At 45.6% G+C, this 141578-nt stretch overlaps 1 protein-coding gene across 1 annotated transcript; it reads right to left on the reverse strand.

Moving 5' to 3' along the window:
- Window positions 1-17987: 17987 nt before the first annotated feature.
- MORN4 (MORN repeat containing 4) lies at window positions 17988-73546 on the reverse strand. Its single transcript, XM_069239625.1, has 5 exons — window positions 73071-73546; window positions 49993-50081; window positions 26121-26235; window positions 21604-21713; window positions 17988-21086 (listed from the first exon to the last, which is right to left on the reverse strand). Exons 2-5 carry the CDS (start codon window positions 50057-50059, stop codon window positions 20938-20940), a joined length of 441 nt encoding a protein of 146 aa, XP_069095726.1. The 5' UTR covers window positions 50060-50081; window positions 73071-73546; the 3' UTR covers window positions 17988-20937.
- Window positions 73547-141578: the final 68032 nt, after the last annotated feature.

Genomic DNA, 141578 nt, shown 5'->3' on the forward strand with positions numbered 1-141578 from the left:
AAGAGTGTGTATGTTTCTATGAACACTAGAGACAAAGCGTTACCAGGTTTGCCGGCAACCTATCTTACTGCAGCCTTGAGAAAAGCACAGAGTGAAAGAAATGTCTTGTTTAAGAACGCAGTGCTGGCCCAGGCAAAGAACATATAAATACAGAAAATAAAACAAGACTGCAAATGTGGCTATTGTTAAAATAATAAACAAAGCTGAATAAAATGTATCTAGGTTAAAGTTCACAACAGCAGGCCTAGTTCGCTAAAATAACATGTATGAAGCTATAACTAAAATGGCAACTCACCACCCTCCCCTTGCCGGTTCAAAACCTAATTATGTATAAAAGCTACTAAAATTCAACCTAAGGCATATATATAAGAATGTCAATAATGATAAGTTAAAAAGACTCTTGAGCATGTGTAAAATGGACAATTTAAACTGGTAACTGTGGCGTAAAAAAGGCCGAATTTCAAGTGTAAGAGTCATATTCGAAGTTGCCAATCGAATCCGGGATAATTGAAGACAGGAAATCTTCCACTTCGGCAGGTGGTAAAGTAGGAAGTTCATCGCCAAGGAAAACCAAGGAGCATTCATGTTCCAAAGCCTGAGCTCCAGCCAAGGCAGAAGCATTCTGTGGTGTGCCCAACAATAAGTTTAGAGCTGCATCCTCCATGAAGGGCAACTCATAAGCAGCTTCCCGTAGCAAACGCACTCTCAACGCACGTCTGGTAATCAGCCCTCAGCGAGAACAGCAACAGATCAGCATCCAATAGAAGTAAGCGCTGCGTAGAAAGAAACTTTCAGTGCATGTTCGAAAGAGCACCAAAGGCACCGAAACACGGGCTGCACACAACGCAAACCCGGTCTGAATGACAGGGACCAGTCACACTCCAATTGCTCCTGGAGTAATGCTCCAAAGTACTGCATCATGCGTTCATGACACAGCTGAGCTGGTGGGCGCGCTTTCAGTCCTCCTTGTTGCAGCAGGACAGCCATTGCGGCGAAAAAGTAGCAAGAGCAAGATGTCACCTATTATAGACAAAGTTATCAGAAATCCCCTGAAAATACTGGAAAATATTGAGTGGATGGCTGAAGGTATTAAGCCGGAGGAAAAAATATGTTCCCACAGGATGTAACAATCTTAGAGACCGAAACAACAAACTATTCTGGCTCGCATCCCACAACAGTTTTCACTATTGAGGGGGACATAGCTGCCATTTGAGAGCACCTGGAATGCAGGTCTAATCGAGGGGACTGGGACTCCCTTCAGATAACAAGCCAAGTTCGCTGCCAAAGCGTTACATGCCCAGTGCAAGGACAGCTGTTTAGAAACCATCGAATGGCTGACCGAAGTCTCGCAATCACTACTGCTAAGAAAGACCTCTTTCATGCCACTGAGACATCTGTACGAGGGTAGCTCCCATACCTCCTGGATGTAACTATGTCTTAGCCTTTCATATCTGCCTGCTTGAATGTGTTTTAAGCAGGACGTGAATTGATGTGTTGAAATGGGCAGATTAATGACCCCGTGTATTAACCACTCAGCAGATGGTATTTCAGCCACAGTAAAAGGCAACTTTTCTAATTTTTCAGTATTTAACATGACATAAGTAGCTTCTTTCTTTGCCATTAGTTTTTGTTGTTGCGTTAAGTTAAATGTGGTAAATATGTCCCTTGCGCTAATGTGTTGCCAGGGAACGAAACCTGCCTTCAGTGTTTGTAGTGTCCAACCCAACTGCATAATGGACCTTAGTTGACTCTGTCCATGATGTAAAGAGGACATATCATATTATGTCTATTGCAGAAGAAAAGATGTTGTTTAAGGTGTATATCCGGACTGACAGGGTATTAATCCCATTATCTACAACACCTAATGCCTTCTGTAAGTTTTCCTGATCTATTTGCCTTAACCAGGCAGCAGCTTCTTGTTGAGAAAGCTCACAAATTTCATTATAGACTGCATATAAGAAGCGCTTTCTGCAATGTTTTCTGTGGTCTAGCAGGAAATCAGGTAAGTCAGTGTTATTAGACAGGAGACTGAGGTGATCTCCAACAGCATCTAGTGAGGCACTCTTAAACCATTGCTGGCATAATTTCCCTAAACTGAATGTTGTTACTATAACCGCATGTTCAGATGACACATAGCGAGGGTCTGGCCTACTTGTTCTAAAACCCCTGTGGAGATTATAAAATATTTATGACACCCGTTGGTATCTATTGGCCACAATAACCACCCGCTGGGACGTAAAAGTGAAGTATTAAACATGTCATTCTGAACCCATTCATCGAGCTGATCTTCAGTTGCATTTATATACTTTTGCCATTTTCATTTAAAAATATCATTTGAACAGGTATCAGACATGCTCTAAATAAAGCTTCCTTTCCACTTATTTGCCAATTTTTTGCTCCCCACACACTTTTTAACTCAATCGGCTTCAACCAATATTCATATCCTTCTTTAGCCAACCGGGAAACAAAGGAACCTGAATAAATGAATTTGGGATCTGGCAATAATGCATGTACATTTATTATCAATGGCAATTTGAAGTAATATTAGTCAGCAGTTTTAACACTGTGCCCAGAAAAATGTGCACATTTTTCAGAATATGTTTTAGATCTCCCTTGTGGTGGAGTTGGACAATGTTCCCATTGTGTGTAATTAAAAGTAGCCTTTGGGGTTCTTGCTCTATGAATGAAATGGTGTCCGTAATAATTATAGCAAAACATGTCACCATAATTCTCTTTAGATTGATAAACATCCTCACTTTCAAATATAGAAAAAAACAGCAATTCAGTCATCATAAAATCAACTGTTTTCACATCCATCCCAGTCATCAGAAACAATTCCAGGTATTACTACATAGTTCATAGAAAGTTTAAATACATATGCTATTTGAATTACCTCTGTTGGGCCGTATATATAAAATGTGACTTTATGCCGAACAATCCCATCAGAAATTGGTATCGCGAAATGTTCACGAAAGACAAGTCTCTGTAGAGCTTGTGAGAAGAAAAATTGGGTTTTAGGACCTCATCCACCAGTTCAACTGTTGATCTTTCAGGAAGATAATGAGCATGTATTAATAGAAAAAAATGTTATGACAAAGCCAATCCAAAGGAGGAAAGCTAATACCGTTAAGGAAAGCCTGATAGTTCCATGGGAAAATAAACTGCCTTAAAACAAATAATTTTATCAGCTTACGTGTTTTTGGTTGTTCAGATGTAGACGAGGCAAATGAATCTGAAAAAGTGTTGTTGATGTCGGCAAAGTATGTAGAAGCACTTCATGCAAAAACAGGAGCCATATTCGTAGGAGGAGGACTGGTAGGGGTCTCCCGCGGTGGTTCACAGTAAATGACACCATCTATCTGTGTTGAAGTTGTGATGAAATCGATCAGCAATTTCTATATTGTTTGTTGTAATGGATGTTAGTGGAATTAATGCAAGATCATTTTCCACCCTCCCGAAGCCCGAGAGGGGTCAGTCTTGCTGCTCAAAACTTGTAGAGGGACGTCTTGACCAGTAGTGAGAGGGATTCAGGAACTACTGGTTGCTCCTCTTGGTCTGCTGTGCAGGATCGGCCACATGGTGTAACTTGACATTGTCGATAAATACAAAACAGTTTTCTTTAGCACCAGCCAACGGTGGTAGAATGACAGTTCTGGTACCGTGTATTCCCAAGACTGGGACCGATGTACGATAAGAAGGACCAAATTCCTTTTTCACAGCAATTTTTTATTTTTTGTAAAATTGTTTTATTGATATTTCAGTACAATAAAATGAACAGGCCCATGTATATAAGAATTCAGACTACCCACCATGTTCTGTGCCTTCTCCCGGTCCCTCCCAGCCCAAGGCAAGTTTAACAAATATCAGAGAGAAACACATGCTTAAGACATCGCTTTAACCCTGAAATGGTGAACATAGCCATTAGCTTCTGTTACTTGAAACAAATAAACAACCAAACCTTACAACACAACAAGTGTCCTATCCCTTTTATGTCGCTGAAGCAAATCAAGAGGCCATTGGGCTGGGAGCCCACACCCTGAGCCAAAGAGAACAATCCTAATTACACTCAACTACTCTCTGTACTTGGCTCCTATATGTGGAAAAGATGCAGTGCCTGGAGACGGGGACTACATGCTGTAAGGGGCAGGCCCTGTGAGAGGAACCTGACCAGGAGATCTCAGATAAAGTCAAAACCACTGCGCGAGCCATCCATATTGTCAGCCAGACGTTACATGGCGAGGCCCGCCATATCTTTGTGAACCAAAGGGCTATTGGGGGTGGGTCTACTTTCTTCCAGAAGGACGCTAAAGTAGTCTTCGCAGCCCCCAACACCAACCACAGAATGGTGCGATCCCCCTGCGATTGGTGTTTCAGCTCCGGAGCACGAAGGCCCAATAGGATGTGTTCTGGAGATGTCGGTACGGGGTAACCCAATATCTCTTAAGTGGGAGAGGATTTCATTCCAATAAGGGCAGATAGCAGGGCAGTCCCACCAAATGTGCCCAAAATCCCCCAGCATGCCACAGCCTCGCAAACTCCGGTCGGATGTCTGGGGTATATTTTCTTAAGCTTCTCCGGGTAGAGGTACCATTTGTAGAGTAGTTTATAGTGTACTTCCCTGGCTCCCATCGAGCGATTATGCTTGGAAATGTCATGAAATGGGTGTCGCCAACGGTCCTCACCGACCGAGGTGCCCAGCACCTGTTCCAAAAAAGTGATGTGTCGAGGGGGCGGCGCCCGTTGCGAGGAGGCCAATATGTTGTACAGCGTAGCTATACTGCCCCTCGTAACTCCTTCCTGCTGCACGAAGCATTCCTGGTGGCCGCCTCCCACATGTGAGGCTGTGTGACCCAGTGCACTAACTGCGTGTAATGGAAGTGGTCAGATGATGGGAGATGAAAATCCCTGCAACAGTTAGCAAACGTACGAAGCTGGTCTTCATGATATAGATCTGCAATCCGCAAGCAACCCCCTCCCTCCATCTATCTATCGAAGGACCCCGATGATTCCCCCGGGGGAAAAGCCTTGTTGAAATGGATAGGAGTATGTGGTGAAGGAAAGGATGCAATCTTGAGGGTAGTTCCGCAAAAAATTCTGCTGGGATGCCGACGGGTAGGCTCTGAAAGAGGTAGAGGAAGCGAGTCAGCACCGTCATCTTGATGCTATTGATTCGCCCCAGCCAGGAAAGCCAGAGCGATGACCACCTCTTAAAGTCCTCTAGCAATGATTTGAGTAGGGGTGGGTAGTTGGCTTGGAACAGTTCGGACACCTTAGGGACAAGCCTAACTCCCAGATATGTGATTTTTTTTTTTTTTGCCCAAATAAATGGAGACAAGGATGCTATCTGGGCCACTGCAGCGGCCGGCACAGTCAGGTTGGGGATATATGATTTCCCCGTGTTTACTTTAAAGCCTGCCAACTGCCTGCCAACTGCTCGAAGAGCGACAACTCTTGCCGAATAGCTGAAAGAGACGTGTGGAGTTCAGTGACGAACAGTAAAATGTCGGCGGCAAACATGATGGTCGGAGCCAAACTTGATGCAAGGAAAGCTGGGGCATGCTCTTACTCGTGCCGCCAGGGGTTCAACACTGGCCGCAAAGAGTAGCAGGGAAAGAGGACATCTCTGCCACGTACCCCGTGACAAATAAAATAAAAAAAAATCAGAGGTCACACCGTTCACCAGAATGCTTAATCGGGTGCATGAATAATTGCTCATCACCACTCTTATAAATTGTTCCCCCGAATCCAAAACGCAGCATTGTCGCTACCAGGTACGACCACTCCACCCTATTGAATGCTTTTTCAGCATTGAGCGCCAACAAAAGCGCAGGCACCCGTTTCTTAGATACCTTTTCCATCAGATGGATGACATGTCACAAACTGTCATGCATTTGGCGGCCCTTGATAAAGTCCAGATGGGTCAACTCTGGCATAACATCCTCCAATCCGTTCGCCAAGATTTTAGAGTATAATTTGGCATCAAGGTTAAGTAGAGCAATAGGCCTATAAGAGGCACACAGCTGAGGGTCCTTCCCCACCTTACAAACTAGTGTGACCAGTGCATCTCCCATAGTGGGGGACACCTCTTACATAATTAAACAGTGCAGTGAGATGTTCTGACAACTCCACACTAAAGGACTTGTAAAAGTGGGCTGTCGGGCCAAGAGCTTTATGCAGAGGGAGGGAGTCAATAGCCGCTTGGACCTCTTCTACTGTAAACGGTGCCTCCAGCACTTCATTTGTCTCCCTGGAGACCCGTGGAAGCTGGGAATGTTGTAAATAGCTTTCGTGAGTATGGGCAGGCGGTTGATCTGATTGATAGAAACAGGCATAGAACCTTCTGAATGCCAGTGCCTTCTCCTCCTCGGAGAAATGTTCCCTGAGTTCGTCATTAACCTGCCCTATATAGTCCTTAGCTTGTTTGACTCGTAGTTGTCTCGGCAGTGGGGTGCCTATCTTATTGCCCTTTTCATAATGGGCTCTCTAAAGCCTCAACAGTGCCATTTCCGCCCTATTCATATAGATGGATTGCAGTTTACCTTTAATGGTGGCCATCCTCCTCTGGGCCTGCCAGGTCGGGGAGAGTGTATGGGCCCTTTCAGCTACTTTAAGCTTGTTTTCCCAGAGGCTACGGTCTTCAGATTTTAAATCGATTTAGTGCAGACGCCAGGGAAATGCATGTGCCTCTGATGACCGCCTTGAAGGCATCACACAGAACTGGCGGTGTCCCCCACCTTATTATATTGGAAATACTCTCTGATAGCTCTCCACAGATTGTTACGGGAGCCGAGTCACGTATCAGGACATTAGGAAAGTACCAGCGCCCGGCGGTGGAGTGCACAAGGGACCACTCCAGGCCAGCCTCCACAGGGTCATGGTCTGATATAATAATCGGGTGGATGGCCACCGATCGAAGAGTCTACCGCAGCGGCTTACTCAGAAATATATAACCTATCCTTCAGTAGGATCGATGAGAATGTGAGAAGAAGGTATAATCCCTCTCTGTGGTTTTGAGGGTGTGCCAGGAGTCACAGATCCCAAAGCGACGGCAGGCGGACTTCACTGATCTGGCAAAATCACTTGTCTGTGATCTCTGTGGGTGTGTCGTGTCTAGAGCCGGATTCCACACCAGATTGAAATCACTCAATAAAATTATCTCACCGTTTGCAAAACCCTCCAGCTCTCCCAGGAAATTCTGAAGAAATTGTGTCTGTCCACTGTTAGGTGCGTAAAGAGTGGCTAACGTGCAATGTCTTCCCCCCAGGCTACCCTGGACCAATGTTCCCTGTAAGGTGCGCGCACACCCTTCCTTCCCCCACCACGCAGGCCTGTTTGCCAAGCGCGCACATTTCTGCCTGCATCACGTGAGAGAGTGAAACCGTATGGCAGCGCTACGTTTAAAAAAACTAAACAGCGTGAAAACGCAGTCACTCTCTTCGCGGCAGATCAGGAAAACAAAACAGCAGTGCAGGACCCGAGGAGAAATCCCTGCACGAGCATAGTGGGTCAGGGTGACTGGCACAGTTAGCTGGCAAATTGATGTTCCCTGGCATGTTGGCGCAGTGAGGATGTCCAAGGCCCTGCTGGGGCTGCCTGTTCCTCGGAGCGCAGGCTGAGAGTCAGCGAGTGCCGGCGGTGGCTAAGGCTGCTTGGAGCTGTGTGGAAGCCGGCACTAATGAGCCATTGTGTGGCATTGTTGCAGCAGATGTTTTCACGCTCCTTGGCCCGGGAACCAGAAGGACTTGATTCTGCAAGTCACCCGAACTTAGAGACAGTCTTGACCCAGAGAGCAAAGTGTGCATTCTTGCAAGATATTGCTCCCTCTACGCCGATTACAGTTTAAGGCCATCACAGATAAACTCCACACAGATAAACACACCAAATACATATGACCTACGCCTTTGGCCTCTCCTTTACAGTGAGCGTGTTTTCTACACTGCTCAATCTGCAAATAAAACCATGCTGGTGCCCAAACCCTCCACTTAACCACGGGACTACTGCAATTAAATGTTGTTTACCTAATACAAAACTGTAAACCAAAAAAAACAGAAAGGAGAGAATAACACAGGAGCAAATAATTAACAAAGCGTTCACATGCTTGCAAAAGAAGGACAAGAGCAGCAAACTCACCCTGCAGCCCTGCCTCCAACATGATAACGTCTCTCCTCCTCTGAACATCACATCGGCACTGCTCATCAGAGCTCTTTAGAGAAGCCCTGCAAAGCGCTGCTAGTCTGGCTCCAAGCCGGTGACTTCAGCAGCTCCATGTTAATACAGCAATAGCTCACAGGGGAAAGGTGCACAAATGGAGGACACAGTGGATGCCCAGACATCCTGATGAAAGGCAGCTGCACCATGACCAGAGAAAGTGCATTGTGAGTACTGCCATTTACTCTGGGTCAAATATGCGCTTTGCAGGTAGTTAGCTGAAGTGCTGAATTCACATTTTTGTAAATGAACTGCAAAGCATGGCCCTTTGTGAGGAGCCTGCTATAATCACACACAGGGCCGGCTTTTGGCGGTGCAACAGTACCGGGACTTGACCTCTGGGGAGCACTGTGTTTAGCAAAAACTTCCAAAACTTGCGATATAAAAGCGCCTGCTGAAAAGTTCCTTGTGCGTTTATCCTTGAAGAAACAATTAAAATGTCAACATGCCTATTGTGATTAATGTTCTTGCTAGAGAGAGATGGGAGTTTTGCCTAGTGGCAGCTTTGACTCAACATAAAGTAGCATAGAGGGTTAATATGCCTGCTGCAAAAAACAGAACTATGGGGCATATTTTAAAGAAAGTGGCGCTGCACACAGTGCAGCGCCACTTTGCTTGCCCCCCCCTCTAACGCCACCATGAGTGCGTCATATTCAAAATACGGTGCACCATGGCGGTAGTTAGTGGACTAGTGTCAGGATTTTATATGCTAGTCCAGTGCTTTGCAGGATTAGCATAAAAAATGTTGACACTAATCCTGCAAAGCACACAGAGGCCCATTGTAACCAATGGAAGCCTCCTTTTAATGCCTGATCTTGGTAGTTATGCGCTGCGCTCGCATGAAGGGTCAATTTCTTGGCGCACGTATCATTGCCTGCAGCACACAGAGACCTTACACTCCCGCACACAGTGGAAACAAATTAGAGGGAACATTGCCCTGGACCATTAAGTATCTGCCTTACTTATCCTCCATGGATCCTGCTTCCCGGAAGTGAACAGACCTGTGAAACATCAGGGCCAACCCACAGTGTTTCGTTGGCGCTGAAGCCGAAAATATCTGAGGGAACTGTTTGTGGCGTAGGCGGTGCCCTTCCCCCCTACAGATGCATTTCCTGCAAGGCCACGATATCATAATGATGATGATCATCGAAGTACTTTCTCAGCTGCGACCGCATATTGGGTGAGTTCAACCCCTTTACATTCCATGATAGCACCTCCAACATTACACCACAGTAACCCAAATGTTCTCAACTAAGCGCACCGTATCATCCCCGACTCCCTGCACCCCTCTCCACACCTCCTCCCCCACCCGGTGCCCCAAGTGGTCCCCGGTCCCCCACAAAGCCCTCTTGCGACAAAAAGGGACAATGAACAATAACCAAACAGAAAAAAACATCTCATATGAGAAAAAAACTCAAACAAGAAAATGCAGCACGGCAATCCTCCTTACTTTCTTCATTGCGTGGAAGGGGTATGTAACCGCCTCCTCTCCCCCCCAGACCAATCACCATAACCAAGTGAGCATTAACAGAGGAACACCCCCGCAGCCTTAAAAAGCAACAGGAGCGGAGTCACGCCAGATCAGGCTACCAGTGGGCGAGTCAACACCAGGCTCCTCAAAGACAGACTGTCCTCCACGAGGGAGAGGCCTTCCCCGCAGCCCGGCCTCCAAGAAGGCCCTTGCCTGGGGCTGCACCAGAGGCCCCCCAGGACCTAGCTGGAACCACTGTAGATGCCATACAGTTGGATAATGTCACTTCCTGGGAGTCTTCCTCTCCCTCCTCTTTTGTTTCCATTGTTCTGCCGAAGATGAAGAGGCATCCACCCCACGCACGGCCCCAGCAGTGGCGAAGCCACCATCCGCGCTCTCTGTCTGTAGGCCCAATGCTGCAGCCACCTCGTCGATGGCCGTAAAGTGGCAAGCCTTGTTATGGAGTTCGAAAGCCAGACCAAAGGGAAATGTCCAACGGTACCTTATGTTTTTCGCTCTTAAGGCTACTGTCACGGGGCGGAAACTGCTGCCATCGGGCCAGCGTCACCGGCGCGATGTCCTGATAAAGGGTGCAGTGTGCCCCCTGAAAGGAGACAGTGTCCTGTCCTGTCATCGCACCCGTAATAGAATGCGTTCCTCGACCTTGAGCTCAACTTTACCAAAATGTCTCTAAGCCTTCTCCCTTCGCTTGCAGCCCCATTGCCCACTCAGTTCAACCTTTCCACTCGAACCTGCGGCTGATCCTCTCCCAAGAGGGTGGAGAAAAGGCCAACCACAAAGGCCTCCAGGTCTGCTCTCTCGGCTCGCTCCTCCAGACCCGACAATCTGATGTTATCCCAGCGAGCACGATTTTCTAGTTCTTCGCAGTTGAGCGTGGCGAGGTGAAGTTGCGTTTTAATACTTGTGATCTCATTCTCCACCAGGGCAACCTTCTGTTGCATTTCCTGCATCAGAGTTTCCAAATCCAGGGTGCAGGCCCCAACCAAGTCCACATCAGCCTGAAGTGAGGACAATTTCCCATTAAAGTCCGCCTGGAACACGTCCAATGTCGCCTTAAAGTCGGCTGTAAGTTCCTCTCGGAGTTTGGCCTTGAAGATGCGAAGGGAGGACCTCCTTCGTGTCATCTCTCCACCCAGAGGCAAGCCGGCGCGCCCCGCTCCGACTGGTGCAAAATAGTTGAAGACCCTGTCGGCCTGCACCCTCCGCCGAGGCATATGCTCTCCCCGGGGACTGATCGTTCAGAGATGCACACTGCCTCCATCTCGCAATGGTCCACAGGCTTGCTCCCCCCGCAGGGGCGTCTCAGCTCCCCAAGGGGGCCCCCACCAGGGCCTCTGCACACATAGCGAGGAGGGGGGAGAGACACCCCCCCACCCCAAGCCCCGCTGGCGCCCTCGCAGGTCAGCCTCCCATTGCTATCACGAGGGCCCAGCTCCCATCCTCTCAGGGCCTCTCCACCAGCCGCCCATGGGATCACCCTCCTGTCCCAGTGCGCTGCGCCAGGGCTCCACCGAAGCATGCCACCTGTGAGGGTGTTCTCCACACTAACATCCCGGGAGCAACTGGTCTCTCCAGGTGGCGGCACCCTCCAGGGCGCCCCGCGTTGTTTCACTGCTGCACAGGCACGTTAACACAGGGGAGCCCGCGGGAACACCTCCAAAACTCAAGGGGCCAGCACCCCCTCCCCGAGGGCGCCACCCGGGGCACCCACTCCGTCACTGGGCTGTGGCCTCCAGCTTCATTCGGGCTCCTGTTCCTCCAGCGGAGCAAGCCGCAGCACTGCGTCCGTCTACCTGGGGCCGGCTCCCCCTCTCGCCAAGCGGTGGTGGTGGCCCCAAACTCCTTCACGGGGCTCCAGCCCCTGCCCTCACCTGCTCCTCCTCCAGCCACCTCTGGGCCCACACCACAAGGTGGGCTGACCGCCCGGCCGGGGTTCCCCGCTCCACATCTCGAGCCACCCAGGGGGCCCGTCCCCAGCAGGTCATTCCCCTCCCCGGAAGTCACAACAGCTCTACGGTGCCAAGGGGGTCATAGTGCTCCCCCTCGAAGCTCCTTCACAATGGTCCAAGGGGTTTTTTGACAGAGCCGCCGAAGCTCACGTCTGAGGGGTCATGTTGGTTGGCCCCGCCCCTCCACAGCAACTTTTTCGCATGCTATAGTTCCAACCTTTGGAATCCAGCCAGTAGATATCATTGGTACATCCTTAATTCCTGCGTAGGCAGCACTGGCACAAGCGTTGTCATCACGGAACTGTTTTAATACAGTGACACGTTCATTTATGGTAAAAGGTGTTTCTGCCGCCTCCACGTCAGCACCATCAAGATCTGGAACATACATTTGAGTTCCAAACAGGCACTCGTATGAAGTAAAACCCCCAGGTACCTTGTAGGCAGATTATTAAGTGCTCTCTGGACTCCATACAGGTGATTAAGCCAACTACGACCCGTACCTAATACTCTGTCTGAAAAGGATTGCTTTAAATCACGGTTTCGTCGGTCCACAATACTTTTTTCCTTGGGATGAAATAGAGACGAGTAATGGAGTTGGGCCCCTAATGAAGCCATGGTGTTCCTGAATGCCTTTGAGGCAAAGGCAGGGCCCTGGTTTGAGTGAAAAGTCGAAACTGCTAATGTGTCAATAAAGACCTGCAAATCTTTAATAACAATCTGAGCATTAGCCGAGCGTTGTGCCCACACCCATAGAAATCTGGAGCAAGAGTCGACAGTGACTAAGATGTATTTGTATTTACTGTCCGGTGTTAGGGGACCACAATTGTCCAAGTACACACATTGTAATGGTTTGTTGGAAATTAGGAGTGGTGTCTGCGGTGGGCGTTTGACGGTGGGGCCCCTAATTTGTTGGCAGATGTCACAAAGTAAATACTGCTTGGTCTATTCGAATAGACCTGGCCACCAATAACGTGCTTGCAATAAAGCTATTGTAGCCGCTTTAGGTCTTAATTGGGAATTATCTGAACCCCCACGCCTGGTATTTTTACTTCTGCACCAAGAAAGCCTCCCATGCGGTAGGAATATTTAGCAGGAAATTCTTTTGGAAAGGGAGTGCCTTCAGCCGTGGCTTTCACGGCAGCCCATATGTCATCGTCCGGTTTCGTTCTACAACGAGTTACTGCAGCAACAGCAGCCGTAGCTACTGCTGATTTGGCTGCTTCATCAGCCAGAGTATTTCCAGCAACGTGTATTCCAAAGCACTGGTGTCCAAGTGTATGTACAACATGGACATTTGATAGCGTTTCCTTCTTATTCGCTACTTTCACCCAAGGAAGCCTGTGCTTGATGGTGTTGACTTTGGAATCTCTGAACCCATCCTGGCACCAGTAATGCAGGTATTCATTGAAGGACTGGACACAACAGCACGAATCACAAACAATCAGTGTTAGCTGTGCAGGATCCGCATGTTCCAGTGCCATCACCAGAGACTTTAGCTCTGCTAGTTGTGCTCTGCAATCCTCTAGGGTTTGCGTGAATGTATGCTGGGGACAAAATGTATTATCCTCCATGTATCCACTTACGACTGCGCAAGCAGCTCAGTATTGATGCTTTGTGCCTATTACTGGTTGTGCTGAGCCATCATGTACATGACTCTTTGATACTGATCAAAAGGCAATTTATTTGCAGGAACTGGGTATTCTAGTTCATACTGCAAAAATTCTTGAGTTTGTAATTATGGGTCAACAATTGAGTCGACATTAGTGGCTGTCAAAGACGCTGCCTGTTGAATCCAATGTGGATATAAAGCTTTAGCGTTTGGAACGCTGACTTTGGTAACAGCCTCAAGGGCTGGAATTGGAGATACAACAATAATGCGTTCCCCTGGATCAGTTGACTTTCTTTAATGACATCCATCTGAACAGTAGTGAGAACTTTCTCAATGGGAGCAAAGCGCTGTTTTGCTGCTGAATACAAGTGTGATTTGCATGCTATCGGGACTGTCTCACCCTCATTTAAAGTTACATAGGTGAAACCAATGGCACCAGCAATTACTCTGATGACCAGATGTTTTTCATTATCCCTTGTGTGTGTGTTGTGCTTCAAACATGTCTGTTTGCAAAGCTCTGAGAATGCATGTGTTCAACTGTCCAAAATTTACTGGAAAAGTCAGGACGTATTAAGTCACAGAATGGTTTTATACGTGATGCATAATCTAGAATGTAAATTCTGCAAAAATTTAGGAAACCACTAGTGATTGGAGTTTTTTTTAATGGTTTTTGGAGGTTGGAACTGCGCACATTTTTCTAAGAATTGTGGCGCTAGGCTCTTTCCTTCACTTGATAATTGATATCCCAGAAACAGAACACCAAGGAAGGCTATTTTTTTTTTTTTTTAAATTGAATTTATAGCCGAATTCGGCAAATCCCACAACAATGTGGGCTACCAGTCTTAGAAGTTGATGTAATTCATCATCCGTGAGATAAATAACATCTACATAGGGCAATGCTTCAGGGTCAATGTTGTGCCATATTGAAGTCACACAAGTTGCGAACAGTCCTGAACTGTTCTTGTACCACTGGGGTAAACAACAGAATTTGTTCTGGGAGCCTAGTGCGCTGAAACTTGTTAAGTCTCTACTCTCAGACACTATATTTTGGCAGAAGAAACCATTGGAAATTTCCAGTGTTGTTTTAAATGTTTTGCACACTATGTTGTTCATGAGTGCTGTGCTGAGTGCTGTGCTATGTGAGTTTGGTATAGTGTATGTGCGTGTATAATATTCTGTACAAATGGTCCGGTTTAGCTACTGGGAATAAGGGATTATTCATTGGTGAGACACAGGGTTCGATTATGCCCTGGTACTCCAGTTGTGTGAGTATTTCCCTCATGGGTGCTTTTGCATCATGTTTTATTTGATACTGAGATTGAGGATGGGATTGATTTTTAAAAGGAATTACATGATAGGGGGAATCTTTATCCCATCCTACCTGGTTGCGATATAACACGGGTGCCTGCGCCAATGCCCAATCAATGGCGTAGGATTCTGCAAGCTCATCGGGAATTAGAAGCCAGAAAGAAGGCGTGATAACATCTTCTCCATATGGGCAAGTATGGACAAATTCAGGTGGTCAATCCCTTTCGGCCAACAGAATATCATATATATTTATGACGCAGTCCCAAAAGATTGCGTTGATTATGCTTTTAATGTCTCCTAAGTGTAACATTACTTTATACACCCTATCAGGCGTGGAGACACGCATGTCCACAGTTTCAACTTGTAAGAAGTCATCAGTTGCTTTCACCTCCATATGCTATTGAAGATTTCGGTGAACTATTGTGACCTTTGCTGCGCTGTCTAATGGCGCTAATGCCCACTTCTTTTTCTTCAATAGAGCCCTCTTCTTGAGTGGCATGTTGAACTGCAAGTGCTGCCCCTTTTTTCTTTTTAAATTGGGGTTTTTGTGTAGTAAGGGGAGGTCGCATAATGACTGCAATTGGTACCTGTTATGGGTTTGCCACAATGAATGGTAAGTTTTGTTCAGAGATAAGCACACCAAATGGGGATTATCCTTTTAGAGTTCAAGCTTGAACACCATACAGCGTTAGTTGGGTACTCCCTACTTAGCTGAGGAGAAAAATCTTCAATACCACAGACGTCTCTGTATGTAATACTGAGGTGTCTTTGTATGTAGCGGGACAGAGATACTCAGGAGGAACCGAAAATTAGAGCCTGACCAAACGTTAGCAGCGCCATGTGGCTTAGGCTCTCATTATTCTAATGAAACTACTGGATTTGGATGGCAGAATCACTTTCACTGCAGGAGACCGAGTCTGAACCCACTACAGGTGACATCTGATGACCTAATCCGAGTTTAGCAGTGCCTCATCTCCACCCAAGAGCAGGGATTGGGCAACCGGGTGCATGACACAATTGACTCCTCAGGGAAATTGTGGTCACTCAGATCTCATCCGTTTCTCTCAATAACATTAGTCTCATATACAAGGACAATCAGAGGCAGAATAGAATTCAATAAGGTTTTATTGAAATAACTGCATCTTAGATAATAACGTATGTACTGCAATAACTAGGAGGATGAAACATGACAGGATTAAAATTGTGACAAGGAGAGTGAAGCATAAAAATAATGCTGCCATATTGTCACTAGAACCATTAAAATAGCTCCTACCCAGGCTATGTTAGAGCACAGCATGTTAAGCTCTAGTTCTGCCCTTCAGGTTCCCCTGGGAAAACATCATCCCTCATACCTGAGTAAGAGCCCTATAATCAACAAAAGTAGCTGCAGCGAAGCACTCAGCAATCGGCATACAGTCGTGGTCATCTGACTCAAATCTCCCTCGAACGTACATGGGTCAATAAAACAGCTGATGTTCCAAGAAAGGATCCCTACACGTAAGGGTGTTTATGTTTCTATGAATACTAGAGACAAAGGGCCAGATGTAGCAAGATATTCTTTTGCGAGTCTGAAATTGCGAGTCGGTGCGACTCGCAATTTCAGACTCGCAAAAGCATATGCAGAATGGTGTCTCAGAGGCTTTTTGCGACCCCATAGCGAGTCCCTGCACTCACAGGGATGGTGGCCTGCTGAAGTCAGCAGACCTCCATGTCTGTGACTGCTTTTTCAATAAAGCAGTTTTTTTCCCCTCCATTTTGCAGCCAGTTTTCCTTAAAGGAAAACGAGTTGTAAAATGAAAAAAATACCGAAACCATTTGGTTTCGTTTTTTCAGAGTAGGCAGCTCTGAAAAAATATTTTTGTCGACATTCACAAAGGGGAAGGGGTCCCATGAGGACCCCTTCCCTTTTGCGAATGAGTTACCACCAGTGTGACACTGGTGGTAACTGCGAGTTGCTTTGCAACCTCATTCGCGGTCACAAAGCAAGTCTGAATTGCGATGCGAGTCGCAAATAGGAAGGGAACACCCCTTCCTATTTGTGAGTCGCATTCCCAAATTGCGAGTCGGTACCGGGAATGAGCATCCCGGGAGGCCGTTTGCATGGCGCAAATTGCGTTTTTCGCAGTTTGCGACATGCAAACGGCTTGCTACGTCTGGCCCAAAGCGTTACCACATTTACCGGCAACCTATCATACTGCAGCCTTGAGAAAAGCAAAGAGTGAAAGAAATGTCTTGTTTAAGAACGCAGTGCTGGCCTAGGCAAAGAACAGTTAGATAGAGAAAATAAAACAAGACCGCAAATGTGGCTATTGTTAAAATAATAAACAAAGCTGAATAAAATATATCTAGGTTAAAATGCACAGCGGCAGGCCTAGTTTGCTAAGATAACGTGTATGAAGCTATAACTAAAATGGATAGACAACAATGTTTGGCAACAGACGGTATTCACCTACTTTATACATCTCAGAAGTCCATCTGTAATCTGTCATACCTTTGGGTATCTCATGGTTAGGACTGGCGGTACCTCTGAATAGTACAGGTGGCATCTTGAACCAAGCTCCAACACTTTAAGGTCTCAATAACTAAGTCATGAATTATCCAGATATCAGTCAAGTCCTCACTCTGAGACAAGAGGCCTATGTGAAAGAGTCCCACATGCCTTTCATCTCCAGTGATGTCAGGCATGTGGGACACTTTCACGTGGGCCTCCATTAAAGTAGACTGAGGAGGCACCTCTAACATCTAGGGTAAACTAACAGACCACTTGTAAGGCAGCATAGTTACATCACCGGGGATGCAGGTGCAATGAGGGAAAGTTCACTCACGCTTTCAACTAGCCAAAGTGCAGCCACATAATTGCAGGAACCCAATTTTTGTTGCTTCTTCCCAATTAAACTAGGAAACCCCTGAGAATTCCAAAATACAAAGATATCTGGTCACTGAAAAAGCAACTTATTTACATGGTGTGCTGAAAGGATATCACCGACTGGAGTATTCAGAATCAAAGATTGAGAGACTAGAAACTTCAACCAGAGACTGCACAGGCTCCTGAAGAAAACTGAACACTGCTACATTCATAACGATGATGACCTAAATTATGGGTTGTAAGTCAGCCAGTAGACTAACAGCCCCAGGCAACTAAGACAAGGACGAACCAATCCAGAGAAGAATGTGTGCACAGAAAATGCACTTGAGGCTACAGAAAACATATGTACCACAAAGAGCAGGTGCTGAGGATGGAATCCTGTTGAGTGGGCAAAGGTACAAGTTGTGGTTCTGGCAAAGCTGTGTGTATCATAGGTACACAATTTGCCCTTTTATGCTGGGAAAATGTGTCTGGCCGTTGGATATGCCACCACAGGCGTTTAAAGAAAGGGGAATGGACGTAGCAGGGCATGGGTAATCAACTAGAATCAAGATATGTTGCTTCACAGATTTTTTTTTAATTATTTTCTAAGATTAGTACAATCAAGAGATAATACAAGAAGGCAAGGCACAAGTTTAAGTATCACACAGATCTTTGTTGTGGATAAAACAATCATTACCTGCCAGCACAGTCATTGTTCATTTTACAAATAGGACTACAAAGAAATAAGATGACCTCTGTAACAGACAGACAGTTAATTTTAGTGCTCGTGAAATGCAGTGAGGCACAAATTCTCCAGATTAGAGACAGGCACTGAACAATTTTAAGTTACAGACAACTAAACACACCCTTCTATTTCTATTCACAACAGCAAGCGATAGGACAACATTGTCAGGCAGAGATTAATGTTGTTTAACTGATATTTTGTTCATACCCTTAATTAAGGCCTCCTAACGAAAAGGTGTGCAAACCTGGTCACTAAATGTAAGTGCATGTAACATGCCACAGGTGAGTAGACACACCAAAGTTGTTTTACAAATCAATTACACTAAGAAACAGGATAAACAAAGTGCAAGACAATATGAAAAGAGTGGTGGGACATCAAACAATTTAGTTAAATGCCACAGCGACACACCAGCAAACAAAGAATGAGTGAATTTGAAAAATGTCCCTTTCTTTTTATATTACTGCTTCCTCCAAAGGTTTTATAGGCAACTAACTGCCTCCACGTCTCTGGAATGTGAGGATATATTAAACTTAGCTCTGAAAGGGATAATAAAAACAAATCAATTTCTTTTCACAAGTGTTAAAGATATAGCTCGACCATAACCACTTCACATCTATTGTATAACTGTTCATGAATGCTCTGCAAATGTACTTAACAATATGTTTAGACAACAGTCATTATTACTCCTCTTGCCAACATGTCAAAGTTTATTTAAGGATATGGTCATTCAGGTATCCCTTCCAAATTTTCTATTTACAAACCCCTTGATTTTCATGTCTTTGCATAAGTTGACTTTAATTGTATTATTGCTATATTTAGAAGTGGACGTGAACCTTTCATCAAGTTCCAATCCTTCCCCGCCTACCCCCAGTTTAGATCCATACATACGTTGGACGCCCCTGGTGTGGTTAACTAACTTAAAAATAAAAACAAAACAGCTCACTTCTGTGAGGAAATATGAACGTTCGGATATATTATTAAATTGCATACATTTTTGTTTTAACCACATATTCAGAGTTAGATTCTTACAAGTGGACTCCTCGTTCCCTCCAAAATGTCAGCTCCATGTTCTCCCATTTCGTAGACACCCAGTCTTTTCCATTCTGCACTGGGGTGTAATAAGACTGTTCCTTAATCAACTTTCAGACACTTACTTTCTAAAAGACCTGCCATTTAGCAGGTTTCCCTTTTAGCTCCTTTTTTTTCTCATGTTCTCACTTTTTGTTTCATCTCTACCTGGCCTACATTTTGAATTTCCTTTGTATTATCAGCTTACCTTTCCAGTTTTCTTTTCATAGTCCTTTCAAGGAATGGTCTAGCCATTGTAAGAAGCAGTCTGGCTATTTGAAGAAGGCTTCCTCTGCAGTCTAACACATTATTACAGACTGAGAATAAACATTGCTCGTGTACTAGGCAAGTTCATATTTAAAAGAAAAAGTACCTGGTAAAAGGCACACAAATTCAATTTTCTACATTTTTACTGCCTTTTGGTGTGTCCATCAGTTTGGTTATTCAGTTTATCAAATGAAATAAACTCATCCCAGACTAGTAGTCTGGGGTGACCATGATCCACGATTTGGTTTAGTTCCTAGTCAACACATTGAAATGTCTGTCTTCAGAAAGTGTATAAGCTGCACAAGACTTATGTCTGTTGTAATGCGTGATAAGGTATTGATATTCCCTATCTAGGAGCATAGTTTAAAGAAGAAAGGAATCACAAATATTGACATACATACAACTGGGATGTAGTGAACACACAAAAAGGTTCCAAAACATCCACACTAGAAAGAAATGGGTCTTAAATACAAAAACATTGCAAATATATTCAAGTATGTAGTCTTGCAGCGCTGGTTATATTGGCAGAAGGCAGACAAACACGTAGGACAGCGTAACACATACAAACAACACAAAGATAGCTAGTCAAGCAAGACATGTATTCAAGTATATTTGTTGGAAAGTGGATGAGTAATCACTACTGCCAACCATCCATACCATCTGCAAGAGTACACGAGCAGCATAATGTTCTGTTGAGCTGGCTGCTCTCAGCGGCACTTAAGGGCCCTCAGAAGTCTTCTGAAGAATAGCAGCACACACATTTTATTGAAGTTGTTCAATTAGTGGGTAAACAGTCCTCCCAAAAGCGCTTGGTACCGTGCCTGCCACGCCCACATACAAATGAATCCAGACAAGTGATTTAAAGAGCCCAGTAGAGTGAAGTGTGTGACTGGCGCAAACATAATTCTGGAAACCTTATCCACACTAAAGTGCAAAGGGTCCTAGACTGGCTTAAGTCGCAAAAGGGCAACATTTCACTTAAACGATATTTAAGAAACCAAGTTTTCCTATATATTCATTTAGATGAGTCAATCTATTAATTATCAACATAATAATTTAACTATATATGTACATCTGGGGGTGGATATTGAATTCTCAATTGATAGACTAAACATACTTTACAAAGCAGCAGAAGATGCCAAATTCACTTGCAAATGTAGATGCCAAAACGACACATTCAGCACACAGAGGAAGGGATCAGTTCTGTAACAAAAAGAGCTGCGACGTGGGCTGGGGTGGAACTCTGGTGCTTGATGGTCGCAGTGCACAACAACCAATAGGAATTTTACCTGTTAAATCAATGTAGAAAAAGGTTGAAATATGCTGTAATACTGCTTAAACCAGCAAGCAGTGGTAAAAATGAACCGGTAAAGGTTGTGAAATTAACAGTGTGCGTCCTAAAAATATTCAAATTAACATTGTTTCTCTTTTTAATGCCCATGGCTATGTGGTGAGGCTGCAGGCAGCTTTGGAGGCACTTTGCGCCCTCTGGATCGTAGCTTGACACTTCTCCAGCTTCATTAGTTTATTATTTTCAAATAGTCCCTCGTTGCGTGGGACCCCATGGGAGCCATCGGAAAAAGTCAACAGCCCTAGGAAGATATGAGAGAAAGCAAATGGTGATGCAATTAGGAGCTGTTCATATATGTCCATTCAACTGATTAGTCTAGGATTTACCCTCTTATAACTTATCATTCCAAAAAAAGGTTTACCTCCTATCTTCAGGTTTTAGTGCGTTAGTTTTCATTAGCTTATTTGTCCTCGTGATTTCTTGCATTTGCATACCCTTGCTATGTGTCAAAATGTACATTTCGCCAGCAAAGCTTCTCAAAGTAGACAAGCTTTGTGCTTTACAAACGTTTGCAAAATTTCCCACCATGTTATGAGCAGATGTGATGTGCCAAGTGTCTGGGCCTTAAAGTAGAACTCTGAACAATCAACCAAATCGCACATCTCCTACTGTATAGCTTTATCAATCGCTTGTAAACTAACTGGATTGAATTTAAAAGAGTTAAGTAAGGGATACATAACTTGTTGCAAGACAAACTGTGCATTGTTGACTGTATTGTTGCGCCCTACCCACCAATATAACAAAATAAGACAGTGTACCATATCCTTCCACCCGACCGCTCTTGAACTCTCCTTCGTACTTCATGTTGTCAAAACGGGTGAAGACTCCTGTACCCTGGAACTTTCCCTGTACAAACTCTCCTTCGTACCTGGGAAGCGACACAAGTAAACAACAGGATATCTTTGAATGAGAACTCCACACAAGACAAAATAAGACAAGCATTTGCAATGCAATGGGTTTCGCATTTGTTCCACTAAGAGCTATTGGCGTTGTAAATTCCTAACTGACTTTTCTTCCCACATAAATTTAAAATGAAAACTAAAACTATAGCTGGCATAAGCGAGCCGATTCAAAGTGGCATGGCTGCCATAAGCATAAGTGCAAAGGAGAGACACAAAAGGAAAAAGAAGTTCGCTCACAGTCAAACATATGGGCAATTGTGCAATTATCCATCTAATAGGGTCAGTCTGCAAGGCGGTAACAAAACCTCCCCAAGAAGGGACAAACATAAAGCATTTACCAATGATAACAAAGTATTGTTGAAAGGCAAGCCCAACAACGAGTGAGTGTGATGGGCATGTGGTGGGAGTGTTGAAAAGCCCACAATACTTACAACAGGTCAAATCGCTTTTGCTCGACCTAAAAAAATGATGTGACTTAATAAAATGCTCAGAGATAGTAGACACAACAGGACAAAAGTACTGGCTTGGCTGGGAAATTGTGCCACCCTGCACCTCTTTTTAGCTTTCCCTGTGAATTTCACGAGGGATCGACAATCTGTAAAAATACTGGAAGCACACCATGATTTTGTTGATGGTGGCCAGCACATTACAAGACTCAACTGCACAGGGAGTGCCCCCACTAGAAGTCGTGGTTGGCTACTCCATATGAAGTTAGGAAAGGATTTGTTGTTGTCTAGACCTTTTTCTCTACACTTCTGGTGGGTATGCAGTCCTACAGCCATTCCATATAAAAATCTGTGCAGCCTCCAATAAATGAAAGTACCTACAGAGAGAGTAAGTGTGTCTGTGTGAATGGGGTAGAGACTGTACAGCAAAAAAAGTGAACCTTGCAGAGGACAGCATGCTTGCACTAAAAGTGGTTCCGCTTTAAGTTTTCGTTGTCCACCAGTGGATTTACTCCCACATAACATTAAACATTTGATAAAGTGTAATATTGCATCACAATAAATTGCTTTAAGAGTTAAAATTCACTTTTTGCACTCATAAACCAAGCTGTTTCCATGTACAAGTACTTAGACATGAACATGGCTTTGTGAATTGGGCCTATTGTTAATGAACACTGGATTTATTGTGTGCAATTGATATACTCTACCTCCCTCCCACATTCTGGAGTAATCCCTGACCCAATCCTCTCAGTAGCTTAAGAAAGTCAAGTGTACAAAGGGATTGATTAATCTTACTCTCCATTTGGATAACCAAATTAATCAAGAACCATAGACAGCAGTGGTGAGGAACAGCACGCAATATGGATGTAAAGTGTGGGAAGGAGTAAGAAAAATCTACTGGGATTCTTTTTTGAATCAGAAACTAAGAGAGGCTGAAATGTATAACTACATTGAATCAGACTGCTAATAAAGTAAAAATGGGAAAAACTACATATTAAATTCCAAACTTAATATCCAATGACGTGCCATAAAAAGTTGAGGCAGAGCTTCATCCATACATCAAAGAGCATCTCATGGCGCTTCACGATATTACTGCACCATGTGCTTTTGAACCGAAAAAGATCGACCCATGCTCATTTCAGTAATTACCTGACCTTGTACAATCGAATATATTGTCAAATACTCCAAAGCTACGCATTTCTGAATATCAGAGCAATTAGGAATCCGCAAATACCAAAATCACACTGGAGCAATATCTCCAGATATCGCATACACAAAAATTCATTTACCAAGATCAACCACATGTCCAGGGAGTTATCTTGGGCAGTGCAGTAATTAACAATGAGCAGAGATGGATTACCGTCTAACATTCGGTGAAATGCAGTTTTAATGAACGTACTGAATAGTCGAGGATTATAGCTAGTGCAATTATGACATCTCATTCTAAACCCTACTACAGAACTATTTTTTACAGCACTGGCCCTGAGTCAATGTGAAACACAGCAGCAGTTTTCCATCACCAAGAATACAGAATAGTTTAATTTGAAAAAATATTAATCTGCCAGGCAATACAACAGACTCATATTCAATAAATTCAGGCCTACAACAGGGGTGTGACGTCACTAACAGTAAATGTTGATGCTCTGCCAGCAATATTTATGCACGACACTTATTTTTTTTAAAGCTAGCTCTCTGGTAATTGTTAGCTAGCTTAAGTAAACTAAAAGTAGACTACAAATGGGAAGCCATGCAGTCGGACCCTACTGTAAAGGTCTTTTGGCATGCATGTGATTGAAGGTATTTGGTTTGTTACATACTCTCAGATGTATTCTCTCTTTTCTTGTGTGTTTATGGCACACCTGGCTATTTGTGTATATTAAGGGCACATTGACTTCATGCACATAAACACGTGTTACTGAATTTACAAAGCTAACAGTCGGCATTGCTTTCGACTACATCAGAAACAAACAGCTGTTTACCAGTCTCTCGCAAATTAACATATTTCCTGATAAGGATTAGCACACTTTAAGTAAATGATAAGGAGGATGTCGAACAAATGTATAAACCACATCTTCATCTTACTCAAGGCAGGACGATGGGGGAAAATTGTGTTTTTTGTCTTTGACCAGAAACACAATGTGCCTTCAAATTGGAACGCGGAAACATTTTCTACAGTCAACGACAGAGAGAGAGAAGGCAAATGAACAAAGGGAGAAGCACAAAAGGTGTCGGAGAATAACACATACATAGGTGCCACAAGAAATTCCAGCGAAGACTACAACCCGCTACTCATTGATTAAACTAGCAGCAACTCCATATATATATATATTTTTTTTTAGATAAACACATTTTTATTGTTTTATAAAGCATAGAAAAGAACTTTAAGTAAAGCAGGTAGGCACAGCAGTGGACAATTACAGGGTAATACATTTGGTGACAGACCACCACAGTAAACAATTTGAGCTTAAGTACAGATCAACCATAGCATTCAGTATCGATTTCATTAACACTTTCATGTTGTTATCTTTTCCCGTTTCATAATCATACGACCATCCCCCCCCCCCCCAAATTTTCTAAAATTTCTGGGGGCAGCCACTAGATTCGTACACCACTTTCTCTTGATTGGCGCACCAGCAACTCCATATTTACAAGGATTTGGCAGCTGATTAAAAGAATCCTCCAATTGCTGATTGTACTAAATCATCCTGTACAGTGATATAACACCACTAGTTGGTAAACCAAAAGCAGTGTTTAAACATGGACCCCAAAACAAACAGTTACATAAAGATTAAACCAAACATTTTGAAAATGAAGGGACAGCACTACAGGTGCCCGAAAGCAGAGACTATGGGCTTCATTACGAGTCTGGCTGTCTTTAGACTGCCAAACTCACTGTGCCGGTCAGACCACCAAACTTCTGGCAGTTCGACCACCACATTAAAACCCGGGTGGTTGGACCGCCAGAGGGCAACCACCATTGCCTGGAAGATGGTTCGCAGTGGGGTGGCGGCGGTCGGAATCGTGGTCAGCCAAGGCTGTGCTGGTCACGAGTCCAGTTTCTGCTGGCCTTTTCAATGCAGAGACCCCGCAGGACAAGGGTCCCCCTGCCCGGTACGCTCGGAATGCACACAGTCAGCTACGGCGGACAGTGTGTATTCTGAGGGCGCTAGCAGTACCCTCTGTGCAACAGCACTGGCCTCGGATCCTCATGGAGGTGCATGGTTTCCAATGAGCTGATTGGCAGAAACATCAGATTTCTGAGGTCAGCCCAGTGGAAACCTTGTAATTGTCGTGGGGGGGTGGCTGCCAGCTCCTCGGCAGTCTCCTCTCCACAGGACTGGCGGGCCAACGGCCGGCCCGCCAACCTCATAATGAGGCCCTATAAATGGACCAATCAGAGGTCAAAAATATGAAGGGTGTTAAGATTCAGTTTACTTAGCACAGAGATGTGCACCAACTTTGATTTACCCCCCACTTGCAATAACTTCTAGGTACTTTGCTTTCATCTATATGCACCTGCAAGCTACAGAGCAACTGAGGTTACTGAATACATAATGCTATCTTCATATTAGGAGTTGGAGTCTAACAGCTCAAATGACTGTTCAGGCCAAATTCTAAAACATGAGCATTAAATAGTGTTCTGTTTTGTTAAATGTTCTGGAACAATCGTCAAAATAGAGGTTCCTTCTTTTTTGGGGCAGCTGGGTATTTTAGACACATGCAAATCTATCTTTAGCTATTGTTATATGAAGTGCACATTTTATTTACTCTGATGTCACATTCCAAGCATTCTATTTTGCAAAAACTGTTTAAGACATCCAAGTAAATTTTCCATGTTCATCTGTTTAAAGACTTTTAGCCAATATCTTTATCACAAATGAACGTTAAAGTTATGTAACTGCACTGCAGGAAAATTCTTGTACCAACCTTGAACCATCTGGAAATAACAGCACACCATAGCCATTGAATAGTCCATTTTCAAACTGACCACAGTATATCGTTCCATCTGTAAATATCAGCTGACCCAGGCCATGCCTGCGGCCTACAAGAAAAAACAAAGGGAGAATGGCTCAAAGATCAGATTAGTCAAAAAAACTGCTCAATTTTCTTGACATAGATATAACGTCCAGTCCTGTTAGCAGGAAAACATGTCCCTTTTCCAGAGCAAAATCCCTTTTTTATATTTCACCTACTGGCTAGATTACTTACTTCTCCCTTCCGGATCCCAGGCCATTAATTGATTTCCTTACCAAACTGTATGTTGTGTACTCTAAGAAAAGATAAGCTACACACACACACACACACACACACACATATATATATATATATATATATATATATATTTTTTTTTTTTAATATATCCCCTTGCTTTGGCATCTTCATTTCAACAAGTGTCTCCAATGAAAGCAGGCCCCAAATACATTTTATCCAACAAAACACCATTGATAGGTCTCTCAACACTATCTTTCTAACTGAGGACCACCTACTCCTATCTTGGGCAGTGGTGGTTAGATGTATGATGGAACAACACATGCCTTTACAACGCGGTAAGTACAATGCATGGTCATTACCAAGCATTCACTTATCACCAAATGTTTTTACAATGCATATGCTTTGACCATGAATGTCTTTCCAACGAACATTTCGTAGTAAAGGCATAGTTGGGAAAGGCATATGCATGGTAAAAACTAGAGGTAAGTATAACATATATTATATACACACATATATACGTATGTACACACACACACACACACACACACACACACAAACACACCTTTCCACCCAAAAACCCATACCCACCCTAAAAACTAAGCACCCCAAACCCCATAACCACCCTAAAACCTAAAAATGCCCTTACCACCCTAAAACCCATACCCACCCTAAAACCTTAAAATGCTCTTACCACCCCAAAACCCATATACACACACACATATATATATACACACACACACACACCTTTCCACCCAAAAACCCTACCTACCCTAAAAATTACCTTACCACCCCAAATCCCATACCCACCATAACACCTAAAAATGCTCTTAACACCCCAAAACCCATTCCCACCCTAAAGCCTAAAAATAACCCTACTACCCCAAAAACGCTCTAAAACCTAAAAATACCCTTTACTACCCCAAAACCCATGCCCACCCTAAAACATAAAAAAATACCTTACCACCCCAAACCCCATACCCACCCTTAAACCTAAAAATACCCTTGCCACCCCAAAACCCATGCCCACCCTAAAACCTAAAAAAGTCTTTACCACCCCAAAACCCATACCCACCCTCAACCAAAAAATGCCCTTACCACCCTAAAACCCATACCCACCCTAAAACCTAAAAATGCCCTTACCACCCCAAAACCCATACCCACCCTAAAAATGCCCTTACCACCCAAAAACCCCATACCCACCCTAAAACCTAAAAATGCCCTTAACACCACAAAACCCATATACACACACATATATGCACACACACACACACACACACATATATATTTATACACACACACACAAACGCACCTTTCCACCCAAAAACCCTACCTACCCTAAAAATTACCTTACCACCCTAAAACCCATACCCACCCTAAATACTAAGCACCCCAAACCCCATAACCAACCCAAAAATGCCCTTACCACCTTAAAACCCATGCCCACCCTAAAACATAAAAAATACCTTACCACCCCAAAACCCATGCCCATCCTAAAAACTAAAAATACCCTTACCACCCCAAAACCCATGCCCACCCTAAAACCTAAAAAAGTCTTTACCACCCCAAAACCCATACCCACCCTCAACCAAAAAATGACCTTACCACACCAAAACCCCTACCCACCCTAAAATCTAAAAATGCCCTTACCACCCCAAAATCCCATACCCACCATAAAACCTAAAAATGCCCTTACCACCCCAAAAACCATATACACACATATATACACACACAACACACATTTCCACCCAAAAACCCTACCTACCCTAAAAATTACCTTACCACCCTAAAACCCATACCCACCCTAAAAATTAAGCACCCCAAACCCCATAACCATCCTAAAACCTAAACATCCCTTACCACCCGAAATCCCATACCCACCCTAAAAGCTAAAAATGCCCTTAACACCTCAAAACCCATACCCACCCTAAAGCCTAAAAATAACCTTACCGCCCCAAAACCCATACCCACCCTAAAACCTAAAAATGCCCTTACCACCCCAAAACCCATGCCCACCCTGAAACATAAAAAATACCTTACCACCCAAACCCCATACCCACCCTAAAACCAAAAAATGCCCTAACCACCCCAAAACCCAAACCCACCCTAAAACCTAAAAATGCCCTTACCACCGCAAAACCCATACCCACCCTGAAATCTAAAAATGCCCTTACCACCCCAAAACCCCATACCCACCCTAAAACCTAAAAGTGCCCTTACCATTCGAAAACCAATATACACACAATATATATATATATATATATATATATATATATATATATACACACACACACACACACATACACACACACCTTTACACCCAAAAACCCTAAAAATGACCTTACCACCCCAAAACCCATACCCACCCAAAAACCTAAGCACCCCAAACCCTATAACCACCCTAAACCCTAAAAATGCCCTTACCACCCCAAAACCCATACCCACCCTAAAGCCTAAAAATTACGTTACCACCCCAAAACCCATACCCACCCTAAAACCTAAAAATGCCCTTACCACCCCAAAACCCATACCCACCCTACAACCTAAAAATGCCCTTACCACCCCAAAACCCATGCCCACCCTGAAACATAAAAAATACCTTACCACCCAAACCCCATAGCCACCCTAAAACCAAAAAATGCCCTAACCACCCCAAAACCCAAACCCACCCTAAAACCTAAAAATGCCCTTACCACCCCAAAACCCATACCCACCCTGAAATCTAAAAATGCCCTTACCATCCGAAAACCAATATACACACATATACATACACACACAATATATATATATATATATATATATATATATATATATATATATATATATATATATATATATATACACATACATACACACACACACACACCTTTACACCCAAAAACCCTAAAAATGACCTTACCACCCCAAAACCCATACCAACCCAAAAACCTAAGCACCCCAAACCCTATAACCACCCTAAACCCTAAAAATGCCCTTACCACCCCAAACCCACCCTAAAGCCTAAAAATAACGTTACCACCCCAAAACCCATACCCACCCTTAAACCTAAAAATGCCCTTACCACCCCAAAACCCGTACCCACCCTACAACCTAAAAATGCCCTTACCACCCCAAAACCCATACCCACCCTAAAACCTAAAAATGCCCTTACCACTCTAAAACCCATACCCACCCTAAAATCTAAAAATGCCCTTACTATCCTAAACCCACTCTAAAAACCTAATAATACCCTTTACCACCCCACAAAATGCCCTTACCTCCCCAAAACCCGTACCCACCCTAAAACCTAAAAATGCCCTTACTACCCCAAAAGCCATACCCACCCTAAAACTTAAAAATGCAATTACCACCAATAACTGTTACTCATCCTAATCTATCTATCCATCTATATATCTATATCACTCAAGCCACTTAATACTTACCTGTACTCACCTTTAAAACCTTTACAACACATACACCTTTACCATTCATGCCTTTACAAAGAAATTAGTTGTAAAGGCATGCGTGATAAAGGTATATTTGTGATAAAGGCATCCGTGGTAAAGCCATGCGTGGTAAAAGCATATGCGTTATAAATGCATTGTGGTAAAAGCATTTCCTTGCATTCACTGCGATGTAAGTGATGTTTCCCGTGGTGGTTCCAGTATTCATCAAGAAACCCTCCCAGTGTGTGTGTTTGTCCCCTCCGCTCTGGACACGTGTGCCGACACCGGCGGCACCAAAGCAGCATAGACGCTCCGCAGTTTCTCTTGCTTCTCCTATGGCTTTCACCCAGTGGCCATATGGTCTGGTGTACGTTTGGGTGAATTAATGGTCCTCATGCCCTGATGAAATTGCCAGTAAGAAAGAGATAGCAACGAAACATGTTGGTCTGGTTGGTCTGCATGGTCTAAACCAGTGGTTCCCAACCTGTGGTCCGGGGACCCCTGGGGGTCCGCGAAGCCTCCTCAGGGGGGCCGCGGCTGCTTAGAAAATGTAATAATATTAACAGATTAGGTCCCCATCTTTCAGTAATGACTCATTGGGGGTCCTCAGATTCCAATAATCATTCAGTAGGGGTCCCCGGGTTCCAATACTGATAAAGTGGGGGTCCACAGAAGTCAAAAGGTTGGGAACAACTGGTCTAAACATGAGAAAAGGTTTTCAATCATGTGTGGGCACTGACAAAAAAGTTGAATGGCATATGCCGCACAACTCATTTTTAGTTTTTCTGTTGAGTTTTCTCCTCTCTTGATGAGTGCCCAGGGAGGATATTCTGTGAAATGTGTACATACTATAGGTTAAAGGGCTACACACACAGGCGCACACACGCACATACAGACAGGCACACACACGCACACACACACTTTGCCAAAGGACCTGCTCTTTTTGAGAAAGAAAAAAAAACACACACAGAGGGGTTTCTTGATGAATACTAGAATCACCACTGCCCAAGACTGAAGTAGGTGGTCCCCAGTTAGACAGAAAGAGTGTTGTGAGACATATCAAGGGTTTTTTGTTGGATAAGTCAATTGAGTGGAGAGCACCCTTGAGCTCTTTAGCTTTAGCTTCCCTTTTTGCAGATAAAGCCCAAAATACATTTTACCAATCTAACTTTTCCAAATAACCCCGGATCGAGGGTGAAGGACTACAGAGAGTACTGAACAAAGGGAGTAGGAAGGATGACCAACTATGAGTATTTAGGGTTCTCTTGAAGGAATGGGGAAAGGTCGTTACTCAAAGCTCATCTGGGAGTGAAATCTAGTGCTAAGTAAGAAGGAGGCAGGAGTCTCAAAATCTAAAAACGATAGAGGATGGTTTTTACTCTGTGATGGACTGGACAACATTATTTACAAGATTGCAGCAAGAAAGCCTATGCTTAACAGTATGTGAGAGCACTTTTGTATTTAGTCTTCAATATTAATGTAAGCAGCTCAGGTACAGCGGGACCTCCTCAGTGGGAAGGTTTCTAAATTTTATTGAGACTTCTTTATTTACATACACTATTATTCTGTTAATATTATTAAATTTTCTAAACAGTTGCTGGCACCAAGAGTATGCTTTGCAGATGCCCAGGGGTCCCAGAAGACTGGTTAAGAACCACTGCCCTAGAGTGATCATGTACAGGGAGAAGAGACTAGATGTTAGTATTTAACTTTGGGAGACATACAGACAGAAGGATGAGTGAAAATGAAAAAGAGCAACAGGAGTCCAAACAGGAATTGGCAAAGCCAATAGGTCTTTCCTATAAAACAGCTATTGGTTTTGACAATGTGGTTTTGTTAAAAGGTGGTGAACTGAATTGTGGTACAGTGGGGTGGATTGGAGTGGGTGGACTGGATGGGGTCAGTTGGATAAAAGTGGGGTGGATTGAAATGGGGTGAGGTGGACTGGACTGGAGTGGGGTAGACTGGAGTTGGATGGATAGGATTGGATTGGATGGGTTATGTGGATTGGAGTGACAAGACTGGGATGGATTGGAATAGAGTGGGGTGGAGTATGTTGGACTGGAGGTGGGAGGACTGGTTGGACTGGAGTGGTTGGACTGGATTGGAGTGGGGTGGACTGGACTGGTTTGGAGTGGGGTGGACTGACTTGGAGTAGGATGGACTGGAATTGGGTGGGGGAAATAGAGTGGGGTCAGCTGGATGGATTCGGCTGTGTGGGGTTGACTTAGCTTGGGTGGAGTGGAGTAGAGTGGACTAGATTGGGGTAGACTGAAATGGGGAGGGGATTTGGACTGGGGTGCAGTGAAATGGAGTGGGGCTGAGTGGGGTGGACTGGAGTGGGGCAAGGTGGATTTGAGAGCATTGGATTGCAGTGGGGTGAACTGGTTTGGAGTAAGGTGGAGTGGGGTGCACTGGAATGGGGTGGGGTGGATTGAGAGGAATGTTTGGAATGGGGTGGAAGGGTCAACTGGAGTGGAGCAGACTGGCTTTGAGTGGGGCAGATTGGACTAGACTGGGAGTGGATTAAGGTGGTTTGGAGTGAGGTGGATTGGAGTGGGCTGAACTGGATTTGAATGGATTTTTTGGAGTGGCGTGGAGTTGATACGGGTGGATTTGATTGGGGTCAACTGGAGTGGAGTGAACTGGATTTGGGTAGGGCAGATTATTGGGGGGGGGGGGAGTAGAATGGGGTCGATTAAGGTGGTTTGTATTGGGGTGGATTAAGGTGGAAGGGATTGGGATGGATTAAGGTGGACTGTATTGATAGGACTGGAGGTGGGGAGATAGATTGGACTTGACTGGGGTAGACTGGGTTACAGTGGATTGGGTTTGAGTAGGGTGGAATGGATTTGAGTGGGTGGATTGGGTTGGACTGGTGAGATGGACTGGAGCAGACTGTTTTGTATTGGAGTGGGGAAGATTGTCTGGATTGGACAGATTGTTTTGGTCCTGAGCAGGGAAGTTTAGAGTGGGGCATATTTTATTTGGATTAGAGTAATGTAGACTGGAATGGGGCAGATTGTTGTGGACTGGAGTGGAGCAGATTGTTGTGGACTGGAGTGGGGCAGATTGTTGTGGACTGGAGTGGGGCAGATTGTTGTGGACTGGAGTGGGGCAGATTTAAAGTGGGGCATATTCTTTTGGGTCTGAGTGAGGCAGATAGATTTTGGTTGGAGTGGGGCAGATTGGGGTGGGGCAGGTTGTTTTGAACTGGAGCAGGGCAGATTGTTTTGGTTTGTAGCGGAGCAGAATGTTTTGGATTGGAGTGGAGCAAAATGTTTTAGATTGGGGTGGAGCAAAATGTTTTAGATTGGGGTGGAGCAAAATGTTTTAGATTGGGGTGGAGCAGAATATTTTGGACTGGGGTGGAGCAGAATGTTTTGGTTTGGGGTGGGACAGATTGTTTAAGATTGGAGTGGGACAGATTGTTTTGGAGTGGTGCAGACTGCTTTGGAGTGAGGCAGATTGCTTTGGATTGGAGTGGGGCAGATTGCTTTGGATTGGAGTGGGGCAAATTGCTTTGGATTGGAGTGGGGCAGATTGCTTTGGATTGGAGTGGGGCGGGCTGCGAAGAATGGAGTACATTGGATTGGGGGAGTGATGTGGAATGGTGTGGATTGGAGTGGTCTGGTTTGGATTGATGTGGGGTGAGGTGGGGTGGGGTGGATTAGAGTTCATTGGAGTTGGGTGGATTGTGGTGTACTGCACGATTTTGTGTTAAAACAGATTCAGAAATGACACATAAAGAAATAATGTTGCTTTGTAATATTTAGAACAAGATAATAGTCATCATTTGAGAAAAGTGCCCGCCATCAAAAACAAAACAAAACCTAATTGCAAAATGAGAAAAGAAGACTTGGTCAAATAAAAAGAAGTTTACTATAAAAAAATAAAACCTTGCAATTCCGTTTGTTCTATTGGGCACTGTTTTGCCAGTCACACAACTTCTGTTTGCAGGGCACTAAAAGTTAAAAAGAACAAATTAGTATCTCAGTCACATTAGGAGCAGCGGATAAGCACTGATTAAATTGAATCGTTTGGTGCTTGGTCCCTCCTCCACAGAAAGGAACGAAAATGATGCCAGGCCTGCAGTGACCAATAACGAGGCTGAAAGGAATAATGTCAGGGAAGCCAGCAAATGGCAACAACGGGCGGGCTCTGAGCCCTTTCTGTTAATGCAAGTGTCTTGCAAGTGAAACACATGCGCTAGCACATGCACTAGCAAGCTATACCCTAAAAATGGTGGGAGACGCATTAATAGAACCTGATAAGTGCAGTTCCTAAGCCAAGTGAGCAGTGTTGTAAGCGCAATGCTGAATGGTGAACTACAAGGAAACCATTGTAAAGGCTGTTTATTTATGCATTAGATGGAGGGTTTGTATTCAATGTTTATCAGAGGTGATGTCTTTACTCAAATAGTTTTGAATTTGAGCTCACAGTGAGCCAAATGTTAAAAGGGGATTTAGCCAGCACTAGAAGAATTTCATTTTTCCATGAGTAAAGCTCTCAGCAGGTCACTAACAACCATATTATCATCATAACTAATGCCTTTCAATAATTGGAACTGTTCAAGATAAGCTACTTTCATTTGTGTAACTTTGGGTTATGTTTGACAAAACACCTTTGCAAGGTATCGTCTTTAGAAGCAACATCAAGTCAAATACTTCACACGTAACATGTGAAACTGGGCTACACAAATGTATCTGCATGCCTAAAAAGGTTCAACAATATAATGGATATGTGTTGAAGCCTTTTCGAATTGCTTGTTTTTTAACTAAATCAGCATTACTGTGATGGGCTCACACATCTGCAAAGATTTGTGCCAACCAATGCTCCCCATGCCATGGGAGGCTAAGAAAGTTTCCCTTCATTCCACGTGCCCTACTGAAATCTTAGGATCCTGAAAAGCATCAAACTGTACAAGAAATATAAACTCAGGAATCGCTTACAAGAAACACCTTGAAGACAAGAACGAATCCTTCAGTCCTCTCAGAGGACACAGCAATGGAGATCAGATATACTGATAGACAAAACTATGCTGTGCAATCTCTTTAACTGCCGGAGATAGAGCTGTATAGCTTTGATGCCCCTCCCCCCACAGTCAAACAATTTTCACACATGCAATGCTTGGGATCGATTCTTTTTAGCTCAAAATATAGCTAGCTTATACAACGTTTGTCTGAGCATTTATGTTTGTCACTGCATTTACAGTGCTATGTAAACTATAACAGCATACTAATCTATTTAGCAGTAAACAACACAGCTTGAGTTTGTTTTCCCGCCCGTAGCTATTATCTGTATATTTGTTAACTGGAATATTTGAGTTTGCTTTTATATACAAAGACTGCTCTGAACAGAAAGCTTTGTTCAACTTGATTGACATTTTGGAGCTGGGGAGGGGGGGGGGCACATCACTGCATTCTGGAGTAGGCTCCTGAATGTTGGAAAAGGCTTGCATTTTTCTAACCAGGACCGAAGAGTATGTCCAGGACACTAGAAGAATCAGCGCACCTATAGTGGGGAATCCTGTTGTCCCTCAGAAGCCCACAGCATGGGAAATGGCTCAGTTGGGCTAAGTGGTATACAGTTTCTGTATTTTAGGTGCAAACTATATATCTATACTCCCTCAGGCTTCCAGAATCATCCTGCAACAAAGATCGCCGATTATCACCCAGGTCTACTATTCTATTTGGTTTAATTACCAATATGCTAGTCAGTATATGTATAGTGACGGACAATCATAGTGAACTAGGGACAATAGCAAACCTAAAATTAGCCATCAACCATGTTAAATATTTAGGCGTCCAGATCCCGTTGATCAAGTGGAGGGCCTGAGAACTGAACAAAGGCCTCTTCTTCAATAGGCTCCACCCAAGACATGGACTATTGGCATCCGCTTCCCATAAACAATACCGAAGGGACTCACTGTTCAAGATTAATTTCCTTCCTCACCTATTCGATACGTCAGCATCAAAATATACATTGATTTAGTCTGGTAATATCTGGGGCATAGTCTAAGGTGAGTAATATTAATTAGAAGAATGTATTATCTTAAATATTGATACCTCTTCTATCAGTAATTCATCAAGAGCTTAATTTCATAATTCCAAGTTTTGAGTTTTGCACTGCAACACAAATGTGACTTAGGGCCCGATTCAAAGTTTGGTAGATGGGCTACTACATCACAAAAGTTATAAGTACCCGGTCTCCCTTACTACAAGTGCATTATGGCACGTGCACTTATATTAAGGCAGATGAAATACATGTCATGTTTGTGACAAAGTAAAATGTCTGTTAGGGCTACATTATTACTCTTTATCCTCGGAATTTCATTAAAAAAAACGAGTTTGTTGTTTTCACTGGTATCAGTATAGAATGTGCAACATCTACAAAAAGTCAACTATTTTACTGACCTCTTCATCTAGTTCATATAGGTACATATCTTCACAGAATCACCAATATCCTCCACATTCACACACACACACAAACAAACAACAAAATGACCAACAGCCCAGAGATCCACTGATGACATTTCACTATTGCCTTAATGGAGTCCAGCTTTTGGTAGTGAATCATGCCTGATCGTGCCTGCATAGCAGCTTGGGAAAGATCGTAGAAGAAAGGACTTTCACCCTATCACAGACAAACTGAGAACGAACAATGTCAGGTACCGATGGACATATTCTTTTGTGTTTGTGTTTGAAATGGGAGACAAGGTGCACCACATCTTGGACGGAGACATTATAGCAGAATCTTGGGATCTGAGCAAGACAGAGAGAGACAACTGAGTCAGCCAAAAAGCAAAACACTCCTGAGAATTCGGGAGAAAAAGTGAAACAAACAGATGAATGGCACATGTTCAAAATGGAGCGCCACACAGACTAGGGAGGAGGGAAGGGCCAGAATTCCAACAGACAGACAACTGAGATAGCAGTATTCACTACATTAGACGGGCACATCATAAGCAGAGCACAGGAATTAAAGAAGGAGATCCTGGGCTCACATGTGGTGACCGGATAGGGGAATGCAGGAAGAGGTGCTTTTTTGGGGTTGTGACAGGACACATCCACCAAAGCCTCAACCACAGCAGATACTCAGGAACAGAATTCTTCCTGGTTATATATACCAGGAACAAGCTGTGCCACAATCTTCAGTACGTTGAATTCAAGACCTGAAAGACATCTGGAAGGGTTATAATATATTTAGAAGGTTGGGAAGGTGGGGTACATAGGAGACGAGCAGCACCACATGAGAACCTCCTGGAATTGGTGGAAGGAGGCTCCTAAACACTGTAGAGGGCAGGAAAGAGAGCAGCAGAATGTTTGGCATATTACAAGTTAGCATTCACAACAGGGAAGACTGTCAAATATGCAGTCAAAAAAAACATCAAGATCTGAATGTCAATAAGGGTATTATTGCTTAACGTAAAGGGCCTGAATGCCCCCAGTAAAAAGGATTACGAAATATGTCACCAACTCCCACCCAGACGTAGGTAGTCACCAAGAATCTCACCTACGGAAGGGCCCATCCTAGGAAAAAAAACACAGGTTGTAACTTAATTCCTTCTATGCATCAGGGGAGTCCAAACACAATGGAGCAGTGATATTTATTATGAAAAATATTCTACTCATACTTAAAGAGAAGAGAATGTATTAAGATGGCAGGCTGCTAATGCTAACCGTAACACTGTTAGGCTGAAGAGTTACAGTCGCTACCATGTATGCACCAATCACACAACAGGACACATGTTGAGGAAATCCATAGAAAGAATGACTAAGTTTGCATGGGAAGATTCTATTTGAACAGAGGATTTCAGTTGCTAGAACTCTGACATTTGTGAAGAGAAATGCACACCGAAAAGGAAGGTTATTCACATCTACACCACACATTTGAGCATCGATTACACATCACATTACTGGGTAATCAGACATAGGAACAGTCTCAGTTTATGACCATGCCACCTGTCTGGATTGATCTGCATATATGATGCCTGAAATCCTAGGGATTATGGAAGAGCACCAGGCCATTTTGAGGGACCCAATGTTTCAAGAGGAACTAGGGAAGCATATAGAAAATTATTTTGATGATAATGACAATGGTGATGTGGGAAAAGGGAGGCGTAGGACGTTTTTAGAGTAGTAATTCGCCAGAAGTGTGCTGTATTCCCAGCACACCAGAAGAAACTCAAGTTCATGGAAATTCAAAAACTTGAAGCAAAATTAAGGGAGGCTGCTAGACCCGTCAGCCTTAGGGTGGTCTTCCCCCAAACGTTTTGCCTGTTTGCCTCATTTTTCTGATTCTATTTGTTGGCCTTAGGACTCTGAGCACTTTACCACTGCTGACCAATGCTAAAGTGCATGTGATTCTCCCCTAAACATGGTAACATTGGTGTATATGTAACTAGCATACTTATTTTACTTGTAAGGCCTTTGTAAAGTGGTATACCATATTCCCAGAGCCTATAAATTAAATGCTACTAGTGGGTCTGCAGAATAGTTTGTGCTACCTAGTTAAGTAGCTCCTTAAATATGCCTCAGGCCGGTCACTGCAGAGTATGTGCATGCAGTCTGACTGCCACTTCGATTTCGCACTTACTTAAAACCCCTTGCCAAGCCTTAAACTCCCTTTTTATTACATATGTCACTCCTAAGGTAGGCCCTAGGTAGCCCATAGAGCAGCGTGCTATGTAACTAAAAAGTAGGACAAGTACTTTTTAGTTCTATCTATAGGTAGTGAAAAACTCCCAAAGTTTTTTTCACTACTGTGAGGCCTATTCCTCTGATAGGATAACACTGGGAATTCCTTAAAACACTTTCTTTAATAGAAAAGTCAAATTTAACCTTACTATTTTAGAAATGCCACTTTTAGAAATGAGACATTTCTCTGCTCTTACAGCTGTGTGTGCCTGCAGCCTGACTCCAGTACAAGACTGGGGTGGGTGACAGCTACACTTTGTGCATCCCCTCTAGACAGCCAGACATAGGAAGGTTAGGTGTGTCAGAGTGCTCGTCTGCATTCTGATGGTTCTTCATGTGCAGGAGGAAGAGGTGACAAGTACACCTGAATAGACAGTGCCTGTCTCCACAAAGGGCTGATTACCCCCTACTGATAGTCTGGAGCCAGGGCTAAGAAGAAAAGACCTACTTCAAGGGCTCTTCTTTGAATCACCCACTTCAAAAGCACATTTGGGTATAAGTACTGGGTGTCTGACCCCACCAAACCAGACACTTCAGGATTCTGTCAGTAGAACTGTTGTGCTGCACCAAGGACTGTTACTCTGCTGGACTGCTGAACTGGAAGACTGCGTTTCTGCTGAGCTGCCCTGCTGCCTGCTGCTCTCTGACACTGCCGAGAGAGAGCTGGACTCTGCCTTTCAACCCAAAGTGATCTCCAAGGTCTTGTTGACTTGTCTCCTGTTGCTAGAGACTCAATGATATCATTCTCTACCCCTGCTCCTGGTTCACTGGAAGTGGACCCAGGTACGTGTACCCGTGAAATCAACGCATTTCCTCCCTGCTGCAATGGCTAACTGATGTATTGACCCTGGGGCATGAGTAAAATTGGTGCATCACACTTGGGGCCCGAGCAGCACCTCCAGAACTGCTGCACTGACCAATGCATTCCCTGCCTGCTGGAAGAGGCACCCGGTGCATCAGCATCGACAAGGCGCTGAAACCACCGCCTAGCCACCATTGCTGAAGGACGATCCAAGCATCCCTTTGACAGCATGGAGAAACCTGCTGCATCGGTTTTGGAATCAGTGCATCGCGGCTTAGACACTCGTCTTCAGAAACAAACACACTGCCATCAACCCATGTGAAAAATCAACGCATCCCCTCAACTGCGGGAGTGACATTGACGCATCGCCTGCTTGTGACCAGGATCAAGGTTCCCTGGGCCTGCATGGCTCTGGTATCCCGCTTCTGCTCCATTGCGGTCGGCTTGAACGGCTGACTTTGCCCCGGTCTAGCACAACCTCTAGTAACTGCTGAGGCACTATTTGCTTCTAAGCACTAGAACTCTAATACTTCTAAATATTTGTATCGCGATTTGAACTCATTGGATTTTTTGTTGTTTTGGTCTTGATTTATTTTTAACGTTATTGTCTGTTTTTCTAAACCAGTATGGAGTCTTTTTGTGGTATTTTCATTATGTTACTGTGTGTGTATGTCTTGCACAAGTACTTTACAAATTGCCTCTTTAGATAAGCAAGACTGCTGTGCCAAGCAACTAGAGGGTGAGCACAGGTAATATATTTGAGTGTGTATCTGACTTTTCTTGACTAGGGTGGGGGTCCCTAACTGTATAGGGGGCATACCCCTGCCATTTAGAGACCCCAATTTCTAACAGAGGTAGAGAATCAAAATAAACTCATCCCTCCTACTTACATGAAGAAAGGTACTTACACTTAGAAGGCAGGGTAAGTGTGGTGGATATCAACAGAGCAGAGACTTTCCTTTTGTAGCTGAAGTAGAGGACTTATATCTTGGAGGTCAAGATTGGGACACCATTAGCAAGACTCCAGAGAAGAAAACGTGAAAAAGATTATGTAGTCACACTCACAGCACCTGATGGCAGAATACTGAGGTCAGAAAATGAGAAGGTGAAAGAATTTTGCAGATCCTATGCCACCCTTTATGAAAGGGAATGGGGAAATCTGGAGGGGTTGTAGAGGTACCTTAGGATGGTCAATCTCCCACATCTCATAACACCCAAAGGGAGGGACTTGGGGTCTCTGTGAGCTGGAAAGAAGTGGGAAAGACAATTAAATTACCTGAGCATACTAAAACACCCTGGCCCATATGGGTTAAATGGTACTTTTATAAACCATATGCTAAAAAGTATCCAGAAAGTAAGGGCCCTTATCAATGGCTGTAGCAAGAGGACAGAGTGTCATCTTCAATGGAAAAGACAACCATTACCAGCATCCCTAAACCAGGGAGTTTATGTTCCTCCTACAGGACGATTGCCCTTCTCAACACTGATGCGAAATTATACACAAAGGTACTGGCAATGCATCTGGAGCTGGTTTACCCAGAGTTGGAGCACCTGGTCCAGAGTGGGTTTGTAGAGGGAGTGAGTGACCCACTGCTGCCTATTTTCAGGAGGGATATCCAAGAATGTACTCTGTCCCTTCTTCTCTTCGCTCTGAGTATTGAGCCATTCACATGTAAGATAATGGAAGCATGGTGAGTGAAAGGAATTATGTTTAAGAAGAATGAGCGTTAAGATAATGCTGTATACAGACAACGTTCTTACGGCACTTGGGAATACAGAAAATTCCTTACCAGCGATACTGGAGGAGTTGAAAGGGTAAGAAAGGTTTTGGGATACAGGATTTAGATAAATCAGAAATTCTGAATTTATCATTAGGGTTGGATAAGGTGACAGAGCTGAAAAATAAATTTCTGTTTAAATGGTCACAAAATGTTTTAAACATCTAAGAGACAAGCCCACACCAGGTGCAAAGGAAATGTTCAGAGTCAAGTATATATCACTGTCAAACTCAATTAAGGAAGACTAAATGGTCCCATTGCTATGTTTCTTGGATGGAATGAATAAATGTTATTAAAATGAACGTCCTTCCAACATTCTTCAACCTTTGTCAGTCACTGCCTATACTAGTGGATGTTAACTTTCTAGAACACATGCAGTCATATCTTACTTGGTTTGTATGGTGAAACTTGAGGGCCAGATTATCTAACAAGGGAGATACAGCAGGGAAAGTTTATTTTAAAAAAACAAAAAAAACAATAAATCACATGGAGGACCTGCGTTGCCAAACTACCATTACAGGAAGTAGCTCAAACTATGAAGCTTCCAACCTCCCATCTAGGTAAAACAATCACACAACAGCAATGGACACTACTGGGGCATGATCAGTACAAGTGCTCAGTGAGTGTTAAGAATAAAGAGGCCCATTACAAATTATGTACGGATGGTACTATACCCCGGTGAGATGGATTACGATACTTTCAGGGGGAACCATCATTTCACTCCTTGAGGGGGTGCAATGCCCACAGTATGGCTTTACACATATAGTGGGAAAGTCTGAAGATTGATCCTTTTTGGACTGACACCTTGGAGGTACTGCAGCAGATTTTGGGCTACCAACTGCCTCGAGAAGCAGAGGTAGTGAAATAGTGACACTAGGGCTACATCTGGCAGGACAAACATTTGGCAAGTGATCTTTTAATGTTTTGGAGAGGCTAAAATAACACTTGAACTCTGAGGCTAAATGGGAATGCTTGATGGAGTTACTAGGGAGTGGGGCAGCAATTTTTGTTGCATACATAGATGGAAGGTGTAGTGTTGTGAGACCCTCAGGGTTCTAGGCAGACTCAAAGAGGAATTAAGTAACTTGCTGGGAGGTGTTAAGGTGTTTTTATTAACAGTTATGACATAATCAGCAAGCAGTGTGTGGTCCTATGCTGAGTAATAAAGAGATCTATTATAGAACTCCGTGTGTGGTGTGGTTCTTTGCATGCTCCCGGGCTGGGGAGGATGCAACGACTGGTAACAAGTAGGGGATCCATGCACGGAAGAAACAAGACTGCTCTCACTGAGAGTTTTCAATGATACAGCAAACTGATTGAGCGTGCCACGTGTGCCCACATAGATAAGAAGCAATTCGAAGTTGGCGTGTGTGGAGTCAAAGTCCCACTCCAGCTCATATACAGTCCTCAAAGAAGTGGAAGGCCTCGCGGAGAAGCGCATTCGAAAAGCCAACCACAATAAGTTGGTCCGGCTGAAAGAAGAAATACTGTGTCACGCCATAACAGAGCCATCATCTATCCAAAGTGAAATGCAAAAGGCAGTGACAACCAGGTATGATGCAAAAAGCTAAACGCGACAATGATCAAGTGTGACAAAAAGAACCATTACTCACCGTCAAGAAAGACTACTACCTAATTTTGGGTGTGATCACCTAAGTGCGAACACATAGCTGATGCTTGACAAAGGTACAGGTCCAAGTGAACAGCAGCAGCTGTCTGAACACCATATGCTCTCAAAAGGAGTAGAAAAGAGCGTGGCGGATGATGCAGCTGTGTTTCCTAAACCGCCATAGTCATTCAACACTGCCTAAAAGCAAAATATTTTGGTCCAGATAGACTGCATGGATTGAGACAGTTGATGACTTCATAGATGCCCTAGAAGAAACCGATAACAGGAAAATGATTAAGTATTTAAAGAACCTTGCTGGTGATGGAGCAAAAGAAGTTCTGAAAAATCTCACAGACTGATGCAATATAGTAACGTCAGATCAAAGAAGCATTGGGTTCGAAGTTCAATCTGATGTCGAATCTAGAAGTATGAAAGGTACATTTTCAATCAAGCGAGACAGCGAGTTGAAGAAAGTATGGATGAGTTTGTAGAAAGCCTTAATCAGCTTATAAAACACTAAGGGGGTTATTCCAACTTTGGAGGAGGTGGTAATCCGTCCCAAATGTGACGGATTTACCACCAGCCGTATTACGAGTTCCATAGGATATAATGGACTCGTAATACGGCTGGTGGTATATCCGTCACTTTACCGTCACTTTTGGGATGGATTACCACTTCCTCCAAAGTTGGAATAACCCCCTAAGTGTAGTGAATTTAATGATGAAGAAGCCATACACCTTGGATTCAACTATGGCTGTCTTTAATAAGACGCATGTTGAAAGAGACGCTCAGTCTAGAGAAAATATTAATGGCTGCAAGAGTCGATGAACGAGCAGATCAACAAACTTCTGATATGGAGCTGGAACTGCAAAAAATGAATCAGCATTGGTCATGATAAGCAAGCACAAGTATAAAGTAGATGCACGACAGTCAACATCTTCAAGGAAGAAAAAGTTATGTTTCCAATGTAGGTTTCTATTTCCTCAGGAAGATAAATGTCCAACCACAGGACTGACGTGCAGAGCTTGCAGCAAAGAAAAACTTTTCCGAACGGTTTGCAAAGCAAAAGGGAAACCGAATATGTCACAGCAAGAAGAGAAAATGGACACCAGAAGGTTCTGAAAGCATTCTAGCCACACCCTCAAGGCCAAAAAACAGCACCAGTTACAACAAGTAGAAACCAGACAAAGTCGACTGTCGTCAAGCTCATCCTGTAAAAGGCTCTTTAACATCACTATCAAGCGAAGAAGATGGATGTGCAATGATGATGTCAAACAATGAACAACAGGGGCATGTAGGTTTGGCTACTTGCAAGGAAGATCAAAAGACAAAGGTAAACAATCAAACTAAACAACTGAATTAATTCAGACACGGCCCCAAGATTACAATAAAAGTCAAAGGTTGCCCCATAACCTTTATCATAGACTGTGGTGCATTGATTAACATCATGCCAGTTGAGAATTTCAATAGCCTATCTTCTGTGCCACGCCTCAACCCATCAAACATGAAGGTATACACATGCGCTGCTTCTAAACCGTTGCAGAGTCGAGGGACATTGATAGCGACAATGCAACATAAAGTAGTATCAGTGCAAGCGTCAATTCACGTTTTTCAAAGAACTTCCTCCAGTGCATGCCTAATCGGTTTTACCACTGCTGCTGACAAGGGACTGATATCTCTCAGTTACAACCTTCACACTCAACCTGAAATTGTAAGTCAGTTTCTGTCATTGTTTCATGGCTTAGGAAGGCTCAAGACAATGAAAGTGAGACTTTGCATTAATGAGAACATTCGCCAGGTTGTCCTGTGTCACAGCTGAGTCACTTTTCACTTGCAAGAAGCCGCTGAGAAAGAACTAGAAACAATGTTGAAACATGGAATGATTAAGTGCTCCACCGGTCCTGCGTCATGGGTTTCCCCTATAGAGGTGGTGCCAAAAATAGACAGTGGAGGTGCTGTGCACATCTGTGTTTATATGCCCCAGGCCAACAAAGCAATTGAGATAGAAGGACAGACATCCTGGTCTACAGATAGCAGACATGATCATGCAAATGAACAGTGTCAAAGTATCCCCCGTCTTGACCAAAACAAGGGATACCATCAACTCGAGTTGGAAATGAACTGCAGGAATAATCACTGCGTTTTTTACTCATGTTTGTTTGTTCAGATACAAAAGGTTTAGTTTTGGAGTGTTGTCAGATGCTGAAATATTTAAGGATGTTATACGTCGAATGATTCAAACGGTCATGCATGCTTTTATTTATAGTGATGACACACTGGTATTTGGAGCAACACAAGAGAAGCAGGACAAGACTCTCACACAAATATGTCAGTTACTTACAGATGCAGGTCTCACTCAGAAAAACAGCAATGTGTGTTCTTCACAAGACCAAACTTCAATTCTTTGTGCAGATATTCTCTAATTCGGGGGATGACTCCTAACCCAGATAAAGTGCAAGAACTGTGAGCTACTTGCTCCCCTCAGGATGTCACCATGCTGTGATCCTTCTTAAGCTTGACCAGTTATTGCTCAAATGTACATTTGTGACTTTGCTACAGTGAGTGCCCCATTAAGAGATTTGACAAAATGAGTCCCTTACCAGTGGTCTGCCCAATGAGTTCAAAGCTTCAAGGGAATAAAATAAGTGATTGAGAATGCAACGAAGATGGCCTATTTTGATACCAAGTTACATACTGAGATCACAATAAATGGAAGCCTGTTAGGGTTGGGAGCAATCCTTGCTCAACGTAGTGGTCATCCAAATGCCCAAAGACGTATTGTGACCTATTTCAGTCGAAGCTTGTCTGACACAGAACGAGCCTATTTCCAGCCACAGAAGGAGAGTCTGGCTGTAGTATTGGCTTGTGAACATTTTCATGTGTTTCTATGTGGAAAATGTTTTACTATCATTACAGATCACCAAGCGCTGCTCACTATTTTTGGATAACTGAAAGTCAAGATGCCCCCTTGCGTTGGGAGGTGGGGGGTTGTGACTGCAAGAGTACAACTATGCAATTGTACACAAGCTGGGTAAACATAAGAACCCTGCTGATTACTTTTTATGAGTACCACTACAACTTCACAGTGCAGCATCTAAAACGGCGGAGGAGTACATTAACTTCATCGTGAGGTCCAGCACACCAGCAGCCCTGTCCATTGCCCAGATTATTGCTAATGATGATAAAAACATTGTCCTCAAAGACATAATTTCAACTCAATTGTGGAGGAGGAGCACTCGTCCTATTGCTGACTCTGTGGAATCTCAAAAATGTGCATGACAAACTGATCATGACCAGGGAAGGTGTTGTATTGAGAGGCTCGAGAATCATCATACCGGAGAGACTAAGACACCAAGTCTTGAACTAGCCCATGAAGGACATTGTGGCATTGTAGCCACCAAAAGAGCCTTTAAGAGACCAAGTGTGGTTACCGCACCTTGAAGAGCGGGTTGAGAGTGAACTAAATGAGTTCCATCTTTACAACTGCCTTTCCCTCCAAAGTGATGCAGCATCCGTTGACGTCTGATCTTCCTGTACAGGTTTGGGAAATAGTAGCAGTTGATTTCTTTGGGCCCTAAGCAAACAGACATCATCGCATGGTAGTCATTGATGAGCAGTCACACTTTACTTTAGAAGAGAAGCTATTATCAACAACCCGTTACAAGGTCATCGAGCTGCCGGATGAAATCTTTGCAGCTTGGGGTATCCCCCGCCATTCTCAAATCTGACAATGGTCTGCCTTTAAGAAAGAAAGAATTCAAGGACCTCCTGGTCAAAAGAGTACACCTCTGTGGCCCCAAAACAATGGTGTTGTGAAAGGATTCATGGGTACCCACAAAAGGATAATTCAATGAGCATTGTTGGAGGGGATTGGGCTAAGTTAGGCCATGTGTCAAGCCTTCTGGGCTTATAGGCCATGTGTCAAGCCTTCTGGGCCTATCATTCAACTCCTTACTCCACAACTGGTGAGAGTCATGCCACTTTGATATTTGAGAGAGCCATCGGAACCAAACTGCCAACAGTTATGATATAATCTATCAGCGAGGAATGTGCAATCAATGCTGAGGAATAAAGACATCCATTACAAAGCTCAGAGTATGGTGTGGTTCTTTGCATGCTCCTGGGCTGAGGAGGACGCTACAACTGGCAACAAATGGGGGACCCGTGCCTTGAAGAAACAAGACTGCTCTCCCTGAGAGTTTGCAATGATACAGCAAACTGCTTGTGAGTGCCTCAATTGCCCAAATCGATAAGAAGCAATTTGAAGTTGGCATGGGTAGAGGCGAAGCCCTGCTCCAACCCATATTCGGCCCTCAAAGAAGTGGAAGGCCTCACAGAGAAGCACATTCGAAAAGCCCACCAGAATCCATTGGTAAGGCTGAAAAAAGAAATACTGTGTCCTGCCTTAAAAGAGCCACCATTCATACAAAGTGAAACTCTAAAGGCAGTGACAACCAGGTAAGATGCAAAAAGCTAAACGCGACAAAGACCAAGTGCGAAAAAAAAAAAAACTGTTACTCACCATCGAGAAAGAAAATTACTATCTACGACCTCATTTTAGGTGTGATGACCCAAGTGCGAACACGGCCAATGCTTACAGAAGGCACAGGTCCAAGTGAACAGCAGCAGCTGTTGAACAGCATATGCTCTCAACAGCAGTAGAAAAGAGAAGGACGATACAGCTATTTTTTAAACCACCACCTTCATTCAACGCCACCAAAAATCAAAATATTGGTTCCAGATGAACCACATGGATTGAGACATTTGATGACTTTGTAAATCCCCTAGAAGAAACAGACGACAAGAAAATCATTAAGTATTTAAAGAACCGCGCCGGTGATGGAGCACAAGAAGTGCTGAAAACACTCTCACAAACTTGTGCAATATTGTACCGTCAGATCAAAGAAGCTTTGGGTTCCAAGTTCAATCTGATGCCGAATGTCAACTGTGGACAGACCTTTGAATGCCAATAGGTTTCATGTCACAGACACTTCTCGAAAGTGCAAAACAAAACGGACGTCGACAAGCTCAGGAAACAATATTTGATGAAGGGGACTGGGTCATTGTCAGACAGAAATGAAAGCTAAAAACAGACACTGTTTGCTGTTGACCCCTTGAGGGTGGTGACGTGCCAAGGACATATGGTGACGGCACATCGTCCCGGACAGTACAACACTCGAGACTAGTCATATTTTAAGCACCTACCTCGACGTTCGTCAGCTTCAGCAATTATGAAAGAAATTATCCCATCTAACAGTCCAGATCAAGCTTCCGAACGGTGCCATCGGTGCACAACCAGAGTTTGTCTCAACTACCTTATACTACTCGATCTGGCCGACTAGTGCGAGCACCTCCACCCCTTATTGAAGAAGTATAATGTAACTGATGTCTATACTTTTTTATTTAACAAAGGGTGAGATGTATAGTTGTGAGACTATGTGCGCTAGCACCCTTGCGGCTCTAGGCAGACTCAGTAGAGGAATTCCGTAACTTGCTGGGAGGTGTTAGGGTGTGGTTTTTAACAGTGTAGACATGGTAGGAGTGCAGTGTGTGATAGTATGCTGAGGAATAAAGACGTCTGTTACAGAGCTCTGTGTGTGGCGTGGTTCCTTGCATGATCCCGGACTGGGGAGTAGGCTACAGAAGGTGATGAGACATTTTTCTAGATAATATTGTCTGTGCTGTAATATCTCTTTTTTGGGTTGAAGGTTGCAGTGGAAGCGCAAATGGGCTCGAACAAACGGTGCTGGCTACCTTCTCAGAAGGGGCAGAGGGTTAAATTAGAAATTAAGTGTGCATGTCCATATGCACAGCACACGGTGTTATGGGGGAAATGAGGACGGATCTGAGATGGTGAGATTTTGCTATTAATGTACAAGTATAAGAAAAGTCTGTAAAAACGTTTATAAAGATATACTTGAATGAAACATATAAGCAATTGGCAAAAAGCAGTGTGATCTTATGTAGAATTTAATACAAATATTTGTAAAATAAAGGAACTGCCCTTGGTTCGACACTTCTTTCTTGTCCTGAATTACCAAAGCTACGTACTTATCCAGTACTCCTGTCATTCTGCATATGCTAATTTGTAAACTGTTTTGAGCAGGACAATGTTTCCTTTATTAAAAGAGAAGAGAAATGCATTATGCAAAGTGAGAAATTATGCAGCGTGCTGTGCCCCTAACATAACTAATCATGCGTTGCCATCCGCTACATGTCCATACAGCCTACGCACCCATTTTACGCGCGCTTTCACTACAGAACAACGTAATAATAGTTAGACCCATGTACATGTACATTGGGAGATGTGGTGCCTGGAAGAGTACAGAGTTGAACGCCTATTCTGTTCCTGGGGGCCGACAAGGAGGTAGCAAAACCCTCTGCAGTACCAAATGAATGCCTGAGGAGTCCTCGTGCAATTAAAACAATGTACAACAATGCGAGCTAAACAAAGGGTGCAGCACAAACTCGCAAAATGTTAGTCTTAGACACTGATAAAGAAATGTTAAAAACAGCACAATCAATACCGACACACGATTAAGCAAAATGCACCCGATCTAGGTGAAAAGCAGAACGTGCTTTGACTAACCACTAGATGGGGCTGTCCCCCCACCATATAAGAGGCTCGCTTGTTGTTTGGAATTGCTCAGATTCGGAAATAGGACAATGTGTCACTGTCTTTTGGGTAAACATCTCAAGGAAAAGGAGCTCGCGTCAAAGAATGAGAGCTCTCAACACTTTTAGGATGGCTATAAAATTGCAAACTACCCTCATCTAGCCACAGTAAAGGTTAATAGTTTGGATGTGACAAACAGTGTGACCATTATGCCACAACGGTACGCAACTGCTGGAGTTGATTAGACAAATGATTCTCACACTGTGAAACCTAGACTTTTGAGATTAATAGGTAATTTGTACATTGTACGTTAGGACCTTTTCCAGGTGTAATTCTGTCATGACGCAAGATAGAGGCTTTGTGACTCGATCAGATCTGGCTTCCTTTATCGCCACTGGGTTCCCTGGTCCTTTATGGGACGATGTAAAGAGAAGAAATATGCTACATACATAGTCATACATTAATTATTAATGTAATAGTACAGTACAGTGGAGAATGAGTCCCCCCATTTCCATAAGTCTTAACGGTGTCCTAGACTGCGAAATAGTAGATTCCTGGAAGGTACATAGGAAACAGTAAGGTTTCTTTTTTTTTTTTTTTTAAACCATTTTGAATCAAATTCTAATTCACTCTCGCTAAATCCGATCCTATTAACTCATACCTTCTTTCCACTCGCCATGATACTCTTCGCCATTGGAGTAGGTGAAGGAGCCTTTCATAAGGGTCATTTTATCTGGCAGAGGATTAGAGCTGCAAAAAAAAAGAAAAAAAAAAAAAAAAAAACTTGTCAATACGTGGTATGTGGAAGGACATCTTCGGTTCTATAACATAATTAGGTCAATGGTTAAATCTGGCTTAAACTCAATTTTCTTGGCTTGACATAAGACAAATGTCTTGGACCCGCTCGATCAGAGAAGGTCATTCTATGTAATTGATCAGACATAGGACATGGCTTCTAAAAACTGTCTGCGCTAAACTGCCCTAGGTTTAGTGATGAAAACACCCAGAGATAAGACTTAAATACTTTGGGAGAAAGAAAAACAGTACAGCTGTCAAACACTTACAAGAGAACGTCTTTCCAAATTCTACTAGAGTGATATCTTGAAGAACGCGTGCAAACCTCCATTGAAATGATTCTGTTCTCGGTTTTGCGCAAATAGCAGAGTTTTTCCACTATGTATCCTCGTACCCACTGAACCTGTTCCTCTTGACACTAGCCACCCCCTTACTCAGATTTACCCTCTCCATCCCTTCAACCAAACGGAAACCTTCCTCCGTCTACTTACAGCCTTCATGCCTCTCACAGAATCGGAGTCCCGACTTAATCCAATTCATCCATTACCCAGCTTTTGTCATCTTCAATGTAAACCCACACACCCTGCATCTCCCTCCATATACTCTTTCCACCACATCTGTTGGCAATAACATAATATTGGAGTGCTTAACATCATGAACGTTTTGCATTAAAAATGAAAATGCTTCACTTTATAAAACCATATTTTCCAATGCTTGCCCGAACTAGCCTGGAATCTATTTTGAATCTCAAGGAAGCCATGATGTATGTTTTCATTTGTCCTCTCATTGCATGTAACAACATCTACACTAGTATAAGTCTCTGCCTTGACATTCTGTTCTCGAAGAACTCCAGAGGATGTTTTCCTTTCTTCTTAACAATTCAAAGTTCTTCATGCCTGTGCCACTGTAAGGCTATTCATTGTATTGGTAAGTCATTGTTTTGAGTTTCACTAGATTTGTACTGTCACATCCAATGACGTTAGGTTAAAAGGGTTTAAAATAATATTTATTTCGGGGATATTATATGCTGCTGCATTACAATCTGTATTCTGATGTGTTAAAATTGTGTAACAATTTGTCCACCTTATGCTGATACTACGATTTTTCACTGTGAATTTAGTTGTAAAAAGGCTCCATCTGGGAGGTGTCAAGACCTGTTAGCCCCTATTCTTTAAGAGGAGGGTCTATCAGTCTGTCTCTCACTTAGGATGGAGAAACTTTTATTTTGAAACTTGAGTTCTTATCAGACTCTTTGCTGCATTTTGATTAAGCCTTATGCTAATTCCATTTATTGATTTACCATGCATTATTTTGCCTTTTATATTGCACTTTAATTCTTTACTAAAACTTATAATTTGACTAGTCTCAAGAAGGTTTATTTAATGGACTATGCTAATTTATTTGCTGACTATCTCTCATTATGGACACACTTCGTATGGTCTTAAGGACAGCAGTGTCAGATCCTCTGTAGGTGCTTTATATAATATTATATGATAAGACAGTATCAACATACTCCATGTACTCTCTTCTAATGCTTTTTGCATTATATCATCCTTTACTGTCTTCTTCCTTCAGCATTTCACACCCCTCCCTACTTACCCATACACACACCTGTCCTGTACAGTATTTAATTTCAAACTATTGTTAATCAGTTCACATTTTTCTCTCTGCTCACATCAATAACAACTATCCTACCCCTAGAAGTTACTCCAAAATCAGTCCTTCTTAACTGCTCCTCATTGATACACTTTCCCCCACCTCCATTGCATCACTTTACAAATATTCACAAGTCGAGGTACAGGGAAGTAGTGTTTCCAGAATATCTATGCAAGGGTGTGGATTTTAATAAAATATCTACTTGTCCATAGGACATGTTCCTTCATAAATCTACTAGTCCTGTAAAAATTATACTTGCCCCTTTGGTGCCATGTAGAGCCGCAACACATGGCAGCAATCTCATTATATAAGAGCTCTGATAGTAGCCTCTCTGATTATGCCAGGGCTAATACTATAGAAGGGCTTGAGTGCTAGCAATTTCCTAATTGTGTCACCTTTATGCAGATCTACATACTGGGGGTTGAGGCAGCGGTAAGCAAAATTTCCTGAGTTGGAACGCCATTTTGAGTCTGTGCAAACCTACTAGCATATATGTTTTATGGGTTTTCACAAGCTCTTCCCTAATCTTTTCCCATTCTGGGAAAGGTTGGAAATTTACTACTGACCAGGGCAGAGGTAAAACGTATTCCAGGGTTGGCAAAAATGTGGTTGGAGGCAGTGCTTTAAATGCAAATATGGAAGTCCTGGTACTCACTGTCTAGAGTACCTGTTTTCTCCTGAGAAATGCTGGTATTCTCCAATTAAATATATTTCATCTTTGCTTAGAAGTGCAGGTACTCTCCCTTTCGTCTTGAAGAAGAGCAGATACTCAGTACCAGACAGTACCTGCCCTTTTCAAGCCCTGGTTGGAGGGAAAGTGAACTTGTAAACACTCAACATATTTTTGCATGTGCAAATCTACACTTAGATCATGCTAAAATGCAGTTCAGAAATAGTTTCTAGGAGTACGATTTCCTGTTCCACTTATGTGAATTTCTTGTGAATTCATGAAATATGTAAATCTGCACTAATTCAAAGACATGTACCATGGGTGCACTTTTGTGATTTTCTTTAACAATTCGTCCCCTAATTAGGTCTGGCATTACCCAAAACCTTTTGTTTTTATTAAAAAATTCTGTCTCTCTCTTTATCCATCAATAGGCTGGCTTCACTGTGAGCGATAGCAATCTAGACTTTCACAAAGAGCATATTGGCACACAAAATAGTTTTGTTTGGTGCCACAAACTACTGAGGCAATGTGTGCTTTTTGAGACTAAAAAGGTATTCTTGCTTTTTGTAAATGTTTGTTACAATGATAAAGGTCAGGCAGCTCCCACAACAATAATATTTTGCAAAAGCCATGCCAAAATAAGGCAAGCATTGACAAAACCAAAAGACTGGCCATCAATGTTGGAACAATTGGATTTGCCAGGGCCTGTTTATTTTCATGTTTCTCATAATCATGTTGAGACTGGTTTCACCGATTTTCTTTTATGAATATTTTTGGGAAATACTAGCATGCATCAAAACATTTCACTGAATGATGTTTCAAAGAAATAGTATCTAAAATTTCACAGTAATTCAGCAAAACGTTTATTTTCCTAGTTGCATTTTTTTGTGAACATTTTATTCTGAAAGCAAAGAATCGCCAATCTTGCTTTTAAGCTTCTGCAAATATTTGCAGCTAATCAGAGAATGTTCTTGGAGCATTACATGTAGCCTAATATTGTTAAACTTTGCAAATGTGTGTACACATTTTTTTTATTGGAACCACTGTCAGTTCTGCAGTCCGAGCTTACAACATGTATTTAGAGTACTCCCCCTGATAATAAAGGCTTTGCATTAATGAACCATAAATACAAACATGGCCAGTCATTAGCATATGGAGACAAATATTACCTAAACTGCAGACAATTCCCTTCCATGCTCCATAATGTAGTAGGTAAACTAACAGCCAAAGGGTTTGTGCTGCAGGAGGTTGGGCCTACTTGTCTCAAGGACAAAATAAACATTAAAACTTGTTGTTCTTGACCCCAAACAATAAGTCCTGGGCGTAGGGCTACAGGAATTCCACACCCCTGTTTAAGTATGTAGAGAATTAGAATGCCAGTACAGTGTTTAGCTGACAATGAAGACGTCTTGCTCCAAAGGATGGTGTATTCATTTTAGCAATGAAGCACTTCCATAGAAACGCTTGGTCAAAGCTGAAGAACAACAAAAGACAACAGTGGAATTACTCTTCCCAACTATAATCAACAAAATTAGCCTTGCTTACGGCTCTCCATTTACCAGCTAAAATTATTTTATGATGACCAAAAGGTATTCCTTTTAACAGTGTGTGCACACTGGCCTCATGAACAGGACATATGAATAGATCGTATAAGTCAACTAACTATTTAGAGAGTTGCTTCCTGGCACTAATGGAGAACCACTGTTTTGGCTAATAATAACCAGTTCCACAAAGAATGCCTTATTTCATCTCACTACACTCAGAGTGTGCCACCTTTTTGTGACCCCCATTACGGTCACCTCTCAAGGGCATGTTTGACAAGTGTTTGCGGCCCCTTCTGTAATACCATAGAGCCCTGAAGGTGCAAAAAAGCAGATGCACACACCCGTTGTGATGACAGGACACTCATGCAGCTGCTAGTTTGCCTGGATGGGAGAATGGCTGAATGTTTAGCTAAATATTTTTGCTGAGGGACGTCAAAGTCAAGAAAGAGAATTTGTGCAGCAGGAAAGTGAGAGAAGATACCTTAAAGGATATAAGACATATTTCAATGAGATGCAGAGTTGGCGAGGAGCAAAATGAGGTATGAAAATGGTGAATGTAAGACTCAAAATGTCTTTGTGGCCATTTCATCCTTTTATGACTGTGTTTAAGTGGTGCTATGTTATTCATTTCTGTATTGGATGACAATTTGTTTCCTTGATATTTAGATTGAAATGTTGTTATGATGTGCATGCAAGCACGCTTGGATGAATAGAGCAGGCTAGAAAATGATGCATAAGTAAACTGGGCTCAAGCAAGAGTGAGTATTTTCCTTGACAGATGAGTCAGCCACCATACACTGAACAGAACTAGCTGCTCTGTAGTGCTATTTCAAACATTCTTGGAACCTGAAGAAAGATATTTTGGATGTCCATGCTCAGAAAGATTTTTAAGCGTTTCAGGTAATTCAAGCTTTAGTGATGTAATATTGAATTATACGTTAACCTTTCAGAAATGGGGGCATGAAAAAAACAACAGAAACCTCCAGATGTGCAGCATCTGCCAAGCAAATATTCACAAAAGAATGCTTGTTTGAACAACCGTTTAAAAGTACTGCTTTTTAAATTCTGATATAGATTCAGTGAGAAAATAAGGATTAGTGTGAGAAGAGAGGGAGAAAGGTGAAATACAGAGAGAGGTTTCTAAAAAAAAAAAAAAAGATACAGAGATGTAGAAAGGGGAAGTGGTAGGTTGAGTACGTGAGGCTTACAGACAAGTAGGGTAGAGAGTGCTGTGAGGTTCAGGGGCAAAATGAGAAGAAGTGTAGAAAGACAGGTCAGGTAAAGAGAGAACTGAGTAGAGAGAAGGGTCTGATCATATTTACATGTTGAAATAAATAAAAAGTATATATAACCATACATTTGTTAAGCAGATCTAAAGAATAGCTATATATATTCTTTAAAACCATAGTTAGTATACATTTTTGTCATAGAAATGTACATATTTAAATACATACAAATAGTCAAATTATAAATGTTTACATATACTGGGATATGCTATACATTAGTGTTTGAGTATAATGGTTATATAGAGAATAGTCAACTCTTAAGCAGTCTTCTGAAAATAAGCTAGTTATCCATGGATGTTATGTTTGGGGTAATTAATTGCATAGTTTGCTTGCTTGAACAGATAAAGGTGAGGCTCTCATGGATTTATGTTGAGCCTTGGCAGTACACAATCGCTATCTGCAAGATCTGCTGTATTCTATAAAGGATTTTGATCCCGCCTAGCTGCTTCCCACAGGTTCACTCCAGTGTCGCACTTCTATGCTGCCTTCTAATTGGTTCACAAACCTGATAAATCATTTCAGTTCTGAGATGAGGAGCACCAGCCTAGTACAGTTTAATTCCACTTGATTAGTGGCCGTTTGCTGCAATGCAGGTACTCTATCTTTGAATACCCCGCCCGCACCCCCTTTGATTCCCCCTTGCCCTCTTTGCCCCATTCCGGTTCTCAGAACCGGAAAGGGGCAAAGAGGTGGTGCTTCAGAACCCAATTACTCTTCTGCCACTTGCCCCATACCTCTCTAACAAGGTCACATTAATTTTATATTAATATTTATAGGGACGGACAAGGTAAGATTAAGTGATTTGTCTAGAATCACAAGATGTTGAGCCGATGCCGAGATTCGAACCTCGTTCCCCAGTACCAAAGTCGGAAGCTCTGACTGTAAAGCCATATTGCTTCCATATAGGTCCCATGTTTATACCCTTCCCCTTTTGCTATCCATTAAAACAAATACTGCCATTTAACACGGTTATTGCATGTGTTTAAAGTGTTCGACAAACATGCTATTAACGCTTCTGATTAGTCAAACTGTGTGCTTATTCACAACTTTCTGCAACTCCGGTGTTCTACTTTGTGGAGTGAACACAGAAAGTGTTGAATGTCCCTCTTTTTACCATGTTTTCTTGAAACAGGCGATGTACAATGTGGAAATTCCTGCACCTGGGTGCTAGCTGCGGTGTTTAAGAGGCACAAATCAATGTTTTCCAAATGTGCAATTGGTGTTTGAAGGGGATTCAGTTGCACCCAAATATATAAATATCGGGTTTTCTCCTGTGTGAAATTATTCAGGGCTGCCCACAAAATCCCCCTTTTCACACCTGATGGATACTATCACTGGTGCAGGGAGGTATCGGACACCGGGGAATTCCTCTCTGTGACTGCGGGAAGACTGGCTTAAAAAAACAAAAAAAGAAAAAAAAAACAGTCCTCTATCCTCCATGAACGAGGCACTTGTAACATCACTTGTGTAAGGTAAAGAGGAAGAGTGGAAGGTTTTTTGTTTTCATTTCGATTACCAATTGTGTTCATCACTGCCCAATCCATATTCTTGTCAGTGCCTTCCTCTCAATCTGCATTGTTTGTTTACCTATGGTTTCTTTCATAATCATTTTGTAAACTGTGTGGATGGATGCATGCTGACCTTAAATCTTCTTGAAAGGTAGTGTATAACTTGCTGCATTTATCAGTGCTTGGGAATGAAACCATTTAATTAACTGTAATCTTCATTAAATTGGGAGTTCTTCATCCCAGTCCTCATTTTTAGGTCGAGCCAAGGCAGCGCGCATGTGCTGTTTGCTAACCAAGTCTAGAGGGATTGAAATTTTAGATTTACTGGGACAATAATATAGTCACTACTGGATAAAGAGACATACTACACAGAGGCCCCCACAACCAATCTACAGTCGTTTTGCATACTTACCATTGGAGGCACAAGAAGGAAAGGTGCTTTTGACCATTATCACGCAATTTTATTTATTTTTTTGCAAAACTTGATGTCTGGTTCAACATGTTGACATTAGAATAATTTTCTCTTAACTTCTTTTACCAAAACCATTTCTTTGGATCACTTTGCGGGTACGAGGCTAGTGAGTGAAACTAAACACATAGGTAAAAGACATTGGCGGTCATTACGAGTTTGGTGGACTCAGGACCGCCATTTCGGCGGTGGTGGTTGTACCGCCAACAGACTGGCGGAGAAGAGAGCGCCAACATTTGACCATGCAGGTAATGACAACAGAATACAGCTAAACCACCACAGTCACTGCCACTGTGGTAAGGCCGCAACGGTCGACAGCAGCCAGCTGCAGGCCGTCGGAGACCTTGTTCCCGTGGGACAGATTACGAGGCTGCACATTGCCAAGGCTTCCGCCGCGGTTGCACCACCACAGAAAACCTGGGGGAAGCCAACAGTATAAATGGAGACACTCACTTTCAGGAAGCCATACCCGTCCGGATCTGCCATGGAACCAGAACTACACCTTTTCCCACTGCTCCTGCTCGCCCAACAACTCTGGAACCAGCAACGACGACAGCAACCACGAGTACACACACTTACTTGTCACTGTTGCAAAATGTCAAAGTACCTACGCACACACAACACACCAATCAGGAAAGGGTGTCGAGGGCGACACACACACACACACACACACACACACATAACTTCACACTGACACGCACACTCACAGACAGCCTCATAAACACCCGCACATACATGGTACACACACTATGGCCATGGTACACACACACACACAACACCCAGATACACAGCACCTGTACAGTCACACACAACAACACCAAATGACACACCTACTCACAAAACCTTATCCCACCTGCCCCACTGAATGTGACTGGGGTTATATCCCATTCACTGTTGGCTGCATCCACTGAATGCTCGCTAACAGGCCTTAACTCAAGAGTCCACTCCGACTCTTAGCAAACAGTCAAAAGTATGTTAGTGCAGCAGAAAGTACCCCAGGAGCAGTAAGCCTGTACTCAATTTTACCCGCTTCACAAGAGAGGAAGCATGCAGCATCCTACAGGGTGTCCTGTCCGCGGGCACTCCCACAGCTCCGGTCCTGCTCAGTAAGTTGGCTGCACAAGGGAGGAGTGGCAGCATACATCAGGCGCAGGCTTTCTTCTGAGCCTACAGGGTAGGGTCCAGCAGCGCTCAAAGGTGTTTCTGGGGTCCTACTGCAAGGAAAGTAACCAGGTACGCTGGGGGTGAGGAGGGAGGATGGGCATAGGGCGATTCTGATGCTCCTGATCTCAATCCCACTGATGAGGCGATACATCCACACTTGGTCCAAGAGTTCAGGTTGGCTGCAGTCCTCACTGCTCTTTATGACCCAAGGGCACCACGGTTCACAGTTCGCAGGTTCCAGCCCGATCTGCAATACAAAATTATTATTTTTTCACCAGCTCCTCCTGGCATACAGGGTTTCCACACCACTGCCACCCAAGGCGCTTTCCCTCACTGTGCAGCAGTCTGCACTAAGGGGGCCAGTCCAGACATACAGGGTCATCGCTACAGTCCCACATAGGCTTCAGCCCTCTTCAACAGGCAGTATCTGGCACAGCGGGCCCTCCTGGCATATGGGAGTCGCAGCAACAGTGCAATACAGGCTTTACCCTTCCCACATGGCACACATACCCTGGATATCTTCACGGCAGCCTTCTCCTGGCACACAGACAATGACCTGATCTATGCAGCAGCCATCACCTTGCACCAGGAGTTCACTTGGCAGGGCTCCACACTGCTCCACGCTCCCTCCAACACTAAGCACTTCCTCACAGGGCACACTGGTCTTGCCCAGCAGGCAGGCGCTGGTGCTCCAGGGTCCAGAACAGGTGGCCTTGGTTTCCCTGGGTGATATCCCCTCACAGAGCAGGAAGAATAGGAGGCCTTGACCCCCAGTCCTGGTCACAAGTCTTGCAGAGCTTCCCCTCCTCACATAGCCCATCTTGCTACTTGAAAGATGACAAATTTTGTGGGTTTCAACCTGCCCTTCTTATAGTCCATTTTTAGATGAACAAATGTGTAAACAAACAAAGACGGTCCAGGTCTTTGAAGTTTTATGTTGGGGGTTCTGCTTCTTTTGAAGTGCACACCTCTCCTTTTCCTCATTCTCCTAAAAAATAGTCTGTTACAGCAAGAGAGATTCCAAAGCGGATAGTCCCCCCCAACAAAGGCCATAGGAGTGACAAGAATTCACACTTGAATGTCAGCCACAGTGATACGTGCATCAAAAGCATCAGCACTACTCCCTTATCAGCCCAATCTCCTTCTTGAGATGTGTCCTGGCCCTTTTCTTGTTATTTCTATCAAAGAGCACCCTTTGAAGTATACCGGGGTGGGTCGTGTTTTTTTTTTTTCCCTCACTCTCTCATATCTGTCTGGGGCATTCCTCTTCCTCCTCATGTCCTCACCAGGCAGGCATGAGCTTTCCAAAATGGAAGCTAGAGTCCCCCATATAATGTACCATTACAGGCATAGCACACATACTGTCCACACTGTTACGTCAATGTATTTGGCCACCCCAAGCACACACACATTCAGCACACACATTACTCAGCATGCACTGCTCAGTACTATAGCCTTTCTGCATTGTGCCACTTGCAGGCATACATACAGCCAGCACACACACATGCTGCAAAGAACTACACCCTTCATGTATTGTGTTCCTTGTAGGTACACTTACACCAAGTAAATGCACTCACCATGCACAAACTGCATAGCACGACATCTATCATTTGCTGCACTGCTCGCAGTTACATATACACCCAGTACATGCACACACTGCACAGCACTGCTCCAATCCTGTATTGTACCCTTCCAAGCCCTACATACAACTAGTGCAGAGTCAATACTCTGTGCAGCATTTCACATCTAACCGTTGTAGGCCTAAGGATGAATTAAGCACACATCAGCAGGACTTTAAAATGGTGAGTGAGCCTCTGGGCGTCACTCCAGTGACAAAAGGTAAAAAAAAGACCTGTTCACTCCTACAGAACACTATACGGTATGTTGCTACCACATTGCACATGCTGCTTAACTCCTTGTGAAGGCAGTAAACTTCCACCAGTAGCGCTTTGGACGCCCCTCCTAGTCCAACGAAACCAAAATTCATGAGACACGCCTAAGTCATGGTGCACCCGCATGTTTTTGACGAAAAAAATAAAAACAGCATAAATGATCCAGACAACAGTACAGATGGGCACTGAGGGCAGCGATGCACGTCCATGACCATGCAGAGGACTTGTCTGTCCCAACTCTGAACTATACTGTTTGACTGTCTGTAGTAAACAACAGAGAAAATATTTAGTCAAAACAGGTTCTGCTTCAAAAAACAATATTCTTGATACAGGGATCTTAGTGATGAAGTCACACCTAGGTAGGCACAGCTAACAATGGGCACAAATGAAGTCAGAATGTTCAGCTTTCGTTAACAGACTGTTGACTGAACAATATGCAACTTGTTCACATTTTGTATGGGTCTATTTAGAACATTCAGGAATTGATTAACTGTCACAGCTTATGCTCTTTGTTTAATTAGCAATCTAAGCTCAAAAATGGTTGCAGTCCCTGCAAGGTTTAGCTAACAGAGGGCACAAACTGCAATATAAATGTTTTAGTTTTTACGAAGTTTACTAAAACAATCAGCGAGGGAAAAGCTCTGCAGTGGCTATCACAGAACGCTAATTTCTGTGAAATATGTCAAATATTCATGGGCCACTGAGAAATATGTTTTTATACCACTGCGGTTCATGTAAAATAGTACCAAACGTATAATACTGTTTATTTATACAATGGGGAAGGTCACCATGTTGACTGAGGTTCGCCCACACTTTCTATCAAAAGGCATTTTTTTTATTTGCTTATTACTTTGGCACTCATGTACTCTGAGCTGCACCAAATCTGGTGCTCCCCTAGCCTATGCAGCTAACATACAGTAATACAATTTTCATGTGGCTATGTGCAGGAGAAAAATATTAAGGTGTGTGGTCAGAAATTGATGTGTTCTCCTATTCTATCTGTCACAGGAACGTTTTCTCGCCGCTACAGCAAAAAACCTGAACGCATTTATGCCAAACTTGTCATGAATGTAAAACTCAGTAAGCATGATTTCTGTGCTCTGGTGTTAATCCATTCAGTAAGTAGTTTTGGATGTATTAGTGTGCACGAACGGGTTAATCCTTTTGTATATCTTGACCTTTAGGGAGCTTTTTTCTCCTGCAGTACATTTTGGGTCATGAACCCAACGCCAGAAGCCAAACTCCTGGAAATTGCCTTTCCACTGGAATTGGACGCGGGACTGGCCAAAGGCCTGGCCCTGCTCACAACCCCTATACGTTGTCCATTCACTGAGAATGAGACACATGGCCAAGCTCTTTTCCCATCCCCTACTGCTCAGGGTCAAAGGCCATGCACAGCACTGACCAGGTACATAACAACAGGTGACTGGTGTACATGAGAAGAAAATGGTAATCACTAGAAAAAAAAAAAAAATGAAAAGAAGCCTTGAAATTATAATAAATAAAACTATAATTTTATTACTGCAAGTACTGGCAATGATATTACAGAAGAAAGATTTTAATAGAAGATTCCAGATATGATCATGTTTTCTCCATGTGAGAATTCCCAGCATTTTTTTTTTTTTTTTTAGTTTTTCAGATTGCCTGTGGAACAGTGTCCACGTCCTTGGGACTCTACCACAGAAACAGTTTTGTCTTCTCAACATGAAATTTCAGGAAGTGTGTTGCACTATTTATGTGAATGAAGCATGACTAACAGAAAAGTAAAAAGCACAAGGAATGTATAATATGATGTCTGAATTATATTTTGAGCTACTATTCGGAGCAATTACCAGAAAGAAAGTACGGGGAACACATTTTGTATATGCGTCGGCACTTCATAGGCATGGTACCAGACGATGGTGGGTGAGATGCTGCTGTGAGATACTGTTTGCTGTAATGGACACACACCAGTAATCTTTCTGAAAAGATTAATTGTCCATTATTGGCCCGACACAATCAGGAACAGCGTAAAGGAGCAGCCGTCTAAGAAGCTCTTCAACCATCTTCTCCTCCAGCTCTCACCCGTTTATTCCAAGTTAAATTATGTTGTACACAGGCACTATGCAGTGACAATGAGGACACTGTATTATTAACATCTATGCACTATAAGGTAAACAGCTATGTACTTGTACATCACAACACTGTTTTTATGTAATGTAACACCTTCCAACAAGTCCTATCTTTAGTTCTTTTCATTCCAAGAGTGCATACAATCCACAAAATTGCAACATGCTGCATAACTGGGATCCTCTAGGTGACATTTGGGTTTGAACTTTTGTCATTGTTCAGCAAGTGGGAGTTTTCAAGATAAACAGCAGAGGCAAACCACGAGGCTTTCCTCACGCTTAAACTTAGTGTATAAAGAAATGTTTAGAACAAAAAAATCTTAATTTCTAGACAGGGCAATTTGCGGTTTTGCTTGGATTGATTGCTAACAACAGCACTGAAAAAATTAACACTTTGTCACCTCTACTGCACCTAATGCAATTGCAATGAAACCGTCACACTTCCTTTCTATAGAAGGGAAAAAACAGTTTACTTACATTGGGTACTTATACAAACATACATAATATATTTACTCCAAAGAAATATCCACTTAAATTGTATGATAAACTCCCAGAAGAAGGGACCAAATGCAAACACCCAAAAATACATGCTAAACTACTAAAGGTTTCAAGTATCTTGCAAGACTGCACAGTGTTTTATTGTGCTTTCTTTTCAGCCAGTGTTTCATTTCACAGAAACAAGATGTTCCCTTGCACTTTGTAATATCTCAAACTCTCCCAGCTTAGCTGCATTTTAGCCCTCATTGTTTGAAGGTCTTGTCTGGGACAGGGCATGCATCGTCGCTTGCGAGACATTTTATTTATTTTCAGGGACTTAGAGCTCACCTATTGCTTACCACTGCAATGGCTTTACTTTCTCTTCACGTGTTTATCCCTTCACTGGAGCATGGACCATGTACTGCTTTCCTGCCCATTGTGTCCCTGCACAGCTCACACTTTCTTAGGTACTGAAGTTTTTCTTTTGCTTACCCCTGGCCTTTCCCACATTGTTGTCTGCCCTGTCCCTCCTGCATTGTTTGCCCGTTCCCCCTGCTTGGTGGCTTGTCCAATCCCTCCTGTTTGGTTGCTGCCCACTGCTTCACACCTTCTCCCATTTTATTGCTTGTCTTGTCTGTTCAGCACCCTCCACTTTGTTGCTTGCCGTGTCATTGACCACATCAGAAAAGATTACATTATTGGTCACCATATGTAAGATTACCAGCAGTGAAGACCTCAGTCAATCAGGCACAATTGCCAGCAGTAATGTTATTAAAAAAAAAAAAAAAAAGCTTTGTGAATGTGGAATGCCTCAAAGTTGCTGCAATTCCCAAGGTAATAATATCAGTAATAAATATCCCCAACGCTGCATGATTTGTCACTCACATACCAGCTGTAAATATATTTTGGAAATGCAACCATTTTCCCCAGCGTATGAGTTCGGAAGATACAGATATTATGGTTTTCAAAGACACGCGTTTAAATTTTGGTGTACACATATTAATACAGCCAAGCAAAAGCTTCTAATTTAGTAGCCTGGGCTGCATGCAGGATAGCTACTTGAAGGTAGCTAGGGTCCTACCAATAGCTGACGAGCTACACATTGGATTAGCCAAGTCTAGCCTGAGAGGACGTACCAAACATATTGAAAGTGTGTGTGTGTGGGCTTTGTAGTATACGCTTAGCCTTCCTGGCCCAATGATATACGCTAAGCCAGGTTTCACCTGGATGCAGATCCAGGTCGACACCAACGAAAATGCTTTGAACTCAGTGCAATTTGTCACCTGTGATGCATATTCAGCGGCTCCTTCACTTTGCGTTTAGAATAATACCCTACACAAAGTGAGGGAGGTGTCAGTTCTGCGTGGACCTAATACAAATGCGCCTTTTCAAGTGCCCTCAGAACGCCTCTTGGTCAAGTCTCATCCCTGCTGGAGCTTAAAATCGTGATGGCAATGGCAGTGTGATAGAGGAAACAAACACACCCAGCTTGTTACTTCACACGTGCTTAAGTGATGACCAATGATTTGTGGGCAGGGTTGTGACTTTTCCAAGTCCTGCAAGTATGAGATATACATACACTGTCAGATGTAGCTGTCTATATGATTGTTTTTACGAATGGCAATTTATTTAGCATGTACTAATAACTTAGGTTAATATCGAAAGGAACCCTTTCTTGCAATCTTAAACTAATGAATGATTGCGAAAAACAGCAAGGTACCAAACTTATGCTTTGCGAACGCATGCCACTTTTAACTGGTTAAGACATATTACGAAGACGGAAACTTATGTATTACATGTAATACAAGGTTCTCTGAAACAAAAGTAATAACCCACTCAGCTATGTATATACAAAAAAACATAATTGTGTCCTACATGTTATGTGCTTTTTTAGCAAGTACAGGAACTCAGAAGACTAGACTGCTCACAGATCTCTCTAGCAAGTGTAGTAACCACCAATGTGAACTTACTGCCTGGAACAAGCCGACGCAAAGATATCAATAGCAAGAACCTGAACCAAGTAAGGTAGTTTACAATGACTACTATTTGTGGTGGAGTAATTGAACCAGAACAGATTTACTAACACATCTATCCTTGTTACTAATTTATTTCGAGGCAGAGTTTTTAGAAAATAACTATGGCCAAGTGTACTACTTTTCACTTAAGGGACTAGTCTTTATTGCAGCAAAACATTTCTTTAAAAATGTCCTTGTGGGAGGAACAAGGGTCAATTTTTCTGCAGCAGAGGGCAGAGAGCAAAACCTGAAGTGCATTTTATCCCCACGTGATTGAGGAAAGATACCCACTGCGAACACCCCAGCAGAGGGATTCAATTCACAGTCGATTCATGTATTAAGAGGCTACACTGCCAGCCATGCCAGTGTTTTGCCTAAAGTGATAAGCATACTGTACACAGCTCCAATTCCCATATCCTGATAATATTCCAGACTTTTCGTCTCAAATGTAAATTTGCCTTACTATGATGCTGTTGGCCAGATTCTCCTTTAAAGCGAGTGATAAAAGAGAACAGTAGAATGGGAGATTCTATCTTGCACTTCTCATGAAATATAAACGAGGCAAACTGATAAGACCGGAGAGCAGAGGCAAAAAAAAAAAAAAATCTGCAATCATATACTGTCTGCTTCTCCCACTACATCGTCGCTGGGACATGCTATGCCACCAGATAGGGCCTGCACTCATGCATTATTAAATTACGCAGGCAGAGCATTTCAACCGAACACAAAAACAAATGCATGCAACTAGTGATCAGCATTTATGGCTGGTAATAGCAACGTTTTACAGAAGGAACTCATTATTGTGTAGAGGAGGAAATAGTGCTAACAGGACAGAGAACAGGTATCAGGCTTTCTTAAAAAATAAATACTGCATGGGACCCATCAGGTGGGGTTGCCAACTAGTTACTTGCTGCCAGACAGTGATAGAAATGGAAAAAGTTTACTCTGTGATCTCATAAATTGGTAGTGGGGTAAGTCGAATCATGAAATGTGCATCAAGACTGGAGCCAAAGAAAGTCAAGCACATTCATTATTTTGACAAACTCTGTCCGTAAGAAATTGGCAACATGGGAAATGTAATGAAAAAGGTAACAATGTATTTTAAGATAGCTAAGAGGGGTTACATACTGCTCTAGGTTACCCGAATACAAAGAGTATTTTACTCACCCTGATGGGCAAAGAATTAGAGTGCTAGGTGTGATTTCCTACTGCTCTGAGCCATAACTCTAGCTTTTTTTGCCAATCATTTGTTAAAGGAATCATCTGCAAACCTATTGAAGGCACACAGTGGATGTGCGATGGCACCACTGCTGTGTTCTGGTGTCAGCATCCTACACAAATTAAAAGATCCACCCAGGCTGGCCCGAATGTCATATTCTAGATCGAGCTCAAGAACAGCTATCTGATCCATTATCAAGATGGATCTCACTCTATAAAAGTACTGGGCTTTTATGTTATAAACCATAATTACTAGAGATGTTATTCCAATTAGTTCAATAAAGCTCAGGCTACAACATCAAGAACATATTAGTTTGTCAAATTAAAAGCCAAGACTCGAAACAAGGTGCCCAGGTGAAATCGGATGAGGCGGCAACCTAAACATCATATCAGAACTAAATTAGTACTCGCATATCTTAACACAGGTACAATACTTTCAACACACACTATTAACACTTCTCAGCTAGGTCGCTTTGCCATCTCCTCTTCCACTTTACAGTAATTATACCTTTGAACGTTTACCTTCCTAGATAGGCAGGCACTCCATTGCCATCTTTTATCTCTGACCAAAAACAAAGGTTCCATCCTGCCTTCTGGTCGCCCGATAAAGACTTCCTCCCCAGTAGACATCTAGTTTTGTCTGTCTTGATGGTCAGGCAAATTTGGGACAGTGGTGTACGAGGCTGTCATGTTTCATATTTTTCTATTCTACTCACTACCTGGCGCTGAGCATCCTTTAGCAGCTGAAAGAATGTCTCCGGAGGGCCTGCCAAAGTTCCCAGTTAAGCAGAAGGAAGGTTCTGCCCTCCTCGTAAAAAGTACTTACGTTGAAGAGTCCAGAAACGTGTCTTGATTCAGTTCTTGCAAGCCTTGAGCAGATGGATGTAGTGCAATCATCTGCGTGCATGACGCACAAGAGTCAATCAGGGAGAATGTGTTAGGGCACAGATTCTCATGTTAAAGGTGGAAAGAGGGATTGTAACTGCATTCCTGTCAGAAATGGAATAGTTTGACAATACCACGCCCTGCAGCGTCCAGGCTTTGAGTTGTCAATGAAGAGTGTAAATGTATTTGCCCACTTAGTTAACGGACAACAAAAATGTGACAGGCAGTGGCAAAAAAAAAAAAAACAGCGAACTGGGACCTTGAGATGCTTTCATTATTACGTTATAGAACTAAGACCTCGGAGCCTGCATTCGTGGATTAAGCTATGAACATGGATTCTCCTGTGGGAAGAACACAAGAGAAAAAGCATGCACTGAAATTAGAAACGTGATCATTTGTAATAGAATCGAGGAGAAGCAGATAGCACATATCCAGTACCGCATATGGGGAGTAGGTCAAGACTCTTAAGACTACTCTCCCAATCCCCTCGGATGTGCAGACTGACAAGTAAAACAGTGCAGTAGGCACGGGCATCAAAGGGCAAACGTGTCAAAGAGAGGCTGAGGTCACACCCGATAAACAGATATTCTTACTCTTCCTCCTTCTCTTGTGGGCAGTTACCAAGAAGGACTAAGGATCCAAGAGAAGTACATCAGGAAAGCATTGGCAATGGGGGTCCTGAGAAGACTAAGATATGCATACTTGCCAACCATAATGACTTCAGTGGAAGTTATAGCTTGTTTGCCAATCTAACTGCCTACTAATTTCACTGTGGAATACATCAGCTTTCTTGCAAAGCCTACATCTATACCTATAAGGTAGAGCATTTGACTCAAGATGAGCCCTAAACTCTATGCAAGAAAACAAAAACGCCATGCAAAAAACATACTCAATAATAATCAAAGTTAGGCAGGCAATTTGCATAACCTTCAGAGGCACTGTTTGCACTGACAGATATTGAATGGGTAGGCAGAACAAAATCGTTCTTTAATTAAATATGGGGTACAAGGCCACCCTCCAAGGCCTGACTTCAAAACTGACAGATACCATCTGTCGACCCATCCTATGTGGCTGTCAGTGAATATTTAGACTGCTAATTCGATGGTTAAGCGCTTTCTTAGTCACTGGCTGTAAGGAGTCTACACTATTGTAATCGAAGAAAGACTTTTGCACTGTCATTCGGAGGTTCCACAATTGTTTAGCTTAGCTTTTAGGTACTTTGAGGTTAAAGGTGCAGGGCCTGTGTAGACCTTAAACCAGTGATGGGTAGATAAAAAAAAAAAGTATTACACAGTGCAGTGTATAATTTACCGCAGTACACGGTATCTGACTAAAATGGCATAGAGGCATACTTATGACATTGTTTGAGCCTCTACTCGACATAAATTACTTATTTCAATCGCTAAACATTGACATCATCTTGAATTTCCGGCCTGCTCTTGAATAAAAAAGAAGGCAATTAATATTGCTGAATGGCAGATATTAAAAAATAACAGTGCATAGGGGACTGCAAACTAAATTACACTTTTACAATGCTCAATATCGCCATACTGTGCGGGAACTGATTTTTTTTTTTTTATATATATTTCTGCAAAACACCACCTTAAAAATGAAAGATAAGTAACAGTACTGTCAAGAGTCTATCAGAGTGAGCAACCAATGTAATCTCTCTATGGCTGGGAGCACTCTGGCCTATGTACATTGGTGACATGGGTTTTGTGGATGGGATGCCATGGGTATTTCTAAACTGGAACATGTAATGTTTGGCATCATCCTGGGTTCCTTCAATTACATACAAACTGACTATGAGATGCATAAACACCAGTTCTTTGGGTGCCTTTGATAATCTGCAAGTCAATGGCACGCCTGGCTACCATGGGTCAGGAACAGTGTTCACCTCAAAGTCTATGAAGAAATGTGTCTCTAAAGACAAGATTTACAGGAGCATTTCAAAAATAATGTCAATAAGAAAGGAGTGACTCAAAAAGGGAGTTCAAGATCAGAAATGTAGCGAAAACTATGAAGGTTTATTACAATTTTAAAGCACAATACAGAAATTGGAAAATGCAAACAGAGTTGAAACTATCCAAAATCTTATACGTCAATTTCCATTAAAAAAAACTCATTTACATAAATAATGCAATAATGTGCAAAAATCAGGTAAACAGACTAAGTCTCAAATATCAAGCAAGTCAAAAGAAAATCGAGCAGAATCCCTAGAGGTTCTGGGAAGTCATTTCCCACTCACAAGTTCAAGGGTTTATATAGCAATTTTCAGCATAGGAAATCATGAAGACTGCATAGTCTATGTGGTGTGAGCATTTCACAACAAATCATACTTCATATTTTTTTAAACACCACATAACCCTACCTTCTTAGCACTAACCCACTACATGAATATTTCACTGCTTGTGAGCCAATGTCATCAGGAGGTGTCAGAAAAAATGAGTTACATAAATAACAGGAAACAATTGTGTATGAAAGAAATACAGTGTCAGACCAAGAAGAGCCTTGGAACGTAGCAAAGGGATTCCTCCAAAGAATTATTTGAAAACAATATGTCATACAAAATAAACAGAGCACATCTTGCAGCACATGATGGTGAGAGACAAATATAGACATAAAATGAAAATCAGAATTCGGCAGCTGTTTTAACAAACCCAGAAAAAAAACATCATAATGATGTTTCAATTGCAATAGCTCATGTTAATACAGAAATGTGAAATCAAACACTGAACAACTATTCTTAATGCAAATTTTACTTCAACTGTGGAAAACTTCTATAACACCTGTGACATGTTCCATACACTTAGACAGGCTTGGAAAAGATATGTGGGGTCACTCACGGAGGAGAAATGGCAAGAGGGTAGGATGGATCAGAGAAAAGCAGCCTTGGCTACCCAGTTCCAGGTTATCTCGTTTAAATATCAGCACCACACATTTTTAACAGAAAAAGGGACACTTTGGACAGATCGGGTGCTCAGAGCGCCTGTAATGCAGAGACCAACCATGGGAGTTCCTCCATATTACATGGCTATGACTCAACATTAGATTATCGGAGAGGGAAGCACCACACTCTGGGAGAGGTGCTAGGATGGGAACCAAAAGAGAATTCTCCATATATACTATTATACATATTATCAGACTGAGACAACAAAAGATACAAGCATTGGCAAAACCAATAGATCTTGCCTATGCAAGATCTTTATATTGACTTTGTCATGTTTTAGTATGACTTTTATGATAAGGTAAGGGCTGTCATTGTACAGTATGGTATGACCTGTCATTGTATAGTATGGTATGACCTATAGTTATATAGTTTGGTATAGTATAGCCTGTCATTGTAAAATATGGTATGGCCTGCACTGCCATTGTTTAGTACAGTATTGTATGTCAATGTATAGTATGGTATGGCTCGGCATTGTATAGTATGGCCTGTTAGCATATAATATAGTATAATATGGCTGTCGTTCTATAGTATGGTATGGCTTAGCTTTCTATGGCATGGCCTAGCATGGTGTGGCAAGGTATGGTATGGCCTGTCCTTGTGTAGCAAGGAATGAAATGACCAGTCATTATATAGCAAGCTATGGTAAGGCCTGTTATTGACAGTATGGCGTGTTCTGTTGCATAGTATGGTATAGTATAGCCTGTCATTTTATAGTATGGTCTGTCATTAGTATGGTATGCTGTAACCATCATTGTCTAGTATGGTATGTCATTGGATAGCATGGTATTACCAGTCATTATACAGTGTGATTTGGCCTGGCATTGTATGGTATGGCCTATCATTGATGGTATGGGTGGCCTGTCATTGCATAGGATGGTATGGCTTGTCACTGTACAGTATGGCATGGCATATCACTGTATATGGTATGGCATTGTCTGACACTATATACTATGGTATGGTCAGCTATTGTATGGTATGGACTGGAGTATCGTATATATGTCATGGTATTGCTTGTCATTGTATAGTTGGGTATGGTATGTCACTGTATATGAGATGGCCTGTCGTAAATTGTGGTATGGTAATCTTTGTTACAATGTACACAATCAGCTATGGGAAATAGCACAATAAGTGCGGCCACACAAGCAAAAAAGTGCTTTACAATATGAAGTTATTTTTATGCTAGAATATTCTATCCAACCCATAATTGTGCAAACCTAAACCACATCGTGTTTTTTGCATAGAACACTTAATTGTGCTCAAGACATCCTATAGACCATGAAACATGTACCCAAACAACACTCTGTTACAAAATAAATGAGTGAATGCTTAATAGCAAAAGCATGAAGCCATTAATGTATTTTGAAATCATTGTTAAAAAGGTAACACTGACAACCTAGGGCCTGCCAGTGTTGTTATGCTGCACCAAAGAGTAGAAAGGGAGAGAATAAAAAGTAAAAGGGAAAGATACAGGAAACGAGCAGTGAAAGCAAAATCCGGAGCGAGACAGCTTAGAAAAACATACAAAGTGCTGCTGGTGGAAGAAGAAAACAGGCAGAGACAGAAAGCGGAAGAACACGCCAAACCCGCCCCCCCCCCCCCCCCAAAAAAAAAAAACATGAGCAGTACTTGGTCCACGCTCCAGGGAGGGAGAAACGCGCAATGAACATGAAGTCTACATGTGCTGGCCAAACAGGAGCCAGCAAATGACAGATAAGGGTAAGCAATGGGCGGGCTCTGAGCCTCTTGTATGCAAACAAAATATCTGACAAGTAATAGCGCATGGACTGTCTCAAATGAACCTAATAAACAGGCCGTTATGGGGGGTTAGGGTGGAGTGGGCACAATATAGAGCAATTGAAATAGACACGGGACAGAATGTTAAACATTACATGCAAACCTGATTTGCCAATATAAAAAACAAATATATAAACTGTTGGCTCGAAACTGAAGAAATCAATACTGTTGTACAGATTATCGTCATGTTTTCCTAATGCCGTAATCACAAATTAATGATATAACTTTAATGGGATAATTATATACTTAATGTCAATCGTATTTATTACATTACAATAAAAGAGTTAAAACAAAAGTGTATATTAAAACTAGACAATTTGGTCCACAGTCAAGAACTACTGATTGTTGATCGTTACCCATACCACCTCTTCCTAGACGATAGGAGCAGAATACTTCAGTTACGCTATGTAGCTTGTTTTCCCCTCCAATATTTGTTTAAAAAAAACGTAATAACAAGCATGAAGGTCTCGGTGTTTTTCTAAAGACTCAGGAACCATGTTAAAGCTTTTGAAGTTATCATTAAACATCTTTTTAGACACTTTTCTTAATCAGTAGAGGCCTCCTGAAGTACACGTTTAGCCTACGGTTTACCTCAGTTGTCACTGAATGGTGTCTATGGTATGAATTAGGCAATTTTTCAATTTCGTAGTTTGTTGTTAAGGACTGGCATAATTGGGCTTAAAATATCATATCCAATGAATCTGTAATTGCATATTTTTAAATCACCAGCCTTAGGCTACACAATCAATTTAATTATTTCAAGAGGGACTCGATACAGGTTAGGCTGCCCTTTGGCAATTTTTCTTACAATAGGGAAGCGACTAACACCTTAAATGTGTAAATTCAGAAAGCCCCAAGAATGTGTAATTCACAAGCTTTGTTAAAGCTCACTGAGGTGAGAACGCTTTCACTTCTACTAGTTTTTTTTTTTTCGAGAAACGATGTAAACAATCAATCTAGCCGTTTTGTTTAGTCCAACTAACCCTTCGATGCACAGAGAATGGTGCGCTCAAACAAGCTAGCCTATGAGACAACATATCAGTTCCAGGACAGATGGGTATCGTTGAATGGAGGGTAGACTCTGGGAGAGTTGGGATCTTGTAAGAAAGCTATAATGCTACACCTTTTCTTTCCATCTTAATAGTACCCTGTTCCATGGCCATTTTTATGTGTCATTGAATAAGAGATGCAGTATGGAAATAATTCCGCCAATGTTCTGATACCTGATTGAGATCTTTAGGAGTCAGGTGAGGCACGCTGGCAAGAGAACCGAATGTGTGGGTTCGAGAAATATGGATCTTACTTTACCTCTTTTTGGAGTGTAGAGCTTTTTTTCAAATACTTCGGTAGCTTTTCAATAGAATGTGTCTCCGAATACCCAATTTTTGACTGCTTGCGGTGGGGCGTTTATGTCTGATGTTTTGTGTTGAGCAACTCTTTTTCGTGGGATAAAGCACACACCCTCTACGAGTATTTTTCCAGTCTTCATGTCAGGGTTGCTCAAAGGAAAATAAGCTTCATGCTCGCATTAATACACGTCGAATTCTTCCTGCTCCATTAAGACAGAGGGGGGCACTCAATCTCTTCATTACATCCTTTTAAAAGCTCCAACCGTGGACGTTATCTCCTAAGATAACCATCTCTTCGCTACACGTACTGTCCATGGTTCAACCTAATATCCGTTATCCGTTGATCATCTTTGAATGAAAGGCATCTGTTGTAATTTTAGCGCTTCCGGGTCGCATGCAGAAACCATTCCACAGGGATCTTATCCTCGGATGTCCCTGGGAGTTGGAGGTAAAAGTAAGGTGACCGTGGATTGGAGCTTTGACGCACAGCATTCGAAATGCTGATTGGCTGATGAGCCGGGTCCTACCAACCACAACCTCTTCTGACGGTTGGCGTCCGTTTTAGACTGGTGGTTCATTCGCGGAACTGGCAGGTTAAGGTGTCGACGCTTGTAACTGCGGAGGTGAAGAATGCGTGCACAGTGGCAGAGATAGGCGCGAAGGTTGGACTCGGTCACTCATCGAATCCCTTGTCCCTGGTCTGTTCTGGCTGACGTTGTTGGTTGGGCAGGCCTTTTGGCTGGTTCTTCTGGGGCTCATGCCGTCCTATGTCTCCCACATCAGGCGCGGACTGTTCCAGCAGCTCTTTAAGGCACATGCTGCATATCACTAATACTGGATATCATTCTGTTTGTCCAGTTACCTTGCTTCGATTCGCACTCTTCTGTTACATTGATAGCCATTGGCATATTAGAAAGGATGCCAGACACCATGCCACACATGCTGCTTGGCACCCACACACGTAGCATTCTGCATTGGCACCACTGCATGTGACATTCTGCATCGCACCAATTCAGATGGCGTTCTGGATAGCTCTTTTGGGTGTATGACCTTCTAATATTAGGCTATAGTGACATAATAGGGCACTGACATCTGCTACCCTCAGAGGTCGACTCTAATCTTTTGACTCAGACAGGAGTATTTATCATCAAATCAAACAATGCAAATTAATAGTCATAACCAACCACAATATTCAATTAGGAATCAGAAATGTATAGCACCATAACCTATGTGGCCAGGATTCACCACACCAATTTAGTAAAGTTTAAATATTTATTGCCTTTAACCTATTCTGTGCCCAGGACGTAATGGTTACGTCCTGAGGCACAGTGCTCGTGTGCCCAGGACGTAACCATTGCGTCCTGGGCACAGAGCCCAGAGGGAGCGTGAAATGTTGAGGAGTGACACCATTTATGATGTAATCCGTTGTGATTTATTCAAGTTAAGAGATAAATAAAACACCCCAGCCAACACAAGCCTTCTCTCTCTGCTCCTCTCCTCCAACTGTCAGATCGCCTGGTCACTGTCACCAGGTTCATATAGTAACAGTTACCAGGTTCCGTAACCAGGTTCCCACATACTAGTTCTACATACAGAATGTCACACAGCGCTAGCGCTCCCTCTGTGGGGTTCACCCCCCCCCTCCCAAGGCAGGGATGGAAGGGGAAGCTCTTCCCCTTCCATCCTCACCCCCTGTGACATCAGCACGCGATCGCGCGCTGATTGTCACAAGGCCTCCCGCGATCCAAAGAGAAATGCTTTGCATTTCTCTTCCGATCACGTGGAGGAGGCCGGAGAGGCTTCAAAGGGAAGGAAATTAGTTTCCTTCCCTTTGAAGTCTCTCAGCATTTTAGCAGCCGGATTGTAAAGCAATCCAGCTGCTAAAATGCCCACTAGACACCAGGGATTACATTTTTTAAAGGAACTTAGCATAAGGGAGTGACCTCTTCGGCAAGGGTTGCTCCTGGTGGGGGGGGGGGGGGGGGGGGCAGAAACCTCTAGGCACCAGGGATCATTTTTTTGTTTGTTTTAGGTTTTTTTTGTTTTTTTAGAGGTGGGGAGCGACCCCTTAGGCAAGGGCCGCTCCCCTAGGGGGCAAATTATATGTAGGCCATTTCTGTCCCCCTTGGGGGCAGATTGGCCTATTTTTATAAGGCCAATCTGCCCCCAAGGGGGACAGAAACCACTAGACACCAGGGAGTTTTTTTTCCCGTGAATTTCATGCAAGGGGAGCGACCCCTTAGGCAAGGGTCGTTCCCCTGGGGGGCAAATTTATTTTAGGCCATTTCTGCCCCCCGGGGGGCAGATCAGCCTATTTTCATTAGGCCGATCTGCCCCCAAGGGTGGCAGAAACCGCTAGGCACCAGGGATTTTTTTTGTTGTTTTACAGATGGGGAGAGCGACACCTTAGGCTAGGGTCGCTCCCCTGGAGGGGCATATTGTATTTAGGCCATTTCTGCCCCCTTTGGGGGCAGATCGGCTGATTTTAGGTCAATCTTCCCCCAAGGGGGGCAGAAACCACTAGGCTCCAGGGATTTTTTTCTTGCGCCAACGTCACGCAAGGGGAGAGACCCCATAGGCAAGGGTCGCTTCCCGGGAGGGCAAATTTATTTTAGGCCATTTCTGCCCCCCCCTGGGGGCTGATCAGCCTATTGTTATTAGGCCGATCTGCCCCCGGGGGGGCAGAAACCTCTAGGCGCCAGGGCTAATTTCCTTTTTGTGTTTATTTTTGTTTGTTAGTTTTTTAGAGATGGGTAGCGACCCATTAGGCAAGGGTCGCTTCCCGGGGGGGCGGGGGGCAAATTTATTTTGTGGCCATTTTGGAAATACAAAGGTTTTCTTGATACCTATTTTTCACTTTTTATATTTCAGCAAATGAATTGCTGTATACCCGGTATAGAATAAAAACCCATTGCAAGGTGCAGCTCATTTATTGGCTCTGGGTACCTAGAGTTCTTGATGAACTTACAAGCCCTATATATCTCCGCAACCAGAAGAGTCCAGCTGACGTAACGGTATATTGCTTTCAAAAATCTGACATCGCAGGAAAAAGTTACAGAGTAAAACGTGGAGAAAAATGGCTGTTTTTTTCACTTCAATTTCAATATTTCTTTATTTCAGCTGTTATTTTCTGTAGGAAACACTTGTAGGATCTTGCTGAATTCAGAATTTTTACTTTTTTTCTTTACTTGTGCAGTCTCTTGTTCTGTCTTTGTCACTTGCTCTTCTTGAGAATCAACATTCTGCTGGTGCTCTCAGGAACAGTGGATCGTCATCATCCAAAGGATATGGCACTTTATGAGTGTGATTTGCATGAATCCAGTTTGGAATTCCAGCACACTGCACAGCAGTTGTTGTCACTAATATGACCTGGAAAGGTCCTTTCCACCTAGACTCCAAGCAGGTTTTCCACATGTGCTTCTTGAACACCACTCAATCACCAGCCCGTAGACTGTGATACTGGTCTTGGGATGGTGACATGGCTGTTGCTGCCACCTGATGAGACAAAAAGCAAACCACATTAGCTAAACCGTTGCAGTAATCCAGCACCAAGTCATCTGTTATGCTCACAAGTGCATTTGCAGGAACAACTGGCAGTTTCATGGCTCTGCCCATTAGTATTTCATGTGGCGAGAATCCAGTTTTTTTGGTCGGGTGTACTTCACATGCTCATCAGAACCAAAGGTAATGCATCAGCCCCTTTCAGATTAGTGGATGCACACATTTTTGCCAAACAAACTTTCAGAGTACCATTCATTTGCTCCACTAATCCAGAAGCTTTAGGACTGTAACTATAGTGTTTCTTCTGTTCAATGTTTAAGGCTGAACATAGCATTTTCATCACCTCATTATTGAAATGACTTCCTCTGTCTGATTCTAAAGAGACTGGAAACCTGAATCTTGGTCTGAGTTCCCCAAGTAACAGCTTTGCTACTGTGAGGCTATCATTCCTACATGTAGGGTAGACTTCAATCCAATGACTAACTACACAGACAATCACCGTAACGTATCTGAAACCACCACACACAGGCATCTCAATGAAATCCATCTGCATTCTGTCAAATGGACCACCTGATCTTCCAATGTGGTTCAAATTGACAACAGTTCTTTTTACCACGTTCATTTGTTGGCATGTAATGCATATGTGACAAATTGCTTCTGCAACCTGTCTACATTTTGGATTGAACCAGGATTGCTTAAATATTTGGATCATTGTATCTCTGCCAATGTGAGTTTGACCATGATAGTATCTAGACATTTGCGTCAGTAGACAATTTGGCAAGACCACCTGCCCTTCATTTGAAACCCAAATTTCATAAATTTCTCTTTGATTACAACCCAACTTTATCCAGCTTCTTTTTCATCTTCTGGAACTTCATCTTGCAGTCTTTTAATTTCTTCCCAAGTGTCAGCCACTGTCAACAAAAAGTCTCATCATCAGTATCTTACATTTTCCCACTCTTCATGGAAAGTGGCACAATTAAGTGCACAATATCTGGCAATCTGAATAGCATAGCATTACACATGGAGATAAAATCATTTGCTTTTCGATATGCAGTACATTTCACAACTGCAACTTTCTCAGGTAATTGTAAAGCTTCTATCAATTCATGAATCCTGTCACCATTACTTGTGGGGGAGCCAGAAGAGGTCATGAAACCTCTTTGGGACCGCAGCTGCCCGAAGTCGTGTACCACACCAGATCCATACTGGCTGTCTGTAAAAATTAAAATTTCAACCTGTTTTGAAATACAGCATGCTCTAGTAAGAGCAACCAATTCAGCCACTTGTGCAGAAAATGCTCCCTGAAGCCATGAAGCTTCGAGTACACCAGAGATGGTGAACACAGCATAACCAGCTCTAAAGGTTACCACATTGTCTCTTAAACAGGAACCATCAACAAAAATGATTTGGTCATTTGTCTCTAACAGAGTATCCCGAATAACAGGACTCGGTTTGGTGCACAGTTCAGTAACACCCAGGAGGTCATGTTCCACTTCATTTTCAAATCCAGCAGTGCCTATAGGTGGCAAACTAGCAAGATTAAGTACCTCGCACCTTCTGAGGGTTATATTCGAGGATCCCAAAATCAATAATTTGTATCTAGTCACCCGAACATTTATCAAGTATTGAGTCTTAGTCCTGGTAAGCAAGACCTCAACTGAGTGAGGCACCAGAACAGTTAAAGGATGTCCAATCACAATGCTCTCACTCTGGGCAAGACTTACACCAACCGCAGCCACCTGTTTCAGGCAGCCTGGTAAAGTGGATCCAATGTAGCTGAAAAATATGCTATACGACGATTTACGCTACCATGTACATGTGTCAGGACAAAAAGAACCCAACAATCACGTTCATGACAAAACAGTGAAAATGGCCTTTCATAGTCAGGCATTCCCAGAGATGGTGCTCTGCACAAACTCTTTCTCAACTCAGTAAAAGCTTTCATACAAGCTTCATCGAAAGGGACTGAGTTAGTAATGTCTTTGTGGGTGAATCTCTGCAAAGGCTTGGAAATAACCGGCACTTCTTTCCAACCCCTTACTCAACAAAATCTGCAATTACAGGAATAGCTCCTTCAATTACATCTGGTGCCATGTGAAATTGGGGAGTTTTCGTCAAGAATTGTATTAGGTTTAATTGTGACTTTGATTGGTTCCACTCCTTTAATTAGACCAATATATTTTTCAAAGAGATGCCACAATTTTAAAATAACTGTATCTTGTAGGTCATTTGGCAGGTCCAGTACGTACTGTAAATGAAGGAAAAAGAGTAATCAATGGGAATTCTTCATTATTACATTAAAGCATGCATGATTCCTCACCGTCTCTATATGTCAGAATGGCAATTCCACCATTTGTGCAAGTAATTGAGCATTTTAATTTGCACAACAAATCTCTTCCCAGAAGGCATACTGTACCCAAGTCCCAGGCTACAAATATGTGCCTGCCTTCAAAGGTACCAATTTTAACAGGAATTGATTCAGTAATCAGCTACTCCTACTACCTGAACTGTTCTTCTAGAAAGTGGCACATTGGGAACTTCTGCAGTTCTGACAGTAGAGCGTGTAGCTCCTGTATCAACCAAGAATGAAACCGCATGACCACTGTGATTCACTCCTAATGAAGCTGCTAACAAACATTTTTCTGGATCCGATCTCTCACTCACAATTTCATCACTCAGATCATCCTTACTGTGTAATGGGTACTGTGTAATTAGTGAGTGACTATTTTGGTTTAACTTTTGTCCCATGTTCTGCTGAGGAACCACTACCTGTTGATGTGCTATTGGAGCCTGAGGTATTTGCATTTGCTGCTGCTTTGGCATCATTTGCATCTGCTGCTGCATTTGTTGTTGTGGTACCTGGAAACATGGCACCCACCATTGAAGAATTTTTATTTGTGGAATCTGTATTTGATTATTCATATTCTGGACATTTACATTAGGATTCAGATTTTTCGGTCCTCTCAAATGTAGAAAAAGATTATGTTTATTCATCTGCCCAACACCTTCCTGCACCAACAAAGGACATTCCTGCTTCCAGTGTCTAAGACCCCTGCACGCGTGACAAGGTAACATTTTCTTCATTGTCTGCATATAACCTGTATTAACATTAGTATTTAAATCAACACAATTTCCATTTCCACCACTACCACATCCTCTTGCCTGTAAATCAAATGACTCTTAAGCATGTTACCAATTTCAGGTCTCACCCTTGCATAAACCGGAACATGAAATGAATCATGTCTTTGTGCTCAGTTGTCTCTCTACCACTATATTGCTTGAATGCCTGCAACAACCTTTCATAATATGCATGTATTGACACCTTTGCTTCCTGAGCTGCCCTATCAATTCTCTGCTCACTATTTCTAAAACAAAGTATTTAAATCCTCCCACAAACATTTTGCAAGTTTCAGAAACCTATCTGTCTGCTGATACCATTCCACTGGTTTCTCTCTCAATCTTGGGTAATCATTTGTGAAGGATAAAATATCACTCCTACTCCAAGGGACATGAACATAATTCCCTCAAGGAATTTCCTTCATTGGTAATATTTTTACTGGCCTATCAGTCTGCTGAGTGTCAGTAGTGTTCAAAGCCACAGACTCTCTTTTCTTCTGCTCTCTTTTCTTTACCCATCTGCATTCCCATTTATCTAACACTCCCCATGTTCTAATACTTTGGATTAATTCTCTAATATGAATTTTCATTCCAGGATATCTCATGTTTGCAATGTATTTTGAATAAAATTTTAATCTATAAATCTTCAATGGTTTGGATATCTCAATATCTACTTCATATTTTTTCTGCAAGTTTTGAGAATTTCGGATGTGCCAATCCTACTCTGTTTGTGACATATTTACACATGAAATGGAACTCATCTATATTATATGAGTCAATTTGTTTTAATTCATGTGTTCCTTCAATCATTTAATTTTATTCTAATTTGAATCTTGCAAGTTTCAATGTCCTTTCCCTTTAGGAACTGTATTCATTGATGATGCTTCGCTCACCTTATCTAACCACTCTGTTAATTGCTGAGCTGTCAAGCCGTGTAAAGAAACATTATCCACATTAGGCACACATTGTGGAGTATTACATGGTGGACCTATCACTCTTTCAGGGGACACCAAAACTGAATTTGGAGACACTAAAGTGTGTGAGATCCCAGGACAATTTTTGTCTATAAGTGGACCTGTTTTGTCAGAAGTCTGATTTATTGGAGATATAACTCCAGCGGTATCATTGAGTTTCTCCGTTTCTGCATTTGAGTTAAAAGGTGAAAACATTGTAGCATTAACTGAATTAGGACTCTGCATTTTACTCATTATTTACCTGAGCACACAATGGAACAACTTGACCAATTGTGACAGGAACTGTTAGTGCTTCTGGACTTGATTCTCAAGTAAATCATTCCAGCACTCTGACCTGTAAATACTGAGGAACTCGAATGTGATATTGTCACTGGAATATATCTTGGCATAGTCTGAGCTTGATTAACAACTTGCACAGGAGTTACTGAACTAGGTGTAGACTCCATCTGAACCATTACTGGTTTCTGAAATATCTGTGATGCCACTGGTACTGTAATACTCGGTGCATAACTAACAACAGGAACTGTAGTATATATTACAGGCTGAGCTACAGTTTGAATGACAGGAGTCCGAGTTACTGTAATAGTAGGAACATTAGTTGTGACCAGAACTTTAAAAAAAAATCTATTTTATTTTCATCATTACATTTCAAAATGATGCAGTACATTGGGTGCACATTATTAGTATAGGTATTTCTTGACAAGGATTCTTGGAGGAAGGGAAAAAATCTGGGTTGCTAAGGAGTCTGGTAGAGACAGAGTATTATTTCTTTTTCAACATTCCATGGCAACATATACCGGCTTATATTCTCCCGTTATCTTAGTGTTGTTCATAGGTAGTGATGATGTTCTGATTGGTATGTGTATAGTGTTCATCTTCTTTATCAGCGGTCTCATATGTACGTTCAGCAGTGCATTGCTGCTCGGTTTCTGCCCTGGGCGTCGATGCAGTACTGAACCCACTGTTCTGCCCTGGCTTTGGCCATTGTGGTGTGGTTTGTTGTGTCGTGCCTCTGTGCCAGACATAATCTTCCAAGTTTCGGCTATGAGCGTATGCATGATTAGTGTGTGTGCCACTCATGGTTGAGTGTGCTCCTGTGGTGTGTTGCAGAGGTGTCAGGTGTTCTTTGTTTTAACAGCATGCATTGTGATTCAGGGGGGTGTAAGTCATTTTTGGCTTCAGTCGGGCCAAGTAAGTGTCCCAGTGCCCACGTCCCGCAGTTATCATGCCCCTGTTGGTGAGTGAACGAAGCACCTGTGCCTCAGCTCCAGTCCACTACAATACATCTTTCAGCCATTTTTTAACATCTGGGGCAGCTGGTGCTTTCCATTGCATTGCTTTTAGATGGTTAAATAGGACAAAGGCCAGGTCTATGAATCTATGTAATTGTTTGTCACCCTTTTTGTGGTGCGAATGCCTAATAGGCAGGATTCCGGCGTAGGGTGCAGCTGGTGACCCGGTAGTTTCTCTGTTAGTGTAACTATTTTGTACCATGCCCTTTGTATGGGCGTGCATGTCCATACCATATGGTAGAAGGTGGCTTCCTGTTCTTACAGCATGGGCACGTGTGGGCCGAGTGCGAGAACATGTGGCTGAGTCAATGGGGGGACAGATACGATTGATGAAAATAATTAAATTGAGTAAAGCCGAATCTGGGGTTACAGGACACATTTTTGTACTTGGAGTGATTTGGTCCAATCAGGTTGAATGACATATAGCCCCCTCCCATCTGACTCTGGCTCCTGTCTGGCCTGTCACTGTTTCCCAGGATGGTATTGTACTGCAGGGATACCACCTTTGCCTGTCCTGGATTAGACAATATGAAGTGTGTCAGCCATGCTGACACGTCTGTCTGACCTAGTCTGCCCTGTACCATTATTTTCTCCTTTGTAGGGGTTGCACGAAGCCAGGAGCAATGGCCATTGTAATTGCGTCGCGGCGTAGTATAACTCCTAGTTAGGCATGCCAGGGCCCCCCTCCTGTAGAGGTCTATGCGTGGTAGTTAGGGCAACCCTATGTCTTGTGTTCCCACATAGTAATTCAAGCATCATGCTGTTAAGAAGTTGGAATAAGGATCGGGACAGTACTAGTGGGAGCGCCGTGAAGTGATATAGCAGTCTGGGGAATATTATCATCTTTGCGATCGCCACTCGCCCTAAGGGTGATAGTGGTAGTGATCTCCAGAAAGGCAGTGATCCACAAATCAAGTGTATCGCCCGTCCTAGGTTTCCTTCTCTGAGATCCTCTGTGGTGTGGTATATGTGAATGCCTAGGTACTTGAAGGCGACATGGCACCATGACAATCAGTACTCCAGGAGATTGGGCCTCAGTTGCTCTGGAATGGGGGCCAGTAGGAACAGACATGAGTTTGCCCAGTGCACCTTTAGGCCGGATAGATCCCCGAACATATCCAGTATGTGCATGGCTTCCAGTAGTGTGGGCATGCACTTATGTAAGTATATTAATGCGTCATCGGCATAGAGCAAAATTATGTGTGGGATACCTAGGTCCTGGATCCCCCACTGCTGTGCGTGTAGTTGAAGATGGGCTGACAGGGATTCGATTGCTATAGTGTAGAAAGTGGCGATAGTGGACATCCCTGTCGTGTACCACAGCAGATTTGGAAACTCTCAGAAATTACTCGGCCTGTGGGCTTAGAGTACATGATACTGATCCAGTCCATAAAGTTGTCGCTAAAACCCATGTATCGCAGTGTCTCCTTCAAAAATGGCCACCCTAGACTGTCGAAGGCCTTTTCAATATCTAGTGACACCACCACTCTGTCGTGTTCCTCGTGAGGGCTACCGTTCAGTAGGTGCAGTAGCCTTCTGATATTCAGGAAGGTGTTCCGTCTTGGGATGAAGATCGACTGGTCTTCTTAGACCAAGTAGCCAATCATGGGGAGTAAGCGATTGGCCAGCACTTTGCAGTGTAACTTACAGTCTAAGTTAAGCAGTGATAAGGGTCCATATGAGCGCACATCTTGTGGATCCCGGCCCGGATTAGGCAGAACCACTGTGAGTGCCTCGCGATGAGAGTCTGTAAGACTATCCCATTGTTTTGTTCCTCGTAGCTCTTCCAAAAGTGGTCCAGCTAGGTGAGCAGTGAAAGTGGAGTAGTACTCAGCTGGTAGTCCATCAGTTCCAGGTGCTTTATTGTGGGCTAGTTGGCGCAGTGCAGTCCGGATCTCCTCTATGTCGAGAGGCTCATTGAGCTTCATCTTTTGTAGAGGAGTAAGCTGGGTCAAAGAGAGATTTTTGGAGAAGCTCCGTAATTAAGCCGAGGTGGGTATAGGCCCTTCTGCGTATAATGTATGGTAATAGTCCGGAAAGCATAATTTATAGATGCATGGGAGTTGACTGTTATTCCTGTTTCCAGTCTGAGGGCCCCTATTGGGGTATGGTTTTGGTTGCTGCGAGTGAGCCACGCTAACAGCCTACTAGACCGATCTCCTGCCGCATGCAGTCTAGGTGGTCATTATAACATTAGAGTTCTATTCCGAAGACCGCCGTGGTGACGGCTGCCAATAGACTGCTGCGGAGGCGGTAATCCGCCCGCCAGATTATGACACACAAACACAGAACCGACAGAAAACTGCCACAAGTCCGCCAACCCAACAAAGGCGGAAAACGGTCAGACCCACCACCCACACCGCTACGCCAGCAATACGCCTCCCTCCAAATTATGACCCACGAATCACCACAGTGGACATTAAATGACGGTCATCCATTGGCGGTGCACACTGCCACAGCGGAATTGGGTACCCATCACCACTACACTCCAACATTGGCCAGTTCAAAAGCCCCACACCTGACACATAAACACCCACACCCTACACACCCACCAACAGCACTATAAAACACACTTGCACACAACCCACAATTCCTTGCAAACACAAAACTGCCATACCTTCCCAGGCCAATCCCTTACAGAACTGCACACACACACCAAATCCACCTATACATCCATCACGCAGCACACACCACACACCCTATCACAACACTGAACACCCTCTGCACAACACACACAATATGAATGTCCCCACAAAAGCACCCCCATTACTCAGATGAGGAGTTGCGGGTTATGGTAGAGGAAATCATCAGGGTAAAGCTACAACTGTTTGGTGCACAGGTCCAGCAGATCTCCATTGCCAGGAAGATGGAGCTATGGGGGAGGATCGTGGGCAGGATGAATGTCGTGGGACAATTTCCATGCACAAGGGACGACATACGAAAGAGGTGAAATGACCTACGGGGGAAGGTGCGTTCCATTGCATCAAGACACCAGGTCGCCATCATGAGGAGTGGCGGTGGACCCCCACCCCTCCCCCACAGCTGACAGCAAAGAGGAGCAAGCCATGGCTATCCTGCATCCTGAGGGCCTCACTGGAGTCACTGGCGGGCTGGACACAGGTAATTCACCATTACTATCCTACCTTCACCAATTTCTGCATGGCATTTCACCCCCTTAACCTGACTCCCCACACCACACCCGACCTCACACAGTGCACCACCCCAATGACCACACGTAAATCTAAACCCCTGACTGCCCTACCCACTGCAGGCACACCCCTCCCGGCGCTGCAGGCACACCCACCAGCAAGGCATGGACAGCATCTAGTACTACCAATCCCACAGTCCAACACTGTACACAACCAAAGGGGGGAAGACAACACCAAACCCATAGGGAAAGGTAGAATTATGGAAAATGTGACAGACAGTGACCCTAACAAATCACTTACATCCTCGCAGGTGCCCCAGCCAATGTCAGCGGTGAGCAGGTGCCACGGCAACCCAGTCCTCCACCAGAAGATGTCATCAGTGATGACAGCAACTTTGGATGTCCTGAACTGGATGAACTCCCTGGCCCATCTGGGACTGCAGGCCAGTTGGCTTCCACATCCCACAGTCAGTCCACCACAGGGCCCCCGACTGAAATACCACAGCAGCCACCCAACGTCCCCAACCCCCTGCCCCCAGGACACATCGATCAGTAGTGTGCCCACCTGTACAGGGACCCAAGTCGACACCACATAGGCAAGACGAAGAAGGTCCTGGTGTACGTGTGAGTGGGCACACTGTTCAGGGGGCCAGGGGCAGTGGGAAGCCAGCTGTATGCTGCGGGGGGGGGGCAGGTCCGGGGAACCGACTGCCTAGGAGGCCCTCAAACATGTCCTGGGAGCATACCAAAAATCCCAAGACAGGATGGGCCAGATGATCACCATCATGCAGGAGAATCAGTGGCTGCAGGGGGTACACCACCAGGAGGTCATGCAGCAGTGGCAATGGCCTCCACATTGTAGGGATGCTGGGTGACATGGCCAACACCATGCGGGAAAACAGAGCACACCAGCTGCACACTACCATTAGCCACTCCACTCAGCAGCCATCAACATCTGCTGCAGCTGGTGTACAGGAGGACCTGCAAATTACAACAATTACAACTCTCCTATTTAGTGTACAAAAGCAACAACATATTTACATATTACAAATAGAAAAAACTCATACTTTATTATATGTCCAAATTAAAACAAACACCCAATGCCCAAACTAAATATAAATAAACAAATTACATATATTGAAAGTCATACTTATAAGTAACAACACAATATAGACTCAGACTGACCACAATAAAGACAACATACAGACAACACACTAGATTGAGAACATACACACAGTAACACAAAAAACAAATAGGCCCCCATTCCAACATTGACGGGCGGCGGAGGCCGCCCGCTAATGTTGCGCGGCAGAAATACCGCTCCGCGGTCCAGAGACCGCGGAGGGTATTCCAAGTTTTCCCCTGGGCTGGCGGGCGGCCGCCGAAAGGCCGCCCGCCAGCCCAGGGGAAAACAACCTTCCCACGATGAAGCCGGCTCGTAATCGAGCCGGCGGAGTGGGAAGGTGCGACGGGTGCTACTGCACCCGTCGCGTATTTCACTGTCTGCTATGCAGACAGTGAAATACAAGCGGGCCCTCTTACGGGGGCCCCTGCAGTGCCCATGCCATTGGCATGGGCACTGCAGGGGTCCCCAGGGGCCCCGCGACACCCCCTACCGCCATCCTGTTCCTGGCGGGCGAACCGCCAGGAACAGGATGGCGGTAGGGGGTGTCAGAATCCCCAAGGAGGATTCCAACGGGCAGCGGAAAACCGGCGGGAGACCGCCGGTTTTCCTGCACTGACCGCGGCCAAAGCGCTGCAGTCAGAATGCCCTGCGGGGCACCGCCGGGCTGTCGGCGGTGCTCCCGCCAACCGCGAGCCTGGTGGTCACAGACCGCCAGGCTCGTAATGAGGGCCATAGTGTCTTCATTATAATAACATATATATACATCAATAATATCTTCATATATATTTACAAAAATACAAAATGATTCACAAGATAGATAGCTTAATATATGTCCTTTCTTATATTTGGCAGTTAATTTCACCACCAAAAATCGTATGTTTTGCTATCACCAATCTTTTTACTAAATTTCCAAAGTATTAATTCGAAACTCAGCGTATGATCAGTCCTCCATAGAATTGTGTTAATCCTTTATCCAACAGACATTCCTTGATTCTTGAAACAGCATGGAGTCACGATGTTATATGTTTTATAGGTCAAACCAAATACAGGTACAGCCTTGGTACTACTCTGCCACAGGACCCACAGGCCACCAGCACCGGTCCCTCTGCAGCAGAAGAACCACCCCACAAATGTTCCCTGCGACCCAGACACACCAGAGACTGTTACCAAGACCAAGACCACCACCAGGAAATGAGCCCCTCCAGAATTTCCCCCTTGTTTGCCACTGAGTCACCTTGTTCACTTTGGACTGCAATTGCTCCTCATCCTATAGCCCCAGGGGCATTGTACCTGTGCTCCAAACCAACTGGACCACTACACTGTATTTCCTCAACCATCACCCCACTCCATTGCACTATCCCTTCATTATTGTCACTTCAATAAACTCCCTTGAACACAATTGGAGTAATAGTGCTTTTTGAGACAGAAATGTGCAATGGAATGTACTGTATTATCCTGTGCAAATGTCCTGTAAAATGTGAATCCATCAGACAAATGTTGTTAAGTAGTCTGTAGCCATAGCATCAGTACACTGTGGTGACCTCACCAACATCTGCAAAAAGGGAAGGCATAAGTGACAGTCAATTGAAAGGTTAAGGCAGTGATTGGCTCAACACAGCTGGCACACAGCACTCAACATAAATAGAGATCATTAACAGAACTACAGTCTTACCTGAGTGTCTTTGGAAGTATTGCTGTATAATATGTGTCCTGTTGTCCACATCCTCCACCTCCTCCTCCTCCTCCTCACTATCCTCAGTGTCCGCTGCTGCCACAGGTGCATTGTCACCCCCCCTCCTGCAGGTAGTGCACATGGCGTCTGAGGGCCAAATTGTGCAGCATGACACCACAATCTGGCAGACCTTCTTAGAGGCGTAGCATAGGGACCCACCTGTCAAATGGAGGCACCTGAATCTGGCTTTCAGTAGGCCAAATGTGCACTCTACAACCTTTCTGGTACAGCCATGTCCCTCAATGTACCTATTTTCAGCCCCTGTTCTCGGATTCCTAACAGGGGTCAACAGCCAGTACAGGTTTGGGTAGCCAGAGTCACCTGGATGTAGTGAGGGACACACATTTCCCATGGCATGGAGCACATCGCCAGTTGCCATACACTGACATGCATTGTGTGAAGACTCATGCTCACCTATGAGCCACACTCTGTGCCTCTGTAGTCGTGCTATCACCTGTGGAAAGCTGTTATTCCTCAAGACATGGGCATCATGCACAGATCGAGGATACTTGGCAGTGACATGGGAGATGTTCTGATCTGCAAGGCACAACATCTAGACATTAATTGAGTGGAAACTCTTCCTATTCCTGTATACCTGTTGAATTGCCCTGGAAGGGACCTAGGCAATATGGGTCCCGTCAATGGCCCCGATCACATGTGAAATGTGTCCCATGGCGTAGAATCCAGCCTTCACAGTGGGCAAATCTTCCCTCTGGTGGAATGCAATGTAGCTGCTTATGTGTTTGAGCAAGGCAGCCAAAACCCTTCTAAGCACTATCGAAAACATTGGCTGTGACATTCCTGCAGTCAAGCCCACTGTCACCTGGAATGAAACACTTGCCAGGAAGTGGAGCACTGAGAGTACCTGTACCACAGGGGGAATAGCTGTAGTGTTACGGATAGCAGGCATTAAATCAGGCTCCAATTGTGCACACAACTCAGCAGTAGTGGCCCTGTCCAGACGATAGGTGAGTATGAAGTACTAGTCTTCCAGTGTAGCCAAGCCCACTAGGGGTCTGCACACGGGTGCTTGCCTCCTCATCCTCATCCACCGCAGTGGTTGGTATCTAAGTGAGCCAAAAGTAAAATGGGTGTGACTACAGGACCTATGGACACACAACATCATAGTACACAGAGCATGTATGTATGTAGGAGACTGGAATTGTCTTGGTATGAACGGCCGTTACCAATGACATACATATTTATTTCCAACATGAGTACTAGCAGTAGGAAATGGCAACCGCCTGTCCTGTATGCAGGGACAGGTGGAAGTGACCTCATTCTGCTGACGTTAAGCGTCATGGGGGAAGGCGGTCTGCACCGCTATGCTACTCCTCATTGGCTAACATGGGGCTCTAAGGAGTACAGGAACCAATGATGATCAATGCCGGTGGTGACGGTGTTCACCGCCGTGGACTTGATGCCCATTTTCTTTCTACCACTTCACTTCATTCCAGACTCTCTACAGTTCTACATCTCCACTGCATGTGCTGCTGTGACCTGTGTCTAGAACCTGTGATGGCCCGTGCTACGGGGCAAGGGTCCCAGCCTTCACATCCGAGGAGTTGGAGAAGCTTGTGGATGGGATCCTACCCTTGTATGGGCAGGTGTATTGGCCTCCAGTCCAACAGGTGAGTACATCACGGGTACGTTGGATGTGACATAGCTGCATGTAGATGTATGTGTGTTTGGCTGCATGCAATGTGTATGCAGAGGTACGGGACATGTGTGTGCTTGATGAGGGGCAAATGCAGTATGTGAGCCATTTGCGTGACAGACTGGATTGTATAGTTCATGGTGTCCTTCTGTCTGTGTCTCCTCTGCTGGTCAGCGCCCATCAAAAGAAAGGGGAAGTGCAGACCCTGGAGGTCCATAGCAGGCGGAGCACCCACTGCAGAAAACGTGGAAGGACCTGAAAAGCCGGGCCTGGAAGACTGCTGAGGCCCAACTGGGGACGGCATCCCAATGAGGGAGGGGTGCCCGTCGGACCCTGACCCCCCTAATGGCCCACATACTGGCGGTGGCCAATCGGAGTTGGATGGGTGCTTGAGGGCAGCACAGCAGCCGCATGGGGGTGAGTACAGACTGTGTTGTATTTTGTATTTGTTACCTGCCATGGGGTTTGGGTGCAAGGTTCCAGTCAGTGGATGCCCCAATACACCAGTTTAGCAATTTCTGCATAGTACTGCTTAGCTATGTAGGGTGGTATTCTGTATTGCTAAGTAGGTAGCATATCATGGCAGACTTAGTTAGTCCCAGTAGGTGTGCAGTTGGTAGTCTTCGGGTTCCTGACTGCTGTCTTTCTCTCTCTCCCACCCTCTCTCCTTTTGTCATCATGTCAATGTGTGTATTAGCATCATCTGGTGAAGGAGCAGGGGCACCGGCGAGTGGGGGAGCTGCAGCCCACGGGACCCAGGAGCAGAGAGCACAGATGCCGAGGGGACCAGTGGGTTGGAGAGCGAGGGGAGCACCACAGGGGAGACATGAACCATGACTACAGACTCAGATTCTTCCTCTGATGAAAGTTCCCTGGTGGTGGCGGACCCCTCTGGGACCAACCCAGCTACGTTATCTTCCGCCAACCCCCGTACCAGCGCCGCCCTCCCCAGTAGCCCCCCACCCAGTTGCCCGTGCCCGCTCACCCAGGAGAGTGGGCTTCTCCTTCGCCCCAGGCACCTCAGGCCCTGCCCCAGTCAGCCCTGCTGCCCTCAGTGAGGAGGCTGTTGACCTCCTGAGATCCATCTCTGTAGGGCAGTCAACCATAGTGAATGCAATCCAGGGGCTTGCATCCCAGATTCAGCAATGCAATGCCTTCCTGGAGGGCATTCACAGTGGCTTGGCTGCCCTACAGAGATAATTTCAGGCTCTGGTCTCCTCTGACGGCAGCCAGTGTCCCTGGTTCTTCCACCCCTCCTCCAACTACCTGTTCCCAATCCCATAGCCCTCTCCCGTAACTCATCCCATGCATACAATCTAACAAGCACGCACCCATACTCCGCCCCATTGGTCCTAAGAAGCTTTTCCTTTCCCGCCTTGACCTCTTCCTTTCCCCGCCCGCCCCGTCTTGCCCGTAAGAGAAAGGCCCCACCTCCCCAGCCCAGTACCTCCAGTTCCCAGTCGACTCCTGTTCCTCCCCCTAAGACTACACCTGCCACTAAGGGGCAAAAGAGTGGCGCTCTGCCCCCTGTACCAAGGCCTCTCCTCTACACCCTAAACAGAAGGGTAGAGACCCGCCCCCTCCCAAACCCAAGCCCAAGGACCATCCTCCCAATAACCCCCCCACCCCCTTACCACCCCCTGCCCCATTAGATGCCTGCCTACCATCTCCATGATGCCCCTGCCCAGTGGAGTGACTGGGCTCTCAGGAGTCAAGTTGGGCCTTGGACGTTGCCCTGTGGCCATTTGTTAACTTTGGACTGGCCAATGGCCCTTGCTGTACATATGTGTATATATATATATATATATATATATATATGTGTGTATATATTTTAGTATGCAGACGATGTTCCCACATAATTACAGTGGTTGGACCAGAGGTATGTGTACTGGCTTTCTTTGCTCCTGGGTTATGTTGATGTTGATTAACTCTCAAATGGTTCTGGGTGTGTGGTATGTGTGTGTTGTGCGTGTGGGTGTGTCACTCTCCCCTCCCTTCCTTGTGTGCTAGGCGGCTGTACTCTCCACCGTTGTCATCGTCAGCGCTGGTGCTCCTGGACTGCCATCTCATGGTACAGCATTGGCAGGACTTCCAGTTTGGGTTCTGTGGCAGACGCAGAGTCCTTTGTGTCCCTGGAGGTGAGTGTCTCCTTTTATATGATGTGTTTCCTCCAAGCTGTTGGTGGCGGTGATTCCGTCCCGCAAATGCTGGCAGTATGATATGTCATAATATGGTGGGCGGGTCGTTGTCTTCTGCCTGCCTGAAGATGGCTACCTCCGTGGTCAGTAAACAGACCACACTGGCTGTCTATGGGAGGGATCACTGCCATGGTCATAATTTGGCGGTCTTCACCGCCGGCCTGGCCACTGTACTTCCGCCATCTCCAGTGTGGCAGTCAGCTGACTGCCAATGTCATAATGAGAGCCATAGTGTCGGTAGTCATGTCGTCGCAGCTGCAAGTCCATGTTCTTGTGCCGAGCTCGTAATTCACAGAGTGTGTTAGGGTCTGCAGGGCCTCGCCCCACCTCGCATTCCAAGGCGCGTAGGTCAGTCTATAATGTGGTCAAATTGAATGTCAAGACGAGCCAGACTACCCCTGTGACTGAGAAGCAGTGTCCTCGCACCACCACCTTGTGCGCGTCCCATTCCACAGCTTGTGATGTAGCTGTTTCCTTGTTATGCTCAAAGTATCTAACAATACAATCAGCTAGCTCCTGGTGGAATGGTGGGTCTGTAAGTATAGCAGGCTGCATTTGCCACACTGGTATGCTCGTACATGGTCTGCCCCATTAAAGTTCAAACCTTAACGGACAGTGATCGGATAATGTCCTGACTAACTATTCCACCTGTGAGGTATACTGCGCAAACCTAGAATTGAATCTATCCTAGTGTGCAGCCTGTATACTGGGGAATAGAAGGAGTATTCCTGCTCATGTGAGTGTAACCGCCATATATTGTGTAGTCCTCTGTCTGACATCCAGGAGTTGAGTCCCTGTGCCAGGGTCCTACTGGGTGTGCCAGGCGGGGGGTGGTGAGACCTATCCATCTCCACATCCTGGATGCAATTAAAATCTCCACCCCATATGCAAGGGACACTCGGGTCCTGGAAGAGTGTGGGTGTAATGGACTTCAAAAATTATTTGTGTTTCCAGTTGGGGGCAGATATACCAGCTAGTGCCATGGGCACTTCATCTAGTAAGCCTTCCGCCAGGGCATATCTGCCCTCTCCATCTATGGTGAGGTTCTCCGCAGTGTAGGGGGCCTCGGGCCACCCAAATCAGTACCCCCTCAGCGAACGTTGACACTGTTGTGCCATAGACCTGGCCTCTCCATTTAGTTTTGAGGTTGTGTAGTTCCTCAATTGTGAGGTGTGTTTTCTGGAGTATCGCTACTTGTATTTTGTGTCACCTTAGGAAGGTGAGTACCCGTTGTTGCTTATTAGGTGCTGCCATACCCCTCACATTCCACGTTAATATATTGTACAGTGTAGCTCCTATGTGTATGTGAGTGTGTATGATGCATTTTGTGCCTGAGGTTCCTTTATGGTGTCAAGCTCTGTGTGGCAATTTAGTGCCCAGGTATTTCCATTCCCCTGTCCCTATGTCCCCTTCTCTCGGTGTTCCCTCATGTCTGCACCAAGAACTTTGTGTGAACTTGCAATTCCCCTACAACATCAACCCCTCTGGGCTGACAGCCAACAGGCCTACAGCCATCGGAAAGTCATGGTGGGGGTGCTCGTGTTTGGATGGTGGTTATGGTTTTGCTCCGGGCCGCACTTATTATTGGCCGATTTCCCACGCTCCGCGTCCCCATCGAGCTGTGGGTACTATGGGCGTCTGCCAACCCCTGGGACCCTTCATTACAGCTTTGCTAGAGGTCTACAAGCGTGGCTTAATGCCACTGTTGTGAGCCAGTGACTTCTGGTGTGAACGTTTGGATTCTTTAAGTCAATAGGGGCGGTTGTTCATCTTTCAGCAAAGTTGTCCTCTATTGCCTGTGGTGTACCTAAGCCTAGACCCCACGACTATGGAGTAGGTTCTTGGTTTAAGTTTCCATCGGTGCCAACCATAACAGTGTGACTACAAATGTTCTGCTGCACGTGGGGTGATATCTGGTCCCTGTTTAGAACTGGTCATCGTGGTGTTAGAGTGGCACTCTGAAGAGTCAGTATTGGATGTGCGACCCTCACGTAGGGTTGTGAAGTGGTTGGACATGAGCTGCATGGCTTCTAGTAGTGCTTGAGCTTGGCTTTCCGCTGTTGAGCTTCTGTCGGCCGCACCTTGGACCCCGGTCTCCTCTTGCGCCGGGGGTTCAGCCATCCCTCAGATTGAGGTCCCTCTTGTGCCAATTGCGCCAGGTCGTAGGTGTGCAGCCACGTCCAGGTATCCTCTGGAGTTGGAAAGATGTGATTTTTCTCTCCATCTGTAACTCTTAGCCTCTCTGGAAATAGCAGTGCATATTTGATGCCATGTTCATGCAGGAGTTGTTTGACCTTTGTATATGAGCTTCTCCTTCGCTGTACCTTGAGCGTGTAGTCGGAATAGGCTGTGATGGTGGCATTTTCGAATCTCCATGGGCCCTTCGTCCGGAAGCTCTGTAGGATGAGGTCTCAGTAATTGAGGAGGCTGGCTATTAGTGGCCTGGATGGGGCAACGGGTGGCAGTGGTCTGCCGGGGATCCTGTGCGCATGCTCGACAGAGAAGAGAGCCGGCACGTTGTTCTCCAGTACTGTGGCCACCAGCCACTGCTCTAGGAAGAGTTTGGCATCAGGTTCCTCAGCTCGGTCTGGGAACTCCAGGAATCGGATGTTATTCCTCTTTAATCTCCCTTCTGCGTTTTTAGCCCTACGCTGTAGGGAAGCCACTTCCATCTGTAACTGCACTACCGTGCTGTGAAGTTCCTGCACTGTTGGCTTCATAGTCGCCAGGGATGATTCAGTGTAGTCCACCCTGTCAGCCAGTTTGTGTTCAGCCACTCGAAGTAAGTTAACTTCCTGTGACATGGATTAATTCTTAGTTTCTAAGGCCGCCTTAGTGTCTAGTACTGCTTGCAGGAGCTTCTCAAATTGTGCAGAATGGGTTTGAAGCGGTGTCCATCTGCTGCAGTATAACGCAATCTTCCCCCACGGCTGCAAGTGTCGCCGCCGTGGTCCCCCCGAGGGCAGGGAGGGCTTCGGCATTTTGGGCTTCACTATAGTTCGTGCTGGTGGTCCCATGCCTTCAGTTTTCAGTCCTCTGCTGGCAGCCCACTCAGTAATGTAGTGTTCCGGTTTAGTAAGCCGAGGGTCTCCTACGCGCACAGTAGCTACCTCAAGGGGCCCGACTCCACTTTGCAGAGCTTGACGCTCCCAGTGCCACCAGCAATAAGCTTACAGTTCCAGGATCCGGAGTATTCACAGCCGCAGTGGCTGCTATCTTCTTTCAGTGCTGCTATGTTCTGTGGGCTAGATGGTGCCTGGTGGCTTTGGGCTCCTGCCACCTCTGGTGTTACTGTCTTCCGCCCGCCTTTTGGTCTCTAGAGTGCTTGGCTTATTGTTGATGCTCTTTGTTGAGATCTCTGGAGCCTGTATTTTCTGGTTTAGGGCCTGGCCGGCTGGCACACCCTCTCCCAATAATGGCCCAGTGTTGCAGGGCCCTAGGGTAGGACACTCTTGTTGTGCGGTCGGTCCCCGATTCCAGAGCGACGGCCACTAGATGGTCACCTTGAGGGTGTCTGCTTCCTCCTGCGGTTGACGGCCATGTGCTGTGCTCTTGCGACGGCCGTTCTCTCCCTCCTCCTGGTGTGCCCAAACTCAGGCCGGTATCATCCCTGGTCCAGCCAGTGTTTGCCGGACCCAGTCGGCTTCAAGTCAGAACAGCTGGGGGCCCAGGCGGGGTTGTTTCAGTCGGATATTGATTGGGCCTGGAGCGGAGCTCAGTATTAAGCATCCGCTCCGGTCGCCATCTTGGCCAGGCCACCCCGACCAGAACTTGACTGTGTTACAACAACTGGAGGTGCACTTGGACTAGCATTAGCACCTTGATTTGCCTCTTCTGCTGCATATGGAAGAGGATGATTTCTCAATAATTGTGTTATAAATTCATAGTCGTCTGAATCACTATAATAAGTCAGTGATTTTTTAGCTTCATCTGACTTTAACTCAGTTACTTCGGAATTATTTTTCTTTGTCTTTGATCTGACACTGTCTCCTTTCTCTTGTGAAATTGCAGGACACATTCCTGTACCTTGTAAGGTTAAATTTCGGCTCATTATCCCATTTAGCTTCTAACAATGTTTTCTCAGCTTTTCACATTTGTCTCTCAAATTTTAATTTCTCTTGTTGTCTGGCTTCTAGCTCCCAAATAGCTAAGGCTTCAAATTGCACTGGTCTTGAAGGGGGCTTTAATTCATAAAGTACTCTTCTCAGATTCTCTCAAATTCTCATATTAAAACTTCCATGAGTAGGAAAAGCTAAGCATCCTACCTTCTCTGCTATTTTGCACCACTGTTTTAACCAAATACATGCTGAGGGACTTTTCCCTTCAATTACTATGTATGCAGGTGTACCTTCTGGAGGGGCAATTTCTCCTATTCTAACTGGAATGAAAGCATCCCCTCTTCTTGCACTTTTTAATGCTTTGAAATGTTTCATTTTTACCTTTTATAGGGCTTAAACTATTAATTAAATCCAAAACAGGTAGTATTTCAACCCCAAAATCCTTTATGCTTGCTATTCTCAACCAGTATCTATTCACGGTTGTCTACCGATACCGTACACTGCTCTCTTTTCATTAACCAACCAATCCCAGCGTGGACCCAGTGATGTCACTTTCACTCTACACAGATGCTGACAAAGCCTTGTGGCTCGTCCTTCAGACTCGATTCACACAGAAAACTAACTGCAAAATATTGCGAGCACTAGAAAAAAATCAATAAAACCCAACTTGTCTGCTTACTACAGGTAGGACTTGATCACTTTGGAAGGCTTATGGAAATTTTGACTGCAGCCTTTCGCTCATACAGCTACTCTTCTGGCTGTGGCTTTCTTGCATGCGCAAGTAAAATTCGACATGCAAATTTCACCCTTGATTAATACCAGATCCTCCTTGTGCACTCAGGAATCAATTAGTACCTGTCAAACTAACACTCACTTAACACACACATACTAGGAATACAACTACACCAACTGTAGACAAGTAAGTAAGTTTATTAGTGCATAGTTAATTAAAACCATTACATATTGTATACACATTAAAAGAAACAATTAAAATATTGCCAAGCTTACACAGTATAACTATTGTAACGTTATAATTAATGAAAGTTTAGCTGGACAATGGATTTGCTTTTAAAGCTGACCTCTTTAACAAAAGAGGCAAATCTAAAGTCAAATACAGTGACTCAATGTTTTAACGGCCTAAACCTGAACATTTGGGAAACCATGCCCGTGCATGTTTAGACTAAAGGGCTAGCCACTTATCTTAGCATGCATATGTGGGGCTCTCCGGATTACTATACTTGAATTGGTAGGATTAAGCGCCAACACAAAATGATACTTTCATACTAGTATATCTAGTACAGAGATTACTAATTTAAAAGCGCCAGCTAAAACAAGATAATAAGGTGACCGAAGCTAGCCGGTCACTAAATTGCCAAGGAAAGCAAAATCAGTCATAATTATTCAGTGCTAAATCAGAAGGCTCTCTACCTATGCGTAAGAAACTCCAATATAAGCCCATTGGTGAGGAACAACATGGGGAAGACCCTCCTAGTTCTCTACTGATCGTGTAAGCAATTCTTTAACATGCAATAAAAATTTAGTGGCTCTATCCACTAGTTGTATACTATGCCCGTTTAAGAGCGCCATCACAGCTATGCAACAAGATCTAATTTGTAGAGCTTTCAATGAGGGCCGTAGCAATTTCTTTCTCATGGGCATAACCGCCAGGCAAATACACAAGAAATGTAGAACACGTTCCGTAAACAAACTGTTATGTCTTCGTTTAATGTCATAAAGTTAAATAGGTCTATATGTAGGTAGTTTCACTGATGTACAGTCATTTGATAATTAATGTAGTTAGTTTATTAATTTTATTGGTATCTTAATGTAGTAATAGTACAGGTAGGGCTTGGTTCATAATGGTATATTCTTCTCCCCTATGGGAGAATAAGGATGGAATGGTCGGAAGGGGGTTAAGATCTGAAAGTGCATGATAGAACGTTGTGAGATGAAAGAGAGAGACGAAGGAAGGCACAGAGTGGAGAAGAAGCAATAAAGTCTGAACTTGAAACAAAGAACGTTTGGTCCTGGACTTTGTAATACTGGCGAGGAGGAGTGCGTAAGGGGGCACATTCTTCTCCACCCCTTTTCAGGTTGGTAACGTTACCACCTATCCTGTGTCCTTCTATTTAATTTATACAAATAATAATATAGATTACTCAAGGATAAGTAATCTATTTGGCACTATTTCAAATTCGAAGGGAACTTTCTTAAAAAAGGGAAAAAAAATTCAAGATTTAAGCTCCTCACGTACTCGGATTGAATTCTGGCACATCTGACTAGAGTTCGGCGGGCACGGAGAGCTGTGCGCAGACAGAGATCTCTGTTTACATTGACGTTTACATTGACGCCTGACTGGAATTCGACGAGCGCTAAAAGCCGTGCGCAGGCAGCAATTCTATTACCTTTGACGTGTTTGCACAGAGTTCAAGCGAAGTTCGACAAACACGGGGAGCTGCCCTTTGACAGGAATTTATTACGGCCTCGGTAGAATTTGTTGCAGCCTCAGTGTAACATCCAGGAACACCATTGCGAAGAAATCCCTTCAGAAGACAAACAGTTATCGCTTATCCACTGTCCTTTTTGCGCTGACAGGCACTGTGACGCTTTACGGTCACAACTTAAGCCTGTAAAATAAAAACATACGCTGACAGGCACAGCATCGAATTGGTCTACATATTCAAATACGACGTATTTGCCTGATCGCTCTGACAGGCACAGCATTCCTGCCTGTCAAAAAAAAAAAAACACGTTGACAGGCACAACGTTGAATTAAGGATATTTTATGCTGGAGTGTTATTCTTGATTCTATCTGTGACACATTCGCCTGTTAGTAATTGCGCTGACAGGCACAGCAAGATGTTACGTGTTTAGACAGCATTGAATGAGAAGTGTTTTCTGCCATAATCTGTGTTCTCACATCCCAATATTCATCATCCTTTCATCAAGGACACATTTTCAGGTCAGAACCTACGCTGGCAGTCACAGCTGCGACACATTCAGCTCATCTGTTGACTGGGCAGGTGCAGATTCTTAACAACTTTACACTGTTTTATTTCTTCAATTGACATAGTTTACTTAAATCTTCGATGAAAGTCAGCACATTCATGTTTTCTACACATTGATCTATTGTAAACCAAATACAATCTGCATGATTGAAATCAATTATAACATTAATTTGATTATTATGGTCCAGTGTTGTTAGAAACATATCACACAAGTAATTGTTTGAAGTATAACTAATTAGAATTTCATATTGTTTCCTTGTGCTTTTATCTTAACCTGGTACAATGGCAGCAGCAGGGATGTCCCAACCAATTCCATTCTTGAATGAGATGGGTGAACCAAACATACCGTGGAAAGATTGGTTTAAAATTTTTAAATTTTTTAATCTTACCTAATTGCAATCGGAGGGGATAAGTTCAACCCCATTAGGAAGCAACATATTTTGCTTCATAATTTGAGAACTCATGGAAGGAAAATATATGAATCTCTTCCTGATCCAATATTCCTTGAGGGACAAGCCCAGGATGAGTACGTTACTACATATTCTAAGCTAGAAAAGCAATTTGGAGATAGAATCAATGTGGTACTAGAACGACTTAAATCTTTTTCCCGATGCCAAGGAAAACAGGAAAGTGTAACGAACTATATTGCGGCCTTAAGGGGATTAAGTACATTATGCGAGTTTGGAGACTTAAATGACTCATTAATTAGAGATCAATTAGTTCATTGCACTAACAACATAAAAATACAAGAAAAGCTTCTACAGAAGCAACCAGGACCAATGGAAGCAATTGAGTTAGCAAAATCAATTGAACACACTGCAATTTGTCTACAGGAGATGAATTCCCCTCCCCCAGAGGCACATGTAAATGAGGTAATGGAGGAAGTAAAAGAGGAGAAAATTCTCAAAATTAAAAGTAATGAAAAACAACCCAAAAGTATAGTGTTAACAAAACGAATTTAACATGTTTCCGTTGTGGCAGTAACAATCACCTTGTTAATTCCACCTCCTGCCAAGCAAGATCTGCAAATTGGCAGGAAATGCAATAAAAGAGGCCACTTTGCGAGGGTATGTAAGGACAGTTCCAAATAAGGGGATAGCAAAAAATCTGAAGAACTACCACAGTTGATTAAAAAAATTATCTTACAGGTGAATACTGATGATAAAATCAACACCCAATACCCGGTGTGTACAATTGCAATTAATGATGGGAGAATAAAAATGTATGCTGACTCATGTTCACCGTTCACTATAATAGGTGCTGCAGACTTTAACAAGATTCAAAATGGTAACATAATAGAGCTGCAAAATCCAGATATTAGCCCGAAAGGTTACAACAGGGACCCTATCATCTTGAAAGGCATGTTTAAGGGTATCATTTCTTTCAAAAATAGGTCCACGGTTGGGAAAGTATATGTAGTAGAGGAGGGTTCCAACCTATTAGGTTGGCAACATCAAAAGGAACTGGGGATAACATTGGATCCTAATAATTCTGAACAAGTTCTATGTATTGAAGATTCTAATTCTGGGGAAGCTTTCATTCAAGAGTTCCCAGAATTTTTTTGTGAACAGTTAGGACTATTGAAAAATTTTCATCAAACTCAAGCCCAAAAATAAGCCCATTGTGCATAAAACCAGACCAATTCCACACTTGCTAAAACAGTTAGTGAAAAAAGAATTAGAGAAGTTAGAGTCACGAGGGATTATTCAACCCATCGAGTGCTCTGAATGGTTGGCCAAGAAAAGTAATGGCAATGAGATCAGAATCTGCGTGGATTTAAGAGACCTAAACAAAAATATCTGGGTTGAAAGGCATACTCTCCCAAGATAACACGAAATACTAAGCACTATGGGGGAAGCATCATGCTTCTCGGTGCTAGACCTCTCTAGTGCATACCACCAAGTTGAACTGCACCCTGATTCCAAATGGCTTACAGCCTTCACCACTCCATTTGGATCCTACATGTTTAATAGAATGCCTTTTGTGCTGGCATCAGCTGCGGCAGTCTTCCAAAAGATTATGCAAAACATTCTAGGCAATGTATCCAATACTCTCTGTTTCCAAGACGATGTACTTATATATGGATCAACAGAAGCTGAACATGACAAAATCCTTAGAATCGTCCTCGGAAAATTAAAAGCAGCAGGACTCACACTAAAGAAAGAAAAGTGCAGGTTGAAGGTAAATTCGGTGGAGTACTTAGGGCATGTTATATCAAAAGACGGCTTTAAACCTAAAGTTTCCCTTGTTGACGCAGTAATGAATGCCAAAGCACCTAAAAACAAGCATGAACTAAGGTCCTTTCTTGGCCTTGCCGAGTTTATGGCAAAGTATGTAATAAATTTCTCATCTGTTTCTTCAGACCTTAGAGAGCTGTTGAAAAACCATGTTCCTAACAACTGGAACGGATGCCATGACAATGCATTTAAGAAAATCAAAACAGCCATTGTGAATGCTCCATACTTGTGTAATTTCGACCACAATAGAAAAACCTTCCTTACAACTGATGCCAGCAAATTAGGTCTGGGGGCCACCTTGTCGCAAATTATAGATGGTAAAGAGAGGATAGTAGCATTCCCGTCTAGGACCTTAAACAAGGCTGAAGCCAATTATTCGGTCATTGAAAGGGAAACCCTTGCATGTTTCTGGGCAGTGAAGCATTTTAAATTCTTCCTATGGGGCACCCAGTTCACCTTACGCACGGACCATAAACCCTTAGTATATGTATTTTCCACCAAGGGGTTTAATAATAGCACACCCCGGATAGCTAGATGGATTCTAGCTCTGGAAAACTTCTGTTTTACAGTTGAATATCTACCAGGAGATAAGAATTATGCAGCAGACTTCCTCTCGAGAACCCCACTGGACTGTATAGAAACTTTTGACACTATGGAATGCCCCATTTTATCGATTGACTTACCATCCATTAGTGATGAGGAGTGGAAATCTGCATGTCGACAAAATGATTCTTTAGCGCTTTTGAGATTGAAGGCACGAGAGGGATGGCCCTTGATAAAAAAAAGACTTAGAGGACATAATCAAAGACTTTTGGGAGGTAAGGTTAGAAATTAACGAAAAAGACAATTATGTTCTCAGGAATGATAAAATCATACCCCCTCAGAATCTCAAACAAAAAATAATAAAACTTGCTCATGAGGGTCATCTAGGGAGAAGTCTTACTAAGGCCCGAGTAAGAGAAAGATTCTGGTTTCCTAATATGGATTCCATGATCGAGAATGAAGTTAAAGAATGTTCCATTTATGCTCTAAGTGACAAGTCCAAGATAATACGCAAAACACCCATTTCTCCGGTACAGATTCCTGTCAAGCCATGGATCAAATTAGCGTTAGACATCATTGGACCCCTTAATTATACTGGGCTACCAACAAAATTTGCGATCGTACTTATAGATTACCAATCACATTGGATCACCACTAAACTAGTTAACCTAATTACCACCGAATCAATCATCAACTTTCTGAAAAATGTATTTAGCTTAGAAGGGATTCCGGAAGTTCTCATAACTGATAATGGGGTCCAATTAACTTCAATCCCAATGAAACTATTTTTGGATTCGATTGGGGTAAAACATTACACTACAGCATTATATTGCCCCAGAGCCAATGGCTTAGCAGAACGGGCTAATTGAATGATAAAAGAGTGTATCCAATTAGCAAGCATTAACAGATTGAATGTTGAAAATGCCATTAGAGAAATGTTATGGGCCTATCATACCACTCCCAACTCTGTTACAAAAATATCACCCTTCTCAGCATTACGAGGCAGGGAACCGTGTACTAAATTCTATCCCTCATGGTTGGGTGGGGGAAGACGGAGTAAAAATGCATCTCCATGCGACAATACAAATATATCTAAGCACCAAGAAAAGTATAGGGAAAGATATAATGCCAAATTCGGTGTAAAAAAACAATGCTGGAAGGTGGGGGATAAAGTAATGATCAGAAAACCGGTAGGATACTCGAGAACAGGATTAAAAGAGACTAAATTCATGGGCCCCTTTTGCATTTCTAAGGTAAAAAATAATGTTGTTGTTTTAGAAAATGGACAATGCTGGAGCATGGACAGAGTTGCAAGACATGTGCCAATCACAGCCAAGCACTCAGGCGAAAATTCTACATGGGATGAACCTACACAGAACAGTATACAGAGGACTCCAAGTATTCGATTGACCAAGCCTCCTGTATGGAGTAAGGATTACACTAAATAGACGAACAGTAATATGAAGCACACCCGGGTTTCTGGAACATTCACAATTTTTAGATATAGTTGATTCTGATTCAATATAAATTCCTTTCCTTTTTAAAAAAAATATTTTATTGTAAGGGGAAGATGTGTTATGTCTTAGTTTAATGTCATAAAGTTAAATAGGTCTATATGTAGGTAGTTTCACTGATGTACAGTCATTTGATAATTAATGTAGTTAGTTTATTAATTTTATTGGTATCTTAATGTAGTAATAGTACAGGTAGGGCTTGGTTCATAATGGTATATTCTGCTCCCCTATGGGAGAATAAGGATGGAATGGTCGGAAGTGGGTTAAGGTCTGAAGTGCATGATAGAACGTTGTGAGATGACAGAGAGAGACGAAGGAAGGCACAGAGTGGAGAAGAAGCAATAAAGTCTGAAATTGAAACAAAGAACGTTTGGTCCTGGACTTTGTAATACAAACCTCAAAGGCTGCAGGAGGGATCTGGCCAAGTTTGCTGCCAAGATGGGACCAGATCCTTAGATGGAAAAACTCCCATACAGATTTGAAGAAGGAAGTGTTGGATAGTGCCTGCAAGGTGAGTCATAAGATATAGCTGGAGGTGCCAGGAAGTATATGTATGTAGGATGAGCCAACTGTGGAGTTGTCTCGCCATGTCTGCTTTATCTGATGTCCAAGAATAGAGTTCAGAAGCCTTGTTGATAATTTGTTTTGAACAAAGGAAAAGCAATATTGATGTCCCATTCTTAATGTAAGTTTAGATTGGTCACAGCTTGTCTAAGTACAGATAACCAACATGTTCTATCATCTGGTTGCAACCTCATCCAACACAGAGCAGCCAACGTGTCAGCAGGAGATGCTCTTAATTTCCCGCACATTTTTATTATTGCCCTCCCAACAAATCAGAGCTTGATGAGACAACTCAAGTAGCACCAAGCCATAGGTGAGCGATAGAAGGAATTTCGCTCCGATAATCAGCAGAAGATGTTCTGCAATGTGCTGCCTAGCTTTTGTTGTAACTGTAGAACAGCAAAGCATAGTCTGTGAGCCACCCCTCAAGTTTGCAATAGATACTCTTTATATGATAGACTTGCTTTTAATCCATTGTACGTAGAGGCCTTCCGGGTGATCCTATCGCCCTTTCCGATTTTAACTTGGACCCATGTATCTGTGTGTAGGTGTATTACCAAATCTAGCAATTTGGGGGGTACACCCCAGCAATCCATTTTCGCCCATAATTTCTGATGCAGCACCTTATTAAAGGCAGCTTTTAGATCGACAAAGCTGTCATAAAGTGACATGTTTATGCACTTGGCTTTTTCAGCAAGAAGTGAGACCACAAGAAGATTGGTCGTAGTGTTCATTCCTGTCCTGAAACCAGCCTATGTTTTTGGAATGATGTTAGTTGCAAAAGTCCACGCTTCCAGATCCAATAATAAATTGTAAACAAAAATCTTAGCTTCCTCATCTATCAAGGCAATTAAACAATAATTTGTTGGATCTGTTCCTAAACCAGCTTTATATATATTTGATGCATGATACTGCCTCTTCATGATGGTGGTATAAATTGGTGGTAGTAAAGGCCTGATTAAGCAACGGGGTACAAATCGATGCTCAGAAAGGTTGGACTTGTTTAAATAATAACCGTTCGAGCCAGGATCCCCCTCAGGTCTCAACTCTGAAGCATTAACCGTAATTGTGCATAGGACAACCGCTGGGTTTCCACAAAGATTTGCAGTTGGAGAGTTGAAATAGTACGTTCCACTTTAGGCAGAGCGGGACTGTGTATTCCTTGTTTTCTGATCCCCTGAAAATGCTGCCATAATAAAGGCTGACCATTCCACTTCTGAAATACCTGCATTATGGTGACTGGGTCTCCCATTTACAAGTAAGTTAACTTCAGCCCAGAAGAGATTACTATTTTTTGTTTTGCTTGCGTATAGAACCTTCAACCATACTTGGGTCTGATATGACCGTTTGGCAGACCAGATGTTGTTCTTATATTATTGCCTTAGGGCTACTATTTGTTGCCTAGAGTCATGGCTGACTACTGGGTCCTGTAGCTGAAACTTTCTAACAGCCCTATTGAATTTTCTTTTTACCAACTGAAGGGAGTTGGTAAACCATGTGGCCCCTTCCTTGATGGTTTTGCAATTTTTAGGGCCAATTGCTGCAAAACAACCCAAGAGCATCGTAGTCAGGGACTCCCATAAGTGCATCATATGTATACCTTGTAAAAGTTTGTAATGACGTACAAAGTTAGATATAAAAAGGATTATGGGCTCAATTTCCACTCCCTTCCATGTTAGATTGTAAAAACTCGGTGTTATCAACAAATCATTTGCGTAAGTCACTCTAAGAGGGTTCGACAGCAATTTGACGTGCTGGCCAAAATGGCCGCTCTCCACTCTGTCAAGAATACTGTAGTGCGTGACCATTGAGAGTATTCAACAAATCTATAATCCAAAATGGAAGAAGACTTGTTCATGACTCTGGTAAAAGCTGCTGGTTGATCTAGTAGACGGCCATTTAGAAAGTAGAGACCCCTGCGTTCCAAAGACATAATGCATTCCTTCCCAGGCTGGTCATTTTTGAGGTAAGACGTTATTACCGGGGGAATCTTTTATCTGCACTCGTCAATGGAGGTTGTTTCTGGTCATCATAGCTTCCTAATAGGTGTATGTTAAAATCCCCCGATAAGACCAGCCAAGCTTGGGGAAATGTGTATTGTATGGCTCTAACTAGTTCGTATAAGACTTGAAGCTTCTCTGCTTTGCCTTTTTTATTCGGGTGAATATAGACATTGCACACTAAAAGTCAGGGCTTGCAGGCTAGATGTAAAATTGTTGGAGCTGAGAATTTAACACTTTGGGCCTGTGAAAAGCCCAAGTCAATCGGAGCATGTTGCAAAGGTAGATGTGATCCAGCATACATTGACATTCCACCTGCTGCTCTGCCTGCCTTTGTTGTTTTAGTGGCTGCTAAGTGATTTGAGTCAAATTCTCTGACCATGTTTTCTGCAACAACAAGATATCATATTTTGATAGGTGGTTGATGAAATCTTCATCTCCAGTCTTACTACTAAGACCATTTACATTCCAAGAGCACAGGGATACTATGCTAAAACTATTGCTGCTTGGGCTTCATACTGCCAACTTGTCCCCTCGCAGGGCATGTGGTTGGAAAGCGAGAGATACTTCTCCCATATTACTGGGTGTGCCACGGGACGCAGTTTGTTGAATCCTGAAATTCTGAGGAGTATAAGGTGGCGGTTCAAAAGGGCCGATCGCTCCCCTTAGCATCCCAGTACTCTTGGTGGTACTCCTCATTACTAGGCTCTGTTTTGGACAAATGGGCTGGGATAGAGCTCTGGTGCTGTCCTTGACAGTTCTATGTCCATCTTCAAAGGCTATCCCTGTTTTACCATACTACCTAGGCAGTCTTGATATCTGAGCAGGTAACAACTAATTTCACTTTCTGGTGAAGCTGGATTAGTCTTAAATTGGATATGCTCAATATGGTCTGATTGTAGATGTTTAAGGTTATTGATGGCCCAGACCAGCTTCAAAATGGCTGCCCTAATTAAACCGTTGTGCCTTCCTCTAGATCTATAGTGTGGAATGATCTCAATCCTTACTGATTTTGCTTCCATACTACCTCCATACCATTAAAGATCCTCCTGGTAGTCGTGGACAAAATTCCACGTGGGCTGACATAAGCGTTGTGGTGGCTGTTCCGTGCCATTGCTGACTAGTGTGTCTTGAGTATATTGTGGTATAACTGCCTGGATTGAGTGCCTACCAGAACTGTATTGCAAGGAGAATTTGGCTGATACTGAACTTGACTGAGGTTATAAGGCTGATAATTGGTCATGATGGAAGGCTGAGCTAATACTTGAACCTGAGTGAAGGAAGCCTGCCTTGGGCTAAGGCCAGTTTGCTGATTGCCCTGAAGTTCCTTTAAGATGTGATAAGAGGTGCCTTGCTCTGGTCCTCTAGATTTATTCATTGGGTACTTGAGGAACTATGGGGGTCATTCTGACCCTGGCGGTCAGTGTTAATGCGGCGGCCAACCCGCCAACCGGCTGGCGGTCCAAAAAAGTGAATTCTGACCCTGGCGGGAACCGCCAACACAGGCCACCACATTAACACTCCGACCGCCACGGCGGTACAAACAAACAGCGCGGCGGTCACCGCCAACAGGCAGGCGGCAGACAATGTACCGCCCACACTATCACGACTCACCAATCCGCCACCTTTTCTGGGGCGGGAGCCCCGCCGATAAAAACACGGCGGAAACAGACATCTCCAATGGAAAACGCTTACCTCGACACACTCCACGCGGAATCGGAACAGCATGGAACCCGAACTCCACATCCTCCCAGCCATTGCCTTCCTGCTCTTCTTCCAGGATCACGAACCTCGCCGCAGAGGACAACGGTGAGTACTGCACCTATGACACAGAGGAGGGGGGAGGAGGAAAGGTTACGGGCACACACATACGCCACACACCCACCCCCACCGAAATACCTACACACCTATGCAGATAAAAAAATCAGAGTGACACCCCCAAACCCCCCCCCCCAAAAAGCAAAGACAAAAGGCAATGAATATAAAAGTAGAACTATATTATTGGAACAATAAAGTATAGTGATCTTAGCAAGATATGAAGAACCAATACACATCTAGATATAAATCCATAAAAGTGGCAAAAGTCCGGCCCAGTCTTTCCAAGTCCAAATGTCGGTGGGCCAATGTGCTGCAACACATGGGCAAAGCCCACACACGAGATCGAGTCCATTGGAGAGAACACTGCTGGGGCATCACAAAAAGTAAAAACAGGCACCTCAGGGGGAAGGGAAGGGGGGGCACCTCAGCCACATGAGTCCACGATGCCAGATCCACGAAGGGCCTCCATGCCCACTGTGCCATCCTGGGGAGTGCAAAGCCACAGTCTCACAAGTCTCTACAGTGGGTGGCTTGCCCACTGTGCCATCCTGGGGAGTGCAAAGCCACAGTCTCACAAGTCTCTACAGTGGGTGGCTTGCCCACTGTTACATCCTGGGGAGTGCAAAGCCACAGTCCATCAGGTGGATTACAGAGACCACTGGTCATGGAGGAGGCATGGTGGGCAGAGTGCGTCGTGAAGGCCTGCCCGACACAGAACCAGGACTGTCAATGGGCCAGCGGTGCTTGACAGGAAGGGCCCAGCGGAGCGGTGCTTGAGATGAAGGGCCCAGCGGAGCGGTGCTTGAGATGAAGGGCCCAGCGGAGCGGTGCTTGACAGGAAGGGCCCAGCGGAGCGGTGCTTGACAGGAAGGGCCCAGCGGAGCGGTGCTTGACACAAAGGGCCCAGCGGGGCGGTGCTTGACAGGAAGGGCCCAGCGGAGCGGTGCTTGAGACGGCGGTGCCCAGTTCAGCGGTGCTTCTCACGGCGGGGCCCTGTTCAGCGGTGCCTGTCTTGGCGGTGCCCTGTTCAGCGGTGCTTCTCACGGCAGTGCCCTGTTCAGCGGTGCTTCTCACGGCGGGCCCTGTTCAGCGGTGCCTGTCTTGGCGGTGCCCTGTTCAGCGGTGCCTGTCTTGGCGGTGCCCTGTTCAGCGGTGCTTCTCTTGGCGGTGCCCTGTTCAGCGGTGCCTGTCTTGTGTATCCAGTGAACTACACCTGGCCAATACTTGCCGCTCAGTCTGCATCGGACTTTTCCGTTGCGGGGCCCTCCTCTGATGGAGCCCTGGGGCCCTGGGTCTCCTCCGATACCCCCGGAATGGGGCTGGTGGGGCCCTCATGGCCAGGTCGGCTGCTCCCTGCCTTTTTTGTCTTGCTGCCCTTGGCCTCCTTGGCAGACTCGCCGTGGCCCTTGGCTCCCTTACCTGATGTGGCAGGTGACGGTGCGAGGCCACCCTCCTTGGGGGTAGGCGTATCAGGCCTGTCGCGCCTGCCCTTGAGTTTTTTGCTCCTCTTCCCAGGGGGGAGGGGGGGGCTGGCTGTGCCCTTGCTGCTGGTCGATGTCCCAGACCAAGGAAATGGCAGACTCCAAAAACCAGGCACGACGTGCTTGGGAGTTGCTGGGCTGGTGGTGGCTGAGGTGTTGGGACGGAGGGGGTGGGTCAGGTGAGGAAAGAGGTCAAGTTTAGAGAGGAAAAATTTCTTTGGAGCCATGGAAAGGTTAGCTGGAGTGGGTATGGGAGTGGAGGAAGAGGATGTGGTTGTAGGAGAGTCAAGTGTGCTGTCTTTGGGTGCAGGTGCTTGGGCTGGAGGCTGACGTGAGGTGGATGGCTGTTGTTTGGGTGCCTGCCTGCGTTTGTGTGGTTGGGAAGCGGGGGTGACAGACACACTGGGAGAGGACACAGGGGATGTGTACATGGCAGTGGGGGTGGTGACTGCACTTGTGCGGACTGGTCTGGAGGGTGTGCTGGTGATGGGTGCAATGGCTGATGGTGGTGTGCTTGCAGGTGTGTGTGGAGACGTCACAGGGAGGGAGGAGGGAGACGAGGAGGTAGTGACTGTTGGCATGTCTGCATCTGGATGTTGCTTGGGTGAATGCTTGTGTGTTCTGTGGTGCTTATGTTTCGATGAGCTGCCCTTGGGTGTTGAGGTGTGTGCAGGCTGGTCTGTAGGTGTGGATGGGATAGGCAGAGGAACAGGGGAGTGGGACTGGGTGGAGGAAGTCAGAAGAGGGAGGCTGGAGACAGGGACAATCGCTGCCGTCAGTGCTGAGGCCAGAGCGTTGAACAATCGTTGATGGGCAGCCTGACCCGAATGAAGGCCCTCCAGGTATGCATTGCTTTGATGCACCTCCCTCTCCACACCCTGGATGGCATTCAGAAGGGTAGACTGCCCAACAATGATGGTCCTCAGGAGGTCAATGACCTCCTCACTGAGGGCAGCAGGGGTAACTGGGGCAGGGCCTGAGGTGCCTGGGGCGAAGGAGATGGCCGGCTTCCTGGCCTTGCGGGCACGGGCCGAAGGCCGAGGGGCAGCTGGGAGGGCGGAGCTGGTGCGCTGGGTGGCGGCTATACCTGTAGGATCGGTGGGCACGGATGTTGCCGCCACCGCAAGGGAGCTCCCTTCCGAGGACGTGTCGGTGTCGCTGACGTCTCCACGGGTCCCCGTGGTGGAGCCCCCCTCGCCCTCCGTCTCACTGGTCATGTCGGAGTCCGTTGCATGGCCCTCCAGGGCCATGTGAGATGCAGCTCCCTCTTGCGCCGATGCCACTTCTCCTCTGCCTGATGATGCTAATGCACACATTCACAGAAAAACAAGAAAATGGGGGGGGGAGTGGAAAACATAAAGACAGGTTGAGTGCATGCATTAGGGACAGCGTTGGCGGAGAGGACAGACACAGAAGCCCCCTGCACTACGCTGCGCACTTGGGGTACACTACTCATTCACTGGGACATGCCCTACAAGCCTATGGGCGACAACTGACCACACAGTATACACTGGTCCATGAATCGCGTCACTAGGCACCCTACAGAGGTGGGGGGCGGGGGCACAGGACGATAGCTCACGGACGGGCCTATCCTACAGAAATCGCCTTGGCCTAGGGATACCCACAGCCCTCCTCCCCCACCCAGGCACCTCCACTGCGCGCAAAATAGCTGAATGTGCTTGTACTCACCCCCTTGTGTCTGCTGTGATGTCCTCAAGCGCCCATCTAAATCGGGGTAGGCCACCGCCAGGATCCGGGACATCAGGGGGGTCAAGGTCCTTCTGGCACCCCTCCTAGGTTGGGAGGCCATCCCCAGCAGAGCCTCGGCGGTCTTCCTGCTCCCGTGGCGGATGTCCTCCCACCTCTTGCGGCAGTGGGTGCCCCTTCTGTTGTGGACCCCCAGGGCCCGGACGTCCTTGGCGATGGCACGCCAAATGTCGATCTTCTGATGGGCGCTGACCTATGTGACATGTACAAGGGGGGAAGAGAAACATCATCACTTTTCTGCATGCTCGATGTGAGTGGCCCCCCTCCCCAACCTTGCCATGTGGTACATGCTCTCATCTGTCGTGCCATGCATTCGTCATTCGCTGCCCTCCCCTCCATCGTACATCCTCCCCACTCAACCCAGGCATTGGCCAATATGCATTGCCCCCGTGTACTCACCTGTTGGTCTGGAGGCCCGTAGAGTAGCGCATACTGGGGGAGGACCCCGTCCACGAGCTTCTCCAACTCCTCGGAACTGAAGGCGGGGGCCCTTTCCCCAGTCGCAGCAGCCATTGTCACTTCCAGACCGAGGTCACAGCAGCACTTGCAGTATAGGTCCTCTCCTGTGGATGATCAGGTCTCGTGTGATTAAGCATAGAGAAAATGGCGGTTACGGCCGCAGCAGTGCGTATCGCGGCAGTGCGTACCGCGACCGCCGGCGCTCACCGCCATTGGCTCCTGAAACCCATAGGGTTCAATGTTGTCCAATGCGGCTCTGCGCCGCGGACTGCGACCGCCTACCACCACGGTGTGCCACGCCAGCGCAATGACCTCACTTCACATTGTCACACTTCACAGGTCAGGCAGCCGCCATTTCAAGGGCCCACATGGCTTAATTCCTACTGCGTCACACATGGCTAGGCCTTGCACCGACATTCATACTGGCCATTCAATACCTAGAGATTCGTGTACTGTGCATGCTGTGGGCACTTACCTGTGGGTTGCTTGACTCTGTGCTCCATGTTGTCCTTCCTAGGCACCGTCTGGTGGGACTTGCGAGGAGACAGAGGAATGTTCCCGTGTACAGACCGCTGGTGGACCTGTCGACAATGGAAGAAAGACACGTCATACTCACCTACAGACTCAACCGTGCCACTATACAGGAACTGTGTGCCCAGCTGGAGCCAGACCTGATGTCACCCATCCGCCAACCCACAGGGATTCCCCCTCTAGTGCAGGTGCTGTCAGTACTGCATTTTCTTGCCAGTGGATCATTCCAAACTACAGTGGCCATTTCATCAGGGATGTCTCAGCCTATGTTTTCAAAGGTGTTGTCCAGAGTGTTGTCTGCCCTGATAAAATACATGCGGAGCTACATCATTTTCCCTGAGGTGGGTGACTTGCCTACAGTGAAGGGTGATTTCTATGCCCTTGGACACATTCCCAATATCATTGGTGCCATTGATGGTACCCATGTGGCTTTGATTCCCCCAAAAGACAATGAACAGGTGTACAGGAACCGAAAAAATTATCATTCGATGAATGTCCAGGTGGTCTGTTTGGCTGACCAGTACATCTCCCATTTAAATGCCAAGTTCCCAGGGTCAGTGCATGACGCGTACATAATGCGAAATAGCAGCATCCCTTATGTGATGGAACAGCTACAGAGACAGCGTGTGTGGCTAATTGGTGACTCAGGTTACCCCAGCCTGCCTTGGCTATTGACCCCAGTGAGGAATCCCAGGACCAGGGCAGAGGAACGGTACAATGAGGCCCATGGGCATACTAGGAGGGTGATTGAGCAGATCTTCAGCCTCCTGAAGGCCAGGTTAAGGTGCCTCCATATGACTGGTGGATCCCTAATGTACTCACCAAAGAAGGTGTGTCATATCATCGTGGCCTGCTGCATGCTTCACAACCTGGCTTTGCGACGCCAGGTGCCTTTCCTGCAGGAGGATGGTCCAGATGGTGGTGTTGTGGCCGCTGTGGAGCCTGCGGAGAATGAAGAGGAGGAAGACGAAGAGGACGACACAGACAACAGGGACAGAGTGATACTGCAGTATTTCCAGTGACACACAGGTAAGAATCTACTCCTGCATTGTATTATATCTGTAACTGTAGAGGCTCTCTACTGTCTGACCTTTCACCCCAATGTATGGTAACTTAGTTGTGTATTTCACTTCCTATTTCAGTGATCTGATCCCCACCGAGTGCCCTCTGGTTTTTTTCCCCATCGACTACCGCTGTGTGACACTGGTATGTTGTCATCACAAAGTAAATAGAAATGTTTTGTTGGTTATCTCGAATACATTTGGTTTAAATAAATAGATAGCAGAATCCAGTTGGTTGTTGTGCAATAATTGTGTTTATTAAAGTTATAAAATAGGTGTATAGTTCATACAGGGTGATGGGTGATGGTGGAGGCATGTCCATGGCAGTGTCCAGACTCTCGTTCGTACAGGTGCATTGTCCATATGCCTGTGGAAGGTGGAGCAGGGGCAGTTCAAGGTTGGACAGGGTGAACAAGTGGGACAGTGGGATGACATCCGGGGGATACCGTGCATGGCGGGGGTCTTGACATCCTACTCTGTCTTCTTCATAGATCTAAGGCCTTTCTTGCGGGTGGTTCTTGTTCTGCAGGGTGTGGGGTCCGGGTGGGCCGTTGCTGTTGTGTCGGGGCATCCTGACCACTAGCGCCGGCGGAGGTGGTGGGCTGTTCTTCCTCCATGCTAGTGGCAGGGGCCCTTTGGGGGGCCACATGGTCCCGCAAAGTGGTGACAATCTGGTTGAGTGCCACCACCATTGTACCCATTGCGGAACTGATGCTGCGCAGTTCTTCCCGGAACCCCATATTCTGTTGCTCATGCAGAAGCAGGATCTCCTGCAACCTGGCCAGGACCGTCGCCATCGTCTCTTGGGAGTGGTGGTACGCTCCCATGATGGTGGTGAGGGCCTCTTGGACAGTGGGTTCCCTAGGCCTGTCCTCCCTCTGTCGCACAGCAGCCCTCCCAGTTCCCCTTTGTTCCTGGGCCTCTGTCCCCTGGACGGTGTGCCCACTACCACTGTCCCCAGGTCCCTGTTGTTGTTGAGGTTGTGGGTTACCCTGGGTGCCCTGTAGTGGTAGACACACCGCTGCTTGACCTGTCCTGGAGACAGAAGCATGGGCCCGCTGGGTGGGTGCTGTGCTGGTGTTTCCAGAGGGGGGTAGGTCTGCTGTGGCCTGTGGCTGACTGAGGGTAACAGACTGTCCAGAGGTCCCCAATGGTCCGGGCTGGTCATCAGGTTCTAGGTCGACAGAGCTGCTGTCATCACTGGGGGCCTGTTCTGGGGGTGGGATGGACATTTCTGATGGATACAACTACCTGTGGATTCCTCACCTGATGAATACTCCCATGGCGCCAGCATTTGACGGAAATCTTCTTACTAGTCTCTGCACGTCGACGAGGACGTCACTCTAGCCCACGCGACGCCGTCTGACGTCATACAGGCAATAAGAAGTCCTCGCCGACGTGCCGATGACAGTTCCCTTTTTTCCGTGCATTCGAAACGGTTATCTTCGAGGGAGTTACTGTTACCTTCGTGGTTACAGTGTATTGTCTGCTGCGTAGTCTTCTCTGCGGTAACAATGTCTCAGAGGAAGTCAGGTTTCAAGCCCTGTCGAGAGTGTGGGGGCAAGATGTCAGTTACAGATCCTCACTCCGACTGTCTATGGTGTTTGAGCTCCGACCACGACGTCTCGACTTGCGATTCATGTCAACACATGAATCCGAAGGCCCTCAAAGAGCGCGAGGCCAAGTTATTCATGGCAAAGTCAAAGAAGAAGGAGAAACATCATAAGAAGTCTTCTTCGCCAAGGTCTCACCGGCGTCATCGAGACTCCCGGCGCCGTAGAGACTCACGACGTCACTCCAGCAAGGAGTCTCGTTCGAGGTCACCTTCGGCTCGGCGTCGGAGGACTTGGGAGGTCAGCCCCACGGTCACGCCGCATCCATCGACGCCGTTGCCCTCTCCGGCGTCACCGACTTCGCCTGGTCAGGCGTCAGTGATTGAGGTGGTGCAGCCTCTTGTGTTTTCTCCGGCGTCGCAGACGTCGAGGCCGGCGTCGGGGTCGCCCTCGATCCAGGCACCCCAGTATCCGGCTTTTCCCACTCCTGGAGCCGATAGTACCGCGTTTCTTAATGCGATGTATACCATCTTTCAGCAGATGGCTCCAGGAGCTGCTCCGGCTGGTCCTTCGGGGCCCTTGGCCTTTTCGTTGGGTGATCCTGCGCCTCTTCGGCCGGCACCCTTTATGCCCTTTCTCCCTTTTGGGAATGGGGGCTCGGCGCCGGTGCCGGCGTCGGTGGCCGCTCCGGTGGCTTTGGATGTTTCGGCCCCGGAGGTTGCCCCTCCGTCGAAGTCAGGATTTTGCCCTGTGACTCCGGTTGGTCCATCGGCTCCAAGACCTCGTCCTCCGGCTCCTGCCTCGGCGCCGAAGCTGCCTGTGGCGCCGGACGCGGCGTCAGATGCTTCTGGAGATCGGCGCCGTTCTTCGACGTCGGCGGAGGCCATGTCGACTCCGCGTATCGAGGAGAGACTTCATTCGAGGAGGCGTGCTCTCCGTCTTTTAGAAGAGCAAGAGTACCAGCGAGTCCTAGAGGAGGGAGAGATTGAGGACTCTGGAGACGGACTGCATGGTCTGGATACAGCCAGTGGGCTGGACACTTCCCCTGAGTGGGACCTTTCATCTCCAGGGGAATATACGGAGGAGGCTGCTTCCTTTCATGCTGTGGTGAGGAAGGCAGCGAGCTTTTTGGACCTGCCTTTGCCAGAGGCAAAGCAGAATTTGCTGACAGAGGTATTGCATCCGGCCTCTGCTGCAGCTGAGCCTCTCTTGCCATTTAATGAGGCTTTGCTGGATCCGGTGTTGGAGGTGTGGAAGAAGCCGGTGTCTTCCTCGGCCGTTCATAGGGCTGTGGCCAGGAGGTATCGAGCTGCACCATCTGACCCTGCCTTTCTCTCTAGACACCCTACGCCGGAGAGCTTGGTGGTGCAAGCCTCCTGTTCCTCAAAGTCAGCGCCTGGTTCCTTCCCGACGGTGCCTGGAGACAGAGACTCCAAGAAACTGGATGCGCAGTCCAAGAAAATATTTTCGTCATGCAGTTTGGCGTTGAAGGCCACCAACGCCACGTGCATTCTGGGGAGGTACATCCATGCGCTGATGGATGATATTTTGTCTTCATTCACGGAGCTTCCCCAGGGTCTTTTGGATGTGGTCTCGGACGCCCAGGCTGCCGCGACCCAGATTATCCAGTCTGGGCTGGACACGACCGACTCGGTGGCCAGGGCGATGGGCACGGCTGTGGTGGCAAGAAGACAGGCCTGGCTCCGAAACTCAGGGTTCTCTGCGGATGTGCAGTCGACCCTGCTGGACCTCCCGTTTGATGGGGACAGACTGTTTGGAGCCAAGGCAGATTCAGCCTTGGAACGATTTAAGGAGAGCAGAGCCACAGCCAAATCGTTAGGACTGCAAGCTCCTTCTTCCTCTGCCTCTTCTAGAATTTTCAGGAGGTTTCGGGGATTTGGGCGTGGCTCTTATTCCTCTTCCTTTAGGGGGAGGTTCCAGCAACCCGCCTCTTCCCTCCCCTATAGGTCATTTAGAGGGAGGGGGAGGGGTGGGGTCCGTACCAGAGGAGCCTCTCAACAGCACTCTGCCTCTTCCTCGTCCTCTGGAGGGGTGCAGCAGGGGAAGCAGCCTTAGGCTTCCACCGTTTCCCACTCACTCCTCTCCTGTAGGGGGAAGATTACAGCGTTTTCTCCACAAGTGGAAGTCTATCACAACGGACACTTGGGTTCTCGGCATTGTGGGAAAAAGCTACGCCCTTCCCTTTCGGGAGTTCCCGCCCCTCATCCCGCCCCGCCCATCTTATTGTTCAGAAGAACACCTCCTGTTGCTAGAACAGGAGGTTCAAGTCCTCCTTTCAAAGGGCGCGGTAGAGTTGGTCCCAGAGCAGGAAAAGGGTTGAGGTTGTTACTCAAGATACTTCCTGATTCCCAAAAAGGATGGTCAGTTGAGACCAATCCTGGATCTGAGGATCTTGAATTGGTTCCTCAAACAGGAAAAGTTCAAGATGCTGACCCTAGCACAGGTGCTTTTGGCGTTGAACAAGGAAGATTGGATGGTGTCTGTCGACTTGCAGGATGCTTATTTTCATATCCCGATACTCAAGTCGCACAGGAAGTATCTCCGGTTTGTGGTAGGGTCGCAGCACTATCAGTTTGCGGTCCTCCCGTTTGGTCTTACTTCAGCACCTCGAGTCTTCACAAAGGTGATGTCAGTGGTTGCGGCGGAGCTCAGAAGGAAGGGGATAGCAGTATTCCCTTACTTGGACGACTGGTTGATCAAAGCCAAGTCCCCGGAGCTTGTGTCGCATCATCTGCAGTCAACAACCCAGTTGTTGTTCGACCTGGGCTTTTCGGTGAACGTGCCCAAATCTCACCTGGAGCCCTCTCAGCGCCTCCTGTTCATAGGGGCAGTACTGGATACAACATTGAGTCGAGCCTTTCCTCCGCCTCAGCGGATTCAAGATATTCAGGAATTGGTTCCAATGTTTCGAAATGGAGCGGTAGTTCCAGTCCTCAAGGTCCTTCGTCTGCTCGGTCTGTTCGCCTCCTGCATTCTGTTGGTCACGCATGCTCGCTGGCACATGAGGGCTCTTCAGTGGTGCCTCCGAAGGCAGTGGTCTCAACACAAGGGAGATTTAGAAGGTACTGTCAAGATCTCCAGAGATGCTGCTGTGGAATTGAAGTGGTGGATTGCGGGCAACAATCTTTCACAGGGGAAGCCGTTCGCGCAGTCGCCACCAGTGGCCACGGTAATAACGGATGCCTCCACCCTAGGATGGGGAGCTCATCTGGGGTATCTGGAGATCAAAGGGCTTTGGTCTCCAGAGGAACAGGTGTTTCATATCAATCTGTTGGAGTTACGGGCTGTACGTTTGGCTCTCAAGGCCTTCCTCCCATCCCTTCGTGGTCAGTCGGTACAGGTCCTGACGGACAATACTACCACGATGTGGTACATAAACAAACAGGGAGGAGTAGGGTCGTACCTTCTCTGCAGAGAAGCTCTTCGGCTATGGTCCTGGGCAAAGGACCATCAGATTTGCTTGGTGGCAAATCATCTGGCCGGGGTCTTGAATGTACGTGCGGACAGTCTCAGTCGCCAATTCTCGGCAGACCACGAGTGGCGTCTCCATCCAGATCAAGTCTGTTTAATCTTCCAGATGTGGGGGTTTCCTCGGATAGATCTGTTTGCCACTCGGGAGAACGCGCATTGCCCGTTATTCTGCAGCCTCCAGTATCCGATGCAGGGAGCGTTGGGGGACGCGTTTCAGATAACCTGGTGCGACCAGTTGCTTTACGCGTTTCCCCCCATACCCTTGATTCCTCGAGTGTTGAGGAAAATTCGCCAAGACCGGGCCCAAGTCATCTTAATAGCTCCGGATTGGCCAAGGAGGGTATGGTACTCCGACCTTCTCCAACTCTCACTGTGCCCTCCGCTCCGTCTCCCTCTCAGGGCAGACCTCCTCTCGCAGTCGCAGGGGCAGGTTTTACACCCCAACCTCCAGAGTCTGCACCTACATGCTTGGAGATTGAACGGGGCAACCTGAGTTCCTTCTCTCTCCCGCCTGATGTAGTGGATGTTATCTTAGCGGCCAGGCGACACTCCACTAAATCTATCTACGCTAATAGGTGGTCTAAATTTGTTATGTGGTGTGGAGAGAGACAGATTGATCCCTTACATGCTCATCTGTCACATGTTTTGTCTTTTGCACTGTCTCTAGCGCAGAAAGGTTGTGCAGTAGCTACCATTAAGGGTTATTTGTCGGCCTTGTCAGCCTTCATTTGTCTTCCAGACCAACCATCGTTATTTAAATCCCCTATTGTTCTCAGATTCTTGAAAGGTCTTCTGAATCAATATCCTCCAAAACCATTCGTTATGCCTCAATGGGATTTGTCCTTGGTCCTGACTTTCCTTATGGGGTCCCCTTTTGAGCCTATGCATTCTTGCCCCTTAAGGTATTTGGTTATTAAAACAGTATTCCTGGTAGCTATAACATCTGCAAGGAGAGTGAGTGAGTTGCAGGCCTTATCGGTTAAACCCCCTTATATAACGTTTTATGGGGATAAGGTGGTGTTGAGGACCAAGGCTGCTTTCCTTCCGAAGGTTGTTTCACCCTTCCATTTGGCTCAGACAATCACTTTGTCCACGTTTTATCCTCCGCCTCATCCTTCAAAGGAGGAAGAAAGACTACATCGCCTGGACCCAAAAAGGGCGTTGAGCTTCTATATCGACAGAATGAAGGATATCAGGCTGGAGGATCAGCTGTTTGTCGGATACGTGGGCAAGAGGAGAGGAAAGGCAGTCCACAAGAGAACACTCTCCAGGTGGGTTGTTCTTTGCATTAAAATCTGTTACTCTTTGGCAAAGAAGGATCCGCCTGAGGGCATTAGAGCTCACTCCACCAGAGCTAAGTCGGCCTCTTCGGCCTTGGCCAGGGGTGTTCCTGTGGTCGACATCTGCAAGGCCGCAACTTGGTCGTCCCTTCACACTTTTGTGAAACATTACTGTTTGGACTCTGAGGTCAGAAGGGACGGTCATTTTGCACGGTCAGTGCTGCAGGATTTCTTGGTTTGACCATTTAGGCACCCACCGCCGGGCGTGGTACTGCTTTGGGACTCTATTCATCAGGTGAGGAATCCACAGGTAGTTGTATCCATCAGAAGAACGAGTTACTTACCTTCGGTAACGACTTTTCTGGTGGATACATTAGCTACCTGTGGATTCCTCACGGTCCCACCCGCCTCCCCGTTGCCTTTTTGGTCTCTCCAAGCAATCCTTGAGTGTTCTCCTTTTGGTCTTCAAAGTTGCAATACATTTTGCATGTATGATATTTGTATATATGTGTATATTTATATATAAATCTATATATATATTGGGTATATACATGATTCGTATGTATAAATATATTTATTTGTTTAAAAAAAAAAAAAAAAAAAGGTTATATTAAATCTACAGCTATTTTATTGCAATGTTGTGTGATTTACAATATTAAGAGATGTTGCTTTGCTCTTTCATTGCATTGGGTTATTATTATTCTCATGCACGTAAAAAATGTTGGTACTGTAATCGGCACGTCGGCGAGGACTTCTTATTGCCTGTATGACGTCAGACGGCGTCGCGTGGGCTAGAGTGACGTCCTCGTCGACGTGCAGAGACTAGTAAGAAGATTTCCGTCAAATGCTGGCGCCATGGGAGTATTCATCAGGTGAGGAATCCACAGGTAGCTAATGTATCCACCAGAAAAGTCGTTACCGAAGGTAAGTAACTCGTTCTTCTGGACCCTCCTGGCCAGTGTGTTGGCGTTTGGGCCCTGCAGGGGTAAAAGAGTATGGTTATTGCTTTTGTGTGTGCCATGGCGTGCGATTTGTGGGTGCCCTTGTCCCCCAGTGCTGGCAGTCCCTTGTGGGAGGAGTTGTGAGGGTGGTTTGGGGGGGGGATGGGTATGTGCAGTGGTCATGCTTAGGTGATGGGTGTCCATGGTTTGTGTTGGCATTCAGGGGTTGGTGTTGGGTTGGTTGGGTTGTGCTGGTGAGACATTAACAGGGAGGATGTGTGCTGGGGGGTTGGGGGTGAGAGTGGGGGTGTGGGTTGGCATGCTGGTGGTTGGGGGGGGGTGAAGTAGTTGAGATTAGATTTACCAGAGTCCATTCCTCCGCCTACTCCAGCCAGGCCCTCAGGATGCAGGATGTTCAAGACCTCTTGCTCCCATGCTGTGAATTCGGGTGGAGTGGGTGGGGGTCCGCCGCCAGTCTTCTGCACAGCGATGTTGTGTCTTGACACCATCGAGCGCACCTTCCCCCGTAGGTCGTTCCAGCGCTTTCGGATGTCTTCCCGATTTCTGGGATGCTGTCCCACAGCGTTGACCCTGTCGACGATCCTTTGCCATAGCTCCGCCTTCCTGGCTATTGTGGTGTGCTGCACCTGTGTGCCGAAGAGCTGGGGCTCTACCCTCATTATTTCCTCCACCATGACCCTGAGTTCTTGGTCCGAGAACCTGGGGTGTCTTTGGGGTGGTGTGGATGAGGTGTGGGGTGGTGTTTGTGGTGATGAGTGTGGTGGTGTGTGGTGTTTTGTGCGTGTGGGTGATGATGTAGGGTTCCTGTGTGTGTTGTGCTTTGCGTTCCCTGTGCTCTCTCTCTGTGTATTGCGCCTTGTCTCTAAAATTCGATTTGTGGGGGGTTGTGGGTGTTGTGGGTGTGTGTTTTATATAGTGATGGGTGTGTTGTTTGTATGTGTATCAGGTGTGTGTATTTGTAATTGTCCAATGTGGATGTGTTTTGTAAAGGTGTGTGTATTTTGAGTGCGGCAGTGTGTACCGCCAATGGAATACCGCGGTTGAAAGACCTCTGCGTGGATTCGTGGGTCGTAATGGCATGGGCGTGTTTGTGTTGGCGTGACGGTGGAGGTTTGGTCCTCTCCAGTTTATCGCTGACCGCTGATGAGACGGCCTTCAGTGGATGTCGGGTTTTTGGCGGTTTGGCAGTTGTGGGTCAGAATGACCGTGGCGGTTTACCGCGGCCGCGGCGGTATGATGGCGGTCTTTTGACCGGCGGTAAGAGCCTTTTACCGCCGAGGTCAGAATGACCCCCAATGTCTGCTGGCTAGACTACGCTATCAGGGGCTACTTGAACGGTGTCTCTCCTTTCCAGTTGAGTGGACACTGATGAGGTTAACTATTAGAATTGTGAGAGGTTGTGTGGTTCTTTTTGTTTGAAGAACAGGTAAAGTGGCCATAACTTCTGCTGGTTGTTCTCCTCCTTTGGGAGTTTTAAACATCTTGAGGGCAGTAATGTTGGATCTATTTCTTTATTCTGCTTGTTATTCCTGGCCTTTCTAAGATGTTTGCGTTCTCTCTTAGCCATGGGTAGCTTTGCTTTTTGGGAGACTCCATCCTGAGACCTCATAGAAAAGGTCTGTAATGGACTATAGACCAGGGGCTCTAGTGGAACCTCGATGTTTCTTTGCTCAGGGTTCCCCTCTGCGTCTTTTTCACTATCCGACAGAGCACCATAACTGGGCTCAAGTATTGGTTTCTGGTTGGGGGATCTGCACCCGCCCGAGCTGGCTTGCTTCGTAAATTGCCGGCTGGAAATTATCACTCTAATGTGTTTGGGAGAAGGCTCAGGTGTGAGGGAAGATTTTGAGAGTTTAACGGCTGTCAAGATTTCTGCCAGGATAGACGGCATTGTTTTTAAGTGATCCATAAAGGAAGAATATTGACACGAGTGATAAACTGTATCAGGATTTTTCTTCACTCGCTTGATAAGGTTGTTTAAATCTTGCAAATTTTGTTCAATGACAACAACATGGATTGCAAGGGAGTTTAGAATATCAACTTGAAGGTCAAGTTTTTCAGAGTGAAAAGAGAGGGCCTAAGAGATCACCTCCACTGGGTTTAAGAGCGAGGCCCACAGGGGTGGTAGCACAAGTGCGTTGTGGCCCATATCATTTGTGACCCCCTGATCATTGGCCTTCATCCCTGCATACTTGTGAAGGTCCTGCTGAAGGGATGAGGCTTGTGCAGTGGTCCCCAGCTTATTACTAAGCTCAACGAAGGTTGCTTTGTTACTGTGGCCCTTAGACTGAAGTAAATCTGTATCGAGCTGTAGGTTGCCTGCACGGTTTGCTCTCACTGGCAAGCAGGATTCTGTTTGTGCTGGCTCATTAGACAGAGGAATCTTTATTGGAGAGAGCAGGATGTTATAATCATGTCTGGGGCTGAAAGTTGTGGTTACATCCTACTGCTCAAAAAGGCCATCTTGGCTATCTCCAAATGGACTCAATAAGACCTCTTGGCATAAGACAGAAAGCTCAGGAGATCTTTCTAGAGAGGAGTTGACTTGGCTCAATTCACACAGGCAGGAGGGGGGCCTCTTTGAGGGGACATCCTTGGAGATAATATTGTTTTTCACAATAACACTGGAGGACAGCTCCATCAAACATAAGTCTTTGTCAGATGCATGCACATCAGCTATGATTTTCAGTTGATTTGACATATTTGAATTACGAGAACCCCTTCTCTGTCAAATTCAAATTAAAGCAAATGCCAGCCAACATGCTATCTGACGTACAACCATGAGTAGAGGCAGAGGTTGCTATAGAAGATTTTAGAAAGTCCCTATTTTTTCCCTTCCTCAATCTTTTGGAGACAGGACTTGATGTAGCCGATGAGCATTTGCTGAAGCCATCTGTGACTGTAGAAGTAACTTTTGCCTTTGGCCTGCAGCGTTTGGCGACTTTTGACTCATTACGCACCTTGCTGGACCTCATATCATAAAATGGCAAGTAGAGGTGATTTAACGGTGACCAACAGAAAATATATTTGGCCTAACACTCAAGGCCTTGGTATTACGCTGATGGTCCGGTCATGGGTGACTAGATGAGTGAGGTAACTTGGCTCTCTGGCCACTCAGACTTGCGGCAGATGAGCCGGTCACGAGAGTTGGATAATTGGTGTAACTTGGCTCTCCAGCCACTCTGATTTGCCAAATGACAGGGCGATACTTTCACTGTTAGTTGATGGAGGCACCGCCCCACCCCACCTACACCTTTGGTGGGTGGTACGAGAGTGCCCCGAAAGTTGTTGCAGGCGCAACCACACCCCACCTTTCACCTAAGGTGGGGAGCATGCGTGCGCTCCAAGAGTTGATGCAGGTGCCCCCATCCCCCACCTTTCACCTAGGGGGGAGGGCATGAGCAAACCCAGGAGAATGTTGCAGGTGGCACCTGAATGGTAGTTGAGCTGATGAAAAACAGCGAGCGGGGCACAACAGGCAAGCTCCCGCACGCTGCTCCTGGACTAACCGGGTCTCTTCCACAGCAGCCCCGGGCACGGACTCTGCAGAGGTCAGTTACGCATTCTGCACTCGCCTCAACAGTACTTTTGAAGCTCACAATGGGCAGCAGGTGGGGAAGCAGAAGCAGAAACAGAAGGGGGCCCGAGCCTCAGGACCAGGCCCCCAAACCTTTCTGAACTGCAAATGAAGGTGCAGAAAGCAGACTGGGGCGGGTTGAAGGAACGACTGCTAGCTGCTCGCACCCCTCCGGCTCTGCTCCATGAAACGAGATGCCAATTCGTGGCCAGTAGCAGGGGTGCACCAGACCTGATGCTCAAGCTCAAGGCCTGGCGCCTCAGAAAAGGCAACCCTTCCCTAGTCGATAGCTGGACTGGCCGCGGCTCTATGGCTCCGCTCCGCTCAATGGCCTCCTTGCGTACTCACCCCCGCTCTACCTGCTCTGTGCTCTGCCCCTGCTGTGGGTGAGCGGCATTCACCGTTCTCAGCTGTCTCAGTTCTCTCCCAGTGGTATCCACGTGCTCCCAATGACAAGTAAACAACAACAACAAAGTGTCTCATACACCTGTACAATACTCTGCAGTCTTAGACCTCGCAGGGTCACAACAACCACGTGGGCAATTTTTTAGCACAAAGCGCCACTTTCATTTGAAATGTGACGACTTCACTACTCTCACCCTTTGGAGTACGCAAACTCCCTGTTCAACTACTTTGGAGTATGTAAACTCCCTACTTCACTCATACATCACAATTTCCTTGCGATTTGCCAAAGGATTGCAAGTGCAAACCCTACTTAAAACTCAAACAACACTGGAAACATACCAAATCTCATCTAAACAAGCATTGGCAAAACCAGATTTCCAAAACTCAGGATGATCTCTCTTCTATTGAAACAATACTTCATCTAAACAAGCATTGACAAAACCAAACAACCACAGATTAGGATGATCCCTCTCCTATTGAGACAAAACCATCCTCTGCTACCTAATTCTGTGGGTGTGTGACCTCCTAATATTAGGCTTCGGTGACATGTAATAGGGTAGTGACATCTACTACACTCAGAGGTCGACTCAAATTTTTTTACTCAGATCATCAAACCAAACAATGAGAATTAATAGCTGTAGCCAACAACAATATTCAATAAGGAGTCAGAAATGTATACACACCCTCACCTATGTGGCCATGAATCACCACACCAATTTAGTAAAGTTTAAACATTTAGTGCCCTTATATTAACAATGCTAAAGTCATGTAAATGATACACAAAACCAAATTATAGCAAGCGTCTGTAAAATCTCAGCCTAATAAGAGCAATTACCATTAAACACTCCAAAAGAATTATACAGAATAACAACAGAATTGTTTGAGAAATAGCTACAGATGTCCTTAATTGTGCAGTTGAATCAATCATAATCAATTAATAAACATTTACTTCAATGTTGGGTTTGACATCCCAGCTAACAAATTCTGATTCAGAAAGCATGCATAGACAAAAATTAATTTGGAAAAACATCTAACTATTGCACTAACAAAAATATGTGGTTGGATTTCTAAGGGAAAAACCTGCAAAGCAAAAACAAATTCACATAGGTAAAAGGCAGGACATGTACCTATGTGTTTTACATGTCCTGGTAGTGAAAAACACAGACATTTGTTTTCCACTTCTGTGAGGCCTGCTCCTCTCATAGACTAGCATTAGAACTGCCCTCATATAATTTTAAGTGGTAGATTCTTATCTAAAAGGAGTAGCTCTGTCATGTTTATTATTGCCAGAATGGTAATAGACAATCCTGCTTACTGGTGAAGTTGGATTTAATATTACGCTTTTAGGAATGCCACTTTTAGAAAGTGGGCATTTCTCTGTACTAACAAAAATAATGAGAGGGACAGGGAGAATAGTGGTCCAGTGTACAGTCTCCCATGGCCTATGTACATAATGAAAATGGGTAACTGTTCCAATATTCTCTGTACTTACTGCCATCTGTGCCTCACAGCCCTGTCTCCAATCCACATCTGGTCTGTGCTGGTTGACAGCTCCCCTTGTGCATTCCACCCAGACAGCCATAAACACAGGACACTCAGTCACATCTGCATTCATTTGCATACTGAATGGGTCTCCCTAGGCAGGAAGGGGGGAGGGGCTCTCTCTTACACTTCAGTGGCCAATGACCTGTCCTGAAACAAAAGACTGATAACCCCCCCCTCGGGGACCCTGACAGACAGGACTGGGCTGAAAGGGGAACATGCACACTTCAAAACCTAGATCTACACCTGAATTCTGTCAGAGGAACTGCCTGGCTGCTTAAAGGACTCATCTGGACTGCTTTGCTGAGAAGGACTGCTGCCCTGTTTGCTGCCCTACCGCCTGCCGCCTACTGGCTTCTGACTTTGCTGGAAGGACTCTTCCTTCCCCAGAAAATGCTCTCAAAGGGCTTGGATTGAGCTTGCCTCCTGTTCTGAAGTCTCTGGGCCAACAAAGACTTCACCTACTAGCTTTTGGCTAGTTTTCTGACCTAAGTGACTCTAGGACCGACTTCAGTGACTCCAGCACAGATGTCGGTGCCTGACGACGCACCCCTGCCTGCTCTTGCTCCGTGTCCTCACCGCATACAACGACCGCGGCCTGCAATGCAGGTTTGACATCGCTGCAATGCCACTGATGCCCCAAAGTGTGATCATGACACTGTAAAGTCAACACATCATGTCTTGACCGACTAGATCCATCAATCCTGCCGGGTCACAAAGAACCAACGCCTCAACACTGCACCAGCTCCCCCTGTAACCGGACAGAACCGAAACCTCACCTCCCCCTGCCTCGCAGTGCAGAACTGAGACCTCACCTCCCCGGATGCCATAAGGGACTGACAAGCAGCGCTGCCTGCTGTATAATGAGTCGGATTCCACCAGCCTTTCCCTGGCAAAGGCGGGCGGAATGAGTGATTCGGGCCCCCCGGTGGGCCCCTGCACTGCTCATGCACTTCGCATGGACAGTGCAGGGGCCCATATGCACAGCCCTGTCGCGCATTTCACTGCCCGATTTGGACCTCTAAAGGCCCCCAATATAATTCCCAAGGGAATAGTGGTAACTAGCCCCAGTTTGATCCTAAGAAGAAAGATTTCTTTGATCACAAGACAGGGAGCTGGGTACCCCAGTGTGCAGAGTGCTTTAAGTATAGACACTCTAAGGGGACTCCAAATGTCCAAAGAGGACACAGCCCCCCACTGGTGGGCTGACACCTGGGTTGGCTAGTGTAGCACTCGGGGAGGAGATAGTCCCAGATAGCTTTGGGGAACAGACAGAGGTAACCCTGTTGTCCCTGGGGGATGCAGATATGGTGCCAAAAGGCCACATGCCTGCCAATACTTATAAGAATACGCAGTGGGTCACCAATAATGGGCAACGGGTGGAGGTTCTGCGTGACACAGGAGGCAGCATGAATACTATGAATGGTCAGCTGGTGTCAGCAGAGAAATTCCTACTGAACACAGTCCACCAAGTCATAGTCACAGACAATTGCAAGAGCCATCTACCAGTGACTCTGGTTCCCTTTGAGTGGGTGGGGGGGGGCTCTGATACTCTGAAAGCAGCTGGGAGTCCTACCATGTCTGTAGATTGTCTGTTAGACAATGACCTAGAGCACACTACCTGGAGGGAGGTAGAACACAGGCTTGGAGATGATGGGATTGCTTGAGTGGGTCTGTATGACCACATGGTTCATGGCTGCCTGGGAGGGGAGCCAAGGGTGCCTGGAGCCTGGAAGAATGGCACAGACAGCTGCCAAGGAGAAGGGCAAGGGGCACGGGAAACCGGTCCGAGAAGTTACCACATGGAGGTTGACGGGGTCCCTGAGGAGGAGGTCCCTGAGTCAACCAGGAAGGGCATTGCCACCTTAGGTGACCTACCTGAGCTTGCTGGCTGACAAATAGAGGGTGGGCCCAACAGGGAGGAATTCTGCAAAGCGCAGAAAGAATGTCCCACTCTTGAGGGCTTGAGGCGACAGGCCTCAGCCCATGCAGCAGGTGAAGCCTCTGGGGATCACTTAATTTACTGGGAGAATGATCTCCTTTATAGTGAGCCTAAGACTCCGGGTACTGGAGCAGCACTTGTGCTGGTGGTCCTCCAGTACTACTGTGTAGGAGGCTGGGCTGGTTTTTAGTGGGTACCTAAGGTACTTACACCTTATACCAGGTCCAGTTATCCCTTATTAGTGAAATGTAGGCAGTGTCTAGAAGCCAGGCTCTCTAGGGTTAGCTGAGCAGCCAAGACATATCTAGGAGACATGCAACGCTCATGCATTACCACTGTAGTCACACAGTACTCAAACGCATGAAAGAAAATACTCAGTGCTACAAAAATAAAGGTACTTTATTATGGTGATACAAATGGCAAAAATACCATAGAGAGTATACTCCCATTGGAGGCAAGTAACGCACAAATTATATACACTAGTATGCAGAAATAGCTGTAAAACAGTTAGAAACCAGTGCAAATAGTGAAAAACACAATAGTTAGAAATGGGCCTGGGGGAACACAAACCATATACTAAGAAAGTGGAATGCAAAGTTGATGTTCTACATAAGCAAGTGTAATGTGTAGAGGGGCGCTGGGAGTATTAGAAAACACCTAAGGTAAGTAATAGAACCGCCCCAGAACCCAGGAAAACAGGAGTAAATCACAGTAACTTTCGTAGAACACACAAGAGCACGAGAAAGAAGAAAATGCAAGAACCAGAAGAGACTGCAAGACACCAACAGTGGATTCCTGGACCCGAAGACCTGTGGCAAAAGGGGACCAAGTCCAAGAAGCACAGAAGAGTTCAGGGATAATAGGAGCCCCTGCTAACCTGGATGAAGGTGCAAAAGAAGAACCACCGGTGAGGAACAACAGTCAGTACTGCACCCAAGAAGACGGATGCAAGTTCCTGGTTGGTGCAGATGATGTCCCATGCCGGATGGAAGATTGCAGTCTTGTTTACATCAGTGGATTCTGCCAACAAGCCGTGGTAAACACTCAAAGCTTGCGGTTTGCGGAAAATGGCACTGCCTGGGACCAGGAGGGACCTGATGGACTCTACCCAGGAGGAGGAGTCAGAGGAGGCTCTCAGCAACTCAAAGAGCCCTCAGAGGACCAGGCAGTGTGCACAGGAATCCCACAGCAATGGGGACAAAAATGGTGCAAAAGGAGGCCCACGCAGCACTACAACAAAGGGTCCTACGCTGCCGGAGAACCACGCAGGAAGCTGTGCATTGCAGGATAGAGTGCTGGGGCCAGAGCTGCACAATACACGTAGAACTTCACGGAAGGATGCCAACAAGCCTTGACAACTGCAAAACACATGGTTCACGGGGGTACTGTCTTGCGTGGAGAGGCAAGCTCTTACCTCCACCAGAGTTGGACAGTAGGACATCAGAACTGTTGAGACAAATTCAGTCCACCACCCGTAATGCTGGATCCACGCAACTTGTCAGGAGAGAGGACCCATGTCGCTGGTTGTTGATGCAGAGAGGTGCCGGCTGAAGCTGAGGAGTGACTCCTTCACTCCAAGGGATATTCATTTGTTCTGGTGCAGGCTGAAGACAGGCTGTCGTCTGAGGAGGCATGACCAGGAAACAGTTGCAGTTGCTGGCAGGAGCAAAAGATACAATGTTGCAGAAGTCATCTTTGCTTCTATGTTGCAGTTTGTAGAGTTCCTGGAGGGTCCAGATGCAGTTTCTTTGGTGAGAAGGTGAAGTAAAGGATGCAGAGAATTCCTGCTGGAGTCTTGAAATCCTAATCTGAAGAACTACCCAAGAGAGAAACCCTAAATAGCCTTGAAAGGGGCATTGGTCAGCTACACAGGTAGGCACCTATCAGGGGAGGGCTCTGACATCACCTGCTGGCACTGGCCACTCATATGCTCCCAGAGTTCACTACCAACTTGGAATCCAAGATGGCAAAACCCAGGACCCTCTGGAGTAGCTCTGGGGGGTGATGGACAGGGGAGTGGTCACTCCCCTTTCCTTTGCCCAGTTTCGTGCCAGAGCAGGGACTTGAGGTCCTTGAACTGGTGTAGACTGGATTATGAAAGGAGGCCACCAAATGTGCCCTTCCAAGCTTTTCCAGTGGCTTGGGGAGGCTACCACTCCCAAGCCTGTAATACCTACTTCCAAAGTGAGAGGGTGTAACACCCCTCTCCCAAAGGAAATCCTTTGTTCTGCCTTCCTGGGCTTGAGCTGCTCAAGCAACAGGAGGGCAGAAACCTGTCTGAGAGGTGGCATCAGCTAGGGCTGCCTGGAAAACCCCAGAAGGCTGGAATGGCAATACAGGGGGTCCTCTAAGGGCCCCCCGGAGTGCCTGGAATCACACAACCCATGCTTGCAAAAGCATTGGGGTATAATTCCAACATGTTTGATACCAAACATGCCTATGTTCGGAGTTACCATTATGTAGCTGGACATAGGTGGTGACCTATGTCCAGTACACGTGTAAAATGGCATCCCAGCCCTCACAAAGTCTGGGGAAATGGTCCTGGAGGTCGTGGGAGCACCTCTGCTAGTGTAGGGGTGCCCTCACTCACAGGTATCCTGCACCCTGCCTTCAGGGCTGGAGGGCCTGCTGTAGGGGTGACTTATAAGTGACCTGGTGCTGTGTAATTGGCAGTGAAAGGGTGCATGCCCCTTCACACAGCAATGGCAGTCCTGTAGAAGCCTTTGCATGGGCTCCATGTGGGTGGCAAAAGAAATGCTGCAGCCCATAGGGATCCCCTGGAACCCTAATCCACTGGGACTTATAAGGGGGCCCCAGTATGCCAACTGTGGGTGAAATACTGAGTTAGCAGTATGCAACAAAAAAATGTAGAGGAGAGAGAGCATCACTGGGGTTCTGGTTAGCAGGAACCCAGTAAACACAATCAAGCACACTGACATCAGGCAGAAAAGGGGGTAACGATGGCAAAAAGAGGGAACTTTCCTACATACTGGGTCTTCCTACTGGGTTTGGCTCATGACATACCCCTGGCAGGACATTTAGGGCGAGACAAGACCTTTGCCAGGCTTGTCACTCACTTTTATTGGCCCTGAATGAAGAATGAAGAATGACATTCTGCAGGTCTTGTCCCACCTGCCAGCCAGTGGGAAGTCTGGGAAAAAGTTGAAGGCTCCCCTGATCCCGCTTCGCGTTGTTGCCACCTCCTTTGAAAGGGTGGGCATCGACGTCATTGGTCCATTGGACCCTAAGACAGCCCTAGGCAACAGGTTTATCCTGGTCTTAGCCACCCGCTACCCAGAGGCAATACCTCTGAGGACAGTGACTGTGCCTCTGGTGACCAGAACTTTGATGGGGATCTTTACCCGTGTGGGTTTCCCCAAAGAGATAGTGTCTGACAGAGGCACTAACGTCATGTCTACATACATGAAGTTCATGTGGAATGCATGTGGTGTAACCTACAAGTTTACCACACACTATCATCCTCAATCCAACCGTCTAGGCCAGAGACCTTTAAGGGGATGATTGCAGGCCTACCTGAGGCTGTGAGGCATTTGTGGGATGTCCTCTTGCCATGCCTCCTCTTTGCCTACAGAGAGGTGCCCCAGAAAGGGGTAGGGTTTAGTCCCTTTGAGCCTCTCTATGGATACCCTGTTAGGGGGCCTTTAAGCATTGTCAGGGAGGGGTGGGAGAAAGCTCCCAGAAAACCCCCAGGATGTCAGCTACATGTTGGCCCTCCGCAACCAGGAGCACTGCTTCTGGAAAAAAAAGGCCAAAAGCAACCTTGAAGCCAGTCAAGAGGTGATGAAATGCTGGTATGACCAGAAGGCCACTCTGATGAAGTTTCAACCTGGTGACAAAGTATGGGTCATGGAACCAGTAGAGCCCAGAGCTCTCCAGGGCCACTGTACTGGCCCCTACAAAGCAAAGGAGTGTACAGGGGAGTGCACTTATATACTGGACCTCCAGACCCCTAGACTCCTTAGGGGTGCTCCATGTAAACAGACTAAGCTTCACTTCTTGTGACAGATGAGGGTGTGGAGGAGCAGAGTGAACCTCTCCCTGACCTCTTCTCTGCACAAGAAAGTGATGGGTCAGTGAAGGGTGTCAACCCCTCTGACTCACTGACCCTAGACCAGAGAGGTGACTGTTAACAGTTACTGGGACAGTTTTCCTCCCTGTTTTCTCCCACTCCTGGACTCACACATCTGTGCATCCATGATATTGACACAGGAGACAGTCCCACTATAAAGAACAAAATGTACAGATTGTCAGATAGGGTGAAGGCCAGCATCAAGGAGAAAGTTGACAAGATGCTAGCTTAAGGGGTAATTGAAATCTCTAGCAGTCCCTGACCCAGCCCAGTGGTATTAGTACTAAAGGCTGCCCCACTGGGCGCAAAACCAGAACATTGGTTCTGTGTGGACTACCAAGGTCTCAGTTCTGTCACGAAGACTGGCGCACAATCCATCCCCACAACTGATGAACTTATTGACAGGCTGGATGCTGCCAAATTCCTCAGTACCTTTGATTTGACATTCGGGTACTAGCAGATCGCCTTAACTTAGGGGGTAAAAGAGAGGTAAGCATTCTCAACCCCTGAGGGACATTACTAGTTCCGGGTGATGCCCTTTGGCTTGAAGCATACCCCTTCTAACTTCCAACGGTTAGTTAACAGAGTCCTGGGTGGTAAAGAGGCATTCTGTGCTGCCTACTAAGACGGCATTGCCGTCTGCTGTGCCAGCTGAAAGGAACACCTGCTTCACCTCCAAATGGTGCTCCAGGCCCTGCAACAGGCTGGGCTGACAATCAAGGCCAGTAAGTGCCAGATTGGGCAGGGTTCTGTGGTGTATTTGGGACACCTGGTTGGTGGTGGCAAGGTCCAGCCCCTTCAAGCCAAGATTGAAACAATCATGGCTTGGCAACGACCTAATGCCCCAACTGAAGTGAGAGCCTTCCTAGGCCTTACTAGTTACTACAGAAGATTTGTTAACGGATATGGCACCATTGTGGCCTCCTTAACTGGGCTGACTTCTAAAAAGCAGCCCAGGTAGGAAATCGGGACAGAGGCTTATCAGGAAGCCTTTGATTCCCTTAAGGAGGCCATGTGAACAGCACCTGTGCTCAGGACCCCTGATTACTCCAAGGAATTCATAATGCAGACAGATGCTTCAGAGCAAGGCATAGGTGCAGTCCTAGCACAGCTGAATCATGAGCGCCTAGACCAACCAGTAGCCTTCATTAGCAGAAGGTTACTTCCACAGGAACAGAAGTGGAGTGCCATTGACAGAGAAGCATTTGCTGTGGTCTGGGCACTGAAGAAGCTAAGACCATACCTGTTTGGAACTCATGTCTGTGATCAGAAAGACCACAGGCCCCTCAGATGGCTCATGCAAATGAGGGGTAAAAATCCCAAACTCTTGAAGTGGTCCATCTCCCTACAGAGTATGGACTTTACAGTGGAACATTGCCCAGGGACTGACCACGCCAATGCTGATGGTCTTTCCAGATTCTTCTGCCTCAGTGTTGACACATCCCAAGGGATTGGGTAACTCTCCCCATTTTCAGCTCAGGGGGACACATGTTAGACCAGACAGCCGTAGGGTGGTCATCTCCCAACTTTTTGCCTTCCTCCCTCCATTTTTCTGACCCTGTTTTTGCTGGTTTTAGGACTCTGCACACTTTACCACTGCTGTCCAATGCTAAAGTGCATATGCTCTCTCCCATAAACATGGTTTCATTGGTAGCCCCTTAACTATGTCTCAGGCATGCCATTGCAAGGCCTGTGTGTGCAGTTTCACTGCCACTTCGACTTGGCCTTCAAAACAACTTGCCAAGCCTTAAACTCCCCTTTTCTGCCTATAAGTCACCCCGAAGGTAGGCCCTAGGTAGCCCATAGTACAGGGTGCTATGTAGGTAAAAGGTAGGCCATGTACTTATGTGTTTTACATGTCCTGATAATGAAAAATGAATACATTTGTTTTCCACTACTGTGAGGCCTGCGCCACTCATAGACTAGCACTAGAACTGCCCTCGGATACTTTTAAGTGGTAGATTCTTATCTGGAAGGAGTAGCCCTGTCATGCTTAGTATTGTCAGAATAGTAATAGAAAATCATGCTTACGTGTGAAGTTGCATTTAATATTATTCTTTTAGGAATGCCACTTTTAGAAAGTGGGCATTTTTCTGCACTTACTGCTATCTGTGCCTTATAGCCTTACTCAAAACCACGTCTTGTCTGTGGTGGTGGACAGCTCCTCTTGTGCAGTTCACCCAGACTGCTAGAAACACAAGACACTCAGTCACATCTGCATTCATCTGCATACTGAATGGGTCTCCATAGTAGGCAGGAACGGTGGAGGGGTTGTCTTTTACACTTCAAAGGCCAGTAGCCTGCCCTCACACAAAGGACTAATAACCCCCCAGAGGGATCCTGGAAGACAGGACTGGAGTAAAAGGGGAACTTGTGCCCTCCAGAACAACCCTGAAGTTTCCTCAACTTTAAAGGCTTTTTTTGGTATATAAAGTGGGCCTCTGATCCCACCAAAGCACACACTTCTGGATGTACACCTGAACTCTGTAAGAGGAACTGCCTGGCTGCCTAAAGGACTCATCTGTACCGCTGTGCTGAGAAGGAATGTTGCCCTGCTGCCTGCTGACTTCTGACTTTGCTGGAAGGACTCTGCCTTCCCCAAAAGTGCTCTCCAAGGGCTTGCAGTGAGCTTGCCTTTTGAAGTCTCAGGGCCAACAGAGACCTCACCTACTAGCTATAGCTAGTTTTCCAACTTCAGCGACTCTAGGACCGACTTCAGCAGCTCCAGCACAGACACCGCTGCCCAATGCCACACCGCTGCCTGCTCTGGCTCCGTGGTCCTCGCTGCACGCAATGACCGCGGCCTGCAACATAAGTCTAACATTGCTGTGACGCTGTTGACGTCGTGCAGTGTAATCATGGCACTCTGAAGTCAACACATCTCATTTTCACCAACTGGATCCATCAACCCCGCTGGGTCATAAGGAACTGATGCCTCGCCACTGACATCGCACCAGATCCCCCTGCAACTGGACAGAACTGACGCCTTGCCTCTCCCTGCCTCGCAGTGCAGAACTAACGCCTCACCTCCCCGAATGCCATAAGGGACTGACACCGCACCAGCTCCAGCAACACCTCACCCTCATGACTCAGTGCAATGTCTTTTTTCTTCCTTTCCAAAGGTACTGTGCCTGGGGGTCTGAGCGACTCCGTGACCAGCACCCGTGGCGTCAGATTTTTGGGAACAACTGTCAATGATGGTGTGATAGCCCGAGTTGGAGCTATTGTGTTTCTAAGAGCTTTAGTGGGATTTAGGGGGTCATTATGAACATGGCAGTAAACACCATTCCCCCGTCGTGGCGACGATGAACAGAAACCCGCCATATAAAGATGCAAAAATCAGAACCCGCCAAAACTTTTCCAGCCACCAGTCACTGCCAGGACCTTGTCAGCGAAAATGCAGGACATCCCACCCCTCCACTGCCGAGCACACAAACTCACCGCCCTCCAAATAATGATGCACAAATCACTGCGGCGGTCAGTGGAAGTCGAACAACCATTGGTGGCCCAGACCGCCACGGCCAGCAATGGAATCCAACAGTAAGAATTGCACACATTGGCAAGTTTGAAACCCACACACCTAACACACATCCGCAACACTATAAACTACTCACAGACATATCCCACAATCCATTGCATCGCCAATAGAACAACTAAGATTGAGAACTCCACAAGCAGACACTGACCGCCACAACACATGAATCACACACCCAACCACACAACACCACCTTCATCCAGATTCACACAACACACCACTCACAACACACACCATGGAACCACCCAAGCACCCACGCTTCACAGAAAGGGAGCTAAGGACCCCCACTTCAAAGGCTTTTTTTGGTATATAAAGTGGGTCTCTGATCCCACCAAAGCAGACACTTCTTGATCTACACCTGAACTCTGTAAGAGGAACTGCCTGGCTGCCTAAAGGATTCATCTGTACTGCTGTACTGAGAAGGACTGCTGCCCTGCTACCTGCTGACTTCTGACTTTGCTGGAAGGACTCTGCCTTCCCCAAAAGTGCTCTCCAAGGGCTTGGAGTGAGCTTGCCTCCTGTTGTGAAGTCTCAGGGCCAACAGAGACTTCGCCTACAAGCTTATAGATAGTTTTCCGACTTCAGCGACTCCAGGACCGACTTCAGCAGCTCCAGCATAGAGGCCGCTGCCCGACGCCACACCACTTCCTGCTCCGGCTCAGTGGTCCTCGCTGCACGCAACGACCACAGCAGCAGCAACTGGACTTGTGCCATCATCTGAGGACAGACAGGAAACCTGCACCTCAACCCGTACAGGCCAACACCAGGCACCCAAATGGTCCCTCAGGCCCAAATATGGCACTGGAACACCTGCCAAGACCAAGGCCCCCTCTAGGAAGTGACTCTGACAAGAACTGTCCTCCAAGTGTGCCACTGAACCACCGTCCACACCATGCAATAACAACCCTAAAAACTGTAAATAACAGATGGACTTATTACCACTGCCAACAATCACTGAGACCTTGTAGCCAATATGGACATCCACCAGTAGCCCACTCCCATCACTGTAAAGAGCGCCATGGCATCCCCTACACCAAATAAAACACCTGTTCACCAATGTAAATATCCATTTTCATTATGTTGAATCAAATGGAAGTATGCATGCAATTGTCCATGAAATCATTTATTCATTTCTTAATTGCAGGAATGGCACCTCATGGATAACATGAGGTTGTGCCAACAGAAATGTCAAACAAGTTGTCCATAATGTCACATTTCCCATGCAAACCTGGTCACAGTGACAATGTCTATAGACCCAACACCCCCATTGAGGATAAGGCATACTGACAGTATGCTGCACAGACAGCAACAGCATCAAATAGAACCACTTAGTTATTGGAAGTACAGTTGGATCAGTTGGTTCCTGGAGTGTACATCTTCCCCCTCCTCATCATCACCATCACTCTCATCCCGTCTCTGAGGAAGCTGGTCTGGATATACAGCCCCTCCTCCTCCAAGAGGGGAATAGATTTCCTCACAGCCACGTCGTGCAGCATGGAGCAGGCCATCACTATTCTACACACCTTTTCAGGCTCATAGGCCAGGGATCCCCCAGCGATATGGAGGCAACGGAATCTAGCCTTCAGGAGACCTGTTGGGCGCTCTATCACCCTCCTAGTACGTCCATGGGCCTCTTTGTAATTCCTCTCTGCATCTCTCCTAGGATTCCTCACTGGTGTCAGGAGCCAACGCATGTTGGGGTAGCCAGAATCACCTGCAAAAGGGGGCAAAACTTGACTGTCACTGACAACCCTCAGTGGCAGACAGCCTGGCTGTCTGCTATGCGCCAAAAAGTGTCAGACACACTTACCTATGATCGATCCTCTGTCCGCTTGTAGTTGTTCCATCATGTGTGGCACACTGCTGTTCCTCAGCACAAAGGAATCATGGACTGATCCAGGGAACATGGTATTCACATGTGAGATGTTCAGGTCTGCAGTACACAACAATTGAATGTTCATAGAGTGAACGTTCTTCCAGTTTCTGTACACCTGTTCACTTACTCTTGGGGGGATGAGAGCTATGTGGGTTTCATCGATGGCACCTATCACATTGGGAATGTTGGCAAAGGCATAGAAGTCTGACCTGATGGCAGGGAGGTCTGCACTTTGGGGAGACCTCACACAGGACTGCAGGTGTCGTACAAATGCATTCAGGAATCTGGAGAGTATAATGCAAAGCATTGGCTGAGAAAAACCTGCACCCATGCCCACTGTCACTTGAAATTAGCCCGTGGACAGGAAATGGAGTGCAGAGAGCACTTGCATTTCAGTAGGGATGGCATGCTGATTCCGATTAGCCGGTCTCAGTATTGAATCCAGTAATGCGCAAAGTTCATGAATGGTAGCACGGTTGGGTCTGTAATTGATAATGATGTGACGCTCCACCATGGTCCCCAAATCAACAAGTGGTCTGTACACCAATGGGGCTCTCCCTCGCCACATGGGTCTGTACCTAGGAGGAGTTGAGAACACATGTGAGGAACACACATATATCTGCCTAACATGCTAAATATTCAGCACTGCTGGCATACAAGTCGATGACACATATGCATAGTAGGATGTTACACTGGAGTGACATGTCCTCAATTATACATCAGGACTGTTGTGGTGAGTAAATGTATATTTGTTCATGCCTATGGGGGTTGGGGACAATAGGGCCTGCATGGGGCAAATGAGAAATTAATAACTGCGTAGTAATGGCCAAAATATCTGCCCCCTGTAATCCAGAAATGTTGTAGTGGAAGTGACCTCATACCGCTAGCGGTTGTCGTAATAGCCTAAGCCGGTGTTCAGCGCTATGCGACCATTCATTGGTTAACATGGTTATCAATGGGTAATATTAGCGTATCATGATCGCCCCCGGCACATCGCCGTGGAGCGAACGCCATCTCGTCACCCCAACTTCTCTTGATTTCCAGATTACGTGCATGCAGGTACTCCACTGAGTGTGCTGCTGTGTCCTGTCTCTGGTCCTGCAAATGGCACGAGTGGCAGTTGAAGGGGCCCCGGCCTTCATCAGCGAGGATCTGGACAAGCTTGTGGACGGGATCCTACCCCTGTACACCAAGCTCTATGTTCGACCAGAGGTACAGGTGAGTAGGTGGATTGGGGGGCATGGATGTTTGTAATGGTGGTAGATGGCTGTAAACATGTGTGCACGTTTGACACTGTACAGTCGTGGGATTCATGACATGCTGCGTGTGTGAGGTCCTGTGCTGCTGTTGTGAGTGTCTGTCCCATAGGGGACATATAGCCAGCTGTATTTAATGGGCATTGTCTGACCTCAGTGTTACTTTTTCTGTGTGTCCCAAATAGGTCAGCTCCCATCAGAAGAAGGGACTCTGGCATGCCATTGCCAGGGAGGTGCGGACTCTTCGGGTCTACAACTGGCGGAGCACACACTGCAGGAAGCGGTGGGATGGCCTGCGGCACTGGGCGAGGAAGACCTGTGAGGCCCAGCTGTGGAAGTCCTCCCAACGAGGAAGGGGTGTCCATCGGCCCTGACCCCACCTAATGCCCCACATTCTGGCGGTGGCGTATCCGGACCTGGATGGGCGCTTGAAGGCTGCACAGCAGACACAAGGGGGTGAGTACAGAAACCATTGTATGCCGCCTTGATGGATGTGTGAGTGTGCTGTAGTATGTATGCTGTCTAATGGCAGGGACTCTGACTGATGTCATTTTACATAATGGCCCCCATGGGAAGTAAGGTTGTAAGGGACAGGTCTGCAGTACTTCAGGTCCCTCTGTGCTGTAGGAAATGGCTGTAGAGCAGGGTTGTGGCTACTAGTCAGGGACATAGCCATGTGTATAGTGGTAGGTGCTGCATGGTGGAATATTTGCAGGGTGGGTGTATGTGTGAACCAGTTATGTCCCTCCATTCAGCTATTTACAAGTGTCTCTCCTGTTTTGTCTCCCCATCCCTGTTCTCTTGTGTTGTCTGTGTACAGCAGCATCATCTGGCAAGGGAGCTGTGGCACCAGCGAGTGGGGATGCAGCAGCCCATGGTTCCACGGAAGCAGAGTTGAGCGATGCCAAGGGGACCAGTGGGTTGGAGGGCGAGGGGAGTACCACAGGGGAGGCAACTACCACTGGAGATAATGACTCTGATACCTCCTCCGACGGGAGCTCCCTTGCCGTGGCAGACCCTAGTGGGCCCACCCATTCTGTGTCATCTTCCGCCACCACCCATACCATCTCTGCCCTCCCATTTGCTCCCCACCGAGTTGCCCAAGCCCGCTCACCCAGAAGGGTGGGTGTCTCCTTCGCCCCAGGAACCACATCCCCTGCCCAAGTCAGCCCTACTGCCCTCACGGAGGAGGCTATTGACCTCCTGAGGACCATCCCTGTAGGTGAGACAACCATCGTCATTGCCATCCCGGGCCTAGCATCAGAGGTGCAGCAGACAAATGCCTACCTGGATGGCATTTACGGTGCTGTGTCTGGCCTACAGAAATCTTTTCAGGCTCTGGCCTCCTCTTTGACAGCAGCCAGTGTCCCTGGTCATTCCGTCCCCCCTCCAACCACCTCTACCCCTTCCAGCACCCCACTCCCTTCACCCATCCCAAGCACACATTCTGATGGCCATGCACACACCTCAACACACAAGAAGCAAACTGAAAAACACAAGCACCACACTTCCCACCACAGGCATAGACACAGCCAACATACAAAGGCACACATACCAACATCCACTTCCCACAGTGTGTCCACCTTTTCCGCCTCCCTGTGTGTCACATCTACATGCACACTCAGAGGCACTACACCCTCATTCACTGTTGCTGACCTCAGTCTGGCAGTCACCACAAAATCAGACATCCTTTGATGCACCCCATACACCACACCTGCACTCACCATAACGACTAACGATTTTGGTTGACACATGCAGCACACTCACCAAACTTTCCGACACGTAGACAACATAAATTTATACTGACAGTCTGTCTTATCCCACTGTGTCGACCCCCCAAGACACTCAAACGTTCCAAGACACCCACCCAACACACATCCACCACATCTCAGCATACTGTACAGTCACCTGCACCCATGTCACGCACACCTACACCTGTCACGACCACTCCCTCTACCTCCACTCCAAATCCTTCCTCCAGGTCCACCCCGATTGCCCCTAAAAAAAAAATCCTACCCCGTGTTGACTTTTTCGAATCCACTGGCCCGCCCCGTCTCATTCCTAAACCTGCCCACCTCCTTGCTCTGACCACTCCTCACACGTCACAGCCCGCACCTGTCCGCCCTTCCCATTCCCATGCTACCTCCCCTGTGAGCAAGAGACCCCGTGCTGGCCCAGGTACATCTGCTGCACCCCAGTCCAAGGCTGCTCCACCATCTTCTAGGACCAGACCCAAGCCCCCGCCACCTCTCAAACGTAAAGCCAAGCCCCCTTCCCAGTCATAAGTCCCCACCCCCACCAACCCCATGTGTGTACTTTGGGCAGGTTGTCTTGGCCTTGTGTCGGGTAAGTACCTCTTGCTCTGGGGTCTATGGCTTGTGCTGTTGTGAGGGGTTGTGGGTGCTTTGCGGGGTGGGTGGAGTGGGTGGGTATGTAACTGTGCCCTTTCTTCCCTTGTTTAGTAGGTTGCGGTACTTACCGTTGGTGTCTTCGTCAGCAGTCTTGGTCGTGGAGGTATATGGCAAGGAGCAGGACTGGCATGATCTCTCTACATGTTTGCTTCAGCGTATTGTGTGAGCCTCCGGTGAGTTTCCTTATATTTGGTTTGTTTCCGCCTGGCTTATCGTGGCAGTGGTTTAGTGCCTCATTATTTGATGGGCAGGTAGGGCCTTTCCATCGCCCTGTAGGTGGCCTCTGCCGTCATTGTCGGCACTCCTCTGCTGACGGAGAGTGTTTTTCAGGCTGCCTGTTTTTCAGGTGGTTCACTATTTGGCAGCCCAGACCGACTGAGTGTTGGCGGTAGTTACCGCCATCGCCGGTGGAGCGGTCTTTCCTGCCGTGTTCATAATGAGGGCCTTAATCTTTAAAAATTCATAACTTTGCTTGTGTACAGTGGATTTTAATTGTTGTGACCTTATTTTCTTCAGATATTATCTATTTTTCTAAACCTGTGTGGTGTATTCTTGTGGTGTTTTCACTGTGTTGCTGTATGAGTTATTGCACAAATACTTTACACATTGCCTACTTAGTTACGCCTGATTGCTTAGTGCCAAGTTACCAGAGGGTGGGCACAGGAAAATTTGGATTGTGTTGTGACTTACCCTGACTAGGATTGTGGTCCCTACTTGGAAAAGGGTGTATACCTCTGCCAGCTGGAGGCCCAATTCG

Source organism: Pleurodeles waltl, chromosome 6 (assembly GCF_031143425.1).
Source record: "Pleurodeles waltl isolate 20211129_DDA chromosome 6, aPleWal1.hap1.20221129, whole genome shotgun sequence".
NCBI classification, from domain to species: domain Eukaryota; kingdom Metazoa; phylum Chordata; class Amphibia; order Caudata; family Salamandridae; genus Pleurodeles; species Pleurodeles waltl.

Bases quoted from the DNA above. Each gene is read 5' to 3' on its own strand.
- MORN4 (XM_069239625.1), bottom strand. From the start codon at position 50,059: ATGACCCTTATGAAAGGCTCCTTCACCTACTCCAATGGCGAAGAGTAT. The intron at 21,714-26,120 runs GTTGGTACAAGA...GTCGCTTCCCAG, and splicing joins TTATTTCCAGATGGTTCAAG to GTACGAAGGAGAGTTTGTAC. The intron at 21,087-21,603 runs GTACACTGTCTT...ATATCTTCCTAG, and splicing joins CGGTCGGGTGGAAGGATATG to GGCTGTTGACTTTTTCCGAT.